This window comes from Camelus bactrianus, chromosome 33 (genome assembly GCF_048773025.1).
Source record: "Camelus bactrianus isolate YW-2024 breed Bactrian camel chromosome 33, ASM4877302v1, whole genome shotgun sequence".
Classification (NCBI taxonomy): domain Eukaryota; kingdom Metazoa; phylum Chordata; class Mammalia; order Artiodactyla; family Camelidae; genus Camelus; species Camelus bactrianus.
In genome coordinates, this window is record NC_133571.1 from 9,075,148 (window position 1) to 9,219,326 (window position 144,179).

At 45.3% G+C, this 144,179-nt stretch overlaps 1 non-coding gene across 1 annotated transcript; it reads left to right on the forward strand.

Moving 5' to 3' along the window:
- The first annotated feature begins 25,381 nt into the window (after window positions 1–25,381).
- On the forward strand, window positions 25,382–25,545 carry LOC123612868 (U1 spliceosomal RNA). Its single transcript, XR_006720134.2, has one exon. It is a non-coding gene; the product is annotated as a U1 spliceosomal RNA (small nuclear RNA).
- The last annotated feature ends 118,634 nt before the right edge of the window (window positions 25,546–144,179 follow it).

Below are 144,179 nucleotides of genomic sequence, written 5' to 3' on the forward strand. Positions count from 1 at the left end.
TCTCCCCCATTCCTCCCTTCCACCCCAACTCCTGCCATCATCGTGAGGAACTTTAAATCCTGTGAGAGGGCAAATGAATGAATGAATGGATGAATGAATGTTCAATTTGGTTCCAGTTCTGGTTCTCACCCTCGCCAGGCAAGTCTGAGACTGCTTCCTCAGCTGGCGAGCTGGGACCACAACACTCATCCATGGGTAGCGACAAGGAGTGGGTGGAAAACTAGGTGAAGCGTCAGGACCTGAAGCTGGGGACCAGGGCGGGTGGCGAGTGTTGGTTCCCTTTTTCCCTTTTCCCATCCTTACATTTGGATGAGGGCGAGTCACAGGAATCTGAGAATATTTTCTTGGCTTCAATTCCCAACCATTGGTCACGATCTCCTCTCTCACAGTGGGTCATCGAAAAGAAAAGAGGCAGTGATGACGGACATCAGTCTGGTGGCCCTCTGAGCCCAGCCTCCTCAGAAATTGTCACAAGTTTGTACTGTCTTTCCTCCACCTGAAAGGTTTCTGGGGTGAAGAAGGGGACCTGGACATTTCTGGGAGGCAGCCTCCTGGGAAGAGGGGATCCCAGGTCACCCGGGGCCAAAGCCGGAAGCATCCACAGCCAGTGGGAAGTGTTTCCCAGCAGATGTCAGGAGACCAGGAAGGATGAGAAATGAAATGTCCCTAGCACCCCCTGTCTTGGGAGCAGCATCCTTTGTCAGCAAGAATTTACAAATTAAAATGTAATTCTCTCCTCCAACTAGGTGAGGTCACCGCCCTCAAAGGAACTTGAGGAGACAAGGGTTGCCCTCCTGCTGCCCTCCGTGCTCTGTGGTCCCGTCCAGGTTCTCTGACTGTGTAAGTATTTAATCGCTCTCTTCTGGGAAGGAGAGCCAGCCCTGAGAGTGTGACTGTGTGTTAAAGCTGGTGCTCGTGCTGGTGCCAGTGGCTGTGGCTGTTCTTGGGAATGACTTTGAATCAAATAGTCAATCAACAAACAGTGCTGTGGGCACAGCTTTTTGTAGGTTCTTGTCAGGGGCAGAGAAGAAAAAGGAGTGTGGGCCGTCGCCACTTCCTTCAGCAGCTTCTGGTCTTGTTGACGAGGCCGACTTAATAGGTCAAAGAATCCGTTGTATGTTTAAAGGCCAAATCACAGTCATGCTCACTCCATGTGTGTGCAGTCACGTCTGGAGAACAGAAGGCTCATGGTGGGGTTACAGAGAAAAGCTTCTGGCGGGGAGGGGTGAGACTGAGAGGAGGGGGAGGGCGGGGCGGGGCTGAGAGCAGGGCGGGAAGGAGCCACCCTGTTCATGGAGAGTTGACCATGAGCCAGGCACTGTGGGGGTGATTTACACACAATTCCAATGACCCACACAACAGCCCGTGAGACAGATGTTTTATTATTCTGACCCTCATTTTCCTAATTTTTCAGAAGGGGGGTTAATTAAGTTTATTCATTTATTTTAATGAACGTACTGGGGATCGAACCCAGGACCTCGTGCATGCTAAGCACAAGCTCTACCACTGACCTATACCCTCCCCCCTCTTCCCACCCTCATTTTCAAATGAGGAAGTGTAGGCACAGAACAACTTATCTCAACTCACAGGGGCAGGAAGTGGCAGGATGCACCTGGGTCCAGAATCTACACTCATAACCTGGACGGTCTGCTTCTAGATCCGAGTTCTCAATCTTGGCTGCACATTACATCACTGGAGATGCTTTTTCCAAAACCCAAGGCAGGGCCCCCATTCTAGAGACTGGTTAAATTGCTCTAGGATGAAGGGGAGTCACGGACAGTTTAACAGAGCACTCTGAGGGTGACGCCAGGTTGAGAATTGCTGTTCCTGATACTGTGAGCATCTGTCGTGATGGAGAGGAGTGGGAGAGAGGTCCAGAGGGCTCGGTCAGGGCAGGTGCTACAAACATGCACACGTCAGCATAAAGAAGAGGAGGAGGAAAGAGAACTTACCCACATGAGGCCCGTTTGTTCAATGGCTGCTATAGGCCAGGCACTACACCTGGGTTATTTCATTTCATCAACCCAAAGTAAGTGTCATTCTTCCAGTTAGACAAATGAGGAGACTCAGAAGGTTATGTAGGTTTTCCTTAACTAATTGTAAGTAGCAAAACTAGGATTTACATGCAGGTCTGTTTGAGATCTTTTTTTTTTTTTTTTTTTGTAATAACCAAAACTTTAACCCCAAGGATTCTCACAAAACAAATGACAGCATGAAAAAAAAAATCTTGCACAGTAACTCAAAGTTCAGCACTACAATGTACCCTTAAACGGGAAGGACTTTGGCATCTTGAATCATCTTAAATTTCCAAATAAAGAATGTTACAAAGAGCCATGCATTCATACACAGCAATCACCTAAGGAACTTATGACCTGTGTACTACCTCACACACAATGATGGGTAATGAGAGACATTGTAGGTTCTTGTGTGAGTGGCATGTATCGGTCAGGATAGGCTATGTTATGCTGCAGTAAGAAACAATCCCTAGTTATCAGGGCCTCAAACAACTTTTTTTTGCCTCATGTCCATTGTGGGCATGGGGTTTCTGCTCATCCTGGTCACTCAGGAACCCAGGGTTATCTCAAATGTTGATGGTCAGTGTGCCAGAGAGAAAGAGCTCGGGAGGGTCTCATCTTAGCCGTGAAATGCTCAAGGCCAGAAGTAACATCCATCACTTCTGCTCCCAATTCACTGAGCAGAACTAGTCCCCTGCCTATTGTATGCCTCTAGAGGGAGAATCAGGGGTATTGAGAAGCAGCCCTAGTGACTGCCATGGGGGAGCTTCTAGAAAGCTGGCCTGGGAGTGGTATGCCTGGCTCACAGCTGAGGCGGGAGGCAGCAGACTGGTTTGGCTGTCATTGACAACATCAGAGGACAGGTGGCCAGGTCTCCCTCTATGGGGCCAATCGTGAGAGTGGAGAGGAGAGAGAAGTCACATAGGACATGGTGGGGGCCGATGTTGACTTGGGGGGGGCGGAGTGTCAGATGTAAATCCTGGGCAGGACGGACAGGCCGGATGGCCAGGAGGCCACGGTCCAGGCTTCCCTCCCTATCTCCCCTCTGCCTCTTCTCCTCCTGTCTCCTCCTCCTCCTCACCTGTATGCTTTCCTCTCGCGCACAATTCAGGAAAGAATCTATGCTCTGTAATGTCATGGTGGAGGCTCCTGTCCTCAAAATTTATTAGCTGAGAACTACTATTAAGACTTAAAGTGCTATTCTAGGGATGTTTGCATTTTAATAACTTTGAAGTATTTGAAAAATAAGTTAATAAATCTCCAATAGTACTAGGACTTGAGGCCACAAGAGGAAAAATGGCTATTTAATGAGAACTACCTATGTGCCCATCACAGTGTCATGACCTGGGGCTGTGGCAATAAGCAACGAAGTCCTGGCCTCATGGAGCCAAAATTCTCTAGTGGGAAAGAGAGATAATATACAAACACATGACTCTAAGTATTAAGTGTTACGGAAAAGCAAGACGAGGGGGTTAGGGGGCGCTGGTGCACTTAAATGTGTGTGTGTGGCGGGGGTGTTGTGGGTGTGTATAGGTGTGGATGTGTGTAGGTGTGTTTAGGTGTGTTGTGGATGTAGGGGGGTGTGTGTGGTGTGTAAGTGTGGGTGAGTAGGTATGGGTGTGTAGTGTGTGTGGGCATGGGTGTGTATAGGTGTGTGTGTAGATGTGTGTGGGGTGTGTTTTGGGTGTGTGGTGTTTGTAAGTGTGTGTAGGTGTGGATGTATGGTGTATGTGGGTGTGTGTGTGTAGGTATGGGTCCTCTTCCAACAAGACTGCCATAGCCAGACATGTAAAATTTCTTTTAAGGATTTCCTTTCAAAGCCTGATCTTTCATGGATGAAAGCTTAGAGATTTTCCTATATTTTCTCTCTGGTGTTTCTGGAAGCAAATCCTATAAATCGCCTGATGGATCAAAACAGAGAATCCGAGCCAGGCTGGGGAGCATCTTCACAGTGACTCCAGGGCCCCTGGCCATGGGACACCCTTAGGTAGCAGTGTGGCATCCCGCTTGGGCACTACATCCTTCCCCCATCTTCTCCCTGCCCTGACCCCTGTCCAGGAGGACACAGCATGCCTCAGTCTGATGGGACACGGTCAAAGCAGGGGCCTCGTGCTGATTCTCAGCAGCCTTGTCAGGCCATCAGAGTGATTCACTCAGAGGAATAAAAAATGACAACAGAACTGCCAGCATCCCAAATGGCCCAACGTTTGCAGAAGTCCTGGCCTTGGGACCTGCCCACTGGTTGCTGCTTCAACCTACAAGGAATGCCAAATAAATAAGCCAAAGTATGCGTTTATTGGTCTCTCAGAGAGGGCTGTTTCCCCATAGAGCTCACGGTCTTAGCACAGGTCTGTGAATCCCTATATTTTATTTTTAAAAAAACAGCATCCCCAGCCCAAAATAGGTCATGCATCTTCCCTTAGAGCTGAATAAAGGCGGAGGGGCGCTTTCCTTCCCTGTGTGCTCTCATCATTCTCCCTGGCGGGTGGCAAGGTCCACTGCTCAAACAGTTAATATTCTTCTGACACAGCAGTGACTGTGTTTGGAATTCCAAATGGAAAGGATGTCAGGGTCTACATTTCAGAGGAAAACTTGGAAGATCAGCCAGGTCATTCATCTGCCAGATTCTGTGCTTGCTGTCACGGAGGAGGGAGGAAGGGAGAAGGCGGAGGAAAAGAGAGACTTTCCGAGATAAAATCCACCAAAGGTGAAAGCTAAATGCATTATGATCCATTGGCAAGAACCATAAATGAGACTTGGGAGAGCTCGGTTCCACCCGCCCTGCTGTGAGCGATCTGGGTGACTCTAGGCCAGTCTCATCTGTTGTTGCTGCTGCTCTGTTTATGTATTTGGACGTGATCTTCTGTGTAGGTTAGCTGTGAGGTTCAAATGTTATAATAGATGGCAAAGTTCTTCCAGGAGATTGGGGGGAGTGGGAAGTATCAAACATCATTTTGACTGCTTTTGTGGAATCTTACCATTTGAGCAAAATGGACCTCGGTCTCCAAGGTTTAATTTCGAGGAAAGTCTGAGGATTAGGTGAGTAAATTCTTTGCAGACAGAGATTATGGCTTACATAGAACCACAGAATAATTGGAGCCAAGAGACCTTAGAGGTCATCGCATCCCACCTCCCACCCAAATGCAAAATCCCTCCTACAAAATCCTCTGTGTTCCCACAGAAGCTTATCAGATAATGCACATCATCACTGGCTTTTTGTGAATGCCTTATATCTAGGGGATTTTCCCTTTTTAATCCCAAATTCCCTAGACTAAGATGAGAACACATAGTAGGCAATCTGCTGAATAAATAAGTCATGCTATGAACAGCCCTGGCAGACATCCCTCCAGACTCTGCTTTAAATGTCCCAGCGACGAGAGCTCCTCTGTATTCTGGGCAGCTGTAATTGCCAGAACCGTCTTGCCTATCCGAGCTGGGATCAAACTCCTCCAACTCCTCCCCTTTATGATACAGGAAAAATGAATGCGGACCATGAAGAGGGCCATGTCCCAGATCTTGGCTGAGTCCCTGGGATGTGCCCTGCCAAGTGTGGGTCCTTGGCTTCACGCAGGAAAGAATTCAAGAGCGAGCCACAGTTGAGTAAAGACAGATTTATTTAGAGAGATACGTACTCCATGGAGTGTAGGCTGTTTCAGAAGGTGAGAGAAAGGCCAAGAGGTGTGGGGGTTGGGTGCTCAGGTTAATGTAGAAGTAGATACACACTCCATAGATGGAGTGCGGGCCGTCTCCAAAGACGAGGGAGTGAGAGAAGCCATGAGATGCAGTGTTGCCAGTTTTTATGGGCTCGGTAGCTTCCTATGCTAACAAGTGGGAGGACCATTCCAACTACCCTGCGGAAGGGGCTGAGACCCCAGGAATTGGATCACTGCCTGCTCTTTGACCTTTTATGGTTCAGCTTCTAAGCTGTCATGGCACCTGTGGGAGTGTCATTTACCATGTTAATATTACAATGAGTGTACAATGAAGCTCAAGGTCTACTAGAAGTCAAATCTCCTGCTATCTTGAGCTTCAAGGTCTACTGGGAGTTGAATCTTCCCCCATTTTGGTGTTAATTGCTGCGTCATTCCTTGAATGGCTGTGGCCTGCCCCTTTCCCTCCTGTCTCACTTTGGGTGTTGCCTTCTGGGGCTCTTTCCTTCACCCAGGAAAACTCTTAAATTATCTTCACCTCCTTCACCCCTCACCCTTTTCTGCTTCTTAAACCTCCCTTCATTTTGGTCTCTTCTCAGAACAGACACTGATTTGTAAATGCCCTTCTTAAAATGTGATGCTCAGAATAATCCAAATATGATCTTGCTGGCACATGAGTCATAGTGAGACAGGAGGGAAGGGGACAGGGCATAACCACTGAAGGAATAACACAGCAACTGCGGACAGGATAAAGCAGTTAGAATTAAGATGGCAGAAGATTCGACTTCCAGTAGACCTTGAACCTCATGGCACACCCAGAGGTGCCATGACAGTTCCTAGGCCAATCATAAAAGGTCAAAAAGTGGGTGGTGGCACAATTCCTGGGAATCTCCACCCCTTCCCCAGAGTAGTTGGAATAACCCTCCTACTCATTAGCATGTGAAGTTACTGAGCCCATGGAAACCATCAACTCCCGCCCCTCTCTTGCCTTCTGAGATGGCCTGCACTCTGTCTATGGAACGTGTATCTCCCTGAATAAACTTACTTTCATTTACTATGCCTTGCTCTTGAATTCTTTCCTGTGCAAGACAAGAAGCTATTCTCTGGTAACAAGAGGGACAATGCATACTAAATCTGTTCTTACAAGGACCCAGGTACCTTCCGACATTACGGGTACTTTACATCTGATAGCCTGTTCCGTTCCATTAAATCTGCAAAACAACCCTGGAGAGGAGGATCATCATTCCTGTTTTACTTACGAAGAAACTAAGGTTCAGTGAGTTGCTTCAAGTCGCCCACAGTCTCACTGCTGGGAAGTGGCAGAATCGGGACCTGCTCTCACGTTTGCCAGGAAGTCTTCCTTCCCGTTCATCTGGTCGTCAATTACTTAATAAATATCTACTCTATGCCAGACTCTGTGGTTGGCCCTGGGGATGAAATGCCCCCATGTTGATTCCCACTAGAACAACAAGCTGCCCCTCTGGCCCGAGAATATGCTTCTTGCCTGGGGGAGATCAGTGTTAACACAGCACTTTGCAAACATCCTCATTTTAGCCCTTTTCACATTGTAATGTGTGTGTGTTTATCCATTTTCCCCCATTACTGTGGGCTCCTGGTGGTGACCCAGGTTCTCACCCCATGTGCAGCATTAGAAAAGGTGTTCGGTGTAGTGCTCACATCCGATAGGTGCTAAATAAATATTTATTGAATGGATGAGATGCTTATTTGCTAAATCACAAGTTATGCCCTCTGTGCCTAAAGGTAGAGCTTCAGGAAGGGAAATTAGACAAAAATGAGAGAGGAGGGGGATGTCTTTCTAGCTGTTCAAAAAAACCAAATTATCCCTGGTCATTTCTGGGGCAACAGAAATGCCTGAGTCAGCTTCACATCCAGCGGGACTATGACTTTTTCTGATCTGGAACGTAATTGCTATGAATGTGGCCTCGAAAATTTTATCATCTCCCTGGGCAGCCGTATCACCTTCCTGGTTCATACTGGGCTCGAAGCCCCTCTGAGATCCCCAGATGTTTCTACCTAACCTGCTGTCAAGGCAGATGATTTCACAACATGTACTGCTTCAGGGCCTCACTTTGAGGTTTTGTGATTATCTTTGTTAAATGTCCTCTGCTACTTCTAGCCTGTTTCTGTGAGTGTGGGTTTGTATGCGTTTTAGTGACCCTCCCAGCACTGTGTCACCCACCAACCTGATGAGCGTGCTTTCTGACTTTTTATTTTCCATTCGGGTAATTGATAAAAGTGTCAGATGGGAGAGCCAAGGACAGAGTCCTGAGGCACCTCGCCAGAGGCAGACCTCCAGGGTGACCTTAATCAATATTTTCTCAACAGCACTCTAAATAACCAAGATTTGACTTTACTGTATTACTATATTGCTCATACTTCTGGCTTGACGACAAGAGTATTAGAGGAATCAATGCCAGATTTTTTTTCCCTGAAATCTACAGACTTCCCAAAAGGAAATAAGTAAATTTGGCTTGGATGTTTTGAATGGAATCATGGAGGATGGAATCACCATTTATTTAACAAGGGCTCAGAAACCATCTCCCTGGTGATCGTGTCTGGACTTTCACTGGGATTCAACACTGAGATTTTGTTTCTGAAGTTTCCCCTTTTTGTGGAAGGCCAGACTAACCTTCCCCTGTTCCAATTACTGGCCTATTTGACAACCTGATGGCCCCTACACACAGCCTTCTGCTTTCGCTTTCAGGAACCCCAAGCCAAAAGCCCTTGACTACATTCTTCAAAGAGAATGATCTCTATGTTGGAAAGGATAAAACAAATACTTTCAATGACAAACTGAAGCTTCAAATAGCATCTCATTGGTTGCACACTTAAAGCTGTAACCTAAGTATTGCTGTTGAGATGCTTCTAAGGATGCAGAGAGCGGATCAAAGTATCAGTTCCAAACATTAGTCCTCCTTCGTCCTTGATCTGCCCGCCCCAAAGGTAACTAAACATAAGCAGGCCAGGAACCACGTTGATAACAAAAATCACAATCACATTGTGCAATCACGTCTTCTTTTTGGTAAAGCCTGAACTCACCGCTGGGGTTCAGATGACGCTCCCTTTGACACTGAATCTCAATCAGGACATGAGGTAAATGGGATTATTGTGCAGAAGTATTCACTCTCCATCATCCCCTCGTTGGTGATGGTGTATTTCCCTACTCCACAGACTTTAGGTTTGGGTAGGTACTGGCTTTGGCCTCCTAGTAGGTGAAGAAGAGCTTCTTGCCCCTTAACTGGGGTTTGGGCACTTGACTGCTTCGGTCAATGGACTGTTTGTAGATACAATGAAACAGGGGCTTGTGTGGTTGGGCTGGGGCTCTTCCCCTCTCCCAAGGCCATGAGCAGAACATTCCTGGAGTAGCTTATTGGTCCACAGAGGATGAGAAACACATAAACCAGTCTCCAGCTGACCCACAGACCTGCAGCCAAGCTCGGCTTAGACCATCTGGCTCCAGATGTCCCCAGGTGTGCAGGAAAGAAACGCGATGCATGGGAAAGCAATCTCAGGCGTTGTGTAAATTTTTGTCGTCTTCATACAGCGTCATTTTAGCATCCCAGAGCTGTTCACCAGACTGTCTGCCACAGTGCCAGACACTTTGTTGATGCTGAATAAGAAATCCATTGATCTGAACCGAGTTGAAAATGTGCCTGTTGTCCCTATGGCAGCTTCAGCGCAAGGCTCTCGCTGAAGGGCCCCAACTTGTAACATAATCCTTCAAGCGCATGATCACAGCTCCGAGTCTCAGTTCTTCTGAGGTGGTTAAACATTGACATACACACATGCCCACACACATCAATTAACTGTCCATCAGGACCTAGCCTACAGCTGCCAGTGCCCGGAAGGGCTGAGCTATTTTGAAAGCAAACCAATTAAGAGCAGCAGCGAGGCCCTCAGGCTGAGGGAAAACCCAACCACCACAGATCCTTAAAATGTACAATCGTGGGACTAAATCGACACGGGTGGGCAAGACCCAGGCTCAGGATTTGGATAAAGCAGTTCCTGGGTCTCACGTGTAAGTGCACACCTGGCTTGATTTTCTATGAGATGGGATTTGAGTATTGTTACTGGTGATTGTGGGTGAAGGCCAAGGATGGCCCTAACATCACCCCATGCATGATGGTAGCGGCCAGCTACATCGGAGAGAGTACAGTCTTGTTCAGTAACCATTCCAATAATATTTAATAACACTAATATCTAGTAATACACTAACAGTAAACCTGACATCTATCAAACACTTATCCGCCCAGCCCCCTATGTGCACCATCTCACTCAATCCTCATAATTGAATGAGAAGTTATCGAGCCCTCTGATACAGCATAATAATTGCCTCTATTTTATGGGTGAGGAAACTGAGGCTCAGAAAAGTTAAGTGATTTGCCCAAAGTCACGCAGCCAGTGAGGGAAGGAACTGGAGTTTGAATCTAGTCAAATCACATTTTGGTTGATAGATCAACTCACAAATTATAAAAGAAGGGTATTTTTAAAACTTAGCATTGTTAGTCTGAGAGTAGGGCAGGAGGGGGAAACAGCAACATGGGGGAACATGGATCCTGGCAGCCGAAGCTTGTTTGCTGAGCTGTGATGGAGGAGAGTTTGCAGTTGGAGGCAGGAGGTGGGGTGGGCGAGGTCTGAAGATAGGTGTAGCGGAGAGGTGGAATGCAGGAGGAAGAAGATACAGGACTGAGGTGGGGAGTGGGGCTGCAAAGGGCTGGGCCAGGAGGAGGAGGCCTGGTGGTGCTCTCAGTGGGAGTGGACCATCTGTGGGGAGAACTGTATGCTGTGAGACTATGTGCTTCAACACGGACGGTGCCCAACTCCCCGTCTTCTTCTCCATGAGATTTTCAGAAAAGTCTACAAAAAAGCCTCAAAAATGCCATGTGACTGATTATTGATGAAGAACAGTGAAGGAGCTGAGGTCATGCCCAAGGGTTATGCTGGTAAAATCACACCCACAGAACCAGAGCACAGATGCTGTGAGCTTATCGGCTTTTCTGGGCTCTGCAGGGAAGGATGCTCCCCTGGGCTGACTCAGCCAGGGCGGGACTTCAATCGGTCGGCTAATAGCTAATGGCCCTTATAGAAAGAAAAAGACCCCCTTCACATAGGCAGGTTTAACCCCAGGCCAGGGAGCACCCCTTGTCATGAGAAGTGAGAGCTGGACTTCAGCCCTGACTCACCGCACAACCCCCCCTCCCCGCCCCCACGCTGTCCCTGGGCAAGTACAAGCTGCATTAAGTTCTGCAGGGGCCCAGACACTTGTCTGGCATAGAAGTGGGAAAGCAGATATCTGGGTTACACAGTTGTGATGCTGCGTGCTGTGTGGACTGTGTAGAGGTGCAACCAGGGTGCCTCTGAGCCCAGACGACGGAAGTGCGATCTGCCTGGTCAGAAAGACATGTGGCTTGGAAAGATCTTACATTTAAGCTGAAACCCAGGGGCTGAGCAGAATCTGATCAGACAGATGACAGAGCCAAGGACCTCTCTGCCCCTGGGAAAGGCACAAGAGTATGAATTTTGGACACTCTCAGTGGCTGAGAATGCCGTGGAATGCAAACATAAGCTCTCCAAAACCATTCTCCAAGAGACGCCCTCCTCAACTGCCCTAAACAAACAAGTACCAGGAACATCGCAGCTTCAGAGCAAGTCTTCTAGTCCCCCTTTCCAGAGAGCCTGAAGCTTCTACCCAGAAGATACCACTGGACCAATAGGAGACTAAGTTATCAGACATCTGTGAGGGGTGTGTGAGGGGGCTAGGCAGGAGGGGATGCTGCCTGGAGACGAGGCTGGGAAGGAGGTCTGATCCATGTAATCATGAAGAGGAGTATTCAAGTTTCCTGTTACAGGATTACTGGGGAGAGTTAATGATCTCAACATTAGGTATCAAATGAAGCAGGACGTCTGATGAGTTACCCCAACTCCCAGCAAGGCATGGACGGAGCAGGACACAGGGCAAGTGAGAAAGAGAGTCAGGAGAGAGGTTTAGAGAGACAGCCCCTCTTCCAGAGGATAAGCTGGGTGGGATGGCAGAGGAGAGTCCAGAATTACCAAGGGGGAACCTAGTAGCCAGGGAGCTGGGTAGCAAAAGGACATAGAAAGGAAAGACAAACTCCATTCGCCCATTCTCCTTTTTAAATACTACATGGCGAAAAGCTACCATGTGCCAGGGTTACACAAACAAACAAGAGCTTTCCCCCTCTGCTGACTTCATTGTCTTTTCTGGGTCTGGCTCTGGGTATACACACCCATCACCTTGCCCATCTTAACTGCACCAGAGTTTGTGATTCAGAATTCAGAGCTGACGTTTTAGCATCTCTCTTATCTCTGAAACACTGAGATCTGGAATAGAAGAGTTTCCCAAGGAAGTGTGCACCGTCAGTGGGGCTGGGCCAGGAGAAACAGGCCAGGCTGAAGGGAGCTATGTCTAGTCAACTGGACAACAATGGAATTTGGTGAATGATAGCTGTGTATTAGCTCCAGATTCTTGGGGAAAATGGAGCCTACAGCAGAGCTATAATAACATATGTCATCTCTCCCCCAGGAAGGAGAAACAGTTGCACCTTCCTACCTATTAATCACATCTTCCATTAATCAGGATAACTCACCATAATTGTGATTACAGTTGGGAATCAATTAATGCTCACCTTAAAATAAAGTGTAGAGAGGAAAGCAATTAATGTAATAGAGTTAGAGCATCAAAATGACACAAATGTTATTGACAATTATGAATCACATCTTGCAGTTTTCTGGTTCTCTGCTCTTTTGCGGAGAGGTTTACATTGGAGGGGGAAAATGGCATCAGATCTTCCAGGTAACCTATAATGAAAAAGAATACGAAAACAAATATATGTATGTATATGTATGACTGAAATACTATGTTGTATACCAGAAATTAACACACTGTAATTGACTGTCCTTCAATTAAAAAAGAAAAGTGAGTTCCAGCTCTCCTCATTACCACCTACTAAAACAGCAGGCCTGAGGGCTCCAGGCCAGCTTCTAACCCACCTCCAAGCTCCAGTTCCAGGCAATGAGGCTTCAAGGCCCTGGAGGGAGCCGTCCCAAAGAATGGCCAGTGCCTCCCTGTTGGTTAGGACTGATTTATTTTAGGCTTGGCCTAGCTTTGTTTTTCTCAAAGGCAAAGTCTGTGATCTTTCGGATGTGTACTGCTTAGCTGTTTGTTTGTTGGCAATCATCTGGAAGAGATTTATAATATTAAATAGATTTAACCCAACTGAAACAGAAAAATGGCATTTAAAAATCCATACTGAGCGTTTTAGCTTCTTGCATCTGTTTAGGCCTTTCCCCCAACAATCCTCAGAGGGAACCAGGATATAGGAGGTGATTATTTTCAATTTTTAGATGTGGAAAGCAACATTTAAGGGAATGAATGACTTGTCAAGGTCACACAATGAGTTCAAGGCAGGCCGGAACCCAGGGAGGCTGTCTTACCACTAGCCCAGCTCTACAGAAATCATTCTAGCGCACCTCTCCTGATGGTCTCTCAAATTCATATTCCAGCCCCCAAAGCCTCCTGTTCCGGGTGAACACTCCTCAGGAGATCTTCCAGGTAGCAGTAAAAGGTCTTGAATTCAGTCTGCTCCAGGCCCTGAGCACACTTTGGCAGAAACCCAATTGAACCTTACAAAGGAAACTTTAGATTTGAAGACTTCAAATTCAGCTGGAAGAGATTTGAGGGGTAATCAAAGCCACATCTTCATTTTCCAGATGAGAGCACTGAAGCCTGGGTTGGGAAGGGTGTAGTGATTTGGGTCCATTTCCAGCTTTGGACAGAAATCTCACAGCCTCACTTGACAGGGGAAAGGGTTTGGCTGTAACCTGGTTAAAAATAAAGCTATAATAACTGAAGAGAAATCTTTGCAGACCTCACCCGAATGCTTTATGTAGATTCGGTTTATGTCCTTATGTGGTCGTTGATTCAAATGTTTTGGGCCATACCAAGTTTCTTGTTCATCTAAATGACTCACTTGTGCCCATCTGCGGATTCCTTACGTAGTTAATCTCATTCCTTTCCTAAGCTCCCTGAAAATTCCAGATCAACAGTTCTTTGATCTGCGCTGTCCTCAGAACCACCACTCTAGGTAATCAGAAGCTTCGACAAAGGGAAGTTACAGGATCCAGGCCTGGCCCCTTTTTTCTTCCTCACAGAAGGGCTTACCCACCACCTGCGGGTTGAGCCCCGAGGGCTGCCCAGACAGGATGGCACCACCCTCTGTGAGAATGGCTGCAGGGACCTGGATTTCTGTTTCCTAGCTGAAGTCTTCCTTGCATCACCCTAGCCACATCCATCATCCAATCGGGCCACTGCAGCCTGCAGAGAGAGCTCAGAATAAAACCGCAAGGCTGCTACCCACAAGCCTTAGTATTAACTAAGTCTTTGTGAGACTCCGAATGTAGTTTTGATTCAATTGCCTAATAAACTCCAGAACATTGAAGACCCACAGGCACTGAATTTGTAAACTTTTCTTTTTTCTCTTTTAATCGATGTCAAAGAGGAGAAATTACGCACATGGACATCCCAGGGTGATTGATCCGTAATCCTGCCTACAGGACACCCTAAGATGTGCTACCCTAATTAAGCATAGCTTCTCTCAAATCAATGCCCAATGTTCTGTCCATTTAGGAGCTGGATCCTCGGAGACCTCCACAGCCACTAGATGGCAGTAGTCAGTTAATCATGCAGCGTGGGCGCGCCTGGAAAAGCGAGATCCCCACAGAGCAGCCAAGCTCTAGGATTTATAATCAAGTCCAGAATATCTAAATATAAGGACGCCCGCTCCCCTCCTCCATCCCCTGAAGATGACTCTCACTCTCTTTAATTATTATTTAAAATAACAGCTACTCTGGACTAGGCTATTTATGAAACATGCAGGACTGTGGCAGAAAAGAGAGGCCCACGTAGAGCTGGGGGAGCAGTTTCTGAACCGCCCCTTGCTGAGTCAAGATGAAGTGGAGGCAGCTGTTAGCTCCTACTGCAAGGAGAAGATTGCTCCTTTGCATCTTTCCAGCTCCAGCTCCCCAGGCCCTTCCAGTCAGGGACCTCAGCCAGACCATGAGCCCCAGACCGCAGCTTACCACACGGCTGTGCTGAGCTCCCAACCAAGCCCTCATATTAATTTATGGAACCACAAAGCGATTACAAAGTTGTGTTGTATTTTTCTCCTGAAAACCCGCTATGGGAGAACGAGTTTGAACTGCAACCAAGCCTACATATTTCCTAGAACTATCGGACCGGGTCTTGAGAATGTTCTCTGAACCCGGGCTGGACTGTACCTATATGTCACAGACCTGGTCTCCCGGTTGAAACAAAGTTCTTTAAAAGAAACTTTCTTTCAGCTGAAGCTGCCCCCAACCCTGTTCTGGCCCCTCACTGTGGAAAGTCTCCCATCAGGGTTTCCTGGTCAGGGCCCCCAAGGAAGACTTCCATGTGGAGATGCCCCCAGGTTCTGCAGCCAATTCCTTATTAGGCTATATTCTAGCTGGTCATTTCTGTAGCAGCCAGAGAGTCTGGTGGTTGGATTGGAGATTTATGGAGGACACTTGGCTAAAATATAAACAGTGGTTTAGAGAAAGGGAATCTGCTTTGTGTCAACAGTAATACGAGGCTGGGGGCCTCCAGCAAGCTGCACTGGATGTTTACCCACTGAATCAAGTCACTACATCATCTGGCCCCGTCTGACCGGAGGGGCTCTGGCTGGAGAGCAGCAGGCTTCCCGCCAGCTCTTCGGTCTGTTTCTCAACCCGGGGGAGGTCTCTTGGCTGCCTTTCTCCTCCTATCCCACCTCACCTGGGCCGAGGGGGGCTGAGCAGGGACCTCAGAATCAGATTTAATAAGCATTTATTTCCAGCTTTCTGTGCCAATCACTCTTTCATGGCCATTTCATTTTATCCACATAACAACCTTCTGAGGTCTTTAGGGGTGGGTCCAGGTTTGGCGAGATCAGAAGCTGGTACAATTTAGGGGCAGGGGGCTTTAAGAAAAAACAAACCAATGTAAAATTAGATATAAATGTGAATATTCATTTTAGTATAATGTAAAATTCATCACACACATACAAAAATGACCGTGGCTTTGGAAATTCAGGTTTCTTTCTTCTGAGCTCTCTTCAGGTAATTTACCAGGAATGCTCACATATGATTGCTTGCCACTGGCAACCTGGCTTCCTCCTCACCCCAGAACATTCTGCTCTCATTGGGGCCATGAAGAGCAGGGGCACAGAGGCTTGGCGCTTCCAGCTTGGAGGTAAATTTGCTCTGCAGGTATGTGACGTTCTCTGACAGAAACAGTATGTGACTCACACCAGGGCACAGCCCTAACAAGGTGAGAAGCTGAAATGTGCAATCAGAACCGCCCGTGCCAGCCCAATGTGTTTTCACTGTGCCCTACCGCCTCCCGCATGGCTGCAGATTGGTCTGGGGCTCCGGTGGGGGTCCAGCTTGAAACCCACTCGCAGGCCACTTTTGGTCTGAGCCATAAATCCCACAATCCTCCTCCCTCGCCCTGAGGCCGAGGAGAGGCCCTGAGGAGAGGAGGAGGTGGTCTTTTCGACGGGAGGCGGACCATTTCAGTTTTCTGCTACTCCTTTCCGTAGGATGCTTGCTTGTTTCTTGCCTGTTGACTCCTGCAACCTTGAGGGCTGCACATCTTCGGCTTCTGGGAGGGGTTGTCCGTGGGAGTGTCTGTTTGAAGGAGGAGCTGTCTGTGGGAGGGGTGTCTGAAGGAGTTCCTATCTGTGGGAGGGGCTGTCTGTGGGAGGGGCATCTGTGGGAGGGGCTGTTTGTGGGAGGAGCTCTATGGGAGGGGCATCTGTGGGAGGGGCTGTCTGTGGGAGGGGCATCTGTGGGAGGGGCATCTGTGGGAGGAGCTCTATGGGAGGGGCATCTGTGGGGGGGCTGTCTGTGGGAAAGTCTGTCTGTGGGAAAGTCTGTCTGTGGGAAGAGCCGTCTGAGGGAGGAGCTTTGAGGGAAGAGCTATCTGAGGGAGGAGAGTCTGAAAGAGCTCCTGTCTGAGGGAGGGGCTCTCTGAGGGAGGGCCTGTCTGTGGGGCGGAGGGGCTGTGAGTGAGAGAGACTGTCTGAGGAAGGGGTGTCTGAGGGAGGGGCTGCCTGAGGGAGGGGTATCTGAGGCAGGGCTTCTGAGGGAGGGGCTCCCTTGTCCATTAAGTGTGCCTTTGTTCTGGCCCGTGTCCAGGCCCTCCCCTTGAAGCCTTTCTCTGTCCCTCACCTCTGAGTGCCCTGCCCTTGAGCCCTGTCTTCTTGTCCCTCCTCCCTCTCCCTATAAAATCTTTCTTTCTGTGCAAGGATCTATTGTTAGTCATTTGCCTCTTAGGGTGGAATTTAAGTCACTTGGCTTCTTTCTCCAGGATGAATTGTAATTCTCCGTAAAGGAACAAAAGCTCTAACCCTTCCAAGGCATGGGGGGCAGGGGGAGCAGCCAGGGATGTAACCTGAGTGGGTGGTGGGGGTGGAGAGATTCCCCACATTTTTGAAGCATTGTTTATACTGTTTTATTATTGTTCTTTTTAGTTTATAAGAAAAAGAAAACAGAAATTTAAAAAGGATTGACCATGTATGGTGTGTCAAGCTGTGTGCTAGGTGCTTTCAAAAATGATTCTATTTAATCCTTGAACAAGCCTGTGCGGTAGATATTATGATACCCTAGTAATGGATGACAAAGCTGAGGCTGGCCACTGTACACAGTCACACAAAGACAGAAGGAACTGTTTTCGGTGAGTACCTACTTTGTGCCCGGCTCTTAGGCTCTGCCTTCTCACAAGTGTCTCATTTATTCCTACAGTGTTTCCCAGTTGGTAGCGTTAGCTCCATTTAAAAAAAAAAAATGAGAAAACTGAGGCTCGGAGCAATAAAATGACTTTCCCAAGATCCCTCCCACATGGGAAATTACCTGATGCAATGGTAGCCTTTAAGTGTTCTACCAGGTAAGTTATTTCAGAGGTCTCCGAACAGAAAGGCTCGCGGGCCAAATTATGTGTTCAAGGCACACAATTTCCTTAAATCTATTTAAAACGCAAATCGAGAAACAAGGGGAGAAGGCTGGGGTGGGTTAACTCACTTAGGATGGGGGCAAGCAGGTGGAAGGACCATACTCCCGAAATCCCGGGTTACAAAACGCTTGCCCTCCCTCTGCCGCATCTGTTTTCCCTGCTGATGGTGTGGTTATGAGGCTCAGAATTAAGATTTGAACAAGGCCCAATACACAGAAGGTCCCTTGGGCCAAAGCATGCATTTGCTCTCTGATAGGAGGATGACGAGGGCAAGAACAAGTACGCTTGGCCACCACTCTAGCTTGCCAATTAACCTTCTCAACAGCCAAGAATGTTATTTACATTTCTTGCACGGAGCACATGGGGCCAAAATGAGACCATATGGACGTCAACCAATGGCTTGCTGATTTCGGTGTGACCAAGCTGTCAGCCCAGAGGTGACGTGATCATGACTTGTTTTTTCCACCACTTTCTATCCTTAAGAAACACTTACTTGTTTTGAGATACATTCCATTTATTCTATATATCTTTCACATGTCTTACAGGTTACTAACTTATCTATAATTAGAATATCTTATGAATTCTGCATATGTCTCATGAGCTACTTCCTTACGCATCATCTGTACTTCACACATCTTAGGTGTTTTGCCTGCATCTCATAAGCTACTTGCTTTCTATCTATGCTAGTTTTAGTAATCTGTTGCTGTGCGGTGGATTACCCTAAAACTTATCAGCTTAAAACAATAATATACTGAAAAAAAAAACTCTCTCATGGTTTTTGTGGGTCAGAAATTTGGGAGCAGCCTGGCTGGGTGGTTCTGACTCAAGGTGTCTCTTGAGGTTGCAGTCAAATTGTCAGCTGGGGCTACAGTCATCTGGAAGCTTAACTGGGATGGAGGATCTGCTTTCAAGATGCCATTGACATGGCTGGTACGTTGTGCTGGCTGATGGCAGGGGCCCACATGAATTTCTCCACTGAGCTGCTGGAGTATTCTTAAGATGTGGTGGCTGTCCTCCCCCAGAGCGAGCAATCCAAGAGAGAATAATGTCTTTTATGACCTAGGTTTGGAAGTCATACACTGTCATTTCTGCAAATCCTATTGGTTATACAGGGTAGCCCTGCCCAGCATGAGAGGAGACCATAGGAAGAGCCCTGGGGCCACGATCATCGGGGCCATCTCGGGGGCTGGCTTCCCCAATGAACTACTTATGAATTTCCTCTATCCAGTCATCAGCAGCATCACTGACGCTTGCTACTCAATAAGATCACCAAGAATAATGCTCTCATAAGAGCCACCCTGCAGGGACCTGGGAGGAGCTCTGGACCAGCATAGAACGGGAGCCAACATGCTCTTGGCTCTATCACGACCTCCTCTCAGGGGCTGCTTCTTGTAGAAGCTGCTTTCGTCTCCCAGGCATGGAAAATATGACTGAACAGGACTTAGAGGTTTTTTAAACTCAAGACTTGAGACACTGTAGTGCCTCTTGCATCCAGGCGAGCAACAGCCTCATAAATCCTGACCACCCATGGCGATGCTTTCCCACCACTTTTGCTGATGACATGGTCCTGTGTGTTTGTCTCTGTTTTGCTTCCATTTTTGGTGTTAAATTTGCTTCTAATGAGGGACATCTCTTTTTTGTGGGACATGAGGAAAGGTCATTATTGATTCATGCCTGGTTCAGCCCACAGCTGCGGGGGGTAGCCTTTGTCAAGGAAAACAGCCATTTTACCCCATCCTGGTGCAGGGGTTCTATGACTAGACACCTAGAAAGGTGGTAGTCAAGTTGTATCTGGCTTCACTAAGGCCTTTCAAGATGTCTTATGACTGGGTAAGGAAATATAACTGTCTTACACGTTATATTACAACCATCCTATGGTTGTTCCAGATGAACTCATGTTAGCACATGGTACTTCTTCATGTCTTGGCTACCAGGGCTCTTCCTTTGAGTTCAGACGTCCTTCTCATCACTAGGTTGGGATATGCATAAAATCAGATTTTCATTTATTCATTACTTTTTTTGAATCTTACTTCCCCCGCAAAACTTAATGGGATGAGCCTCTTCAGATGACGTTCATTTGGAAGTCTTACCATGATCACCCTTCAATGCCTGGCATGGTTAATTAAAAAGCACAGTGGCTTTTGGAATCTCACTGTTTCCTGGAGATGGTTAATTGATGTTGTTTTGCCTACCTGTCTTTGTTCCCTGATAACGTCACCATGACTGGGCAAATCATAGTTGTCCGCTCCAGTGACATGTGGCTACTGATCTAACCAAAACTGTCTACTCTGTTCCTTTCTACTCCAACCACTAGCAACAGTGTATCTTTACTTGGGAATCTCAACAGTACATGCTCAGTGTCCATCCCTCTGTCACCATGTAGTGCAATGAGACCTTTCTCCTCCTGGTCTAACTCCCCCCATCCCAGGAGTTGTCCTGAGATAGCACATGGATGCGTCCTCCTTCAGGAATCATTTGCTGATCATTGTGAGCTCATCTCCCATGTGACAGAGAGATGGCTTCTCAGGGAATGGCTTCACAGTCAACCTAAAGTCCAGGGTCTCAGCACAGCACCACTGTCTGGGATCTGAATTGTCAGGACTCTAGGCTAAAGTTTCATTGTAGGTGCCCTTTTCCAAATAGGAGGTCCAGCACCTACTCATGTTGTTGCATCTTCACTCCTGATCTCAGCCTTTCGCACAAACGCATCAATTAGGGATCGTGCATGCCTTTCATCTTTGAGTAGACACCCAACAACAAGAAGCTGGTGTAGAGACTGGGACAGTGAGCCCTGTTTTGATAGCGTATTACCCTGACTGCACATTATTCGGCATCACTTTCCACTGCACCCAGGTTGCATACAGATGCCTTCTTGTGCTTCTGGTAGGTTCCTCCCTGTAGAAATAGTTTCTGAACTTCTATGTAAGCAAATTCTTGCTGTTCGTCTTTATCAACTTTCATCTGCTTATAGTGATCGCTTTAAAATTGAGACTCTATGTGATGGCCTTTAGGCCCATTTACTTTAGAAAAAAAGCATCAAAACCACATGTACCCCACATGCACCCGGCAGTTTAGTATTTTTACTTGGGTGATAGCCTGTCTGGCCTAAAACAGTCTTGGCCATGTCACAGATGACTGTCTTTGGGTTGAAGTGGTATATCTGGGTCATGGCACCCTTCCACGGATGCCTTTCACTTCCTTGCGGTGGTGGCGAGCTATCCGTTGGCCATGACTGTGGTACCCTCATGGGTTGTTGGTTCTTGACTGCCTCTTGCTTTATGGCTGGATATGACTTTTGAGGGAGGAAGCCTATCTACCCTGGTTCTGGATGATTCTGTGTGATATTCTTAACTGATTAGAGAATGACGATGACTGCGCATTATCCATCCCTGAGAGGTTTCTACATGAGTGTGTAATGCTCTGGTGCCTCAATCTACTGGGGGGAGTGGAAGCTCTGCATCCAGTCATTACCAGGGTTGCCTACTTGTCCACTCCCTCTGTCTCCTGCTAAGTGACTCCTGGACTATGGATAATGGCCTCTTTCACTGGTCCTCTCAGTGGGGAGATATTTCTCATTAAGACCAAACCACTTTGGCAGAAGCACCTGTGGAAAGATAATAAGCCTTTTGAATAGAGTCAGTTTCCAAAGCTATTACGATGATAATCATCAGAAAAACGCCTCTTGCTGCCAATGCCTTTAACATGAATGCCATGACTCAAGTCATCTTCTCCTCAGTCCTGACCCTTGTCTCCCTGGCACATGTAGGTAGTGCTAACTACTAGAGAATTTCACCGCCTTATTACGCAAATACACTTTCTTTCTGTACCAGCTGCCAGCAGCATGGGCCCTTTGAGGGTCCATTTTACAGGACTCCGTCAGCTAGGTGGTGTTGGCCTGTTGACCATATGGGACTCTGCTTTACTTTTTCCCAGGGTAAAAAATTTATACTGACCACGGAGGACTGTTACTCTGGGTTTAACACCGCTTTCTGGTTTACTTGTTTGTTTACTGTTAAGGCAGCCCACTCTGCCGTTAGAGATACGGAATTTCACATCATGGCACCCCGTGGAGATCTTCTCCATCTTCAGTGACCAGAGCATTCATCCAGCTGATGCTTCTGCCCATTCTTGGGTATGAAGGAGGGCCATTAGGTGGGCTTTCTACCTAGCTACCACCTCCGGGCAGTCAGCATCACTGAAAAGTAAAATGGCCTTTCAAAAGCCAACCATGCCACCTTCCTGGCTCCGTGTTTTTCTCCCTCTGTATGTCCTACCTTGCTCATGCGGTAAAAGTCCTGAATGACCCCTCCTTTATGGCTTATTTTCTTCAGCCATTCATGTGAGCAGGATTGGGGTCAAAGAGTAGAAACCGTACTCATTTGGGGGATCTGATCATTGACCCACATTAGTATCGACAGCTACAATATACCAATAGCCCACCGGTAGGAATTCTGAGCTTTTAAGAGCTAGAAATGCCCCCTTAATTTTCCTGCCATGGTACATGGATTAAGCTAAAGAGCTATGTTTCTTCCGTTTAGGAACATCTTTCTGTTTTCCATTCTACTCCGAGTTCTGTTTCTTGTTTGCTTTTTTTTTTTAAACTGAATGTGTATGCATTTATTTTTTCTACTATTTTTACATTTTCTACTATTTCTATGAGTTCAGTAAAGGGGGAGATCTTATCCTGTGCTCAATCTGCCATCAAGCCCTGGCAGGAAGCCTGATTCCCCCTTTCAAACTCAGTTCTCCTCTCTTTATTGTGTCGATCAACCTACCTCCCCATCCCCTGCTCAGCTCTGAGCCCTGTTCACATATGCGGAGACTCACTGATGTGCTCTGCTAAACAGTAGGTTATGTATTCCAAGTCTCCTCTTTGGCAGCCTGGAATAATGGGCGGGAGCTTTGAAATGTCCATCTTGTCCTTCATCCTTCCTCATTAATCTCAGCCGAGAAAGGAAGCTCGTTAGAGGTTTATATCCTCCCTAATATGAATTTTGTTTTCTTCTTTAAAAGGCAGGTGTGATTGTTTTTTTCTCTGTTACAATTATAAGTAACATTTATGGAGTACTTAGGTACCAAGAAGTACCCTAGGTAGACTATCGATGCTTAATACTTAGAATGTCCTGAATGAAAGTGTTTCCTCTACATATACAGATGAGAAAACTGTGACTGAGAGGTTGAATGGTTGTCTGTGTTTTCATGGCTATCGAAGGTCAGAAATGGGATTCAGACTCCTTCCTGTATGACTGTAGAGTAAACCTCTTTTGCACAGACACTGATAGTAAATATTTTAGGCTTTGCAAGCCATATATGGTCTCTTTTACAGATTCTTTTTTTAACTACCTCTTTAAACATATAAAAACTAGTTTTAGCTGGAGTGCTATAAATAACAGGGCATGGGCCACATCTGAACTGTGGGCCCTCGTTTGCCAAACCCTACTTTAGAGCATCTGTTTTCAACCACCATAGCCAGGAGTGGGTGGCCAGATGGGGCTCCGTTCCATCTTGCCTGCGCCCGCGCGTGCGCCGTGAACACCAGGCACGCTGCAGTAAGTCATGATTCAGAGGCAGGCAAAACCCGTGCTCTTCAAATAGCTTGAATGTTCCAGCTGGGTTTTTGCCCCTGCTTTCTGAAAAGGGAATGAGGACAACAGGCCTTAGGACTGAATTGTCTGTTTTTTAATCTCCTTGTCCCATTGGTCACGCTGAGTATTCAGGGCCCCAGGTAAATAGGCAGTGAATTCGGTGGTATTTTTCTCGTCTAAGACTTTAGGCAACCACCGCTTTGCTGTTCCTTCTTTCCGAGAGACATTTATCATAAGCCTGTTTGGGGAGAAGAAGCAGGGGGTGGAAGGGTAATAATTAGAGTCAGGGTCTTCATTTCCTCATTGCCCTCCATCAATAGATAATTATTTAATGATTATTATGAAACATCAGGGAGACCATTTGGTAGGCAGTTAATAGGTTAGAGCTTAGAGATGATAAAGGCCTAATGTAAGAGAGACTGACAGTAGGGTGAATTCAACAGACTGTAAGAGTTTGGTGTAGGGTATGAAGAATGAACAGGAGCTGCAGGCTGATTCTAAGAGGGCCAGCCTGGGTGACTGAGAGGACGGAGATGCCACCAAATAATGGGAAACAAAGCAGAGAGTCAGGTTTGGAGGGGGAGGGGTCAAACTGCACTGGGTGAGTTAAGTCTGAGAGTATTGCAGTTTTCACATAGAGATGTCAGGCCAGCAATCTGAAACACGGGTTCAGAACTAATGAAAATGCCAGACTAAAGAGTTTTGAATTTAGCCCCAGGACAACTTGGACCTACTGGGGAAAAAAAAAATTGTGCAGAGGTGTTTCTTCACAAAAGCGCTGTTTAGAAAAGTTATTTTGGAGGAGGAAAAGGTCTTGCAAGGTGTTTCCAACGGTCCTGGCTATGATATGATGAGGGTGGAAGCTAGAAAGGGGGCAGTAAGACAAGAAAATAAGAGGGATGCAAAACATATTGTTCAAAAACTTGGCAAAAAAATATAGATTTTACTCCTTTAAAAATAGCATTTTCCCCAATATTTAATTTTGAAAAATTCTAAACCAATCATTGAAAAAAACAGTGCGATGAATACCCATATTCTTTGCCAGTTTTACACATCTTTTGCCCTATTTGCTTTCTTTCTCTTTCTCTTCTTGGAAAATGGACATGTTATAGTGATCACACCCAGGGAATTTAAAAAAGATGGCATAGCTTTATCTAACATATAACCTATGTTCAAATTTCCACCACTGTCCTAACAATGACTTTTATAGCTTTTTTTTTTTTTCCAGTAGTCAATCAACGGTGCAGCATTGCATTTACTTTATCATGTCTTTTAAATCTTATTTAATTGAGAACAGTAGCCCTTCCTCTTTTGGTCTTTTATGACATTGACCTTTTGAAGAATATAGACCACTGGCTTTGAAGAACGCCTGATGATTTGGATTTGTCTGAATGTTTCCTCGTGATTAGATTCAAAGTTAGTGGGTTTTGGCAGGAATAATATATAGGAGGAGCTGATTCCCAATCAGAGCACATTTGAAGGCACATAAAATCAATTTGTCCCATTACTGCTGATGTTACGTTTGATCTTTTGGTTGAGCTGGTGTCTGCCAGGTTTCTTTACTGCAAAGGCACCTTTCTCCTTACCTTTTAGGGGATGCTTTGAGAGTATTTGACTATCCTGATCTCCAAAACCAAATGTTTAATGTTTTGGTTTACATTAATTATCCTTGCCTGAAGTGATTATTGCATTGGTGGTTGAAAAATGGAGATTTTTTTCTAATCCTATAATTCTTTTTACATTCACTATCTGACATTCTATTAAAAAAGAGCTTTCCTTCCTTCAACTTTTGTTTTTAGTATCATTATGGATTCATGGATCAAAAAAATTAAGTTCTATACGTTATAATCTATCACTATCATTACTCATTTTTAAAATTAAAATATAACTTACATACAGTGCATTGTCCAGGTCTTAAACACGCGGTTAGATGCATCTGACAAGCATACATACTCATGTTACTCACACCCGAGACAGAACATTTCCAGCCCCACAGAAAGTTTCCTGATATCCCTTCCCCCTTAATTCTTGTAATCGCTCCAGGCAATCACTTTTCCTTATTCGTTTTAATACTCCAACTATTCCATTACCTGGCAGGGGAGATACCATGATCACGAAGGTGGTTTTCCCAGGGCGAGGCTTATCCATTGCGCTCCGGATGTGCTGACCCCTGCGACTTCCCCAAATGTGGGAAACTCGACTGCATAACTTGTGGTAGGGGGGGACTGTGTTCGCACTTTCCGCTGAAAAAAAACACAAACTATTCCAGATTTGGCTAGTGAGAGCCTCTTTAGGCTGGTTCCTGGGTCTTTTTGTTGTGCTTCCATCAGTTTCTGAGCCCATCCTTGCTTTCTGGGACAATGAGATGCCCCCGACATCTAGAACCAGGTATTTATTTCTTCAAGGAGCCCCTATTCTTTTTGTGTCAAATGGTATTTAGAAACCAAGATTTAGTTGCTAGATGTACTAGTTTCCTAGGGCTGCTGCAGCAAAATGCCACCCACTGGGTGGCTTAAAAACATGGAAGCTCATTGTCTCCCAGTTCTAGAGGGTTGAAGTCTGAGATCAAAGTCTCAGCAGAGTCATGATCTCTCTGGAGGTTCTAAGGGAGAATCCTTCCCTGCCTCTTCCTAGCTTCTGGTGGCTGCCAGCCGTCCATGGCATTCCTTGACCTGTAGCTGCCTCGCTTCAATATCTGTCTCTGTCTTCACATAACTGCCTTCTCTCTGCGTGTCTGGGGGTCTTCGCATGGCTGTCTTCTTATAAAGCCACCAGTCGTGGGGTTTAGGGGCTCACACTAATCTAGTATGCACTCAGCTCAATGACATCTGCAAAGACCCTACTACCGAGTTCGGTCACATTCACATGTACCAGGGGTTAGGACTTCAGTACATCTTTGTGGGGGACACAGTTCATCTCACAATACCAAGTACACTCATTGAAATTAAGATGTCATTTTTCTGGGCCATTTCAGTAAACAGACTTAGGTTAAAAAAAAAAATATATATATATATATATATATATTTATATATTATACACACACACACACACGTACACACACACACACATATACATACATATTATATATAAATCATACATAATCATGAATTTATACTGATATACTCAATTCCAACCCAATGCCAAGGGTTCCCCCATCCCCTCCTCCCCATTCTATGTTTGTATCTCTAACCCTGGCAAGTAGGGTTTGCTGACTCCTCCAATACAAACCAAATAGTGTCAGAATTCATTATCCACACCACTACCAGTAACAAATTTAAAGTTCAAGATTTCATTACAGTTTTGCTTCTCCTTATCCTTATTGCTTATCGAGGATGTTCAGCCAATGTATTATGTTCAAAAATTACTTGAGTTACCGCTTTTTTTCCTTATGTGGTTATTTTATTATTTTGAGGTACAATTAGGGCTATTTGTTCTGTTTGTATTCAACTTTAGATTTTTAAAAATTGATTTAGCTTATGTTTTGAATATGCAAATCAACTTCTTTCTCCCTTGGTGATTTATTTAACTTATTTTTTTTAAATACATAAAACATTAGCTTGCTAAAACTATGGAAAAATTATACTCTGAATTTTCCCTCCCTTCCCTAATCATTTTAACCCCATTCTTACTCACTCCTCTTTAGGTAAACACTTTTATTATTTCCTAGTTTAACTTCCTGTGTTTTGTTTTGTAAAAATAAACAAATACATAAATATACACATGTATATGTGTATTTTTTTCTCATCTCCTCTTATTTCTTACACAAAAGTATTTTGTAAAAAGCTTTGATCATCTTGCTGTATTTTTTTTTTAGTTTACATGACATCTGTCAATCAATATAAGTTCATAGACACCTTCCTCATTCCTTCTTACAGATGTGGAGTCCTCCATTGTGTGGTGGTATTGCCGTTTATTTAATCCGATTCCTGTGGATGAGGATTTAGATCACTTTCAATAATTTTTATTGCATATAGTGCAACAATGGAAAAACCTTGTGGTTGTTTTCATTTCGTAATTGTTGAAGGAGTATTTTCAAGGTCAACTTTTGAAAATGGGATTCCTGAGCCCACGGGCAAATGTGTTTGCAGCTGAATCGGATATTGCCCAAGTCCCGTTTGTAGGAGTTTTTTCATTCTCGCCAACGGTGTATGAGAGGGGACTTCTCCTCTACTGCTTCACCAGCAGACTGGCTGTCAAGATTCTGAAATTTTTGCTAATTTTTTAGGTGAGAAAATAGCCTAGTTTTAATTTGCCTTTCTTCATTATGGATGAAATAGAACATCTGTTAGTATCTTTGAAGAGACATCATATGTATTTTTGGTTGAACTGTTTGTTTATAACTTTGAATAATTTTATAAGGTTTTAAAATATTTATTCTAAGTATTACTATATTGGGATATTAGCCCTTTATCTGTTCTACATGTTGTAATTTTTTCCCTCCCAAGCATTGCTTATCTTTAGACTGGTGGTGTTTTTTGTCATAGGGAAGATTTTTTAAATGTAGTTAAGTAATGAGATTTTTTAAAAATTGTAGCTGGATCTCCAATCATAGTCAGAAAGGCTTTCCCTGTATCTAATACTTGTGTGGCTCTCTCTCTTTTACATTTAGATCTTTTGTGGATTTGGAGTTTATTCTGCTAATGAGGTGAAGAAAGAAGCCAACTTTATTATTTTCTCAGAGATGCTTCAGTTGCTCTAATGCCATTTGTTAAAAAGTCCATCATTTCCTCAGTGTTTTGAGACATCAGCTTTATAATAGGCTCAACTTCCATGTGTGCTTGGACCATTTCTGCACTTTCTATTCAGATCACTGGTCTGAATTTTACTTCGTCTGATGTTAGAATCGAAACCTTTCTTTCCTATTGTTTCCATTTCCCTGATAGAAAGTGCTCATCAATTTATTTTTAGCATTTTTGACTCACTTCATTTTACGTGTCTTTTGTATTCATCATATGGTTGATTGAGTTTTGTTCTTTGAGCCAACTTGAAAATTTCTTTATTTTAATAGATAAGTACATTTACATTTACTAATATGACTAATATGTTTGGCTCCAACTTTGACATCTTTTAAAAATATTTACTATAAACATTATGTTGTATTTACTGTGTTCCTTTCTATTATCTATTCTTTGGTTATTTTTCCTTTTTGTATTTCTTTTAGTTTAAGAATATGTATGGCTGTTCTAATACTTTTTAGTTTTTTTCGTACTTAGGCATTTACTATTTGGTTGTCAGGTTTAAATGTAACCTTTGACTCCTCTCTACTATGTATGTGACAGTCAGTGAGTTGGTTTTTCTTTCTTCTTTGCCTCTCACTTCTTCAGTCTTCTTAAACTTTGAATTCTGTATCCTTTATAGAACATTCAGCCTTTGCATTGTGGTCTTCTACCCTTGCCCACATTGGTTTTAGTCTTAGAGCAACAATTAAACGTATTCAGGACTTTCTCTAACTCCTTTCTTGAAGTTTCCCAGACTTGGTTAGCGGACACTTGACTTCTAGTAGATTCCTCAGAAAATGTTGCTGAGTACAGATTTTCCTCCATTTTTGCATGTTTAAAACTCTTCTTCTAGCCTTGATATTTGAAGGACTACTTGGTTGGATAAAAAATCCTTGGCTCATACTCTTTTCTTGAGTTTCTTGAAAATACTGTTCCGTTGTTGGCAGAAATTGAGAAGGTTGACTTTAAATCTTTCCTTCAAACATGGAAGTTTAAAGTTGGATCAAGACAGGATTGACTTAAGCATTCCAGTCAATTTTCCCAGGTACCTGGTGGGCAATTTCAATATGTGTATCCTGGTCTTCTTTTATTTCTTAAAAGTTTTCTTGAATGGTAGGTTTAAATATAATTTCTATTCTATTTTTTTCTTCTTCAGAGAGTCCAATTATATATATTGGGTTATCTTTGCTGCCTTCTTTCTACAGGAATCCCTTTTTCTCTACTTTTTTAAAACACCTTCTTTACATCATTTTTGTTTTCTTGAATGTTTTGTGTCTTAATGTCTCATTAAATATATTCTCATTTGGGTCCTTCATAATTTAGTTTCCATTTCTAAGACAATTTTGTCTTTTTCTTCAATTTGCTTCCTAAGTTTAGTGAACTCTTGTTTAATATTGTTCTGTTTTTGGTCTATTTCTGTTTTCAGTTTTTTCATTGAATTGGTTTTTTGTATGTGCAAATGCCTATTTAAGGATATTTAATCCAAGATGAGGTGTTGTGGTATAATTTTCTTTGGCTTCATGGGTTGGATTTAGGGGAGAATTTTCACCAGCTGAAATATTTAAAAATCTCACTTTGATTTTTCTCTTTATAGTGACTTTGTATGGATAGTCCCTGCAATTTTCTGTTTATTTTGAAATATTTATTTTCCCAGACTAGCAGTAACAATTTATGAAGACAGAGAAGAAGAAGATTAGCCAAAAATTATCCAGGGGAAGAATTACCAGAATTTTGTCAGTTCAAGAGTAACCTCCTATTAAGATGGAAAATGTAACTTTCCCTCGTGGTGCTTGAGACAAAAGAGGAGTTGAGTGCCTTCTGAGTTGGTGATTCTCTTTTGTTTCTGTAGGACTGTTGATTTCCACCTCCTGTTCTTTCTTTCCCTTTGCTATTAAGACTCCAAATGATGCTTCTTGGAAATCTTCTCTCTCTCCTTCAGAAGTAGCACCTACTCAAGATTGCTGCCTTTGGGCCCTTGCACCTTCAAGTCTTTTCCAGCTGATGCCCCAGTAGCCAGGGCTTAGAATAAGTCTCTAGCATCTTCTCATCATCTCCCCACTCTGGATGGTACTTTCTCTTTCTGGTCCTTGCACCCCGCCTCCACCTCTCCCACCCTTGTTCCTCTCTCCTCTCTGGCATGCATTCCGCAGATGACTCTGCTGGTTTGGTTTATTTCCTGACTAGTGCGTGATTTTAATTTCATAATATTCTTGGCTTTCTACTTATGCTATAGCTGAGTTTTGAGTGGTTTTATTTACTCTTCTGTTGATCTTTTTTTTTAAAGGATGTATGAATTGATTTGGATTTAAGTACCTACTATTATCCTCCTGGAACTTGGCGCCCTCATAAGCTTTTTAATTTGAAATAAATGTTAGAGATTATTTATTCCCAACCCCTCTATTTACAAATAAGAAACTTAGTCCCAGTGACGCAAACATTTTTCTCAGGGTTATACAAGAACAGAGTCAAGCTTACAACTATACCTCCTTTAACAACAAAATGCTCTTTCGAAACAGTTTAAATTGCGTTATGAGGAGAAATCCCCAAAGTCAGAAGTCTCAGGGGTTCCCACAGACTTATTTGTATCCCAGTAAGCTACACAGTACAGCAGTAGCCTTCCTGTGTTGCTTGAAATTCCAACAGAAGTCCAAGGAAACATCTCTGGTCCTAGAGAAATTTGTCTTCATCTTCTCATCTCTGGCTGTGCAAGCAGGAAGAGTAGAGATTCTTAGGGGTCTGATTGAAGCTTGAGGTTTATCTGTATTTAGGAAGTAGGGAGAAGAGGAGAAATGAGAACACAGAATGTTTTCCTCTCCTTTCCCCCGGAATCCTTAGGGATTGTTTTATCACCAGTCTTTCATTTGCTTCTCTGGCAAAGAAACCATGAAGGGGGAACTGTGGCGTCAAGGCCCAAAGCCCCGGCTAAGGCTCACTCGTTCAGTCCAACAGCACAAACGGTGAACCTACAATGTGCTAGGCACTCTGCTGAGCAGGGGGAGAAATGATGAGGAACAAAGTGAAATTGTTTTCCACGAAGAGCTCACCGTGTGATGGAACACATTTGTCTGCATTATACAGCCAGTGTGGTAAATGCTGTAAGGTGTCAGAACAACTAACTGCGGAGCACAGAGGCGGAAACGGGGATCCTGCCTCGCCAACGGAGCGGCAGTTGAGTTGAGTTTTGAAGAATGAATAGGAGTTTACTAGAGATAAAATGCAGAAAAGCGTATTTCATATTCAGTGAACTGGAAGTAAATGGGGGATGGCGGGAAGATTAGGCTTGGCTGCATTCCAAAGGCTAGATCTTAGAAGTCCTAGTATATCTCAAACTTTAACTTGAAGGCAATAGGAGGTGGTAAGGTGTCTTAAGTAGGTCAGTGACAGGATGAATTTCGTGTTTTAGAATGCAGGGCGGATTGGACGGGGCATGCCTGGAAGCAGGGAGTTGAATTAGGAGGCTGCTGTCATAAGAACTGAAAGATAATGAAGTCCTATACCTTGATGACTTCCCAGGCTCTGTCTCTGTACTTTTATGTACAACCACTGCCGGCTGGAAGTCCATCAGACACCTTGACTTAACTTGTCCAAACCTAAGGTCATCATTTACTCCTTCCTTCCTTGACATGCATTCCCTATTTCAGTTGTCAAGACTGGTCACTCAAACCGGACACCAAGAGTCTGCTTCTCCTTCACTCCCTACATCCAACAGTCACCTACCCTCCCCCTTCCCCTCCCTCCCTCCCTCTTTCCCTCTCTACCCTCCTTCTGTCCCCTCTTCCCTCTCCCCTCCCCATCTTCTCTCTCTCCTCCATGTGAGGATACAGTGAGAAGCTGGCCATCCACAAGCCAGGGAGAGGGCTCTCATTGTGAGTGCAATCTGCCAGCACCGAGGTCTTAGACTTCCCAGCCTCCAGGACTGGGAGAAATGAGTGCTGGTTGTTTAAGCCACCCAGTCCATGCTGCTCTGTTACAGCAGCCCAAACAGACTGAGGCAGAAGTCCAGGTTCCTCCTGCTCTACAGCATCAGACAGTGACGCTGCTGTCTCTCCCTCTCTCCTCCACGTTAGTCTTTCAACTTGTCTATTTCTGTGTTCCCAGATTACGATCAGCTTTTCGTTGACAGGCTGCACTGAGCATTAGCTCATTCATGGGGTAGATGGTTGTTGCCTGTTCTCCAGCCATGACAAATTGCTGACTGCTGGCATCACTGATGAAATAAGTAAGGCCCCTGCCACCCCGGCTTCTATTACTTTTTAATATGAGTTACTTTAATAGAAAGACTTAAATGCTTCTTTCTATTGCTTTGCCTCAGCACTTCTGGGGTCATAAATTCTTCTCCCTCTTGTCTGCTATTACTGGCATATCAATCCTTTCTAGTTCTGTGAGCACTAAAATTGAAAGAAAACAAGGTTGTGGCTTTATGCATTTATAATTTAACGAAATCCCAGCTTTGAAGTTGAGGGAAACAATGCTTGTGGGCGAACAGTGTGGCTCCCGGGAAAGCCTTCCGAGAGGTCGGATCAATGGAAGCTTTGTAGGCAATTGGCTCCACCCTTAATCTTCAGGGGATGCTCAGCAGACTTTGAGTTCTTCTTATGAATTCCAATCAAGTTGTAAATCTTCCCCACTCACCCCTATTGTTTTGTCTCCCCCTTGAGAACATACAGAAACTGACTGGGATAGGAGATGTGCACACTCAGCCTTGGAGAAGAATCCATGCATCATCTGGTTTGTCCCCAGGGCTCTAAGATGAAACGTTTAGCTGGTTGCATGACAATGAAGTGTCTCCATTCTTAAAAAAAAAAAAAAAAAAAAAAAAAGGAAAAAAAAACTCTCTTTAAGGCAATTCCCTTCGGGGGCTTAGTTTCAGGTTCTCAAAAGGCTATTAATCTGGAAGTCCTTCCTCATGTCTCACTCATTCTGCAGCCTCGGGGAGAGACCCTATTCCTGAGAGATGGAAAAAATGCAACTTGGCCAAAGGCCCAAGAAAGAATGAAATAAAATATCCCTTTAGGTATGGCCCAGAGGCATGATTAACACCACTGCTCATCAGCATAAAATATATTCAAGTATGAGGGATTCAGAGTCTTGGGAAAGCAAAATGCTGAAGCAGATGAAATATGAGCATATTAGTGGAAAACAGAGCCACGGGACGGCAAGGCTGAGGCTGCCTCCAGTGCGGAGACACCTGTCAGGTGGTGCGAGGAGAGTGCGGCCATGCGTTCTACTGGGGAGGGCTGCTGCCTGGGTCCTGGGTTCCTGAGAGGTTCTGTGCTGTTGGGAGAGGAAGGAGCTGAAGAGGTGTACTCTGCCTAACCTGGCCACATTAACCCTGAAAAAGAACGTGCTCGGCAAGATTCTTTGTTTCCTTCCTAGCCGTGTTTACTGAAACACATCATGCAAAGGGGCTCCAGTGTGAGCTGACCATTGCGATGACCCACAAGGGGGGGTCGCTTGACTAATTGTCCCAGATGCTCATCTATGAACTTACACGATGTAGGAAGAGAGGAGAGTGGCTGAAGCGTGCTGTGCCTGTGTGGTGGGGGTGGGGCAGGGTATTGGGTGGGTGGGTGACGGCCCACCAGACAAAAGGCAGAGAATCAGAGAACCCCAAGAACGACCCTCCAGGATACAAAACTGGTCCAGAGCTAGGACTAGAAGGCCCATCTTCCTGGGGTGGAAGACTAGCAACCAATCAGTGAGCTGAACATGTATCTGCTCAGCACTGCTGTTTATCCATCATGCATTTCATCATGCCCAGAAAAGCCTGGCTCGGGGGATGGGAATGGGGAGAGCACTAGTACTAGAGAGGCAGTGATGAAGACTCTTAGCCTTCCCATGAGGCTAGTTCGCTGATGCTACCAGAGCTAAATTCCCAGGAATAGAACAAGTTACTCCAAGATCAGAGCAGGTTGTTGGGGAACAGTACTGTGGTTAAGAGAATAACCATCAGAGTTAGGAGGACCTGGGTTTGAGCTCTGATTCTGACACTGACTAGCTGTGTGACTTGAACGAGTTATTATTCCAGCACAGTAGTGGAAATCATAATTGTGCCTATCTCATAAAGTTGTGGTGAGTGTGATGGTCAGTAATGTGTGAAGCTCCTACACAGTGTCTGGGACACAGTAAACACTCAATGCATTTTTTAAGTGTCCTGATTTTCAGAGATGGAGCTGAGAAATGTGTGCAGAGAATAAAAGAAATGGCGAGTCAGCACAAGTTACAATAGCCAAGATATGGAAGCAACCCAAGTGCCGATCAATAGACGAATGGATAAAGAAGATGTGAAACAACAAGGTCCTACTGTAGAGCACAGGGAACTATATTCAATACCTTGTGATAGCCTATAATGAAAAAGAATATGAAAAAGAATATGTGTGTATATATATGTATAAATGAATCACTATGTTGTACACCAGAAGTTAACACAACATTGTAAATCAAATATATTTCAATAAAAATTTTTTAAAAAAATTTAAAAGGAAGACATGGTACACACACACACACACACACACACACACACACACACACAGAGGAATATTACTCAGCCATAAAAAAGAATGAAATTCTGCCATTTGCAGCAATGTAGATGGACTTAGGGAATATTGTGCTTTAGTGAAATAAGTCAGAGAAAGACAAATACTATAAGACATCACTTATATGTGGAATCTAAAAAATAATACAAATGAGTGTATATGCAAAACAAAAACAGACTTACAGATAAAGGAAACAAACTAGTGATTACCAATGGGAAGAGGGAAGGGGGAGGAGCAAGTTAGGGGTAGGGAATTAGGAGATAAAACTACTATGTGTAAAATAGATAAGCAACAAGGATGTATTGTATAGCACAGGGAATTGTAGCCATTATCTTATAATAACTTTTAATAGAGTATAATCTATAAAAATACTGAATCACTAAACTATACACCTGCAATTAATATATAAGATTGTAAACCACCTATAGTTCAATTTGAAAGAAAAAAGAAATGGAAAGTCAATAAGGTGACAGAAGCAAATGGCAGGGGGTTTGACAATATCACAGGCACATCTGTCTGGCCTGGGGCTATTTGCATTAGACCAGGGATGTCATGTTTCCCATGCTTTAGGGGTCTTCAAGAGGTTGCGTGGTCCCTGACAGCCAAGACAGGGGAGCCAAACAAGAACGGAAACGTAGGAATTCAGAAACCCAGTCTGAGTCCACCACATGTGTTGGGATGGGTTGAGTTGGATTTCCCGTCAATGAGTAGGGTATGTGATCAGGTCCAGAGACAGTGGCTTAAGTAACGCTGGCAGGGCTATATGTTACTTGTCCCCATGGTGGTGTGGGAGAAGTTAGCCCATTGGCATCTACTTGCCTTTCTGTTTCCTAGACAGAAGCATTCTATTCAGGCTGGTTTATAGAGAAATGGCTTAAAGCAGTTTTGCAAATTAGGCTCAAATGTATCTGCCAACCTTACTTAGAAAGGCCTCAGAATGCAAAATGAGAGTCACCCTCTTTCATTTCAGGGAATGGAAAGGTAGCATTTTTTTGCAAATCTGGCTTCTTGACTTCTTTTAAACAAAAATGTTGTGGTGGTACCACTTGTACCCCTTTGTCATCCACTCATTCCTTCACTCCTTTAAAAATATGTACTCAACTCCTCTTACCTGAAAAGCACTGTGCTAGACCTTGGAAATGAGCAAAGCAGACCTCAGGGAACTCAGAAGGGAACAAGTTAGGTTAACAAATGTCTGTAATCAAAGAGGAGAGCAATAATGAAAGCAGGTGAAGAGCTGGCCCCCTTTTGTGTCCGGGATGTGTGACCAAAGTACAGAGCAGGGATGGTGAAAAGGGGTTGTAAAACGGAGCCAGGGCCCTTCACTCTCTGTGAGGTTAGGCACGGCGTGGCACAGGATGACTAATAAATGTAACTCTCCAGGGAAGCGGAATAAACGGCATGGGGGAGAGGTGATTGGAATAATATACACACAGTATCTCTCTTGGTCCCCGAGTGTGCAGATCATCTCATGCCTCCAGCTCTGGTACCAAAATTCAGAACAGTTATTTTCCAAGTGTGTCACTGGCCAGAGGTAGTGCTGGAACCAGGGAGAATGGGAAACATGACCTCAAATCTGAGCCACATCCATTCGGGTTCTAAGTGCCTCAGCCTGGCTTACTGGTTGGCCCAATAAAATTAAAGGCAAACCTGCGAGTGAAGAGGTCTGTCACAGGGGCTGAGGAATGGCAGCAGGAGCGGAATTTTTTTCAAATCCAGCAGAAGAGTAAATTACTCATAACTTTTAAGGCTATGCCACCCAGTGTTAGGATGACTACAGAGCAAACATAGGGAACAATAAAGCCTAAGCCAGCAAGTTGTGATAGACACTCTGCCCCTCATAGGGGTCTGTAAATATGAGTTGAATGGATGCATGAATTGCATATGCATGCACCATGTTCTTCCAGCCCAAGATTTGATTTGGTTTCCATGGCTAGAAGCCAGATGCCTACTGGGAAGTCTTCCAAATCACCAGTCTTGGTCTTTTCTTAACTGCTCCCAGGGGACCCAGGGAGTGACTCTTGTATCTGGCACAAGCCGTGTGGCACTGTGCCCTGAGTGGGCCAATGCACTATTCATACTGGCCTTGGGTCCAGGCACCCGCTATGCGGGGCCTACCACCCAGATGGTATTGACTCAGATTCCAGTCCACTTGGAAAAGCCAGGTCCTGCCAACTCCATCTCCAAGGGGCAGTCTGTACAGAACCCACATGTCAAACTATCTGGGACTTTGCCAACCAAAAGACAGTCAGTGGTCCTGTCCTGGAAGCCCCCCGACTAAAACAGGAGCAGATGGGAAACTGGGGCAGGGGGTGGAGAACAGCTGGATGACATTTGCTGCATAATAGCTCTCGAGGGATTTGAAAATCATTGTTTAATTTCCCTTCCCACCTTCTCCTGTAAACAAACATCCTATATCAAGGATGTAGAAATCAGAACTTTTAGTGGTGAAGCTCGTCTTCATAGCTCTCTGGGCTTCTTCTTCCTGACCACCAACACACACACATACACACTCAAGGGCACACGTGCAAAGACACACACATTAACCTCCAGCCACAGGGCAATGCTGCTGTTGACCTTGCCAGGAGCCCAAGGTTCCTCTCTCAGGTCTCTTTGAAAAATGAAATCTGGCTCTTTGGGGCTGCAGCAGGAAAAAGGAATTTGAGATACAGTAATTCTAGATATTTATATCCTCCTGTTATTTGCTCAGTTGGTCTTCTGCAGCTGTGGTCGGCTAGGGATTATCCCACCAGAAGGACAGCAGAAATACACATATTTAACAAGACCTTTTTTTCCTTCCATTTCTTTCCCTGGCTCTAAATAGCCACTTGGAGGGAGGGGAACTGTACCATAGAAGAGGGTCCGAGGGGCCAGGAACAGTTGCCCAGGAGCTGGGAGCCTCAGGCCTGCCCGGAGGGAGGAGGGAGATGGGAGCTTGGAAAAGCTGGATCTGGATCCTGGCCCCCAAGTTCAGGAGAGGAGAAGGGGGAGAGGGGTTCTGCTAATGCCCCTTTATAGAGGAATATAAAGCCCATTTCTGCTTTCTTTAGCTCCTAGTCTGAAGGCCAGATGCTCTGTGGTCTGGACAATCCCTTATCTACTTTCTTCGTTGCTTCTGGATCATTCCCTTTGGCCCCAGAAAGAAGCTTGGGACCTGGGAGGATGCCCAATGCTCCCACACTGAAGTCACGGAGCCTCCTCCTTACAGGCAGGAGGGCAGGCGGTTGTTACCTGGGTAGGGCCGACACACCTGCAGGTCCCAGTGGCCCATAAGCAGCACCTGGCCTCAATCCTAAGTCACCTCTAGGTGCACAGACACTCAGGGCTGCGTTTCCATTCGCCTTCTGACTCCAATGAACTGTGTCCCGGGGATTTTTGGTCGGGGGTGCTTGCATGAGTGTTTCTTGAGTCTTTTCTGCAACAAGCCCTCAGTCAGGTGGAGGTTTATTCTTCTCTACCAGAGGAGAGAGAGGTGGGGGGAATGGACAAGACTTTTTTTTTTTCTCTTTAAAAGCTATGCCCTTTGCATGGAGAGCCACTCACTCCGGCTCAGCAATGTGGCGAAATCTCCCCCGGCGAACCCCGCGCGTTCCGAGAGCTCAGCATAAAACTCCCGCTGCCTTAGAGGCCACCTGACCCTGGTGCATCAAGCCCTGGAGTGAGGCCAAACCACCACTTAAAATGACAATCCTGTACAAAGCGGCACCGTGGCACGTTAAAAATATACAGATGGATAGAGACGTAATATGAAAATATATATTTTTCCTGCCTCACTGTCAGAAGCAGGCATGTTAAAGGTATTAACAATTAGTGATCCTCTCCCGAGGACTCCTCTACTTATGTGCTTTGGAACCCAGACAGGAAGCAAGACTCAGGCAGCAAAGCAAAATCAGTGCAGACAGAATGCAATGCTGCAGCCAAGGTATCTGGGATGGAGGGGCCCAGGGGCCGGGAGGTAGCTACCTGTCTCCTGCCCTTGTGCCCCCCAGCCCTCTGTGGGAGAGGAGAGGCTTTATCTGAGGGGATGGTTGCTGCAGGAACCAGGGGCTCCCAGAATCAGAGAGAGCTGGATGTCCCTTCACTTCTGAGGAGCAGAATGACGCCCGGGGAAGAAGTCTCCGGGCAGTGTGCCTTCAGACTGCTGCCCCTGACTTTCTAGGGCACCTGGAAATCAGTGGAAAGCTTGGCATGCATACATAGAAGGCACAGATGCAATTCCCGCCCTCCACCCCCCTCGGGGCTGGTTGCAGACACGCGGAGCTGGAGGTGACTCAGACGATCTGAGGTCACACGTATCTGTCCCCAGCAGGGGACGGAAATTTCCCAGACTAGGTTCCTTCCTGGGAGTGGAAAAGACAAAAAGAGTTTTGCCTTCATTTCCAGATTTTAATTTCCTAGAATTCGCCCCAAAGGTAATGTCTGTCTTTTTTTTTCCCCCCTCTCAAAATAACCCCCCAGTTCAGACAGCAGAGAAAAACCTTTTTGCTTCTTCCTGTTTAAGGACAGAAGATGACTTTTCTACTCTTAAAATATAGCACCTTCCCACTGCGAACCACTTGCTCTGGCTCTTTGTAGTGTGATGTGAAATTCCTGGTACTGACAGACTCACAGATCAAATTTCCGGAGTGGAAGAGTAATTTGGTAACGTGTTCTAGAGTTTTCCAGCCCACCGTGGACTTGCTGGCAGTCAGACTGCAACTTTCTCTCTCAGCTTCAGCATTTACTGCTTTCTCTCTATACTTTTTATTTTTGCTTTTGGAGTTCTAGTGCCTACCTTTTTTTTTTTAACTTTTAAATCAAGGTATAATCTACACTGAATAAAGTGTGCACCGATCTTCACCCGCACAGCTCACTAAATGCTGATCTGTGAATACACCGTGTAATCACCCACCCAGCGCCCTCCCCCATCCGGTCCACAACACCCTCTCCCTGCCTGGACCTAACCCTGTGATCACTGTAGGTGAGATTTGTTCTTTCTTGCCTTGCATATGAATGGAATCATCAGTATGTACTCTTTTGTGCCTGGCTTTTTTCATTCAACATTATGTTTTTAAGATTCACCCATGTTGTTGTATATATCATGTAGGTTTCTTATTCTTAATGCTCTGTGGCTCATTATAGGAATATACGGAGTTTATCTATTCCCTTGATGATGAATATTTGCGTTTTTAGTTTGGGCTAACACAAATAAAGCTGCTCCGAGCATTCTTTTACATGTTGGGGTTTTGTTGTTATTGGTGGTAGTGGTGGACATATGCTATGTCTTTTGAATACACCTAAGAGTGGAATTGCTGAGTCACAGGATATGTGTGTATATATATATATATATATATATATATATATATATATATATATATATATATTTATCTTTAGTAGATACTTCAAACCTCATGTTTCAAAGTGTGGTAACAATTGGCACTCCTACCAGCAATGCCTAAGAGTTCCAGTAGCTCCATTTGCTCCCCAACACACAGTTTTGTCTCTGTGTTTAATAGCTGTTTGCAAGTGAAGTTGCTGCATGCCTGCTAACCAGGGTCCCTTCCCCCTTAACTACATCTTTAATTCCTCAAAACACACTATGCAGGAATTACAGGATAAAACTCCCTTGGGCTGTACTGATGTTAAAACCGGAAGTTCTAAGTCCCAGGAGCCCTCTTAGTCCCAGGCAAACTGGACTGGCTGGACACTCTAAATGTGGTATAATGGAAAGGAGGGAGGCTTTGGCAAGGAACTGACCTGGTTTGAATCCTGGCTCACCCAACAGTTCTGTGAAATCAGTCAAGGGAAAGAGTGATGGACAGATGCATAGATATGTGACAGAAGAAATGTAGTAAAATGTTAATGATGCAGCCTAGGTGATGGGTGTTTCTGTGTCAGCTGTAAAATTCTTTTAACTTTGGTGTATGTTTAGAAATAATAAAATGTTAGGGAAAAGACAAAATAAGGATAACAATGCTTGGCTCTAGGGGTACCAGATCTCAGAACTCAGAGGAAGCTATTTTTTCCATGTCATGGAGCAGCTATACAAATGCCCTCATCATTCTGGTCTTTGCATTTCAGTTGCCCCACCCAGTTCTCCTGTTTCCTAAAAACCGTTCAGAAGAAGAGAGACAAAGGAGAATACAGCGAATCAGAGCAAATCAGGAGATCTCATCTTTAAATTCCAGCAGTCACATTGCTTTGCCCAGAGTCTTCTTGCAAACAGAGTGGGAAGCTTTGTGTCACATTCCCCCCAACCACGACCCCACACTGTGCTCCAATAGACTAAGCCGGACCATTGCCCATGACCTGATGCTTTCTTGAGCCATACTCTTCAGCGTCTCTGCTTCTAACTTTGCTGTCATCACTGGCAAAGCCGACTTACTTTTATCCTCTTTCAAAACCATCTCCTGTTCCCATGGCAACTTACTGGGGGTCTTCTATCACCATGGGAACATGGCTGCTGGGTTTAAATACACCTTATCACCACAGCATTAAAAAATATGGGGAGAGAGGGAGTCTGGTTGTCAAGGAAACAGAATTCAGGTCTTCCCCATAAGAGATAGGCTGGGGAAAGAAAGCGCTTCTGGGAATTTAGAACCAATGCCACACCCAATCCTGGTCCTGCTGGGATGTTCACACACTTACTGTGCAGAATCTATGGAGTGTGTTTGGGTGTGTGTGCGTGCGTGTGAAATTGTCTTTCCATCTTGGACATCTAAAGAGCCTCATAGGAAGACACTTTGTGGATTTCAAGGGTCTCAGAGGAAACTCTCATATTTCAGCCTGAGGGTATAGGAATAACACGGTCTCCCTCTCTTTTCTCTCTCTCTCTTTTATACACACACACACACACACACAGCACAACAATGAGCAGGTCACTGTAGGGCGCCTTCCTTGTCATCAAGAGGACAGTAATTCCATGGTGAGCAGCCCAGGAAAACCAAACCAAAAGAGAGAACTGAGCATGAAACAGAAGGGCATAAAAAGGGTTTAAACAATGGGAAATAGGAAACCCATCCATGACATAGATAAACAGAGTGAACCTGTTTCTTCTGGGCCACCTATTCGTCCTTGAGGCAAATGGGACACTTGATCAGTCAACCACCTTGTCAGAGGGATAGTTTATGATTATTGGGGGTACCTACCTTCCTAACCACAGCAGGGAGCTGCTTGATGCCTCCCCAGGTGGAAGAAAGACAACACAAGGAAGACCTAAGCCAGCTCCTAGGACCCAGGCTTCCAAGGACCAGAAGCACCCAGTTCTGTGCATGGTGAAGCTCAGTGTCACTGCATACACATCCAATGAAACAATGAAACAAATATCACTTGATTAATCTCTATGTCTTTGCTACCCAAGTGCCCAGGCCCTTATGCACACCTGGATACCAGGCTTGGCCCCAGGAAGAAATGCAGACAAACATATCCCACGCTCAGCTGGCATCTCTTCTCCCTTTTCAGTGGCTTCCAGGGCCCTCAGACTGTCACAAGGTCACTCACAGCCACCCACAGTGTAACATCATGCCCCACCGACACCCATTCTCAGGCCCATATCGCACACAGCCCCTGCCCTCGCATCATGTCAGTGTTTATTTCTCCCTCGGGTACAGAGTAGAGAAAGGAGAAAAGGCTCTGTTGTCAGAAAATACTGGGTTTGAATTGCAGCTCGCCACTTTCTAGATTTGTGACCTTAGAGGAATCTCTTATTTAAGTTTCTATTACTAAAATAAATTCACAAGATGTTTCTAAGGATTAAATGAGATCATGAACATAAAAGTGCTCTGCAAACGAGGGACGCGATGCCCTGACTAGGACTGATTGTTCAACTCCTGGGGTAGCACGCTTCTGGTCTAATGGGGCGTCTTGGACCACAGGGGTGATTCCGAGGGATGCCAGTGCGGGTCAGAGCCCAGGATGTGCATGCTTCCGGCGGTGAGCAGATGGAGGGCTGGGGCCATCCCCCAGGGCCCAGCACTGTGCTGGGTTCATGGTAAATTCAGCAACAGCTGCTGATTCTCAGATCGGTGCTGTTGACTGGGACTTTAGGTGCCCTCACGTGTGGCAGTGTGTCCACCATACCTTGGAGCAAGACCTCTTCCGCAGCAAAGATCAAAGTGCCCAGGTCCAGACTGAGCTGAGGCAGCCGGGCAGAGCAGCCCCCATAGGAGGACTATGAACGGTGATTCTCCTCCAGGACTGATGTGATTCATAGCCTGGCGGCCAGGAGGGGACCTCCCTGTGGCTTTCGACTCCATTATCTTGAGCTCACTCCCTCCCCTGGCCACTGCCCCATTTTCTCCTTTTAACACTTGTCCACTTGCCAGGCCAGCCTAGTAACAGCTCCAAGAAAGACAGATTATCAATCCCTCTCCAGAAAGAACCAATTATTTATGGCCTCACCTAGAGTTCTATGAAAGAAAAAAAAAAAAAAAAACAGCAAGAGGAGTGCTACCTCCCGCTGCTACATAGGAAGCTTTGCCTGAGAGCAGAATCCAGGCCTGTGGTGAGCTAGAGCAAGGGGTAGCAGGTGGAATGGGAAGGCGTCAGACGGCAGATGCAGGATGCAGGCAACAGGATGCAGGTGTGGGATCAGAAGATCGCCTGGCACCAGTCTCCCAAACCATCGGCTTCGGTGTACCACCAGGAGCATGCATCAGTGTGCCTGGGGCCAAACTACAAGGTACACACAAATTATACTCTCTGGTGAGTCAGCTGAAACATCATTTTTTTTAAGCCTGTAGAAAAAAAAATCCTTTATTGAGTTAGCAGGGTTAACAGAGAGCAATGGACATTCTCAAGACAGGATAAAATGATGATTGAAAGTTGCTTGCCTGGTTTCATCATTTGGCATGTCCTGATGTTTTAATAATTGCTAACTGCTTTGGCAATGGTATAGCGTTTAATAGCACCGCGACCTGTGAAACATCATTTTTGTAGTAAAATGAACAAGGATATATTTTGATGTAAAGTACAATTTTTGCATGAATGGTTGAGAAAACAATGGAGACTTCCAATGTTTTTCTTGCATTCAGTCCTCAGGTCATACCCCTAGATCCCTGGAGGTATGAAGTTGCTGTCTTCTGACATTAGGGTCTTTCATTCAAACATCCCCTCCATCCATTCATTCATTCATTCAACAAATATGTATTGCGTGACAACTGTGAGTTAGGCACAAGAGATGCAGCTGGGAGCAGAACACACGTGAACCTTGAGTTCCTGGAATTTATGCTCTAGGGGAAAGCTTTGATGAGCCCAGATTCTCTCACTCACGTTTGAAGATCAGGCCATGGGAAATGGCGAGCTTCCTTTCCTGTCACCAAATGCCCAAGCAGAGATAAGAGAAGTCGACATTGCCTGTTGAATGAGTAAGTGAATGATGTACAGTTTTCGACTTTGGATGAGGAGGCTGGCTGGCTGACTCCGAAAGTGCGTCCCAGTTTCTGACTCTGTGCCCTGTGGACCTGCGAGGGAGGTGCCCTTGGTCCCGGACGGGTTTCTCGAGTGTTTTTTCCATCCATCTCTTTTCGTCTCATGCCTTGATCCCTTGAAGTCAAACTCAGCTTCCTCCTGGAGCCTGGACAGTCCAGAGTCTCCAAGCCTTTCTCTCAGACTGTCTCCCTTGACCAGTCAGGCAGTGGAATCCTAATGGGCCAAGAATCTGAAAAAAATAAAATGCAACCAGCTGTCAGTTGTGAGCTGATTTATGATATAAAAGGAAAATTAAACAGTTCTCTCCTGGGCCTGCTTAGGCCACTGAATGCATTTGCTTCAAACATGGCAGAAGGCCCAGCAAAGGCAGGTGGTTCTTAATCAGAGATGTCTAGAATTCCGGCTCTGAAAGGCCGCATCCAAAGTGGTCCCGCCCAGAAACAAGGAGAGGGGTTTATGGTACGGACACACTCTTCCCTCCAGGTTGGGTTGGGCGTAGGAGTAAAAGGCTCAGGATGAGCCAGGCCCCCGTGATGTGACCATTCCCTTTGGCTCCCTTGGAGGGTGTGTGTGTGTGTGTGCGTGTGTGTGCGTGTGTGTGTGTCTGTGATTCACATTTGGGCACATTCACAGACATCACACATTTACCCCTCACAGCAACTCAGAAGAGGTGGCGCTGTTATCATCTGAGAGCCAGTAAAACTGAGTTTCCAAGAGAGAAGCAAGTCCAGGGCACCATGATGCTTCTCCCCTTCAGCCCCCGCATAGCGTGGGCTTCAAAGACTGAGTAATTCAAATTCCCAACTCCTCCCAGGTGGGAGAGGACCTTGCTCTAAGAAGACCCGTCTGCCAGCGCAACTCATTCACTGGAAGCAGCCACAGGCCCTTGAGTCCTCAAGGAACTGCTGGTTCCAGGCAAGGAGACAAAGGCAGTTTTAAAAGAGCTGTTGCACTGGGAGCAGCGCCCCCTGGGCTACCAAGTTATTCCACATGCAGGCCTGGTGGCTGAGGGGTGGGTACCAGCTTCCCAGGCTGCTATGTGAGCATCTCTGATGCTAAGTGATGGGGTGGCTTCAGAGACCGCTCCCCCAACAATGACTTAGCAGAGAAGTACCCTCCTCAGCTCCCAGCATCCTTGCCAGGAAGTCCCACTCCGCATCAGGGAGGTAGCATTCCTCACTTTCCGCCTTTCCGGGTAATTGATCACCTGGAAGCAGCGTTATGAGAGATGTTTAACACAGAAATGACTCTTGTGGGGAGCTGGAAGAATAAACCTGTCCCTAAGGCACCATGTCTCATTCTGGCTGCAAGGGAGGGACAAGGAGGGAAGTGAGGAGATGGTGGGGGGAGGTGAGGCAGGAAGGGGCGCCGAGTGGAGACGGAGAGGCCCCGCGGAGGGAGAAATTGGCGGTGTGTGGTTACTAGCTTAGGAGCCGGAGCCCAGAGAAGTGTCGAGCTTCCCTCTCGCCTGGGAACCCAACAATCCTTAAATATTTCTGAGGAAATCCCTGCCACTCAGTAATACAGGCGTCTCAGAAACCCTGGCCCCACCCTGGGTGTCAGCACCTGGGAGACAGGGCGCCAAGACCTGAGCCCGGGAGCCTGGGTTCCCAGGTGGCTCTCTGGAGTTGAGGCTGAGCCGAAATGGGGTGACCTTTGCACTGGGCCCTGGACTAACTTTGAGGCCAGAAGGGAGGAGGAGAATGGGTTATCTAGAGATTTAGACAAAAAACAACCTTTTTTAATCCTTCCTCATCCCCCTCCCCCTCCTTCCCCATCCTCTTCCTCTTCTTCTTCTTCTTCTTTTTTTTTTTTTTTTTGCTGTGAGAATGGGAATTGAAAAGGGTGACATGCCCTCCTTGGTTGGCTAGGACCCAACTCTTGCCTCAGTTTCTCTCAAGTCCTTTGCCACCCAACTTTGTTGGGGAGAAGTCTCTTCCATCTGCTGCCTTTCACAGTGAGAAGAATCACTCAGTCTCTGCTGATTAAGTACCTGCCTCCTTTCTTCCTTCATTTCTGATGAGACAGATGTGGGACCCGCTCGAGGGCAAGGTGAATGAGGCACTTGCTTCTGGCATGAAGTATACGGGGGCAGCAAAAAAAACCTCAGTAATCAAGGTAAATGCTATTTTGATATAATATTTTAAAAATCAAAAGTAATGCAAAAAATCCTTCATGAATAAAATAGCCAATATTGACATGAAGTTAAGATCGGTACTGAATTCTCCTTCTGCCGCAGGCTTCAGTATGGGTCATGCAGCTCAGAATGCAGACACCACTCAGTGTGCTGGGCCCTGGGAGGTCGGGGTGGGGGGAGCAGGACAAACGTGCTCCCCGCTCCCCGCTAGTGGAGCTTCCAATCCCAGGGAGACGGAGAAGCAGACGAGTAAACCATCAAAGGTTGACAGCTAAGCTCCGTGAGACAGGCGGGCTTCGGTGGTGGAGATGCTTCAGACAGGATGGTTAAAGGAGCTTGTCTGGGATGTGAAGCTTCTGCTACAACTTGAAGGACAGGAAAGAGCCTGTTGTTAGGGGCTGAACTGCCTCCCTTCAAAGTGAGCATCTTGCCTAATGTCCCTAACCTCCAGCATCTCAGAATGTGACCATATTTGGAAATGAGGTGATTGCAGATGTAACTGGTAAAGATGAGGTCATACACATGAGTGGAGTGGGCCCTTTTTCACGATATGACTGGTGTCTTTATAAAAGGGGGGCGGTTGAACACAGACAGGGACACAGGTAGAATGCCACGTGCGGGTGAAGGCAGAGACCGGGGAGAGGCTTCGACCAGCTAAGAAACACCATCGCTTGCCAGCAAACCACCGAAAGCTCGCAGAGAGGCCTGGAATGGCTGCCTCAGAAGGACACGGCCCTCAGAGGGAACCAGCACTGCTGACACTTTGATCTCAGACTTCCAGGCTCTAGATCTGTGAGACATTACGTTTCTGTTGTTTGTCACCTGGTCCGTGGGACTTTGTTGTGGCAGTCCCAGTAAGCCAACCCACTAGCCGTGCAAATAGCAGTGGTAACAAATGTCCAGGGAAAGTGGACAGGGTGAGAAGGGTGAGGGCTCAGCATGGTAGGGGAGCTGGAGGGAGGTCCACGTGTCCACAACACAGAGTGAGGTCGCGGGGAGCAGGAGCCAAGGTGTGCAGGACTTTCGGGAGTGAGTCTGCCTCTCTCATGACCTCTTGACTCCACAGCGGTGCCACTGAATCCAAATCTTTCCCAAGACCACTGAGCTAAAATTCTGCCCTGTTTGAGAGCGAGGATAGGGGTCAGATGGGGGCAGAAAAGGCAGAGAGGAATGTGAGGATTTACCAGGCCCCACCGAAGCCCCCAGTGGATGGTTCTGGATGTCCTGAGGGTTTGCTTGACAAGACTAGCCTTTGCCAGTTTAGCAAGTAACTTAGTAACTAATCTTAATGATCAAGACATTCAGCTACCAATACCATCCGAGTGAAGATTTCAGATGACCATCTGGAAGCAGGGGACCAGGGAGCAGAGAGAAAGACTGACATTGTGAAAGTCTCTGATGGGAAGTGGGGAAGAGGGCAAAAGAAGTCTTGAAAATCTGATGCACTGAACCTTCTTTCTCCTTGCCCTCTCTTTCAGAGAAAGCCAAGCTGAAACAGAAAGGGGAGTGGGCAGGAGAGTTTGTCAGGCTGGCGTCACCACCAGGGATCCCTCCATCCTCCAGGACACCTGCACTCCGGCTGCCTCCCACTGGGATCCCATCCTCGGTGGTAATGCTTCTGGAGGCCCTGGATGGAAGGCACTCCGAGCCTGCAGAGAGGGCAGGCATATTCTTTAGGCAAAAGGACAGCATAATTTTCAAGCTTGGTGGTCAATGGTGTCTTCCTCTGGGCAAACCACTCCCAAGGGCCATATAACCTTAATGCTAGAGCCACAACCACCAAATTACCCAGCAGTCTTTATCACTGGCATGGTGGTGATGCTGATCCAGACAGAATTTCTACATCTAATTTAAGCTCTTTTACATGTCTTCCCTTAATACTTGCATCACCTCTTGGACAAGTTCTTTCTCATCATTAATAAAACCGTAGGAGCCTGGAGATGACATTCAAGAGTGGTTATTCATGCCTGAGCTGATCTCTTACCACAGGGATCCTGCTGGGAGACAGTGAGTAGTCAGAAGTTAGAGGTCAGAGCTCAACATCCACAGTCCCTTGGGCTGGAGGGCCACGAGAAGGATCCTCCCCCTCAGTCCCCAGAGTGGGACATGTGCGGCAGCGTCACAAACAGCAGGGTTTGGACCTGAACTGACTCCCCAGGGCTCAGGGAGGAGCTTTGACACAACGCTGTACATCTTCAGAGCAGGTGGGCTCTTCTGTCTCTACAATCAGACAGAAATTTTTTGCAGCTGTTCTGGAACGGACTGCTGCCCGGGGAGCCTAGAACCATTGTGTATTTCATCTCCCTTTTCTCAGTGTGGACGGCAGATCCCCAGCCTGGAAGCCCTGCCCTGCCGCTCTCTGAACACGGGTGAGGGTCCAGGGAGGCTTCACCCTTGGGGGGCCCCAGGAACTGCTGGAGATGTGTGTGCACGGCGGGGCGTGGAGAGCAGCGGCTTCTTCTGATCTCTACCCAGGGCACCTGAAAAAGTCGCTTTAAAACCTCCAGTGAAATTACCTCGTCTACTGACTAAACAGGTGGGAGAGGAAAGGAACTGTAGGTTTCCCTTAAGGAACAACAATTTCCTCCCCTTTTCCTTTTCTCCCCAGTAAACAGTGCCCCCGATCAGAAGCGTCGTGTGTAATTTATTGTCCCACTTTAAATGTTTCTTGCAAAGGGGCCAAGTATACTCACAACAGAGTTATTGGTGGTGATGGTGAGGTGGTAAATGGATCCCGGGCATCCTTTCCCAGAGAATGGGAAGGTGAAAATGCGGTGGATACACACCGTGGGAGCCCCGCAGCAGTCAGAAATCACCGATAAGGTGTAAACATTAACAGCACACATGAATCTTAAAAACGGAGCTCATGAAAAAAAGGTAAGAAATCGAATGAGATCTATAACACAACATTTACACAATTTAAAAATGCATGCATACAAAACAACTCCCATTTGCATTAATACATGCAAATAAACAGATACACATTGAGCCATTAGAATGAGTGACTGTGGGGATGAGAGTGGGGAGGTGGATATGTGAATAAAAGAGAATACATAATACATAAAACAAGAGGGAGGCCTCTAATGGAAAAACAGAAGAATGATCTCTTCAATCCTCTGCACCTGAGGTCCAAAATAAATAGATTGATAAAAATACGAAACTTCCTAAGTTTCTGGGTTAGTCTGGGCTCCTGAGTCTGTAATTCCTCACGGACTCAGTGGGACCTATACTAAAAGGAGAGGGTGTTTTATTGAATTAAATAAAACAAGAAATAACTTGCCCTGCATTGATGTCTCAGTCGGGTCTGACATAAGTCCTTGCTGGTCCTCATGCCTGCTCAGCAATTCTTACATTTTTCTCTTCGGTACTCCAGCTCATGTCCCACTTGGCATCTCTTCTTAAACTTCACTTTCTCTAAGCTTCTAACCTCAGCTCTGTTTTCACCCTTCCTCTTATCACATAAGCTTGTCAACAACTTCCTGGAAATCAACATCGTCTGTCCCACTTAGGGCTCTTGATTGAAGACAACAGACACCAGCATTGTCTTTAGCAAAACTGGGCTTTATAAGGATGTGGAGAACAACAGAATCCACAGGAGGCTAAAGGAGCAAGCTTGGAAAATACCCAGGACTCAGAGAGGGTCTGGAGGCTGGGGATGACCGAATGCCCCCATGGCTGCCATCTTTGACATTACTGCCACCACTACAGGACACTGGTGCTGGACAGATGACCGACCATGAGTGACGGTGGTAGCCAGCCTCCAAAATGGCCCCTGACAATCTTCACCCCCTGGTTGTTCTGCCTGCCCTGGAGGGGGCTTTCCTGGGATATTGTGGAAATGACAGTGTGTGACTTTTGCAGGTAGGTTATAAAAGACACTGGTTTTTGCCTTTCTCTCTCTTGGATTATTTGCTCTGGGGAAAACCAGCTTCCATGCCGTAAGGTCATTCAAGAAGCTCTATAGAGTGGTCCTTGTGGAGAGGAATGGAGGCCTCCTACCAGCAGCCAGTGATGAACTGTGGCCTCCTGCTAATGGTCATGTGAGTTAACCAGCTTGGAAGTGGGTCCCCAGCCCTGGTCAAACCTTCAGGTGACTGCAGGCCCAGCCAAAATCTTGACTGAGATCTCGTGCAAAATCCTGAGTCAGGACCACCTCACTAAGCCACTTCTGAATTCTTGACCAACAGAAACTGAGAAAATACACATTTGTTGTTTTAAGCCGCAAGGTTTGGGAGCAATTTGTTATGCAGCAGTAGGTAACAAATACACCTCCTCTTCACTTTTGGGCCACACTGACCACACTAGAAGACCTAGAAGGGGCTTCTGATCGAATGCATATCATGGGTCACACCCTGGCTTCTGGGGGCTAATGGAACAGAGTGACATGAAGGGAGGTTCTTTCCCCTTTTTCTCCTCTGGGGGGAGAGGCACTGTCTGAGCCACCTCCACACACAGAGGAAAACCCCCCAACTAGAGAGGCGGTTGGGGTTTGGGTGGTCACGAGGACGCGACATCTATTACACCTTTGTGCCTGAGTTCTTGCAACACCTCTTTTTTTTTCATCACAGTCTGTCCTGATCATCCTTCTCCTCCTCTCTTGTTTCTTTTCTCGGGGGAGAGGGGTCCTTCCTTCTCTCCAAAGCTTCCCTTGAATCCTACTTGGGCCCAATCCCCCCACAGACCTCAGATCTTCCACTCAGTGGGGACCTTCGTTCTCTCTCACATTGTAAAATGTTGTACAAACACAGTAGTTTTCATGTTCACTTTGTGTGATCTGGATCCTGTTCTGGACCCCTCATTTCTCCTCCATCAGCAGGAATTGTCTCAGTTTGGCTCAGAGGTTTTTTACACACCTTTTCATGGTGTTTCCTAAAGACCCCCTGGCAGTGCAGCCTGGGGAGGAGGGCATGGGTGCGGATGGGTCACGTCCAAACGACCCCAAAGCCAATGTGCATGGGCTCCAGGGAGGCGGGAACAGTGCACATGGTCCACTGACTGCACACCTCTCACCCCCGTCATTCAAAACAACTCTGTAGAGACAGGTTTTTGAAGCATGAATGAGGCTACTGTAGTTCCCCTAGTCTCACAGGCTAGGAAATCACGCGATTGCAGACTTCTCGAGGGAGGAAACGTGTCCTGATGCCATTCTGTGCCGGTGCCTAACAGAGTGCTTCGAACAGAGACCAAACTCAACAAATACACATTGAAGGAATAATTGCATAAACAGATACAGGTATGAAATCGATGGGAGGCGGAGTCACTCGGACCCCCACACGTGCATGACTGAGATGGCTCTCCCCACGCAGGCCCTGGGGAGGGGGTGAGCAGCAAGCCCAGCGCTGGGGAAGAGAAATGCTCTGGCATCAGAAGATGCCTGGAAGAAGAGTAAGGAGGGGCAGATCTGGCACTGGAAGTGCCGCTGAGATTGGGGGCTTCTGATCTGGCCTCTTACAGCAGCCCAAGGACTGACACAGAACCATTTCCTGGAGCCTGGCTGCAAGGCTGAGACAAGGAGGACCAAGAAAGGACAAACAGAATAAGGACAGTGAAACGACCCGCCCTGCAGATACAGCGAGAGCATCTTTAGCTTCTGGTCCACTGCAGGGTGCCTCTCTGCTCCGTGCAGCAGGGACCACCTCTGACCTGTGCCTGCCAGGAGCAGAGGTTCCGGCTCAGTCTGCCTGACTCGGAAGACTAGAGCTTGGGGGTCTGAGGCTGAGACTGAGAATGAAGATTCTTTGGAGCTCCACCCCTGAGCGCTGGTTCCCATCTGAACCCCACCTCTTCCCTGTGGTTGACCCCAGGATCTCCCTGTTCCGGAGGGACGATTCCACCCACAGGGGAGTGGTCTTTCGGGTACCAGCACATGAGAAGGCAATGCAGTAATTGTGACTTTCCCAAGAGTGCGCAGCATTTTGGAGCTGAAGGTCTTTTGGGGATGCTGGAGAGTGGCAGGGCCAGAAAGGGCTGGAGCCTAGAGATGGGAGGGGAAACTGGAACCTGGTCTGAACTTTCTTCCTTCTCTTCCTTTTTTCTTTTTTTTAATTTATTAAAATTTAAACAATTTTATTATTTTTAACTCATTAAAATTTTTTCTTCTTCTATTCTTATTTTTCCCCCTCTTGTCTTTTTTATTGGGGGTGGGGGCACATGTCACAGGGATTAAAACTATTAAGGTGGGACTCTGCAAGTATATCAGACTGAGGTCGGTGGGGGGTGAAGTGTTGGCAGAGAGCGCTGGTTTGTGATAAAACAATAAAATCTACAATGACACAGACACTTTCTCCCTTCACTCCATCCTTCACCTCTGCTTCTTTCCTACCCGCTCCTTAGCCTCCCTAGTTTGGGCTTCTGTGCCCACCGCTGTGTCAGGAATGTCACTAAGAATCTGCCACCCATGCTGAGCGCCTCTCCTGAGTTCTCAGCTCCTCTCTCTGTAGCATGGATGTTGGGGACCTTGCAGTGTTCCCTCCCCCAGCATTTCGGATCCTCTTTCAGGGCTCCCTTCAACTGCTCCTTTTGTCTTTCTGCCCCTTAAATGCAGATGCAGACATTCCCGGAAGCTTGGTTTTTAGCCATCTCATTCTCTCTGCTCCTTCTCGCTAAAGTCCATCCACACCAACTGTTTTGTTTATCACTCTATGTATTTTTTTTAAAGTTAAAAATATTTCCTTTATTACACAGAGCCAGTACTGTGACTTCTAAATTCAACTATTTTTGCATCTCTGTATTGCCCAAAGTGTCATGCCTGTGATGTTAAAGATAACCGCTTCCAAATGTCACCAGGCAGTGGCTTCCTGTGGGTGTCTGTCACACCTGCTCCCCATCCCACATATGGGGGCAGTCTGCCCCAGGAAATCAAGAAGTCCTCCCAGAACCCAGAGTAAACATATACTTAATGCTTTTCCACACCTTTTGGTACCAGAAGCAACCAAATTCTGAAGGTTCCTGAATCTCTCTAGCCTTCCAAGTGGTAGACCCACATTTCTGATTATCCAGTGGGCATCACCACATGGATATGCTGGTGAAGTATCAAGTCGTTGAGTGTGGCTGGAACGTGGAGCAGGAGGAGGAGGAGGAAGGGCAAAAGAATAAGAAGTAGACAGCAAGAGGCCATGAAGGGCCACGCATGCCAGGTGTATGAGTCAGAGCTCAGGTACCAATCATAGAACCACTCTAGTGCAAGCAGGAAGGGTTTTAATACAGGGAGTTATGTGCTGCAAGATTACTGGAAGCTCAGGTCTTAGAAGCACTCAGCTGCTGACATGATCAGGAAAGCTGCCTCCCCCACGCAGAAAGCTGTCAAATCAGGAAGCATCTTTCAAAACCGGAAGCTACTGAGTGTAGAACAGCCTTACCTCTGCCTGATCAGCACCCAAAGCTGGATGCTCTGCATCCTGCCTCTCTTCTCGTTTGACGCGCTTCTGAAACAAAGGCTCACTTGGGCTCTTCTGATTTGTGGAATCTAAGTCATAATCAGAGCTCCATCAACAAGAGACTCTGGGAAATGTATGATTTTATTACCTCCGCCTTCTATACCACGTTGGGATAAATGTTAAGCAAGCCAGTCCAGTCTCCAGCATGCTGTGTGCATTAGGTAGGACGCTTTCAATTGCAAGTGGTGGGAATCCAACTTTATCTGACTTTGATTAAGAAAGAAATATCATTGACCTGTAATGAATTCCAGGGAAGGGCAGGGGCCAGTCTGCCTTCAGGGACAAAAGGCAGTTCAAACTTCCTTGCTCTCTATCTGCCACCCCTGCTTTTCTCAGTTGGTTCCGTCCTCCCCTCTGTAGATGGAATTTGTTCATGAGCCTGGAGATGTGGTCAGAACGCTCCCAGGCACCCAGCTTTTATCTCTTCACCACTGCAGGGAAAGAGGCTGCTTTTTCTTGGTAAAATACCCAGAAAAGATTCTGATTTGTCCAGCTTGAGTCACATGCCCACATTGCACGCACTGGATGCAGGATTCTGTGACTGGCAGCCCATTTTAAAAACTCATTTTGGAGACTGGTGAGAAACAAGGACCCAAAGGAGGGGCTGATAGCATGGTGGTAGACCCCTGGGGAATGACCGAGGGTCAGGGGGGCTGCAGCAATTGTGTCCATTTCACGATGATACACTTTTTTTTAAAAAAAGTCCTGAATGTAACAGAGAACTAATGCAGAATCTTAAACAGTAAGATGGCATAATGAAATAATATTTTTCTTTATTCAATTACTACAGAGACTAAATGAGATAATGAATGTAAATTGTCCACTGTAGTACGTAGTACAGAGTGGGTCTTGGTTTGTATTTGAATTTGGAAGCTGAATTTGAAACAAAGATTCCAGTCTTAAGTCATTTATTTGGGAAGTGCGGGGGTTACGAGTAGTGGAGAGGAGAAGGGAATGCAGACGATAAAGGCTGAGTTATTAAGCCATGACTACAGGGTTTGGCTGGAGCCTAAGCCCGTGAGGAATCTATTGGAAGCAGTTCAAAACACATGCCTTAGAATTATCCCACCTGAGGGGCAAAGGAATTGAGATATAAATACATCTCAGAGAGACGCTGGTTAAGGGCTGCTCCTGGGAGTGGGGGTGGGGCTATTCCTTGGCGATGCTCGCCTGGTGCACACGTGGGCAGAGTGGAACCAGTGTGGTTCCAGCCTCAGGTCAAGAGGTCCAAGGTGCAGAGGCAGAATCTCCAGCATTTAAAATGTGTCAGCTCCTCCCTTGCCCACCCCACCCCCGCCTCCTGATCATGAACTTAAAAGTCCCTAAACTGTAGGAACCACATCTCATTTATTCTTGAATCTCCCATATAAGCCGGCACAATATTTAACACATCATAATGGCCAATAAATATTTATTCTTTGCTTAATTAATAACATTTCAGGCTATTTTTTTTTCTTGAGGATCTATCGGTATGGACTCCGTATATCTTAGCTTTTCTGGGATGGTATGAATTTCACGTCATTAAGTTTTTATCCTTTAAATATATAATTGAACATGATCTGATTTTTATACTTTTGTAATACTTCTCATGCAATTGCATTTAGAAATCAACAAGTCTCTGTTAGACCACAGGTCCTGTTTACATACATCTCAACTTGATCTCTAAAAGAAGCGATCTACAAATTGGGGGAATTTGGAGACTCCTGGTGTGTAGATTCTTATTAGCTTCCTTGCCTGAATCAGCCCAGCCATCTGCCAGCAGTAATAACCTGCCCCCTGCGTGCTCAGCCTTATCCAATCCTTCAACCGGTGAGAACCAGGCTTCGTGTTGTATTGAGAGCTGCTTTCCCCTGGGGTGAGGGGAGGCATTCCATTTTCTAGGTTAGACCACCTGGCTTCAAAAAGGAATTATCAGAGCTTCAAGCACTAGATAAACAACCGGCTCTAGCCCCTCATTTCCAAATCACTGTGCATGGGCCCAGTTTCCTCCCAGGCCCTTATCTCAGAGCTGGGCTCTGATCCCAGGTCGGTAATCCTGGACCCTAATTCCAGTCACCTAATTTTGGGGGACTCCTCTTCCCCGATTGCTGTGTTCTCCTTTTGAGAAGCCCAACATCTACCCTGACTCAGACGGAATCCGTGTCATCTGAACTACCTCTCCCAAGAATTGTCCCTTCCTGGAAGCCACTGGCACTGTGCCTATCTGCCCCATCAGGTTGGACCCTGAGAAACAGATGATGGAGTTTATTGTATCCCTTTACAACTGGGAGGTCATTGCTGGTCCTGGCCAGTCCACTCAACCCTCAGTTCCTACCAGCTTTTTCTAGATTCTCAATCACCATCCCTTCCATTCTCCTTGTATTAGTCTTCCAGCAGGTTCACCAGCTAAGACATTTATTTTAGGACATCGTCAGAGTGGGCTGTTTTGTTGACATTTCCGAGGTTTGGAATTTCATCTTGCTTTGCATACTCCTAGACCACTGGTTACTGATGCCATCTTTCCGCATCGGTGCACACGGCAAAATCCAAGAGACAGGATTTGAAAAATGGGCGTCTGACAGTGAATTGTTAAGAGTGACTGGCGTGAATGCCTTGTTCGCACCGGGGTGTCCAGACCAGTATCCAGCTCCAGATGTCTCTACTGTGCTTCTTATGGTTTCCCTGGCATGAATTCCTGAAGAATGCCGTCTCCATTCTGGGTTCATGGCAAATAGGGTTGGAACTGTTTTTCTGTGTCCTGAGACTCGATGTGGCACCAGAACAACTTTGTTCCGTCTTGGACCGTCCTGTTGCTCAGAGTTTCTGGTGTGGCCTCTTTGCGCCTCTTCCCTTGAATCTTCCCTTGAAACTTGCTTTGTCCCTTGCTCCTTCTCTTCCTTTCTTCCTTTCGCTCTTTTACAATTATGAGAGATCAACCCTCGTTCCACTGCTTACTTTCTCGTGATCTTGGAGCTGGTTGCATGTCCTCTTTGCAGTCCCTTACTGTAGCTCGGAGCCACAATACGACCCTTACCACTTCCAGAAGGGTTAGATTACCTTCGTACTTCCTTTTGTTTCCCCAAGCATGCCTGTATTTCTTGAAAAGCTTCCCGAGAATCAAGTGACATCTACAGAAGCCCAGAAAATGACGCCTCAAGTAGATTCTTTGCAAAGTCACCATCACAATTTCTAGAGCTTTGATCAGTCCAAGCCCAGGAGACCTAAATAATCATCTCTGGGACTGTACCCTTGAAATGGTCCCAGCCAGTTCAGGCTTCTCTTACTTGAAGCCTGGGAATGAAGAAAGAAGAAAGAGGCCTACAATTTCCATTTAAATTGAGAATCTTTTCCCTGGAAACACGGAGGCCTCCCTGCTGTTTGCTTCCTTTTCTGCATCCTATTTGGAGGATGGCATGATTATTCCCTAAGCACATTCCTGCTGCCCTTCCAGCAAATTCTCTCTTCTAGGAACGTCACGAATGAATTACCATGCGGTGTTGGCATGGGGCCTCAGCCAGCAGGAGCCAATTATTTAAAAAATTTCCAAGCAAATCGGATCGGCGTTTCACAAGTTACTGGCCAAGAATCTTCAGAAAGTCGTGTGGCATTCCTTTGCTACAATGTGTTGCTGACCTAAATGTATGCAAATCTCGCCATCCCCAGGTCCACACTCCTAGCTCTGGGGGTTCTGTTAGGAGACCCAGCTCACACTCTTTGCAGTCATCTAATTGGGTAATTTCACTTATCAAAACTGTAAATGGATGTTTGATCAGATCAGATCATTGAATTTCCTAATTAGGCAGCACAGACTCCCCTTTGCCAGATGGATTGCGCTGCACCTATTTGTGACACAACTTAATCACTTTGCTTCGCTGTCAAGCCCGCGTTTCAGGGAGGAAATATGTTCTCTTGGCTAGATTAAACAGACGCCGTCCAAACCTGGCATCTCCAGCTAAGAGAAGGAGACGTTGCTGAATTGGAACATGTAAGAATATAAGTCATGGTTAAGATGCATTAGCAATCGGCAAATGGGGAGACTCTGCTATGTCTGATTTAAATTCTTTACAAAATGATCTGTTTATGGAAAGAATGGACTCTACCTTCATTTGTTAGCTCATCAAATGGATATTTGAAAATATTTAGCCTTAGGAATAAAAGAGTCAGCACAAGAATAATGTATCACTGTGTCAGTTTTTGCTGTTTATATTTCTTTGAACTATCAGGATGTCTCGAGATGGTTCTGTCCCTGTCGGACAGGTACTCCCGAGCATCAGGGAGTTTAAAATGTCACTTGGACATCAACTCCAGGACTCTGTGCCTCCTGCTGTCTAATCTAAATCCTCTCTGCTAAAGTTCCATTCAGCTTCGTCTTATTCTCTTATCAAGAGAGACAGATCTGTCTCAGTCACCAACATCCATGCACAGAAGATCTTTTACTCACTGGGAAGTGCTGGGTCATTTAAGTGCTGAGGACCCAAGAGGAAAACATTTCTTAAAAAACACACAGTGAAAATGCTTGTGAAAATGCCTTTGTCTTAACAGTGCTGTTTACCTTGATTCTGTGGATGTTGCATTATAACACGATCTGGGGTACATTTTGCAGAATTATCACTGTGGGAGATCGGTCTGAATCTGTTCTGATCTCCAGGCATACATCTCTGAATAGGGACCACCATACTGAGAGGGCTTTGTTGTTGTTATTTATTCCTTTCTTCTGTAGGAGGAAAATATACTGCTATTAACTGAGATACTAATTTAGGTTAATTTCAGTTATTTCCTAGCCTATGAATAGAAATGCATCATATTAATACTAAAACTTAAATTTGATAGTCACCATATATTTGTATCTCAAATGCATGGGTAGATTTGTAGTTTCCTGCCTCTCCGTGTCTTCGGGAATTCTCCAGACGTTGCCTTAAATGCATCAAGATTTAGTCTCGGTCCTCACTTGCTGAACCACTGGTGAGAGCAATGTCGTGTTCTGATCATCCACACCGTGGCTTCTCACTCCAGATCTCTGGGCCTTGGTGCAGCAGAGCTGTGAGTCTGTCACAGCCATCGCAGGGCGGGTCACCTTTGGGTTACCCCGAGCCATAATGCTTTTTTTGGAAGAAAGAGGGGAAATATTCGTTCTCTCTACATTTTTCCCAAGTGAGGGCTTCTGTGGCTGGAGGCAGGCTCAGGGCTGTCGCTTGGGCCCCACTGTGAGAGCCCACTGGCCCAGCTCTCTTCTCTGACATGAGCCCTTTCACTGCTCTGCAGCTCAGGACACCGCTGTCCATCTCATCGGGCTGGACTGAGTTTTCTTTACTCAACCGCAGGGTGGCCCCTGAAGGAGATCTACAGAAGGCAGAGGATGCCCTCAGTGTTCTCCAGGACATGGCAGCTCCTCTAAGGAGGTGCTACACTCAGTAGGGAGGATGCTGTGACTCAGCCCGACAGCACGTCCCAGCTGGGTGGCTCAGATCCCAAAATGCTACTGACTTCTGTGAATCAGTCCTTTCAGCGCACACACACTGCCCCTTTTCTCCCTGAGGGCACGCATCGCACCCTGGCTGCTGGCTGGGCTGGGTTCCCACAACAGCTGCAAGACGCATCTGGAGTCACCAGTTCCCCTCCTTCCTTTAGTCCTGGCTCCCAGAGACAGCCTCCTCTCATGGACCTCATCTTCTTTCCCACTTCTCTTGAGAAACCCCCGGTACATGGGGTGTCCGATGATCTCTTATCTACATAGATGGGGTCCTACAGTTGCTCTTCCTGGGAGATTCTGTAGCCCCCATTTAAGCTGAGTGACAGGAGCAGAAGAGGGTGGGAGGGAAGTGCATTAATTACCTCCACATGCCCGACACACTGAGCACCATCTCTGCTCCCAGCAGTTTCTTCACAGACCAAGGTTTTCTGTTATCTCCCTTCATCTTTTAGAAAGGACCTTGTGTTTCAACAGCCTGCCTTTTCTGGTTTAAGTCTTTCATTTTTAGGTCCACAGAGGGGTGCAAATTATATGTTTCTGACAGTTTTTTTACATTTGAAGTTGTAAAGCAGTTTTCTTGAGGTATATATATATATATTATATATAATTATTTACATATATTTAAAGTGTACAATTGATAACTTCTGACATATGTAACTGTAGCCACAAATCAAGATAACGAACCTGTCTACCACATCCCAAAGTTACTTCTGTTCCCTATGTATTCTTTTTTATCACCCAGCTTCTTCCACTCAGCACAATTATTTTGAAATTCATCTATGTCATTGGATGTATTAAGAGTTAATTCTTTTTTGTTGCTGAGTGATATTCTAATGTATGGGTATATGGATTTGATTATTCAGTCACATGCTCATGGATATTTGGGTTGTTTCCAGTTCCAGGTTGTTATAAATAAAACTGTTATGAATATTCATGTACAAATGCTTTTGCTTAAATTGGACAAATACCTAGGAGTGGAATGGCTGGGTCATATGGTAGGTATATATTTAATTTTTTAAAGAAACTGCCGAACTGTTTTCCAAAGTGATTACACCATTTTACATTCCCACCAGCAGAGTTAGTTTCAGTCCCCCCACGTCTTCACCCACACTTGGTACGATCAGCCTTTTCAGTATTAGTCATCCTAGTAGGTGGATAGTGCTTGTCATTTGGTTTTAATTTGCATTTTCCTAAAGGCTAATGATGTCAAGCATCTTTTTGTGTGCATATTTGTCATCTGTGTGTGTTCTTTGATGAAGTGCCCATTCAACTCTTTTGCCATTTATCTATTTATTTACTTACTTACTTAATTTCTTAGTTTTGAGACATCTTTACATATTCTGGATACAAATACTTGCAAAAAAGCATACCTTTTTTCAAATATTTCCTCCCACCCTGTGATCTGTCCTTTCCTTCTCTTAACAGTGCCTTTGCAAAAGCAGAAGTTTAAAATTTTCGGTGAAGTTCAATTTATCACCTTTTTCTATTTGGGATCATGATTTTGATGTTACATCTAAGAAATCTTTGTCTAACTCAAGGTCACAAAAATTTTCACCTATGTTTCCTTCTATAATTTTAGGTTATATATTGAGTCTACAATCCATTTAGAGTTAATTTTTTAAAATATAAAGTATGAATCAAAACTTTTTTTTGGCACATAGAGATACAACTAGTCTGGTACCTTTTGGTGAAAAGATTATCTTTTTCTCTGTCGAATTGTCTTTTAATAATTTAAATTTTTCTTTTCTGACTCAGTGTATTATTTAGTTTTCAAATATTTGGGGATTTTCCTAGAAAGCTTTCTGTAATTGACTTGAAATTTAATTATATTATGGTCCAAGAACATACTTTGTATGATTTGAATACTTTTTAGATTTTAAATTTATTGAGACTTGTTTAATGACACAGATTATGGTCTATTTTGGTAAATGTTCTGTATTCATTTGAAGAGACTGTGTATTTTGCTCTTGTTGAACGCAATGTTCTATAAATGTCAATTAGGTCAAATTGGTTGAGTAAAGTTATTTTTAAATGAATGAAAAAAACACACAACATATTAAAATTTGTGGGACATAGTTAAAGCAGTACTACTTGAGTAAAACATATAAGTGATGTCATATGGTATTTTTCTTTCTATTTCTGGCTTACTTCACTTAGTATGACAATCTTCAGGTCGATCCATGTTGCCGCAATGGCATTATTTTATTCTTTTTTATGGCTGTAGTATATATACATAGTGTAGTATATATGTATGTATGTGTGTGTGTGTGTGTGTGTGTGTGTGTGTGTGTGTGTATAAAACTTCTTTATCCAGTCATCTGTTGAAGGATATTTAGGTTGCTCTATGTCTTGGCTATTGTAAATAGTGCTACTATCAACATTGGGGTGCATGTATGTTTTCAAATTACAGCTTCCTTAGGATATATGCCCGGGGTGGGATTGCTGGATCATATGGTAAGTCTGTTTTTAGTTTTTTAAGGAATCTCCATACTGTTTTCCATAATGGCTGCACCTAACTACATTCCCACCAACAGTGCAGGAGGGTTTCATTTTGCCCACACCCTCTCCAGCATTTCTTGTTAGTGGACGTTTTAATGATGACCATTCTGATCGGTATGAGGTGATACCTCATTGTAGTTTTGATTTGCATTTCTGTGATAATGTTCATACCTTCACTTTTAACTTTTTTTTTGTGTTGTATACTTAAACTGTGTTTCCTATAAACAACACAGAGTCAGGTCTAATTTTTGTATCTAATCTGATACTCTGCCTTTTAATTTGTGTGTTTAGAACAGGGGTCAACCAACTTTTTTGTAAAGGGTCAGATGATAAATATTTAAAGTTTTATGGGCCAAGCTTATATGATTTTTGCGTCTTCTTTTGCCTCCTCCTCCTTCTTCTTTTAAATGACTCTTTAACAATATAAAGGTCATTCTTAGCTCAAAGGCCATATGAAATAAGGCTGCAGGCCAGATTTAGCCCATGGATCTTAGTTTGCTGACCTCGGGGTTAGATCACTTATATTCAGTGTGATTATTGATATTTTTAGGATAGAAATCTGTCATCTCGCTATTTTTTTCTCCTTATACCATCTGTTTTTGTTTTTGCTGTTGTTCCCTTTATCCACTTTTTATGCCCTCTTTTGGATTGAGTATTTTTTTGTAATCACATTATATCTTATTTTTGGCTCATTAGCTCTCAGTCATCATTGTTTTGTTATTTTATTTCTTGCCTTATGGTTCATAATATGTACCTTTGGCTAATTATGGACTACCTTGAAGTGATATTATAAGACATCACTTACAGTATAAGAACTTTAAAGTACTACACAGTTGGCCCCTGAACAACGTGGGGGTTAGGGCACCAATCCTCCACACAACCAAAAATCCATGTATAACTTATATATGGGCCTCTGTATATGTGATTCCTTCATATCTGCAGTTCTTCCATATCCAAGTTTCTGTATCTGTGGATTCAACCAACCTTGGGTCACGTAGTAGTGCAACAGTATTTACTATTGAAAAAAATCCACATATAAGTAGTTCAAATGCAGGTTGCTCCAGGGTCAACTGTACTTCCATTTCTCCTCTTCCATTCTTTGGGCTGTTGTCCTCATACATTTCACTTGTATATCTATTATAAATTTTATAAGAGTGTTACGAATTTCATTTAAAAAGTCAATTATCTTCCAAGGAGACTTAAATAATTAGAAAGTAATTTTGCATATTTACCTATGAAGTTACTGTTTCCAGGGCTCTTCTTTTTTATAGATGAAGATTTCCATCTGGCAGTATTTTCATTTTGCCTGAAGGACTCTCTTTAACATTTTTTTTGTAGTCTGAGTCTGCTGCTGATGCGTTCTTCTAGTTTTGTATTTCTAAGAAATGTCTTTATTTTTATCTTTGGTTTTGAAAGATAGTTTCACTGGGTATAGAATTCCAGGTGGCAGTTTTTTTCTTTCATGATTTTAAAGACGTTGCTTCACTCTCTTCTCACTTTTGTTGATTCTGATGAGAAATATTCTGTCATCCTTGTCTTTGGGTCTTTGTATGTAATATGACTCCCCAACCCCCACCTGCAGGTTGCTTTTAAGACTTTCTCTTCAAAATTGACTTCAAGCAATTTAATTACAAGGTGCCTCAATGTACATTTCATCATGTTTGTTTTGCTTGGGGTTTATTGAGTTTCTTGTAATAGTTTTCATTAAATTTGGAAAAAAATTGGCTACTGTTTTCCCAGATATATTTGTCTCCCATCTCTCTTCTTCAGGGACTCTGGTTAAATGCGTACTAGACTACCTGAAACTGTCTCACAGCTCATTTTATAAAATTTTTTTCTCTATGTGTTTCATTTTGGATAGAATCTATTTCTATGTCTTTATGTTTACTAATCTTTTCTTCTGCAATTTCTAATACATTGTTAATTCCATCCAGTATAGTTTTTATTTCAGGCATCTTAGTTTTCATCTGTAGAAGTTTTATTTGAGTCTTTTCAATATCTCCCATGTCTCTACTTAGCCTACTGAACATATGGAAGTAAGTTACAAGAACTGTTTTAATGTTCTTTTCTGCTAGTCTAACATCTGTGTCTGTTCTGGGTTGGTTTCAATTGATTGATTTTTCTCATTCTGGGTCACATTTTCCTACTTCTTCTAATGTCTATTAGTTTTTGGTTGGATGCCAGACATTGTGAATTGTACCTTGGTGAGTGCTGGTGGATATTTATTGATATATTCCTACAAATATCCTTTACCTTTTTTGTGGGAGAAAGTTCAGTTACTTGGAAACACTTTGATCCTTTTTAGTCTTGTTTTTAAGATTTATTTGGCTGCACCAGAGCTGCAGAATTAATTAGTCTAGAATTAATTTTGCTAATTCTGATGTTTTTGTACTCCATCTTTGCCAGAAGTGGAAGTCTTTTTGACAGTTTTATTTTTTTTAAAGTTAGGAAAAACTATTGAAGGCCTAAAGGAAAATTATACCACCTAAGTTGCCAGCATTCAGGAGTCAATTCTGTGTAGGTTAATATTTCACTCAACTTAGTTCTCTGGATAACTTACTATCTTCTAATTTTCTTTATCTAATAAATAGACATATCCAGAAATAATAATACACATTCTCATTCTTTTACAGAATTTTGCCTTCTCCTTTATTTTAGTTTGTGTATAGGATTTATATAATTTTTCATTGTTTCTGTTCTACTGATGTTGGGCAAGGGGTGGACTTAAGCAATATCACAAGTGATAAAATTTTAAGAGAGCCTATGTCCATGTATTCCAATTTCTACTGCTGCATAACGTATTACTTGAAAACTAAATGGTTTAAAACTTTTTATTATATTTATGGATTATGTGAGTCAGGAATTCGTACAGAGCACAGTGGAGTTGGCTTATCTCTCTTTCATGATGTCCGGCACCTGGGCTTGGAAGTCTCAGGGGCTGGCTGTGGCTCAAAGGCTGGGCACTGGAATCATCCCGAGACCTCATCACTCACATATTTATCAGTTGATACCAGCTTTCAACTGCAACCTCATTGAGGCTGTCAACTAGAACATCTACACACAGTCTTTCCCTGTGCTTTAGGCTTTCTCACAGTGACCTCAGGTGGTTGGACTTCTTACATGGTGTCCCAGAGAACAAGGTCAAAACTGGACCACCTTTAATGACATAGCCTTGGAAGACACACATCATTATTTCCATTTTACTCTGCTGGTTAAAATAGTCACAAGGCCACTTAGATCCAAAGGAAAGAGATTAGGATCCATCTCTTAACAGTGCACTAGCAAGGTTACATCATAGCAGTGCGTGTGAGGTGTGGGATATTGTTGTCTGGGTCACCTTTGGAAAATAAAATCTGCCACAGTCTGCCTCTGGCCACAAAAATTCACATCTACCTTCACATAAATTCAGTCACTGCTTCCCCCAAGACTTTCAAAGCTTCGCTCCACTGTGGCATCGGTTCAAAACCTATTTTGTCAACTAAATTAGGACCACGTGACAGTGGGGCTTCTCTACTCCAATTCTTTGAGTATAGTTCTTTTTGTTCTAAAAATCTATGAACAAAAAATACAAGTTATCTGTCTTCTCCGCTCCCCACCCCCAGGTGAGACAAACAGAATAATCACTATAGTCTTCCTATTTGAAAAGAGGAAAAAATCAAAGGCACACATCAGTCACTTTCAGAAATCCAGCCAATTACACAGGATCAGTTTCTCAGTTAGGACGCAGTCCTTCTCCCTGGAGTCATCCTCCAGGACTCTGGGCTTTGCCTTCTGGGCTCTTATTTCCATCCTCTGAGTCATTCTTTATTCCTATACAAAGTCTTCCATGTTTTCAACTAAGTAGCCATTCAGATTACTTGGTGCCAGTAAAAGTTTACAGATTTAAAGGTTTCTGTTCATTTTGTACTTTCTCTGTCTCTTTCAGTCTAGGCTGCTACAATTCTTTTTAAAAATGTGTGGGCATTTTCCAGTCAGAATGCCCATTATTCAAAAGTCCACAAATGACAAATGCTGGAGAGGCTGTGGAGAAAAGGGAACCCTCTTACACTGCTGGTGGGAATGCAGTTTGGTGCAGCCACTATGGAAGGCAGTGTGGAGATTCCTCAAGGGACTGGGAATAGACTTACCATATGACCCAGGAATCCTGCTCCTGGGCATATATCCAGAAGGAGCCCTACTTTTAAAACACACCTGCTCCCCAGTGTTCATAGTAGCACCACTTGCAATAGCCAAGACATGGAAACAGCCTAGATGTCCATCGACAGATGACTGGATAAAGAAGATGTGGTATATTTATACAATGGAATACTATTCAGCCATAAAAATGACAACATAACACCATTTGCAGCAACATGGATGCTCCTGGAGAATGTCATTCTAGGTGAAGTAAGCCAGAAGGAGAAGGAAAAATACCATATGAGATTGCGCATATGTGGAATCTAAAAAAAAAAAAAGAATATAAATACAAAACAGAAACAGACTCATAGACATAGGATACAAACTTGTGGTTGCCAAGGGGGCGAGGGGGTGGGAAGGGATGGACTGGGAGTTCAAAATTTGTAGATAGTGACAGGCATGTGTAGAATAGATAAACAAGATTATATTGCATAGCACAGGGAAATATATACAAGATCTTGTAGCTCACAGTGAAAAAAAAATGCAACAATAAATATACGTATGTTCATATATAACTGAAAAATTGTGCTCTACACTGGAATTTGACACAACATTGTAAAATGACTATAACTCAGTAAAAACTGTTTAAAAAATGTATGGGCATTTTGTATATTAACATAACATATCTCGTCAGTTAAACTCCACACCCACAAATCTCTTTAAGATGAGCCCTTTTTTACCTTGAGGTGTCTCTGAGACTGCAGTCAGACAGCATCCTTAAGTGACTTAGATTTGTTTAACAGAAGATCTTCAAGGAATGCCCTTAAGATACTGAGGAGTTCTTTTGTCTATTTGAAAGATCAGTTTTGATCTATCGAAGGTCCTGAGAAAGAGTTTTATAGCCACAGCACTGGCTCCATATTTACCCTGAGATGTTTTCTTATCTCAGTTTCGTATTTTGGCATCCTGGATTTGATCTTCAGCCTGAGGTCATTTGTTTTTGAGAATGCTCTGCTGTGAGAGAATGGAGATGAGAAATAGTTTTATTTTCAAATCCAACGTGTCCTGGATGCTTTATATTTCCTTTAAATTGTCTTTAAACACTGAATGGTTCCTTTTACACAACATTCTGCTTGGAAATCTCTTTGACCAAATCCACCAGTGCGTTGGGTTTATTTTTTATTTTCCATGTCATTGCAAAAACAATTGCATTGCAAAAAACAAACAAACAAAATGTTGCTAAACTGACTACCACTACATAGCAAGGGTCATCTTTTTTTCCCAGTCCTGTCCTTTTCCTCAATAGCTCCTCAAGGCTGTTTCATCTCTATCAAGCAAAGAAATCACAGGCCTGCCCAAGTTTGAGGGGAAGAGAGCAGGGAGGTCTTGATGGGGATTAGGCAAGGTCATACTATAGAAGAGCAAAGGAGGTGGGAGGTACTGAGGCAGCCACCTTTGGAATAACCACTCCACCACATCTATAACAATTTCAGTGCTTGTGGGCACGTGAGGTTTACCAGCAGATACAAAAAGCCCATGAGAAGACACTCTCGTAGGATAAAACTAGTGACATTGACTCCATATTGGGAGCAAAAATTGTATGATTGGGCTTGTCCCTCCTGCATCTTCTAAGAATGATAATATCTTATAATATTAAGATACTGTAAGATAGTGTTGTTTTGGTGAAGGCAGAGGAGGACTACTGTAAGGAAATGGTAAAAAGTAGAAGGTAACATTGTTGCAGAAAAACTTGTTACAGCTCGGTGTTACAGCTCAGTTGTGACAGCAGCCTGGATCCAGGTGAGAGACCAAGGAGCACTGGGAGAGTTGGAGAACTCAGGTTTATTACCCAGCGGGCCCAAAGAAGTTAACACTCCAAGGTCTGGACCCCGGCTGTAGGTTTACACAGGCTTTTATAGGCTGCCAGTTTACTCTTTGTAACATCATATGCAAATAAGGTATAACAAAAGTTGACCAATTAGGAACAAACTTTGTAGAAATGGACCAATCAGGAGTGAAGGAAATAACCAATCAGGAGTGAGCTCAGGGAACCAACAGAATTTTAGGGGTAAGTTCCACTTTCCTAGAAGTAAGCTGTTTCAGAGGCAAAAAGTGAGAGAGAGTTGCTCAGCCAGGGAACCGGATGGTGCTGGCAGGAGAGTAGTGGCCCTGCCTGAGGTTCCTGCTGGTCTTTTTTACGGGGCTTCCCACCTCAACATGAGCTCCTGAATTTGCTAAAATAACGTAAGCTAGAACAGACTTCGCTTTTCTCTTCATTGCTTTGTATCTCAAGGAGTCCACAGCCATTAAATAAAGGATCCTACATTAGGAGAAGAGCTCAGTGGACACCTTTTATCATCCCATGTTTGTCACCTACTACACTCTCATATTTCAATGTTTACTTTATTAATATCTAATAAACATCAGTATTGTGCCATTTACTGTACTTGGTACTAGGGCTATGAAAAATATGGTTCTTGACCTAAATTAGCTCAGAGTGATGGCCAGAGATAAATCTGTGAACAAAGATTTTTAATATACCTGGATAATTTCTAGGTAAGATTTTTTTTTTTTAAAGCAGCTAAGGAAAGGTAGAAAGGTCAAGAAAGATTTAACTCTAGGGTAGGTGGCTGGCATATTGTTGATAACTGAGTTAATTCATGAAAAATAAAAATTAATTTCCAGGTAGAAAGGTAGACTATATAAACAGCATTCTTGGTGGGAGAAATAACAAATGCAAAAGCATAGAGTCATGAAAGGGCTTAGCTTGTTTTAAAAAGGATGAGAATTCAATTTGACTGGAACATAAGAGTCCTAATGGAAAGTGAGAGATGAGGCTGGAGAAGGCTGGAGCTAGATGGCAGTAGACCTTGTGCACAACTTTATGAAATTCAGTGTTTGTTTTATAGGCATTGAGAGGCCATCAAAAGTCCTTAAGCAGAAAATGATCAGGAAGATGACCCTGCTGGCAGTGAGAGAAAAGGAAAAGACGACGTGGCAGAAAGAATGCTTGGGAAGTTGATGCAATTATTTCAGGGGAGAGAAAAGCAAGCCTTATTCCAATTCAGTGACAGTGGAGTTTTAGGGAAGCGGGCAGGTTCAGAGGTTTATTCTGAAGCATTTGGAGACTGATTGGCTGTGAGAAGCAAAATCATCACGGCTTCTATCTTGGGAATCTCAGGGGACAGTGATATCACCGATTGAAAATTAGAGTATAGTGAAAGAAATGAATCTGTAGAAGGACAGGGTGGAAAGGTAGAGTTCAGTTCTGCCTGTTAGGTGTGTGGTGTCTGTTAGGTGCATGGTGCCTTTGGAATATTCAAAAAGGGACGTCCATGACATCACTGGAAATATGGGTCTGGTTGAAACTGAAGGGGAAGTTGAGATCGTGGGGGTTCTCATATTTTAAATTATGCAAGTCTGGGGACTTGGGATTTTTTACTGTGCTAAAATTGAGCATGACAGCTATTGACAAGCCTTTGCTCAGTTTTAAACGCAGGACTCTTTCAACATTTCCAAAGACTCAACATGTCTTCTTAGAGAACATTTGGAGAGGGCTTGGGGACCAGCTGGTAACAGGGATCAACAGATGATTGGTGGATTGAATTGGAGTTAAAGCCAGTCCCCCAGTGATATGTCTCTGACTGAGCCACTGATGTATTATTTATTAAAAGTACCCCATTCACTTCCTAAAGGAAGAGATGGCTCATATGGAAGATACATGCACATTAAGGATGAGTAACAGAGTCCAGTAATGAAAGGAGAAAATAATTTATCAGAAACCCCCAGCTAATAAGAATAACTACCCCTGAGCGCAAAACATAGCTGTGAGTTTACTGGTAGCCAAGGAAAGGAAGCAAACATGATGGGTTTATTATTATTCCTTGAATTCTTCCTTGAATTAAATGCTAGGGAAGCAGATTGCCCCTCTTACCAGGAGGGAGAATCTGTTTCCCTACATTTAATTCAAGGAGAAACTCAAAGAACAATAATGTGAAGAACACCTTCAAGACCCACCTTGTAAAAGACCAAATATCCTTCTCTGTGTTGTTCTCTGGTTGAAGCTAAGCTCATAAAACCCAAAGCTCAAAGCTAAGTTTGTGGTACAGTAAATGGCACAATGCTGATGTCCATTAGATATTAACAAAGTAAAGTTTGAAATACGAACATACTTCATATTTCTAATTAAAACTAAGTGTACAACCTCCTCACTTAGATATTCATTTTTATTTCTCATGAACTAATTCATAATTTTTTGTAAAGACATTTCTATGAAAATCCGGTGTGATATCATTTACCCCTTGCTAATCCGCTCTTTTTGCCTCTTCTGCAGAAAAGCCATTCAACTGACAGAAATGGGGAAGTTTAGCTCCAGGGACAGCACACCTTGGAGAACAGTCCAGATTAGTGGGTAAGATTCCAGATAAAGTAGAGAAAAAGCGTTTTCAAATTGTGTTTAAGGAAAAGCTGAAAAAAACAGAAAACAACAAATTATGAGACAGCAGCCCCTCCCTGGCTCAGGAAGCAAGGTTGATAACTTCGAGGCTTAGCTGTTGCTTAGGGCTTCTTACAGCTCTGTAAAATAAAATAAAATAAAATAAAATAAAATAAAATAAAATAAAATAAATTAAAATAAAAATAAATTAAAAAATGGAAAAGCTGTGAGAGGATGGATTGCTTGAGATAGAATCAAGGAAAGGGAGTTTCCAGGAGTTTGTCAGTCAGAAGTCCCTGTAGGTCAGGTGTTCTGGGCAAGACGCGAGCACCATGGGAAGTCACAGCTCCACAACACAGTGAGCCCCAGCCCCTCCTGATTTGCCTCTAGTTTCCAGACTCGCACCCAAGGTGGAGGAGGCCTGGCCATGGAGTACAAGTGTCAGATATGTAGGTCACCTCCCCTGTACCAAATTCAGTCGGTTGGTAATGGCTCCCTCAACACTGTGTTCAGAACATTTCTGAGGCCCCATCCAGGCCCAATAGGAAAAGGTATCACTATTAAATAGAAAAGTCTGTCATAGCTGTGGGTTCAGAATAATTAATAGAATCTATTCCTATACTTAATATTAATGTGACAATCCACATTCATGTATTAGTGGTCATAAATACAATTAATCAGTATAATGAATATTAACATATTTGCCAGCCTTGATGTTAACGTAACAGCAACAATTGCACACAGGTACTTTTCATGGACTTAAGTGTGTTCCCTTGTCCCAAACTCATGTGTCAAAGCCCCAGCCTCCACTGTGACTGCATCTGGAGACAGGGACTTTAAGGAGGTAATTAAGCTTAAATAAGATGACAAGGAAAATCCTAATCTGATGGGACTCAGAACATGAGGAAGAGATACGGGATCTCGCTCTCTGTCTCCACCCGGAGAAAAGGCCACTTGAGGACACAGCGAGAAGGCGGTGGTCTCCAAGCCAGGAAGGGAAGCTTCATTAGAAACCAACCCTGGCAACTTGATCTTGCTTGGGCTTGTGGCTTCCAGAACCGTGAGAAATAGATTTCGATTGTTTAAGCCAGCCAGTCTGCTGTATTCTGTTCTGGCAGCCGGAGGCGATGAACGCAGTACTGAATCAAGTACCCAGGGACAGTCTACATTGTCAGAAAAGAGCTGCAGAATGATAAGAGTTGCAGCTAATCCTAGAACACCTCTCCAACTCCACCCAAATCTTTTGATCCAGAGGAAACAAACCGGGTGGCCTGAGGTTAATAACCGTCATGTGTACCCTGAAGGAAACACCCATTACTCCAATATACACGTTTCTGGGTGAAAAGACATAATATGGGTTAAAATGTGTAGATTCTGGCAGGATTTTACAAACTCCAACTTTTTCGGGGTCCAGGGAGATAAGGTAAATGAGGGAAATCAAACATGTATGTAGCAACCCTTGGAGGCGGGAATTATGGTGACCTGGAAAGTGAAGTATATGTTTGTGTGTGTGTGTGTGTGTGTGTGTGTGTGTGTGTGTGTGTGTGTGAGATGGGTATGGGGAAGACCCTGCACACTGATCTGTGGCTAAATTCAGCCAATTGGCAATTGACTTGCGATGTCTGGAAGCAGTGGTTAATATGGCCCTCGGACAACCCCTACCCATGTGTTGCCTACATATTTTGCGGAAGGATTGAGGTGAGTGCTGCAGCTGAAAATGCTTGCAGGGGTCAGTAAAGAAGAGCCCCGCACCCCTGAACTACCAAATGAAGAGGAGGCAAAGGTGATGTTCAGCTGTGAGCATTAAGGGGGTCAAACCACACCATCTTCTCTGGGGAGTTCATCCCGGCTCTGCAACGTGGTGGAGGTTCCCAGATTGTTGACAGGTGGAGCCAAGATTGGCCCCCAAAACTGCTTTGGATTTGTTCATAAGCTTGACCAAATTTTCAATGGAAAGTTCAGGAGTTCTAACCATCTAATGGGAGGATGAGATGGTGTTGACATGGAAATTTTGAATTCCTGTTTTTACTTCACTATTCCTGCTGAACACACTTAATTTTGGCCAGGACCTGGTCTTCCCCAGCCCACCAGGATGAGCTGGCTAGAGAAGGGCTCTGAAAGTAATGAAATGGATTGCCCTTTTGAATAGAGGTAGGCACTCACATCCATCTGGATGCTCAATAGCTTCTGCCGTATATGACGATTTGAATTTAGCACAGTTGCTATTGAGCTGTTCTATCTGAGACTAATTGGCCACCTGGTTCATGGCCATGCCTCTAATGTCAAGAAGACTGTATCATCAGTGTGTTAAAAGCTATTTGGCTCCTTGTCTGGCAGCCAGCATCCTGAGTACCTAAGAGTGAACTTAGTAGGTGATGGTTACAAAACAGGGAAACAGGACCCAGCCCCACTCTCGGTTACCTAAGGGTAAAATGTGCTCAGTTAGAGTTCCCTTCCTACCCAGTGCCACTTAACTTAGCACTGTGGCCTTTGAGGAGGTGACACCCGTCTCATTTCCCAATGCAAATCAGGAGGGGAAAGTGTCAGCTGTGAGGGAAAAATACCCATTAAATGTGTACAAGCCGCCAGACTGAATCATGAAGCCAAATGTGTTTCTGAACTTGGCATTATTTTAAAGGCTGAAGTTCGGAATTGCATCAGATGAAAGTTTGTTTAATTCTCAATTAGGGATTGTTTTTATGCCGTGTCAGTGGCAACGGGAACTTTTATGAGCTGCGCTATTGATTGAAACGATGCCTTCACTGGGTGTTGATTGAGTGATCTTTTGATTCCCTCCTTATTAACATGCTAATGGTTCGGGGTACAGCCCCTCTCAAAGCCGTCTCTTCTTCCTAGGATGGATGTCTCTGACCTCGCACTGTTCTCCCCAGAGGCTGGGAGAGGAGGGGTGTCTGGGGCTCTTCAATGGCCTCATTAGCATAGCGCAGCTCAACTCCCAAGGGTGATAAATTTAAAGAACACGGAACACAATTAGGAAGATTTTTAAAAGGTTACAAACGGTAGGCGGGTTCTGAGAATGTCTGGATCTCCATGTCAAGGGCATCTAAGTCAGTCCTGGGAACAGCTGGAGCCCAAAGGCCAGGCCTCTCTGCTGGCTGGATTTACATAAGCTTTGAAGATATTTTTAGCTTCCTGCTCTCACTTCTCTTAATATTCTCTGCTTCTCTGTCTCACAAAGGGGGAAGGCTGCAAGCTTAGGATGCTGAGTTTTGGTCTTCAGAAGTTCTTATGTCGTTTCCTTTTTCAGATCTTCTGGGGATAAGCAAAAGCAGAAATTGATGCAAAAGTGTCAGGCACCCGTTCTTAAAGCCGATACGTGAGGGCACTGGGGGAGGGTGGGGTCTCTCCTTTGTGGGGCGATGTCTGCTTCCTTAAGATTTTTCATTTTAAAATGAGATGATATACAGTCAAGTGCCTGGCATAGTACCGAGAAATATTTTGTTTTCTTTTCTTGGCTCTCTCCGCTCCCATCTGAAAACAGTCTAATTGGGACTCTGAATCAAGGTGAAGATCACAGGAATCTTGGGATGGAAAACATCTATTAATATTCATCATTCATTAAAGCAAGCATTTATTGTGCAACACCAACATGCTAGGCATCGAGCTAGGCAGAATTCAAAATGATAAAAGAGTAAGACTGAGACGCTTCTGGTCGTCTAGGAGCCCATGTGCGCGCATGCGTGCATGCGTTCACGTGTGCATGCATAAGGGGGGATGGGGGTCTTGTGCAAGCTGTGGCCTCATGGAGGTAACAAGTAAGTTCATCCTATTCCTTTACATCTCCTGTCCACAAAGATCAAAAGAACCAGAGACTCATGGGGCTAAGAGAGCCTGTTCTGCCCTGGCAGCCTGGGGGCGTGTGATCTTGGGCAAGTCACCGTCGCCCTGGGAGCTTCAGCTGGTGCTGGAACGCAGTAGGCTGGCCGCAGGAGACAAGCTGGAGAGGGCATGCCCTGTATAAACGTATCCTGTGTTCGTTTTGTGGACTGATTCGAACAAGGTGATGGACAGAACTCTCGCCGGGCTGTGAGCTGTGGGTGCTGGATGAGATGCTGTCAAGTTTCCTCCAGCACTCCAGAATTCAAAGACACTAAACCTTCTGTCACTCTGCCCTAAGCTGTTCCCGGTGGCATTAGTCTGCCATAGCCAGTAACTACATGTATAAAATAACATGACAACATAAACCTTTAAAATAGAGGGTTTTTATTTCTATGACGGTGACCCACCCGCTCTTTGAGAAAGTGTTTGATGAAGCATCCAGTTACAAAGTTTGGATGACCCATGGATAGAATCCGCCCTGGATCTAATGTCAGAAGGTCCAGAGCATCCAGTGACCTGGTTTTCCCACTTCTGCAAGGTTGGGTCATAGACCCTCATCCCTGCCGGCATCTATTCCAAAGCCCATTTGCTCATTGGATGTGCTATGTGCAAACACTGTGCTGAACACATGTCCCTTGATGAGGAAGACAATTGTGGGTACTGACCTCCAGGAGATGTTTCATTTCTTACCTGCATCAGCTCTCCCCAAGGCCATCCTGAGGTCCTCCTTTGCCCTGAATTTGGGGACTCAAGACTTCCAAGGGTCTTTGGGGAGGAGTCTGCCCCAGGAGTCTGGCCTCATGGCAGGTACTGTCATCCTAATTTCTGACAACAGTGTGACAGAAGGGTCAGGTCCTGGAGATCGAAAAGTTTTCCCCAGGGAGACATGGCCCAGTTCACACTCTTGTGGGTCAGAAAATATAACCCAGGTGAGACAACCTTGAGGGTGCCCCACAGAGGGGTCCAGTGGGGCTGAATCTGTCTAATTTGCTTGCCAGGTGGTGCATTCACGTGCGGTCTGCTAGCAGGGGTGCCTTTTTCTAGTTTGCACAGGAGAGCTTTATAGGATAGCCCTCTCTCCCCTCCTGTCTATAACTTAGGACTGAAATGGATTCTTACCCTCACCCCTGAATCCCATATTCCACACCTTTTCACGAATTGTCCCGTGTTGGACAAGGGATAGGAAGAAATTGGAGAGCCCACCAAAGCAGTGTGGGCGATCGGGTGGCAGAAGGTAAGGCTTAACTCCCGGCCTCCTGTAGGGCTGTCACAGTCCCTGATTCAAGAAAGAACAATGCCACACAGACACACCAACATATATGCAGGCTCGCACACACAAGATACCCACACACACACACTGATGGACACACATCAGCTCACTCAGGGCACACCCGGACACACTCTGTGCTAGACACTGGTTGCATCGCCCAGATTTCCCATTAGTAGCACAGGACTTATTTCCCAGCTGCTGGGAGTGCAGCCGTCAGCCCTTCGCACACGGCCTCGCCAAGGTCACACTTCCGTCCAGGGGCAGCTCAAATCCACTGACTGACGTAGGAGGGGAGTGGCTAATGGACACCTGGCCTCCTCGCCTCAGCTCCTGGGGAAAGCACGTGAAGGTGGGACGTGACTCTTGTTCCTTAAGCCTTCATTTGTTGGCCTTGTTTTCCAAATGTCTTCATCCTTTCGTTCTTCTCTAGCCACTCTTCGTCCTTCCCCACTAACTTTCTTCCACCACCGCATCCCCAAGGCCCAGCCCAGCGCCAGGCACGTGGCAAGTGCACAGTTCTGTGCTGAATCTTGGAATGAATGAAGAAGCTGGATGACAGAGCACCAGCAGGGGCCCCACAGGAGATGCCTCTACTGGATGGGAGGTTAGAACGAGTCACCCTGAGAGTCTTTCCCAACCCAGACTGTGAGGCAGTGATTCTGAGAACTGATGAGCACCGTTTCCCAGCAGAGGAGGATGAGATCCCCTCCATGAACTTTTTCTCACTTCCGTGTATTCCCTCCCCACTCCCTCGCCCCGCCCATGCTTCCCGTCTCCCTGACCCTCAATCCGCATATCCCATGAGTCCAGGTCCTGCTGACTGCTCCCCCACTTCTCCTGTGACTCCATCCCTCCATCTTTCTGTTCCCACCTCCCTGCTTGAGCTCCTCCTCTGGGTCTCTGGTCTGCCCCCTCCTGTCCGGTCCTGCACTGCAGCAGAACCTCGACTGCATCTCCTGCCCAGACCCTTCTCCCTCACGTCACACACACAGCCCTTTAAGACCTTCCCAGTTTCACCTCCCAGCACTCCGCTTGCACCCCATGTGTCCAGTTCTTCATAAACACTGTGATCTTCTGCATGCCACCCCCTTTCCTTTCTGTTCTCTGGGCCCAAAAGGCTCTCTCACAGCTTCCTTCCCCACCAGGTTACTCCTACTCACCTCAAGGTTCTGATGAGCATGGTGTCTCCCGAGCCCCAGGTCTGGCTGGTGCTCCTTCTCTGTGCTCCGCCAACACTCGCTGCCTCCTCTGTCCATCCACTCTACCCTGCTGTCTTGTGACTATTCGTCCTTGTGGCCATATCCCCTGCAGGGACAGTATTCAATTTCTCTGTGTGTCCTAAGCAGATGGTATGACATCTGGCATATAGTAGAATCTCAAGAAGCCTAGAACAAATGAATGAATGAATGAATGAATGGTCATATGAATGCTCCTCCCCCTTTACCCTCTTTTGAGAGTCTTCCGGTGGGACAGCTCCTCATCAGTTGATGGGGGCCAGCACCAGACTGTGGGAGGGCAGCAGGTGGGCATGGGAAAACCCTCTGATACGCTAGATTTCTTTTCATTCATAGGAAACCACGAATACTTAAGAGAATCTCAGGTCCCTTGATTTCTTTCTACCTCTGTCATCTGAACAGTGACCTCAAGATCCCCTTTCACACTGGTTTCTCTTCTTGGGCTTGAGTTGTGATGAGGGGGCATCCAGGCGATAACCCTTTGGAATTCTCACATTTTTCCTCTCCCTCTCCCTCCAACCCACTCCCCTCTCCTCTCTCTCTGGACCAGCTGCTAAGTACTCAGCCTCTGGCTTGCATGACAAGAATTCTGTCATCTGAGTCTCTCCGATTTCTGCCGGGTGACTGTAGATCACTTCAAACATCCTCTGAGCTCCATTTGCAGTGTCCAGCAGTGAGCACCTCACCGAATCTTTATGCAACAGATCCCTTCCCAGGGCTTTCTGTGGAAGGCCAATGAAGCATTCACTCCAGAAGCCACAGAACTTCCAAGATGCCCACACAGCAAGGACAGGTTCTACCGGGGACACACAGAGGTGCACTCCCAGAGGACCCCAGGTAATCTAGGACCCCCTGCCCGTCTCAGAGTGATTGACGGAACCTCACGAACTCACCTAGTCCATTGCCTGCTCCCAACCTCCCTCAGTTTCCCATTCAAGGCTTTCATTCCCTTCACGTGCTATTAATTGGATTTGTACTTGTAATTAACCTAGATTTTTCATCTTACAATTGCTTTTATCTTCATTTTTTCTTATAGGGCAGGACCTACACAGGACAAAATCGTGCACTAGAAGTTTAGATCCATGATTCCTCCATCTCCCTTCTTTCCGAGCTGTGCTATGTGACTTGATGTTACCCAGGGACCATTTATTTTTGGAGGAATTAATTCATTTCCAAGTATTACTGACTTAATACCCATCAATCACTCCCAGGACCCATCTTATCTGAAGAAGGGAGAAGAGAGTTCAAAACATGCCTAACTCAAAAGGTTTCCTCCCCAATGGTGGAGTGGTAGACACTGACCTGCCCAAGAGAACTTGGGGCAAGCGGACTTTATCAGCTCTACATGGAGCGTACATATGGCCTTAGAATCAAGGTCATAGAATGTTAGTGCTGGAAGAGAAGGTTGAGTTTATCTCGTCCGTCATCTTCTTTTTGCAAATGAAGAAACTGAGGCCCAAAGAGGCCTTCCCTTGGACACTGGCAGAGTCAACATTCAAACTCAGTCTTCTGTTTCCTCCTCCAGTGCTCCTTCCACTGCAATAGGTACTAACCTTCTTGAGCACATACTACACGCCAAGTATCATCCTAAGCTCTTTCCAAGTCGGAATTAACTTCTTTAGTCTTGACAGCCTGTAAGGAAGGTGCTATGACTATCCCCATTTTACAGAAGAGGCAACTGAGGCCCAGAGCGGTTAAGGAAATCAGTCAAGGACATGAGCGAGGAGGTGGCAGGGCTTCTTCTCTGTTGCCACAGCCTCCTCAAATGTATTTCAGTGACTCCTTTGAAGCCCTGTTGTGGCATCCATTTCCCATCACTTTGCATCCTTTCTCAGGCATCTGTGCCTTCTCACAGCTCCAAATGCATCCTGCATTCCCCAACCCTACCCCTGCATTAAAGGCCACCAGGACCTCAGAGAAAACCCTCATTCCAGGCAGAAGGTGCTGCTGCTCGCTGACAGACCCGCCTGCTGCACCCTTTTCATGTGGTTGGTTGTCACCAGGGCTGTTATTAAAGCCAGAAATAGGATCCGGAGCGCTTCAGTCCTCCTCCAGACTTCTCACCCAGGAAGTTTCCACACGTCTGTGATATCACAGCACTCCTGCTCCCCCTCCCATGACATCATCCACACACCCCAGCACCCTCCCCTCCCCCAAGTTCCCACCTGCCCAGACAGGAGACACAGACTGCTACACACCCCAAGACAATTTTTAATCATGAGATGCATGAAAAAAAACTTTCTCCAATCAGGATCAGGGACTATCCATTCCCATTTGCCTCTGCCCTCCCAAGGGGACAGTCCATTCTGGCTGCACGTGTCAGCTTAGCATCTCCCCAGGAGTGAGGTGGGGCCTTCACATGCTACTCTTTCTCAACCCATCCCCGCCTCCTCTTCATTATGGAACCAGCCGAGATCCTTCCACACTGAAAACTCCCACACCCACATGGCATCTTAACTCAGCTGTGTGCTTGTCTGGATGTGTGTCTTTGTGTGTGTGTGTGTGTGTGGCCAGGGTGCAGACCTGTAGGAGACATGGAATTGGTCCATCAGTGGAAACTGGTTTAAAATGAATTAAGTTCTCAGGCCCAGGACGGATGCTCGCACCAGGTCCAAATAAGCCTGTGGCCTTCCCCCAGTCTCCAGAGCAGTGAGGGTCTGCGTGTGGTCCGGGCATCAGGAATGAGGAATGAATGGCCAAGGGTCCAGGGTTGTATTCTATTTTTTTTAAATGTGTATTGACTTGATTACAGCTTTCAGAAATGGGATCCAGAGCCCCAGATAGGACTTGTTGTCCCTCAACTTTTTTTCCCACGCAGACTTGCTGTATCCATGCAGTGTCACTTCGGTGCTTGGCGCTGTGCTGGGTACTGCATGTACACACTGGGGAGAAGGGGTCACACACTTTAATTATATGACAACTCATGTGTGAGGCAAAATGAGCTCTGTTATCTGTAACGAGTCTGGTCTTCTTTTCCAGAAAGAGTGGGAAAGGGTGGGAAAAAGTAACCAAAGGTCCAGTCTGGTTTAGAGCTTGAGCTTCTCCAATAACGCCGTAGTCCTTTTAGGAAGTGCCGGTCTCCTGAACGAAAGATGCTCCGTCTCTCATACTGTTCCTTTTTCTCCCCATTCCTCCCCTAAGATTGAGGAGGGAAGGAGGGGGCTTTATGCAACCTTGTGGCGGAGGAGAAGTTTCAGATTTCTCCAGTTCCTTTAGTTCCCCAGAGCCACTCTCTTCCCCTCATGGCTGGTCTTTGTCCAGCCATGGACCAGGGTCAGAAGCCAAGTCTGCATCTGTGTAATTTATGAGCTTGTCTCTCTGGATTTGGTCAGAACCCATGTTTCCCTGCCTCCCCAGGTACACTGGCTGCACTCAAGTTCTGTTGGTGCTGTGGACTCTCCAAGGTCAAGTCGTGACTCCCATTTTTGAGAATCTACCCACAGCTGTCTCTCATGTCCATGGTGACCTGCTATAGGAAACTCCACAGAGGATGCTTGGCTCCTTCTAAGTCTTGTCTTTGCCACCCAGGAGCCAAGGGTGGTCAGGAAAGCCTGACTTTAGGGTCTCCCTCTGCCCACTCATGCTGTGGTCTCTTCCACCTGCAAGGCTGCTTGTCTGTCTGTCTTGTCCAATGTCATCACATGTTGAAGGGCAGGGATTGGCTTATTTTTCTTTTTATCAACAGACTCTGTTTCAGCACTGGCATATAGTTAAAGATCAGTCCGTTTTTATTGAATGAATGAATGAATGAATTGACCCTGTTTGGCTGGGACTGCATATTATGAGGGCCATTTAGCATCCTTTGAAGAAAATTAGCATCTCAGAGGGAGATGACAGATGTTTCCAGAGCAAATGAAAGATGAGTTGACTCTAAAAGTAGCTAACTTTTGTTGAAAAATTACTATGGGTCAGGTACCGTGTCAAAAGCATTACAAATACATTTCCTCAACTGAACTCCAAAGCAAATCTTTGAGGTAAGTGGGCAGGTTTCTATTGTTGTTATCATCATTTTACAGATGAGGAAACAGGCCCAGAGACGTTAAGTCACTTGACCCAAATCACACAGCTGGAAGTTGGCAGAGCTTGGACTTGAAACCATCATCTGAAGCCCTGAGCTCTCTCCTTGCAGCCTAGAGGTGGGCTTCCCAGGACTTCAGGACCTCTTAAAACTGTGAAAAACCCCAAGAGGAAAGAAATTCTGATTTAACAGAGCTCAAGAATCAGCAGAAGTCCGAGTCCCAGTTTAGAAAGTAAAGAAGAGACAAATATAAACCCAAGGAGGGACTTCTGTAAAAACTCAATGCCCTAAGGAAAATCAGATAACTTATATGTTCTAGCAGCTTCCATCCTATGAGATGGGCCAGACCTACATGCCACTGAGTCTCTTTATGTGCAGCCGACTGGGAACTCAGGATAATGGATCCTTGAACATGGCTAATGCAGGATGGAAAAGCATCTTCCTCCTCTGGGGCTGGCGATGTAATTTCATACTAAATTTACTGTGGCTTATGTAATTCTTTTCATTCACACCAGAAGGAGTTTCTTTGCTGCTTCCCTTTTCAGAAACTTGGAGACCATAGTTCTTTGCAAAGTGGATTTTTAAAAATAAAACAGAGAAGAAAAGATTAAACCAGAGAAGCTCCCAAGTTTCCGGCCTTCTGCCTGGACCAGCTTCCTGTGCGTCCTTTCCAGAACTGCTGTGGTAAATGTTACTGCAGGAGCTCTGGCTCTGAAAAGCCCGGGTCTTCCAAGAAAGCAGCCTTCATGGAGGAATTCTGCAGCTCTCTTTCCTCTGGGGAGTTTGGAGGGGCCAGAGGTTGAGGGAGAGACAGAGAGAGAATTGCCCCATTAGTGAATTTCAGGAGGATGTGGCCAGATGACAGAGTCCTGGATCTCATCTCCCTGAGTCTCTGCTTTTTTTTCACTGTTGGTCTCCTGAACCACCTCTGATTCCTTCAAAGACCCTTACTGAGAGTCTCCAGAGTGTCCAAGCTCCTCTGTCTCCTGGAGGACTCTGCCTCTTTCTGCTCCTCCATGAAGGCAGGCCAGAGCCAGGAGATGGGGCAGAGGAGGGGCCATCAAATGCACAAGAGGGCATGAGTCCTGGCAGCTGGGATCCTAGACGATCTGGACGCTGGTCCTTTTAAAATCCTCACTACTGCATTCCCCAAACTGGGAATATTGATCTTGAGCCGAATTTAGAATAAAATTCTCCTTTAAATCTCACAGAGCCCTCTGAAGCATACTCCTGCCCTTTTTCCAACCTCATCCCATGCCATCACCCGCCACACCTGAGCACAGTGATGTCTGCTTGTTTAAACACCCCAGGACCTTCCCTGCCTTCATGGAAACTGTTCCCTTGACTTGGAATGCTCTGCTCTGTACTCCCCATCAGCTGGCCCCTCAAGCTTTCCGTGGGTATCGAATTGTCTTATCAGAGAGGTCTCCTCGACCACCCTTTCTACAGCAGGTGCCCCCTTCTCATTCTCTTTTCCCTCACATTTTCAATTTCCTTCGTGGCCTTTTGTACAAGACATGATCTCCTTTATGTGTGACTTGCCTATTGTCTGGCATGTCCTGGAATGTTCCCCAAGGGTGGAGACCACGTCTTTCTTGTCTCTGCTGAATCTCCAGTGCCTGGCACGAAGCTCACACTCAACCAACATCTCTCAAAGGATAACTGAATTCCAGTTGTCTATGTGCACAGGGACTGCGGGCTCCTTGAAGGCAGGGGCTGTTTTCTTCTCTGCATGCCCAGCACACGGTGCGGTGCCCGGAGCAGAGAAGACTCGGGCACCATCTACAAATAAACAAAATTGCCCCCCTCATTCCATATCAGAGCCATCCTGCTCTTGATTCCTGCTGAGGAATCCATCGGATTGGCCGGAACCAGGAAAGCAGAGCTGGCCAGGCAGGCAGCAGGCCCTACATGTGTGTCCAATTGCCAGGTGACTTCATCTCCAGATAAGCTGGAAAGAAAGTGATTTTTGTCAACAGTCACAGCCCATTGAATATTCTCTGGCATTTATAATCATTGTCCTACAGCTGTGCAGTAGTTCCTTTCCCGTGCCTGCTCCAGAGAGCCCGGGCTGGCTGCTGGGTTTTTGTGAGGGTGTTTCCCCCTGCTCATGGCTGGGAGGGGCTCTGAAGAAGCTAGTTGGGAGTACCTCGCCCAACCTCCCGGGTGCTCAGCCCCTCCATTCCTCCAGGGGCAAGGAACACAGCATCTCAAGAGGCAGAGCCTCCTGTCCTGCACAGCTCTGGGGGGATCACAATGTCTTGCCCAGGAGGAATCCAAAAAGTCCTTCCTGTGACTTGATCTGTTGGTCTAGACTCTCCCACCTGGGACCACCTTCTGAAGATGGCCCTGTAGACACATGGGATGATACTGGGTCTTTCTGTCACCCCAGTGATTGTTCTACCCTGGTGACACTTTCCATTTCTTGGATGCTGCAGTTCATCCCTTCTTTCCCTTGTGTCCCAGGCTTCAGCCTGTTCCCTCCTCCCCAAGAGGACCTCTGCCCACTCTAGATGGCATGCTCTTGCCCCAAACCCAGTCAGTAGGAAGTGGGAACCCAATCTCTCAAACTCCCTTTGCTGTGTTTCAGGTACTTTCCCCACTGCTAGGGCTGCAGAAGGAAGGAGGAGTTACTTTGCTTCCTTGACCAGGGGTGACCAAGAAACCAAAAATGATGAATTTGTAGAATCCGATCATCTTTTTATACATCATGGTCCCCCGTCTGTAGCTGCCTCTCTTGCCAAGATGATAACTGAGATCTTCATTGAGGACTAGGTTTTACTATCTTGAGGGTGGGGTTTGTAACACTCCCCTTTCCTCTAACTCTTCCTTCTTTGGCTCCTCACTCTGGAATATGTTGTTATTAGGTGGTGTGCCGTAGTCTCAGGTGGGCAGTTGGCTTCTCCAAACTGCTTTAAATCGGGAAGCATCCAACCCTTGCCTTCATCTCTAAGGGATCACATCACTGCAGGGATTTCCTGGTAGCCCCACCCTCCTCTTAGGAGAGGTTAGCAGCCCAGATCCCCAGACCATTCTCACAAGCCATGGTCTCAAGTCCCTTCTCCAGCCCAGCAGTTTCCCTCTGCTCATTCTCTAGCCCATCAGTGTCAGGAATAATAATAATGGATTGATGCTCTGGGAGGGCATTATTATGGCAGATTAAGCCAGCACATAACAATACCCAAATCCTGCCTTCAAGCAGTCTCTTACCTCCACAGTTTGGTTTGTTTGCTTATTTTTCCTTTTTAATAAACTAAACTCTTTTTTTTTTTTTTGCAAAAATTGAGATATAATAGGTTTCTGTATTAGTCAGCTCAGTTTGTCATAATGAAAAATATCATAGATGGGGTGGCTCAAATACACTTATGTCTCACGAGTCTGGAGCCTGGGAAGTCTAAGATCAAGATGCCAGCCAGTTGGTTCCTGGTGAAGGCCCTCTTCCTAGCCTGCAGGTGGCTGTTTTTTGCTATGTCTTGGCATGGTGGTGGGTTGGAGGAGATGGAGAGAAAGAGAGAGAAGTGTCTTCTCATAAGGCACTAATCCCATCGTAAGGACCCCACCCTCATGACCTCATCTAAATCTAATTGCCCCAAAGGTCCCATCTCCAAATACCACCACATTGGCCTGGGGCGTGGTTAGCGCTTCAGCATATGAATTTGCAAAGGGCACAATTCCATCCACTGTGTTTTCCTGAAGAAAATACAAGTGTAGGTGTAGCAAAGAGGAGAGTTATTGTTAGTTAGTGGACTATCCCCAAGCCCCAGAGCAGAGCTCAACAGAGCTGGGGCAGCACAGTAGAGAATTCCTTTGGCCAGGCCTCAGCCAGAGTCAACCTAGAGCCAGAATTGGAGCAGCCCCCAGTCTGCCTGGCTCTGGGCCACAACTGAGCCTCAGGTCTTAGCCTTCAACAGGGGAAATGGCAGCTCCAACCCCACACACAGCACGAGGAGAAAAGGAGCAAAGAGACACGAGAGAGGTGGTTTCTCCTGATGTGAAGAGTTGAATGGTCCTGGCCTCGTGGCCCAGGTCTTCTCAGGCTGGGCCAGTGGTCCTAGGCCCGAAATCAGTCCCAAGACAAGAGGAGGAGGAGGAGGAGGAGAGTCAGAGGGAGAGATGGCTGCAGCAGGCCCTGGTCAAGAGAGTCGGAAGTCAAAAAGGGAGGGACGATACTCATGTGCCTGGACATGCTAATATTTTTTGAAAGTTTCATTCTGTTAAAACATGACTCAATTAGGTGCCCTTGAATCTGACAATCCAAGTTGGGGGTGGGGGACATTTGGAGCAAGGGCCCAGCAGTCTAGTCCTCTCCCAAACTCTACTTAAAACAGTGTCACCCGGAACGGTGCACAGGCTTCGTATTTGGTCATTTTTACTTTTTCTTAACCTAGAGTCAAGGCGCAATAAACATGTATTTATATAACTCAAGGTTGTTTTAGATCTCTTAGCAGATCTCTGTATCGCAGTGTTGGAGTATTCTGAGTTTATGTGTGTTCCACCAAACCCCCAATTAGGTCTCCCGTGGACTGCTTTCAAGTCATTGCTTCCCCACCCTAGAATTCTAAAAATGGTCATTTGCACCCACATTTGGGAGTTTGCATTTATTTCTGCTAAAGATTATCATGTTGCTTGTGGCCCATCATTGAAACCCATCAACCGGGCTCTGAGTTGTCATTTGCTGCCCTGTGTATGAACTATGTCTGCCTTCTCCACGAGACTGAGAGATTTTTCACCATAGAGTCTCAAGAGTTGCTGTTCAAACTAAAAACGTCCTAATTAGCATGCATCCAACTGCCTCCTTCACGTCTTCCAAAGCAGAGCTCAAAGCTAAACTCTCCCAGGAAGGCTTCCAAGATTAAAGGGGGGCAGAAATGAAGCTCCTTCCTTTTAGGACAAGGGGAAAGTCCACAGAGTGCCAGCTCTGAGTGGTCTGGGGCTACTCATGGATTTCAAAGGGGGAAGCTCCATTCTTAGAAATGATGAGGACAGATTGTCAAACTGCATAATGTTAAATGTGCTGCTTCTGGGGAGAGAGGCTTTGCGCCTTCAGATGCAAGGTCTCCCAGTAGCCCCCCAAAAATACACTCACTCCTGCCTCCACACCAGCCTTCCTGGACCAGTAACCTCTCCCAGAGGTAGAATGAGAAATAATCAAAAATCATCTCGGTGAGCTCCCAACGCCCAGCCGGCAATCAGAAGGAGCAGCTGAATCGAGGAACAGCTGGAATATTCTAGCACAAGGAAGGCATTATAGTTTGGAGATCAAGTCCTCCGGGCCCTGGGTTCAAGCCCTGGCTCTGCCACTCTTTTGTGCTTTAGCCCTGGGCACACGCTTCTACTTTGTAACCTCCAAAGTTTCCTCATCTGCAAGCTGAGACACCTTATGGTTCCCACCTCTAGAGGATGAAGTGACATAATGACCGCAAAGCCCCCCATTTAGGGTCTGTCCCCTGGGAGGTGCTCAGTACGTGATCACGTTCATCACTCTTTATGCCACTTTTCTTGGCTCATCTTTGATTAGACACATGTGGGAAGTCTCGTCTATTGGCACCAATCTCCCACTTGCAAGCATGCTGGCCGCAGTGTATATTTAAAACAGAAGTTTTATTAAAAGCGCCAAAGATCAATAAGCATTAGGTTATGAAACCAGCGAATCAGTGATGCTCACTGAGCTGCCTTTTACCGTCTCGAAGTGGCTGCTGTGAATCACCTTCTGTTTCAGTTTATTGGTTTATAAAAAGCTGGACAAACTTAGTGGCTTAAACAGCAAGGATTTACTGTATGTCTGTGATCCTGAGAGTTGCCAGGCTCAGCCAGGCCCTTCTACTCCACATGGTCAGAGTCACTCATGCAGCTGTTTTTTGCTGGGGGCTGGCATGGGCTGGAACAGCCCCGGGGGCTCCACTCACACCTGCTACTCCAGCTGGGGGCAGCTGGGACAGCAGGGCCTGGCCGAGCCATTCTTACTCCCCACGGGGCCTCTCTTCATTGAGTGGTTTAATGTGACTTTCATTACACGTTGTCTGGACCCCAGGAGGGTGAAAACAGAAGCTGCAAGACCGCTTAAGAGTCTTGGAAGTCATGCGGCATCTCTTCTGATGTATTCTGACGGTCAGAGCAAGTCACAGGATGAGCCTAGATTTAAGGGAAGAGGATTTGGACTCTGCTTCCAGAGGGGAAAGGGCAGCCCACAGCTACAGGGTGGGGGGGTTGATTGGTGGGCATTGCTGCAGCCAACCTACCTCACCCTCTTGCTCCAGTTTCTATCCCAGCCTCTTTAAATGGACCTGCAAGCAGGTGCTACCTGGAGGAACCCAGCTGCGAGCTCTGGCCCCGCTGCCTCCATTCTCCCATCTCACCGGCCCTTCCTCCTGCTCTTGTTCCTCTGTCCTCCCCGCACCATGTGCCCCTTCACTGTGGCTCTTCATGCTCACCTTGGGCTGAGAGCCACGGTGACCATGCCTCCCCAGGCATCCTTCAGCTCCCCTCCCTCCTGCCCCTCCAGAGATAACCACTGGTCAGATTGTGTGGTAATCACTTACTTGCATTTAACCCCCTTTCCCCCCCAATCATGCATCTCTTAATATTCTAGTTTTTAAAGTCAAAAATGAAGTCCTACTTTATATTTTTTGTGTCGGGCTTGTTTTGATCAGCCTTCTATTTATGAGATTCACACGTAGTGTGGCTGGAGTTCATTCATTTTCATCGCTGTATCAATTTCCTTTGTATGGAAATACCACACATGATGGTCCTTTGGGTTGCTTCTAGTTTGGGCTGTAACAAACTTTTCTAACCATTATTAAACACATCTCTTTGTGTCCCTGTGGAATCGCTGGGTCACGAGAGTCTACGCATGCTTAAAGTTTTAGCAGAAATACCAAATTGTTCTCCCAAGGGGTTATAACAATGTTCACTCCCACCGCTCTGTCTGAGTTTCCTTTGCTCTACTTCTTTGCCAGTATTTATTATGGTCATTTCATTTTAGCCATTCCGGGTAGTGCTCTGTGCTTCAATTTGCTTATGTTTCCATTTCACTGATTACTAATGAGTTTGACTCCCTCTTCGTATGTTTATTGGGTAATTGAATATCCTTTTTTGTGATCTTCTTATTGGTGATTCTTCCTCACTTTTTCATCAGGTTGTCCATCTTTTCCTTATTGATTTGTAAGACATCTTACATTGTGGATGTGAGGTCTTTGTCAGTTACGTGTGTTACGAAATCTTCCCCCACGTGTGCTTGCTTTTTCACTTTCTTATTGCTATCTTTTGCTGAACAGAAGTTCTTGATTTAATGTTGTCCAATCCATCAATCTTTTCCTTTATTCAGTGCCTTTTTGTGTGTGTCTTTTTCTAGCAAGGTATCTTTCCCCACCACAAGGTTACAAAAATATTCTATATTTTCTTCAAGAAGCCTTACAGTTTTTTCTTTCAGATCTAAGATTTTACGTCTTTTATCTTATTTTAATAATGATTTGGTTGTGTACAGTGTGAAGGAGGGGTCAAGTTTAAAATGTTTTCCCAAATCCAACTGATAGGGGAAATTATTTCTTGACAAAAACATCTTTTCCCCTCTGCAGTGGCGACTTTGTCAAAGGTGGAGTGCCTCTCTAGCTGTGGGTCTGTTTTGGGGCTAGAGGACTATTTTATTCCATTGGTCTATTTCTTTGTCTTTCTACCTCACTTGTATTCCTCACTGTTATTAACCAGTCGGATTTTGTATGTCTTGTTTTATGGCAGAGCAATTCTTTCCACATTGTTCTTTTTTCTACAAGCTTCTTGGTATTTCTTTTTTCCTATAAATTTTTAAATCAGCTTGTCAGATCCACAACAAACAAACAAACAAAAATTTTTGTAATTTTGATTGGGATTCCCCTGATTCTTCATATGAATTTGTAAAGAATGGACATCTTTAGAATGTTGAGTCTTCTACTTCATGACCCATTCCCATCTATTTATTTATTTGTCTTTTTTTCATTTCCTCCAATACTATTAGAAGAGATTTCTGCATAAAGGTCTTGCACAACTTTTGTTAGATTTATGCCTTGATATTTGGTTCTTTTAATGATACTGTAAATGGTATCACAGATCTTAACTTTAAAAAAAAATTTTCGAACTTCATCCTTTCACTAGATAGAAGTCAATTGATTTTTGTATATTGACCTTGTATCTGTAAATACAATTTGCAGATTCTTTATGGTTTTTTAGATACACAAGAACTCTTATTTCTTCCTTTCTCATTCCTATGCCTTTTTTCCCCTAGCCTCACTCTTCTGCCTAGAATCATCAGCTCATACTAGCTAGAGATGCAGTTGGCTGACTAATTGTGCTGTTCAAATCTTTCATTCTCTATTTCAAAAGGAAAGCTTTCAACATTTCATCATTAAGTCTGATGTTGGTTGGGGGCGGGTGGAGGGGGCAAAAAAAAAGTCTGGCGTTTGTTATAGGCTTGTTGTAGATTTACTTGATCAGGCTAATGAGGTCTCTTCTATTCCTACTTCACTAAGGGATTTTTGTTTATTTTCATGAAGAATGGATGTTGAATTTTATTGTTTTCTCTTTATCTATTAAGATGATCATACAAATATTCTCTTTTGTTCTGCTATTGTGAATTAGGTTGACTGAAGTTTTTATTTTATTTTATTTTATTAAACATTTTTTATTGAGTTATTTTAAAATTTATTTTATTTATTTATTTTTTAAACTTTTTTTTATTGAGTTATAGGTTGACTGAAGTTTTAATATTAAACTAACCTTGCTTTCCTGGAATAAATCCAGTTCAGTCTGATGCATTATTCTTTTATACATTGCTAATTCCATTTGCTCATCTTTAGTGCTTCTGTGTTCTGAGTGCATTTGGCCTGCAGTTTTCCTTCTCAGCATGTTCTTGTCAGGTTTGGTATTAAATTATGTAGAATAAGCTTCATAGAATAAGTTGAGAATGATTTTTCTCTGGAAGAATTTATGTAAGATTGGCATTTTTTTCTTTCTTAAACATTTCACAGAATTTGTTAGTGAAGCTGCTTGGGTCTGGGAACATTTTCTTTGGAGGAGATTTTCAATGAATTATTTACTTTCTTAAATAATTACGTAATTATATTTTCAATTATTTTATTTTGTCAATTTTGGTAAGTTGTGTTTCTCCTAGGACTTTCGCCCGTTAAATCATATTTTCAAATATATTGGCTACTCATCGTCTTACTCTCTCCTTAAAGTTTGTATGAAATGAAGGCTGTCGCCCTCAGTCCTGACATTGGTACCTGTTCTTCCTTTTTTTCTTGATCAGCTTTGTCGAGGATTTATCAAGTTTATAACTCTTTTGAAAGAACCAGCTTTTGTCTCTGATTTTCCTCTCCATTTTGGTTTGTTTCTATTTCATTAATTTCTGCCTTTATCTTTTTGCAGCTGTTACTTCCTCCCTCTTACTCCTCTTATTTTCTTAGGTTTGAATTTGCTGTGGTTTGTTTCTGACCTGTTGCACCTGTTGGAATGATTACTTATATCACTGATTTTTTAAAAATTCTTATTTCTATCAAATGCATTTAAAGTATAAATTTCCCTTTAAGCATTGCTTTAGCTGCATTCTATTTCAGTATGTTATATTCTTATCTTGCAATTAAAATATTTTCTAATTTTGGTATGATTAATTTTTGAACTATGGATTATTTGAATGTATATTTTAAAGATACATACAGCAAGTTTTGTTATCATTTAATAATTGATTTCTAGCTTAATTCCTCTGTTGTCCGAGTACGTATTCACAATTTTGATTTTTGAAATTTATTGAGACTTATAGCCCAATATATGATTAGTTTTGCAAATGTTTCACAAACACTGGAATACGTTTGTATTCTTCAACTTGGGGGTACAGTGTTTTATTTGTCCATTAGTTCAAATCTAAACTTTGTGTTGTTAAAATATCTCATACTCTTACTGATTTGGGGGTTTGCTTTTCAATCAACTACTGAAAGAAATGAGTTAATATCTTCAATTATGGTTGTGATTTATCTATTTCTCCTTTTAACTGATGCTTTAAATATTTTGAGGCCAGATGTGTATATATTTAGAATTTCTGTTTTCTACCAGGTGAACTGAAACCTTTATCATTATGATATGTTTTTTTTTTCTTTTTTCCCTTAGCAACTTCTTTAGCCTTAAAGTCCACACTGACTGATAATAATAATTCAGTTCCACTAGCTTCTCTTTGGTTAACATTTGCATAGATAATTTTTCCCATCTTTTAACTCTCAACTTTCCTGTAACTTATGTTTTAGATGTGTCTCTTATGAACAGCAAATCATTGGAATTTTTAAAATCCAGTTGACAAATCTCTGTCTCTTAATTGGAACATCTGGTATATTTACATGTAATAGAGTGGCTGCTGGATTTGGGTTTAAATTTAGTGTCTTACCATATGCTTTCTATTTCTCTGCCTGATCTACCTTTTGAGATTTTTTTTTTCTTTTTTTGCCCAAGTTAGGGTAGGGTTTTGAAGATACATTAAAAAGAAAACATTGAAATCTAAAGTTTACAATTCCATGGAATTTTTACAATAGTTTACACCCATGTAATCTCTACCTAATCAAGACAGAGAATACGTCCATCACCCAGAAATTTCCCTCATGTCTGTTACCAGCCAGTCTCCTCCCTCCACCCAGTACCACCTGCAACTTTCTTAAAAACAAAAAAACTATCAACATAATTTTTCTTGCTCTTGGACTTCATTTGAATGATACTCTTATGTCTGGCTTATTTCACTTGACATTGTGTTTTTGAGATTTATTCATGTTTGATGTGTATTGGTAGCTTGTTCTTATGGCTGAACAACATCCCATTGTATGACTACATTACAATTTGTTTATGCATTCTCATATTGATGGACACTTGGGTTGTTCCCAGTTTGGAGTTCTTATCGGTAAAGCTGCTATTAACTTTCTTCTACAAGTGTTTTTGTTAGAGTGTGTTTTTATTTCTACTGGATAAATGCTTAAAAGTGGAGTTTCTAGGTCATAGGATGGTCCATTTTATAATAAGCTGCCAAAAGTTTTTCTAATGTGGTTGAATCATTTTATACCCATTTTATATTCCCACCAGCAATACATGAAGATTCCCGTGGCTTCACATACTTATTTGAAATTATGAATCTTTTTCAATCAATCAATATCAATTGATATTATCAATCAATATTTGATATTATCAATCTTTTTCATTTTAGCCATCCTAGGAGGTGCGCAGTGGTATCTCATTAGGGCTTTAATTTGCATATCCCTGACTACTAATGACACTGAGCACCTTTTAAGCATATGGTTACTGGGGAAACAAGTCGGTTTTGGCATAGTCTGTAATTTAGAAATTGATAACTAGAACTGTAGAGAGTTAGAAAAAGGTATAGTTTTTGAGGATCAGAAAGAGCAGGACTCAGATTTTGCTTGTGATTTTGTTCAAACACTAATCAAGTTACAAGGCTGAGGGCTATGCAATTTATATACAATACTTCATTGTTCAGATTGTTTTAAAAGCACCTGCTAAAGAGAGGGAGTGTGCTCAGAAGATACAAATGTGAATTCAAAGCAGCTCCTCCTGTCAAAGGAGGAATTTACAGAGCAGTGGGGGGAAATAGACATGCTCAGTGCAAAGCTATCTGATGAAATCACTTTCTGTCAGTAGCAACTGCTGTATAGCAAATTCTAAGAAAAATAACTTTGCTAATCTGGATTCACACTACAGTGATACGTACAAAGCATCAGATAATGAGTATGTCATAGCCCATCTGGCTTCCCTTTTGTCCTGGCTACCAGGAAGGTCAGAACTGAAGGTGAGGCTCAATCCCAATTGTTTCTAATGTCGCCTCTCCCCTTTTGCAACATGATTTCCAATTTTCTACTTATAATTCACCAGTGTCTCATTGTAACATCTTAAATGCTCGAGAGGAGTAAATTGGGATGGAATGATGAATAGAAGGTATATCAGAAAGTTGTTTGATCAATTCAAGTTGAAAGCATTGCTCAGGATTCAGCTGGGTTGTTGCATGTCTTGTTTGCGTGGCTGGGCAGTGCCTGCTGAGAACATGCCTCTCCTACGACCGTGACCGCTGCAACTACAGCTGCTGATAATATTACTACTGATGACAGTCAGAGCTGGACTTGACAGAGGGCAGTGTACCAGGCACAGAGCTAAGGCTTCAATGAATCGTTCCATTTCATTTTTACAATAACCCTGTGGTGAGGGTGTTATTATCCTATCCCAGTTTTAGAGATGAGGAAACTTGGAGAGGTTGACTCACTTGCCCAGATGATGCTAACGTCACAGGCAGCTCCCTTCCAGAGCCCCTGGGCTCCTGCATGAGGCTTTTGGTGCACATGGGCTCATGGAAAAGATGGACGAATGGACTTTAATGATGACTCAGTCTGGCCTAACCCTCTTATTTATTCAGAGGCTTTCCCTGGCAAGGCCCAGAGATCCTCAGAGTCCCACAGGGATGAGCTGAGATCCTCCCAACCAAGGTCACTGTTCCCGGTGCATGGAATTTCATCTTCATAAATATTTGTATTCCTGGACCCTGAATCCTGAATCAATTCACAAAATAGATTGTGCTTGTGTTCATGGTAACCTGAGGACACTAAAGAATGGACCAAAGAGAGACATTAAACTCTGGTAGTTATTTCAAAATGTTCGATAAGTTTGCAGTGATGTTCAAAGCACAAATCCCTGGCATTATTAAAACCCTCTTGTTTAAAAACTTCAAGAGATATATCTAATAGAAAAAATAAGGGCAGTGTAGTGGGAAAGGGAGGGAGATACAAATAGTCTGATATATACGTCAAGCAGATGCAGGAAGGGGTGAGGAGGGTATAGCTCAAATGGTAGAGCGCATGCTTAGCATGCATGAGGTCCTGGGTTCAATCCCCAGTGTCTCCTCTAAAAATGAATAAAAGAAATAAACCTGGTTACCTCCCCCACCCAAAAATAAAGGAGCTTAAGAAAAAGAAACAGCAGCAGGAAGGGGGCTGACATGTATTAAGCAGCAGGCTTTTGGCTGCATTGCCTCCTGTAATCAATCCTCCCTCATCCACCCATGTGGAGTAGGTATTATGGGGAAGTGAATAAGACCGGAGATCCTGGAGTCTGATGGCTTCCACTGCTCGGTGAGGGACCTTGGCAGGTGTGCATCCTCTGTGGGTCTTGGCTTCCTCATTTACAAAATAACAGAAGAACTTGCCACATAGTGTTGCTGCGAGGACTGAACAAGATGTACATCACCGCGTAGGGATGCGGTAGCTGATGGCTCTCTCCAGTGCTGAGTCTCGGCCGGAAGAACCCAGTGCATCCTTGTACTCGGTGTGGCAGACAGAGGAGGGGAGTCAGGGCCGATGGGGAGGGGTTGCAGGAGGGGAAAGGTTTGGGGGCCCCAGGAAAAGGAGTGCAGCTGGCAGTGCTGGGGCCCTGGGTGGCTGGTGCCTCAAAAGTGATGAGTGGGCTGTCATATTCCAAATCAAAAGTGATTTTGGTAACATTTAATAGTGGTTTTCTCTTTTTAAAAAGTCTCCGCTTGTCAAATAAATTATATGTGTGTCAATCCTACGGCAGCTTCATCTAGAATTTGTGCTGACTTTGTCTCTGTGATTAGTTGAAATGTTATTAGTTTGATACTGTGTACCAATTCCAATTTTAGAATTTCTGCAAATTTGTTACGAAGCTCTTTTTTTTTTTTTTTTTCCTGGTCTGAACTGTCACCCAGCAGTAACTGAGCTAACTTGATATGTCATTATAGATCTGGCTACTCGGGTGTTTACTGGTAAAGAGGAACTGTTTTGGGGGTTCCAATTTGTCATCCCATTTCCAGGTCCTGGGGGCATTCCTGGTTCTCATTTCCTTGGCTGATGCCCCACTAGTGGGCAAGTGGGGATCTGGCCGCCCTCCCCAGGGCCAGCATGAAGGAGTGGAAAGTAAGGTCACCCAGGTGGGAGTGCAGACATGGGATCCATCCCGATTGACCCTTCCTGGCCGGATGATGTTGGGTACCTCCCTTCCCCTCTCTGAGCTTCAGTTGATTTCACTTTCTGTGAAACAAGAAGGTTAGAATCCTTGATTTCACATGTTTCCCGAACTCTACAACTTAGGGTTTGTGTGTTCATTTGCAGAAGAGCCTGGCCCAGCTGGGCAAGCTGTCTGCTCCATCAGGCGGATTTGGAAGGAGACAGTGTGCAGCTTGAATGGTGGCGGGTAAATGTCTTGGAGAATAAGCAGGGCTTGGCATTATAGTCAGATGGCACAGGCTGGGAGCGAGTGGGCAGGGGGTCTGGGAAGGGACTCAGTAGAAAGAGGGGAGGGTAGGCAGAAAGGAAAGAGGAGAGAGAAGTAAGAAGGTACCAAAATACTCAGGGTCCTGGGGAAGGCATCTTGGACTGAACCACAGCAAGAGAAATGGCTGGGATGCTGAGGGACATTGAGAGGGATGGGGTGATGTGGCCTTAAATCAAAGGGTGGAGCGAGGCTGGAGAGGGTGGAGGATGGTCACAGGCAGGCAAGTCTTCAGGGTGCTCAGCATGGCCTTGAGCAAATTATTTCTCCTCTTCAGTCTCCACTTCCATTTCTACACAATGAAGCAGATAATACTTGGAAACCCCAGTTCCAACCTGGGAGTGCCCGGGGCCGCTGTGAAGTATAAATGAGGTAATGTCGTGAGTGAAGGGTACACGAACTTTTTACTAATGGTCTCTATTTTCATTATTTGGCCAGAAAAAAAAATCTCATAATAATAGAGGAGAGAGAGAAATGGGACTAGACCTGGGGTCCTCAGGAGGGGCCTAGGAGACCCTAGGAGTGCAGGTTCTCGATCTAGGGAGAGGGAGAGGGTTTCTGAGGATTGGAAGCCCAGCCTACGATAAGTGCGTAGGACCCTGGGAACCCCGGGGAGCCCCCAGGAAACCCTGGGGGCCGGGCAGAGGACAGCAGTAATGACCAAGACTGAATTTCCTGCAAGCTGGTGTTCGGGGCCGGAGTCCGGTGAAGTCAGACTTAAAGAGAAGGAAACTGTGCAGCTAGCTTGCACACCTGAATCTGCAGAATGAGACTCACGCCCTCGTCTCACTTGTTCCAACATACGGTGTTACTGTGTGTGAAGGAGGAAAAGAAAAATCCAGGAATGATGAGCTTTGGAGAGGAGGAATAAAATTTCAATCTGCGTTTCATAAAGGAAGAGATGCGGAAAGCAAATCCCTTACGAAGAACCACGTGGCTCACTTAACTCTTTCCTCCGTGATCCCTGGGGCCCCAGGCTTGGGAAGGCAGCGCCTTGCGGGAGCAGACTTTTTTCTCACTTGAGCGAGAGGCTGAGCTCCTAAATGTGCCCCGCTCATCGATTGGGGCTGATGTGCCCTGTCTCCAGGATCACTTGGGGGCAATCTCCCTACCTCCCCACAACAACTGTGCTGGCCTCACCCGGCCAATGCCTATCTTAATTACACGAGGACATTGGGGGAAAAATGCATCCACCGCCCAGGCTCTCCAGTGGAGGGATGGGTTCAGATAACAAGGTGTCCAGGAGACTCCTAAAGCTGGCTGGGTGACAGAGGACAGCTGGGGGTGATGGAGAGGGCTTGAGTATAGAAGCAACTGAAAATGGTGAGACTTCTGTGGGGAAGGAGGGAACCACATGTGGAGGGAGAGAGGAACAGATAGGGAACAAGGAAATTTACTTCCCACTTGGGAAACCCAGGGAGAAGGACAAAGATGAGGATGTGTGTGCAGCCTGAGAAGCCAGGTAATCCACAGTTGGTCTTAGTAACAGGTCCCCTTCATCGTGCCTCCCCCAGGATCCAGGTCCTGGGGACCACGAAGACACAGACCCTTTGTCCTGGAGGTCACCGCTGTTTGATGGCTTTTGACTGTGCTCCGTAGAGCCCTGGAGCTCTCTGGAGGTGTCTCCGGGGACCTTGTGAAAGTTGGGGAGGAAGGGCAAGGGGTCAGCTTTGGGGGAGGAGGGGGTAGAATGAACTCTCGGCCCCTCCACCTGGATTCAGCAAAGCTGCTACAATCTTATCTTTTTTTGTTTGTTTGTTTGTTTGTACATCAAGGTTTTGTGGATATTTTATTTGGGGAAAAGTTCCTTTTTTTTTTTTTTTAGAGGAAGATTTTAAAGTCAGTCTGGCAATATGGTCATAGGATAAAATGCAGCCAAAGGGCTTTCTCTTCAAATATTTCAAGGCAGTTGGTAAGATGACACTATTCGGAAAATAACCGTCAGCTGAAGTCTGGCGCATCCCTGGCTGCTGCATTCAGCTGGAGACACCACTGAGGACTCTGGATGATGCTGTGGGATTGGGAGGGAGGGAGTCTGAGGGCTGCTGGCTCTTCTGCAAAGCACATCCAGGCCTCCTGCCCCACAGAAAGAAAGAAAGAACGCAGGAGGGCTGGACACGCCTTCTTCCCACGGCTGAGCCTTTGCTGCAACCCTGAGGAATTCCCAAGGCTCCTACCTGCACCGTGAACTTCATTAAGTGCCTCGTGCTAATTTTCTCAGTTCCTCCTCCACGTCCTTCCTTGCACTTGACCCTCCAGAAGCCCCAAACTGATGGTGGTTTCCCACCCCCACTGTGCCGTTTTAAAGCCAATTAATGAATTAACTTCCTTATTTGATCTCAATACCTGGAAGTCCCCTTTCTCCGCTCTGTTCTGGGGTTGTGTTCCAGCTCAGCCTTTGCCTCTTCCAAGAAGCTTTCCATTTTCATTTACATAAAGTTAACGTGTTGCTCTTTGGGTTCCACTCCTTTGCCTTGAACTAAATTCGATTTCGAATTTACTACCCAGCTATCAACTGGAATCTCTTTACCCCTTAAAATCAGAGTGAAGTTAATTTTTCCTCATATTCCATGACCTGTAGGAAGCTAAAGCCATTCCCAGGGTATTGACCAGCTCTCAGAGGAGTGGGGAGAAGTGAGTCAGGATATTGCAATTACTATAACTTACAACTTTAGGTTTCAAAATTTTCTTAATTTATGCTACTTATTCGTATTCTAATCTTGCACATGAAATTTCCAGTTTGCAGAGCTAAAACGAAATTATCTACTATATATTGAGCACTGCACCAATTCTTCTAGATACAAAGGTTGAGTAGAACATAGTTCATGCCTTTCAGAGACTCACAGAACAGTGTGAGAGACAGACAGCCAAGCAGATTATCATAGCAGTATGAGCCATGCTATACCAGAGACGTGGGGACCACTGGAAGTTCTATGGAGGTGATGCTTAGATCTACCTGGGAAGTCAGAGGAGGCTCCCTAGAAGAGTTAATTTTTTTAAAAAATCAGCTTTATTGAGGTATAATTTGCATGCAACAAAATGCATCCATTTTAAGTATATGTACTGATGAGTTTTGATAAATTTGTGTATCTGTGTAACCATAACCAGAATCAAGAGACACATCATTCCCATCTTCCCTCCCTCTTCCCCGTCTTCCTTCTTTCCTTCTTCTTTTCCTTCTCTCCTTCCTTGCTCCTCTTTTCTGGGTCATTTTGGTGAGTCCCAGAACCATGGCCACCGCTGATCATGAGGCTAAATTACTTCTCTACTCTCAACACTTCTAATACCAAATTGTGGGATTTCCACACCAAGTAATCCTCCAGTTCTCTGCGGACATCACCCAGGCAGTCAGTTCAATTCGATTCTGGCAATAAGCACCTGAAGTCAACACAGCCCCAAGGTTAGGGGCTCAGTCCCAAAAGACTGGCTCCCCATTTCAGACACTAATCACAAGTAGTGGGTCCCCAGGTTACCCACGACTCTGTCTGACTTGGTTACAGATTAGTGGTTCTCACCACCCCCTCCTCAGTTTCAATAATTTGCTGTAATGGCCCACAGAACTCAGGGAAACAGTTTACTTATGTTTACTGATTTGTTATAAAGGGTGCAAATGAACAGCCAGATGAAGAGTTATGTAGGTCAAGGTCCAGAAGGGTCCCAAATGCAGGAGTGTCTACCTCTGTGGAGTTTGGGGTGCTTTCCCCACATGCACGTAGATCCATCCACCAATCTGGAAGCTCCCTGAACCCCATTGTTTAGGGGTTTTGTGGAGGTTCCAATATGTAAGCATGGATGACTAAATCACTGGCTATTGGTGATTGAACTCGATTTCTACACTGTCTCCCCTCCCTGGGGGATGGAGATGGGGATGGGGTGAAAAGTTCCAATCCTCTAATTACACGGTGGGTTCCTTTGGCAAGCAGCCCCCATCTGGAAACCATCTAGAGACTCCAGCCACCGGTCTTCTCATTAATATACAAAATGACACTCATTACTCTGGGGATTTCAAGGGTTTGGGAACCTCTTGTTTAAGGAACCAGGGACTAACACTAAATATTAAAACGAAAGATACTCCTATTCAGGAAATTAAAAGGATTTAAGAGCTCTGTGTCAGGAACCAGAGACAGGGACCAAATACATCTTTCTTATTATATCACAGCTGGGCACAGGTCTGCCCAATCATAGGGTCTATTTCCCGTAGTGCTTGGGTCAAGGGGTGGGGGTATGAGACCCAGGGAGCACCAACTGATATCCTTACTTGGAGTTTATATACAGAGAGGAGCTCTCTTTGCTCCAGGGTTCCCAAGCCAGCATGATGAAAGCCAAAACTGTCTGTACACAGACCACAGGGGACGGTCTACCATAGATGGGGAAGCCTGCCTACAGCAGAGAGAAGGACGTCAACATGTAGAGCAAAGCTGAGCCTCAAGAAGCCAAGAATGACGATGCACAATTTGGGTTTCTGGGTCCAACCATGCCTGAAGCCAACTCCACTCTTACTTCCCAATTATGTGAATCAGCCAAGTGCCCTCCCCTCATCTAGCTTAAGCTGGCAAATCTCATTAATTTATGGGCATGCAGGTGACACTTAGTAGCCCTGTCCTTAGATTCTGGAAATGGTTCTCATTTGGTGCCCATAGTCCTGTAGAGGTGAACACATGTCTAATTTTTTGAGAATTCAATATACATTTGCAGGCTAAGGCCATATTTTGAACTTTTCTTTCAACATCAGATATGGATTTTGGTTATGATAAGCAATGAAACTAACACGTAGTTGCTCATGTTTGCTTTCCTTTCGAGCCCAAGTTGTTTGACCGACAGCATCGGAATAAACCAATAAACTCAGATTTCACTACTGAACTCCCTGTGGGATGTGATGGTTGCCCTCATATTTCCACCAACCTGGGGGAATCTGCCACCTACAGTTAGCCAGGTGTGGAAATGAGGTGAGGAGAATCTATGCATGTCAATCCAGTTAGCTTTCCAGTAGAGGGTTCACGAATCCATTCAATTCAATCATCCATTATTCATCAGTCGTCTTTTAGTACAGACTCAGAGACAGAACTGAGTGTTGGGGATACAAGTCAGACACGTATCTGTCCTCACTAAGCTTATAGCCCAGTGAAGGAGGCAGAGCGTGGCTTGCACTGGCCTGGAGGAAGCACTGGGTGCTAAGGAGAACAAAAAAGAAGCACCTAACTCAGCTTTCCATAGGAAGTGGGTCAGAAGAGCTAAAACGTGAATGATGAGTGGAAGTTGGCAAGACATAGATGCTGGAGTGGGGGAGATGGAGGCAGCAGAGGAGCAGACAGACAATAGTTATCAGATAAGAGTTCTTGGAAGAATGAACAACAAGTGTAAAGACTTGGGGCTAAGACAGGTTTTTTGATGCAGCCATGATGGAAAATAGTATGGAGATTCCTTAAAAAAAAAAAAAAGAATTACCATATGATCCAGCAATCCCACTCCTGGGCATTATCTGGAAGGAACTCTAATTTGAAAAGATACATGTACCCCAATGTCCATAGCCAAGACAAGGAAGCAACCTAAATATCCATTGACAGATGACTGGATGAAGAAGTTGTGGTACTCATACATGCAATGGAATACTACTCAGCCATAAAAAGAATAAAATAATGCTATTTACAGCAACGTAGGTGGACCTGGAAATTGTCATACTAAATAAAGTAAGCCAGAAAGAGAAAGAAAAATGCCATATGATATCACTTATGTGTGATATCTGAAAAAAATGAGACAAATGAACTTATTTACAAAACAGAAACAGACTCACAGACATAGAAAACAAACGTGTGGTTACTAGGGGGAAAACGTAGGGGATAAATTAGGAGTTCAGGATTTGCAGATACTAACTACTATATATACAACAGATAAACAACAAAGTCCTACTGTAGAGCACAGGGAACTACATTCAATACCTTGTAATAGCCTATAATGAAAAAAAAAAAAAGAATACACACACAGACACACACACATATATGTATAACTGAATCACTATGCTGTACATCAGAAATTAACACAGCATTGTAAACTGACTATACTTTAATTTTAAAAAGATAAATTAATAATTAAAAAAAAAGAAAGAGAGTCTTGGGGTGGCCAAAGTTTTCAGCATAAGGAGACAGAGATGAGGATGTAGTGGCTCTTTCTTCCCTGCTTAAATGAGCAGCCACGTGGCCCTTCATGGCACCAAGCTTGGGGAGTCCCCACTTTCTCCGGTCCCAGTGTCCACTGTGGGGATGTAGGGAGCCCCTCCTTGCTAGTAGAGCATCACATTCTGAATAAAACAACAAGAGTATTGAGTTCAACTCTATCCAGTCTGCAGCCTCACTTCTCTTTCCCTGCTGAAAAGTTTGCTGGTTCACTTGTTAGAAATGGATGCTGAAGACAGGAGCGTAGAAGGATGTTGCCAGGGAAGCTGGAGCAGATTAGGCAAAGTCTAGGGTCAGTTTCTGGTAGAAAAGTAGCTCCCCGACTCTGGCAGTAAAGATGAAAACAGGATGAGAGGGTGAAAATGGTGAGCTCATGCACCAAAAGGTCAAGGGTCAAGGTCTAGTGCTCATTTCAGAATTAGACATTCTTGGGCTCAGATCCAGGCTCTTCCTCAGATTGGCTGTATGGATTTCTTACTCTCTTTGAGTTTTCAGTTCATGGTGAAACGGGAATATACGAAGATGAGAGCATCGTATGTGGTACCCAATACACAGTATGTGTCCGGTAAACAACAGATCCCAGCTTTGTATAATGTAGGTATCATCAGGTTGTCGTAAGAACTAAATGATTTCATGCTCTGTCCATAAGAAGCACAAACGTTAACTGTTACAACTATTATTGTTGTTGTTATCTGAGATAGCTGTATGTGGAGAATTCCTGAAGCCTCCCATCTTACTCTAAAAAGACAGAGATGGGAAACAGACTTTGGCATGTAAGGCAAGCAGGGTTGACAAATAGGTTCATCCCATGTGCCAGCTGACCAGGTAGATAGTGGCTGCCTGGAATGTGTAGCAGGTATGCATCTGAGGCCAAGTCTGGCTCAGTGGGAAAGAGCACCGTGATCAATTAGTGATGTCTGTTCTGGGCGGCCGAGGGGGGTCACACCAGCACGCATGCTATGCATTCATCTTCTGTGAAGTGAAGTATCATTCTGGACAGTTGATCTGGGGGCCTGCAACAAAGGGCCAGGTCTGACCTTGTCGGAGCGTGCCAATCCCCACTTTTTCCGTGTTTTATTCCCAGCACATAATTGAGACATGGCCAAAGCCCAGCTCCAGCTGCCTTTTCCTCAGGAAACTTTGGCTGGCATAAATTGCGACCTGTAAATCCACCATGTGGATGACACAGGCTGTGTGCCCAGCCCAGGCTCTGTGAGCGGCAGAAGAGGAGGGAGTTGCTTAGTGACATGATACAAAGGGTGTCTTTGATTCATCGCCCAGCTCCAGCCCCAAGCCCATGGCCGGTAGTGAGTAACGGCTGCAAATGGGCAATATAACCCCTCTAAAAATGTCACTTTGCTGTAAAATGTAAATGTTTAACATCTAAACACGCATACCGACTCTTAAAATGTCTAGCGCTGGGTGGCTTTTTTTTTTTTTTTTCCATTCTTTTAGAAAATCTTTGCCTTCCATGGTGAGAGATTTCAATGCATGATTTACACCCTTGGCTTGTTAAATTGGTGCCAGCTCTTGCCCCAGCTAGGGCAGCAAAGGAGGAGATTTCCTTTCTAGCTTGCCTGTTAATGCAGAGAATTAAATATACAGTGCAGTTCTGTCCCCAGCCGCTGTTCAGAGGTGATATGAACTCTGAATATAGGAGGATTTCATTTTATTTCCAATTATCCTGGACTTCAAAATATAAGATTGTGTCATGGAAGGTCAAGAAAGACCAAAAACAGCAATAAAGAATATTCATCGGGAACTCTCTCCTTTAGACCTGTTCATCCCTTAATTCTGTCTCATGGGTTTGGGACTAAGACTCCAGGCAAATCAAGGGTATGGGTGATTCAGTTCTTGGGACTGATTCCTCTTCTCTCAAAACAGTCCTAGTGAGGGTCAAGGCAGTAGCCAGTCTGGGCCTCCTGCCGATTAGTCCTTGGACAAAGTGGACCTTGAATAACAAGTAGGTCAAACCTGAGAGGTGATCTGGGCAAGTTCAGTGCTTGGTGTGGAAGACAGTTGTGTCGTGGGGACCCCTGGGCATGGGGACACATGGATTCCAGTGGCGGTTTCACCCTAATTTTATCCAGTTTCTATTTCCGCTACAGCCTGCGGTTTGTTGGATTTTTCTTTGGTGTCTTGATCACAATAAGCACTTACTACATGTTTGTTTAATTAATATTATAAGTAATAAGTAAGCAACACAGGAAAACCCAGCATTGGCCCAAGAGATTAGGTCTGGTGTTCCAGCAAATGGGTTTTCCGACCTCAGATCAGTCTCTTAACTTTTCTGTACACAATTTCATGTTATTCTTGTCATATATTCTTTGGAAGTAATGAAGGTAAAGGTGGTTATCCTTAATTTACCAATTAGGCATGGAGGTAAACCAGAGAGTTTACAAGGTTTGATTTTGTTTTGTTCTGTTTTTTGATATCACATTGAGCCAGTGATAAAGCCAAGATGAAAATTCTGCTTTGTTGGTTTCCAGTCTCATTTTTTCACACCTCATCACACTGAAAGTGTGCACCCTGTGATGCAGAGCATGCAATCATCAGGGCCAGCACTAGGGGGACCCAGGGGGAGCCTAGGGCATTTGCAAGACCCTGAGAGTGGGAACCTCTCTCAATGTAGTGCCCTGGGAGCCTGGCTTGCTTCAATCTCATTGCAGCCCTGGTGATCACACACGTGGAAGCATGAAAGAAAAAGTGTGTGAAAGAGAAGGATTCTGCAGAAAAGCTCAAAAGAATTAATTTTTTCCCTGCCTGGTACCTGAATGTCTGGATTCTTGGAACAGAAGGTTGGGAAGGATTTGCTATTTCAGGCTGATTCAGGCCAATTCAGGCTGAGTCCAGGAGGTTCTCTCTCCACTTTTCCTAACAGAGTAACTGATGACACTTGCCAGAAGCCCTTGATCAAATCTGCCCGCTCAGAAGATGGATGGGACAGAGGACAGGAGTTTCCTGCCTGGCTGATCAGGGAGGTTTGCCACCACCCAGGGTCCTTGTATTAGGACACTTTGATCACGGTGTTTGAAACCATCTTTGACATACATGGAAATTTATTCGATGCATACTGAAATGTCTTACACAAAGACATTTAATAGAAATTTAAAATTTAAAAGACATTAAAAAGAAAAGGGCCTCAGGAATCATTGAAATTGGGGACTTAAATGACTAGGAGTTCTTCCATCTCTAGCCTCCACTTCTTTCCTCTTTTCTGTGATAAAGGGATTTTAAAAAATAGCCATTGGGAATGCTTAAGCCTCACATCCTGTGTCTCATCATTAGCAAAGAGTGAACTTTGTCCTTTACATCCAGCTTTAAAAAATCCCAGGGAAGGATTCTGATTGGCTTAGATTGGTCAGGTGCTCAGATCAATTAATGACCTCAGACTCAAAGTCCTATAAAAACCAATAAAACATCTGGGGCCACCCCCTGCATAAGAAAGCCCTGCATAAGAAAGCTCTGACGTAGAGTGGAGATCCTTGTGAATTGGACAACCAAACCCACAGTGTTTTCTTTAGCCACACACCATGATCAGCGATGGTGCAAGGCTAGATTCTCTACTTCATGGCACCTAGCGCAGCAAGGCTTCCAAAGCCAAAGCAGGTGGAGGGAGTTACCTACAAGAAGTACATACTCTGTAGTCTCTTCTGAGAGCCTCTGCATCCTTCCCCAGGAGCCCCATAAATCACATGAACACTTCAGTAGGAACTGGTTTGCTGAGTCAAGCACACTGATCAAATGGCCATGAGAACCCTTCTCGTGAACTTCAATATCCTTTACTGGAGAAATAGTATAAAGCTCTGACTTATTTCCAGGGATGAGGTTGTGAAATTCAGCAATCCTGGTAGGAATTGCTTGGCTCCAAAGCCTAGCATCTGCTGAGGCGATCCTGTAGAATTTCCCATCTCCCCGGCAAAGCGAGAGCACCTGCCTTTGCTTCAGTAAAACCCTTCATTCCCTAATCTGATGTTCATCTTGCTATTTTCAAGGAAAATGACAAGCTGGACCAAGCTAGCAGCTCCACAGAGCACTTCCAGTCAGATTCATGCTGCTGCTTGTCTTAATTTTCCTTTAAAACCAGAGGGTCAAGGACAGTAGGATATGTTCCCCCAAGCTTGGGTTCTTGGGGTTCAGTGGGTGGGAATGGTATAAACTCCTCTTCAGAGGAACGTGCTCAATGAAGGAATATTAGAGGTAGCATAATTTGCTGGAAGTAGCACAGATTTATTTTTTAAAGTTTTTTACATCTCAAAAGCAGAAATATTTGTTGGCAAACTTGGGGAAAAGAGAAATTCACCCACAGTTCTTGCACAAGCACTGTTTTGCATTGGTTCTTCTAGTCTTCCACATAAATAGCTATACGTGGTCTGTGCATGACGCATAAGACAGTGGGCATGAAGTGACTGGACCAGTGTGCCAGTGAGCTCCTGGAGCTGTTTACGGCACTGGGAAGTAGATGTTTACAGCACTGGGAAGAATGCATGATGGAAAGTCATCTTCAGGTTGAAACTTAATAAGGAAGTTACACTTCTTGTCAAAGGAAGCTTAGCTATTTCCTTCTTCTGGGAACACGTCTGAAGACCAAGGAGAATACAGATACATAAACAGTGCCCGGGGTAAAGAGGAAAACCCGTTCCTAGGATTAACAAATAAAACAGGCACCTAGCGTGTTACAGATCATTTTGTAGAGAAATCAAATCTTCTGGGTAAATCAACTGGTTCTTTTTTTTTAATTAACATTTTTTATTGATTTAGAATCAGTTTACAACGTTGTGTCAAATTCCAGTGTAGAGCACAATTTTTCAGTTATACATGAACATATATATATTTATTGTCACATTTTTTTTTCTGTGAGCTACAATAAGATCTTGTATATATTTCCCTGTGCTATACAGTATAATCTTGTTTATCTATTCAACAATTTTGAAATCACGTCTATCCCTTCCCACCCTCCACCCCCTTGGCAACCACAAGTTTGTATTCTATGTCTATGAGTCTATTTCTGTTTTGTATTTATGCTTTGTTTTTTTGTTTTTGTTTTTGTTTTTTAGATTCCGCATATGAGCAATCTTATATGGTATTTTTCTTTCTCTTTCTGGCTTACTTCACTTAGAATGACATTCTCCAGGAGCATCCATGTTGCTGCAAATGGCATTATGTTGTTGGTTTTTATGGCTGAATAGTATTGCATTGTATAAATATACCACATCTTCTTTATCCAGTCATCCGTTGATGGACATTTAGGCTGTTTCCATGTCTTGGCTATTGTAATAGTGCTGCTGTGAACATTGGGGTGCAGGTGTCATCCTGAAGTAGGGTTCCTTCTGGATATAAGCCCAGGAGCAGTTCTTATAGACTCTACTTTGAAAATGGCTTAAGCAAAGACTAGAACTTTCTCTAATAAGAAATGAGAGTCCCTGCAGAGTCAGACATTGCTGCGCAGACAGGATGGGACATATGGAAGAGGATCTACAGTGCGTGGAATGAGAGGGGTTGAGATGGTACCGGGCAGACTCTGCTCCGTTACTCTCACTAATCTCACACTAATGTTTTGAAGAGGAATTGGAGACTTGTAGCTTTGTAGTGTGCGAGTATCTATCATAAGCAATTTGGTTTAGAGATTTTAACAATTTCTTTCAGAGTCTTAAGGAAGTCCTTTGTTAAAGAACCCTGCAGACATGAGCATATACTTAATTCAGGTGAATTCTATTCAGGCATCCACACTAGGTAAAAAGCGCGCACTCCTCTCACCCCGATGAAACCGCCTGAACAAAATTTCATTCTAATGTGGGGGGCTACCTGTCAGGTTCTGCTGGACTAGGCAGAGAGGCTAGAGCTTATTTTTGGAAACATTTATCTGAAGCTCATAAACCTTGAAAACCTGTTGTGCTAAACCTCATAGACAGCTCTGCTGCCTGTGATTCTTGGCATCATTAATTTCCACTCTCCACTCACTGCTAAGATATGAGAGGAGGCCCAAGAAAAGACAAATTTCATAACTATACATACGTACATATAAATATACGTACAACTATATGAACACCACTAGCTGTAGAGAAGAGAGGAATTAAGAATCACAACCGTGGGGGAGGGTATAGCTCAAGTGGTAGAATGCATGTCTAGCACGCACAAGGTCTTGGGTTCAATGCCCAGTACCTCCTCCAAAAATAAATAAACCTAATGACCTCCCTCTTCCCGCCAAAAAGTAAATAAAAAAAGAATCACAACCATTTGGTGCCTGATCTGTCTCCAGCTGGAAATATGACACATCTGTTTGGGCTGGAATGTCCAAGATAGTGTCTACACGTACATGACTGGTAATGTACACATTTGTACATGTACAACATAGGTATATATTTATATATTCATATAATTAATGTAACTAATGTAATTAAATTTAACATAATTTATACAACTACTATCATCAGTTTAGATACTTGTGCTGGGGTTATTCTGTTATTGTGGTTGAAATAAAACTAATATATATATATTTTTAACATTTAGCTCTTTATCTATTTTGAATTATTTTTTAAGGACACTTATTTCCTGTATGAGAACTTTGGATTTCAAAGTCTTGGTTCTGCTTGCCACATAAACCACGTGATCTTGGTCAAGTTAGTTCACTATCTTTGGTCTCTAAGTTGAAGGGATTGAGATTTACAGTGCTTTCAAGATCTAAAATGCTTTGATCAGTGGGACTGCCATGCTGCACAATTTCAGGACACTAATAACATCATAGGTTCATCTTGGTGTTGTGCAGTGTGCATCCAAACAGACCTAGGCAGGGGCGCTGAGTGTGTTCCTTTCCTTCATAAAACCCCTCCCCTGAAATGTCTTGATCACGTGGCTGGTACACACTGGATTTTCTTCCAGGCTGATGACATCTCTGACAGAAACCCTCATTCAAGGTAAGTTACTGATCTGTTTCTTCCAGGCCCTGCCCGTCCTCACTATTTTTGTAGCTAACTAATTGTCTTCTTCCAGTGGGAAGATGTCTGGGGTCTCACCTTTCTCCCTCCCGACCACTTCTGCCCTCTTAAGATCTATGGAAGTTTCTAGGAAAAGCACAAGTACCACACGAATCTAAAGCAAAGCCTCTTAAACTTGAAGAAATCCCTGGAGATCCTGTAAAGACACAAATTTATGGGCCTCTAACCCTGAGAATTTGATTCAATAGGTCTGGGGTTTAGCTTCAGAAACTGCATTTCTCCCAGGCTCCCAGTTGGCAACGATGACGTCGATGACACTGCATTTTCAGTAGAAGTGGTCCAAAGCCATCTTAGTCAGTAAAGACTGACCTTCGAAATTGAATTTCTGCTTCTTTCCTTCCCTACTGGTCCCCTTTCCCAACTGGCCTCTAGGTTGGCTATGCATGTAAAACACCTCTCTATGGGGTGGGAGCAGAGCATTTCCTGCTTCTGAGGTCAATGTTGCTTAAAGATTTCAACAAGCCCCACTGCACAATGGTCTCCCACCCCCTTACAATGGGAGAGGTCTGTCCTGGTGGACTCGCTCCAGCTAACCAGCTGTCAGCGCTTTTGGCTAATGACTCCTTGGTGGGGCGGTTTCCTGGGGCTGCTGTTAATCCTGCTATTTGAAAAGAGCCAAAGCTCCCAGGACAGCAGTTTTCAAGCTAGATGCTTCTGGTTTCATGAAGATAGATTTGGCAAAAGAGGTGGAGGCCACAGCATGGAGGCGTGTGGAAGAAACGGTCCTGGAGGAGATGGGCCAACATCCCTGGGTAGCCCCATATTGATCTCTGTTTCTGCTGGAGAACCCACTCTTCTCTCCCACGGCTGTTTCTGGTCTATTCCAAATACTACCAGGCCCCTTTTCAGTCTGAACCCGAGTTGTGGAACTTCCTTATTCAGGAGAAATCTGGTGTAACATCTACTATTGACTGTCTGGCTTGTCTTCATTTCCCATCTCATCCAGTTTCTCCATCCCAAGGAGAACCTTGATTTTATTTATTTTTCCACTCTTTTCATTCAGCCACATGCTTCAGGGGAGGCCTGTTCCATCCTCAGACTCAGTTCTGGTTGCCCTAAGCCAGTCGTGGTGGTCTCATTTCCCATAATGTTTGTTGGTTTGCGCATGAGCATGGAAGGAAGTCTGTCGGAACGATTTTCTCTCCTAAGAGAGAGACATAGGAAGGGATCTCTTCTTCCTTTACATGCCAGCATGTCTGCTATGATACCTGAACTGGGTAACTATCTTGTAACCATGAGAGGAGCCAGTCGGAGGAGAAAGCTGACGTGCTGAAGGTGGAAGAATGTCAAAACGGTAGAACTTAGGCTCCTGAACCACTGAATCCTCCAACCTCGGACTTCTGCTTAAGAAAAATATTTTATTGCTCGTCACTTGTCCCTTGAATCAGGGACGTTTGCCACTTAGAGCCGAAGAAAGCTTGATAGTACTGCTGAAGTTTTCTACATCCTTACAGATTTCTTGTCTACGTATTCTATAAATTATTGAGAGGGGTATTAGAATTTCCCATTATAATTGTAGATTTGTCTACAATTCTATCAGTTTTTGATTCATGCATTTTTAATCTCTGTTATTAGGTGCATACCTGTTAAAATTATGTCCTCTGTATGAACTGACCCATTTATAATTATAAAATGAACTTTTCTTATATCTCTGTTAATATTCTTTGCAGTGAAGTTTACTTTGTCTGAAATTAAATAGCCATTTCCGCTCTCTTTTGATTAGTGGTCCCATGATATACCTTTTCTCTCATTTTTATTCTTAATCTATTTTATTTCATTAAAAAGTGAATTTCTAGTAGGCAGCATATTGTTGGGTCTCACTTTTTTTATTCAATCTATCTCTGCCCTTTCATTGGAGTATTAGACCTTATTTAATACGATTATTGATACAGTTAGGTTTACCATCTTGATATTTGTGCTGGAAGCACAAGACTCTCTTTTACTTTTAACAGGAAGAAGTTGCAGTCAATTTAAATGAACCAACAATATGCAACTGGCTAGATGAAATGGAACATGTTGCGATCATACTCCCTCAGCTAAATGTAATGGAAGGCATCTATTTGTATTAACTTCAAATTATAAGAATGAGAGGAAAAAATCAAGCTGTGGCATGATAGTCACATGATGATCCCATATGGGTAAATTTTAAAACTACACACAATGGTATTATTTATTATTATGTTTAGCTAATACGACAAGTGACATGAAAGGACATACGTCAAATGAATTGTGATGGTTGTCTGTGGGGAATGCAAGTAGACTGGTCGACAATGATGCACCATCTTTTCTTCAACAGTTACAACAATAACCACAATGAAAATACTTGAAGAAAATATGACATACTATCCCTGCCTCTCTTGGGAAGTTCACTATGTAGACCCAAGAGTCTAGCCGCCTAAATGAGTCAAGGGTTATGCCAGAGGAGAAGTTTCGTTATTGGGCAAAACTGATGATTTCCCCAAACGCTGGGAATCTGGTTAGAAATGAGTCAAGGGTCTTGTTTTGAAGATTCATTTGCATGAAACTCTGTTTTGTTTTATTTTACAGGCTATGCAGCAGATCAGGCAATGAAGTAACATTTAATAAAGATGCAATTTATATCTCAGTGATAAAATATCCATTGTCTTTGTCTAATAAGAGCATCTTTTTCAAATGTGAGGTGGGTTTGGAGAGGCTGATGGAGGTGAGGCTGCAATCCCCCCAAGTTATCCTTTGGCTTTGCCACTGATTACACATGAATCAAGTGTTTAGGAAGCACAGAAGAGATGGGCACCAGGATCATGACCATGATTGTGAGGTTTCAAAATGAAGTGGAAAGACATTCGAGATACTAAGAGCTATTTGAGCATCAAAAGGTGGCAACAGCAGAATAACTCTGTCTTTCAGTGGTTCGCTCCCTTTGCTTCATTTAACAGGGAGACAGACTTGGGGGACCACACTTAACACATAGTGGGCAAGAAATTCTCCCCTTCCCTCAAAGTGGGGCAGGAACCCGGAAGAAACAGGGTTAGGTTGACCTCATCACAGATAACTTGAGTTGTGGGAATCCCAAAAGGTAGGAGGAAGGAAAGCTTCTCTACCTGAAGCTAAATATTTAAAAAAAAATTGTTTTCTAGCCACAGTGCAAAGTTTGATGCTGAGGTTAATGGTGTCTAATTAGACAATGTGATTCAGAGGCTAAACTTAAAACTGATATCATCCCCAACAACAGGCATCATCTTCATGGTGCGTAGAAGCCACCAGCTACTGAAAAGAGTTTCATTTTTAAAAGCTACCCCACTATTTTAGGAACTGAGATCATTGAAACTGCAATGAATTAGCAAATTTTATCTGTAATGATTGAGTGCCTACTCCCACCACTCCTTCTCTGGGAAGCGTTATGACTTTATGGTAAACAAAATGTTTGAACATTTGGTAAGCTATGCACCATAAGCTGATTCTTCTCAATGTTTTGCCAAGAAGGTGTCACAGTGGATCAGGAAGCTGGTGAATGTTGGGCAAAGTTTTAGGGTGAAGGGAAAACATATCCTGTTTTTCCTTTAGAGCCTTTGCCTAGAGCTTCCATCAGCTTTCTTAGAAAAAAAAAATTATCTTTTTGTAAAGATAGAGTTGTGAACAGAAGAAGCTACAAGGTTTCATAAAGCCCACCCTCCTTCTGAAGTCAGATACCTAACTTGTCAAGACGCACCAGTGTAGGGGGTGAGAAATAGGAGCATCAGGATTTGTCCTCTTCTACACCTTCTCACTCTTTGCGAATTCCAGCCCTGTTCGTACACCTCTTACATGGTTCTGGGAGGCTACAGAGGATGTCTCAGAAGCCTAACAAGGTTTCTACAAGCTGAACTTCTTAATCCCCCTGTGGTAGGACAGCATTTTCTTCATAGCCTTCTTCTAAAGCTTCTCCTGGGGTCAAGTTGTGTTGACTCAAACTGAAGGCCACTACTGCAGCTGCCATTGGCTCATTGCAGGAACCCCCTCTGCCCCGCCCATCCCATGCTATAGAAACTTGCTACCAGCTGCCTATACCTCTCTAAGGCTAGTGCAGATACTAGTGAAGGTGCATTTCATGATCATGATCATTATCATCATTCTGACTTCTTCCTTTACAGCAGGATCCATCCCCCAGAGTTGGGGCATGGATTCCAAGGGCAGATGCAGGTCCAAACTCAGAATAGTTCTGCTCTTCTGATTCCAAAAGTCATCTCCTCTTGACTTTCTTTTCTTTAGAGTGAAGTCTTCTGGTTAGAAATCTCTTGGTTCCTCATAAGCAGACCTCTGGTGGTCCTGAGGATCCTTCAAGGTGCCTGGATATGCCCCTAACCTGAGCAGAACAAAATTTAACATTGTGTTCGATTGTTCAATGGTTCAAATCTTTTGACAAGAAAGGATACTCACTGGAGAGGTGGGGTAGGGTGGTTTTAGATTCGAGAAAAGAATTATGGTTGGACTTGGCAGGAAATCATTGAAGCTGGAGGACAGGGCTAGGCTGGGATGGAGAAAAGAGAACACTGGGTGAGGAGGCTGATTCCAGAGGGCAAATCCTAGGGTATGGAAAACAAGATTGCAGTAGACTTAAACAAGATGGAGTAGACTCCATTCCTCCCTCTTCCTTTCTCTCCATCTACCAAAGCACTTCTTCACTAGGCCCATCGAGTTGACCCTCTTCCCTTGCTACCACTTCATCCTTCAGATTACTTCTTTCAGTCCAAACTCCTACTTTGCCATCATGGAAGAAAACTAGTTGATTAATTCTCTCTGTAGCATTAATGACTAAAGAAGCCCTAAAATATACCTCCTCTGTTGGGGAGTGGATTTGGGTCCATCAGCAGGCCCAAAGGGAGTCAGTCTGGGCCAGTGGTACTTCTGGAAGTTCTCCTGAGTGGATGCCCGGGACTCAGATCTACCCACCAGGGGCCCCAAGCTCCAGCAAGACCTACCCTCGGGCTCTCTGAGACGCTGCTCCCCAGCGTGGGCTTCCATGCTGAGAACAGTTTCAGGGGATTATACAAAGCTGATCACACTCTCCAGGCAAAGCCTGCAAATGTTGTTATTTATTCACTTAAATAACACCTCTCATCATCTGAAGTGCTTTGGAAATATGCACTGCAGGTATTGGGGGCTGAAGTAATTCTTTATCATTAATTTTTTCCCCATTGACTGCTTATATTAATCTCTTGAAAAGCCAAAAAAAAAAAAAAATGCACTCAGCTTCCTTGCTGAATTAGCCACATCACCTGTTGGACCCAGTGGAATGTCATGTTCAATGCTGGGTCTGTCTGAGTTTACAGGGTTGACCAAAGGGTTGAGTAGAACTTAGGGATCTGGGGAAAATAATGAATGTTAAATTCACTTCTTAATGGCTGTGATCCTTTTGACCAAATACAGGAAATAGAGGCTCCTCCAGGGAGCCTCCTCCGAGCTCTGCCTTGGGTGATTGGAGTATGTAGAAAACCAAGTTCCAAATCCTTTTATACTTAACTTCCACTGGCTGTTCTCCTCCCAGGGAATCTGGGCCCTCAGGAGCTGGGTCTGAATGATTCTGAATTCAGACCTTTTGTAAAGTTCCAGTGCAAAAGAACTCACAGATCTGAGGTGGAGAGAAGGATGAAAAATGTGTATCTCAATGAGAGGGACTGGATAAGGAAGATGTGGTATATTTATACAATGGAATACTATTCAGCTATAAAAAATGACAACATAACGCCATTTGCAGTAACATGGATGTCCCTGGAGAATGTCATTCTAAGTGAAGCAAGCCAGAAAGAGAAAGAAAAATACCATATGAGAATGCTTATATGTGGAATCTAAAAACAAACAAAAAAATTAGCATAAATACAAAACAGAAACAGACTCATAGACATAGAACACAAACTTGTGGTTGTCGGGGTGGGGTGGGAAGGGACAGACTGAGAGTTTGAAATTTGTAGATACTGACAGGCATATGCAGAATAGATAAACAAGATTATACTGTATAACATAGGGAAATATATACAAGATCTTGTGGTAGCTCACAGCTAAAAAGAATGTGACAATGAATATATGTATATTCATGTATAACTGAAAAATTGTGCTCTACACTGGAAATTGACACAACATTGTAAAATGACTATAACTCAATAAAAACAAAAAATGTGTATCTCTCCACTATCACCCGGCAAATATTCAGGAGACATACGTAGATGTGCCACATGGACTGTTCTACCAATGATTGATGGTAGATTTTGCCAACAGTAAATACTGATGTTAAAAGGAAATACAATGAGTTCCAGGATGATGTGGGCAGGTCTGGTAGGTGTGAGTCCACGGAATGAGGCTAGGAATGAGAGCGGATTTTGGAGGAGAAGTAAGAGGAGAGGACAAGAAAGAGAAGGAGAAATGAGAGGAAGATGAAAAGAAAGGCTAACTGTCCTTTAGCTCCTTCTATAAACCAGGCTCCAGATGAAACCCTCCAGATGCCTGATCTCATTTACACTTCCTGAGTGAGGTGCTTAATACCACTGCACTGAAGACAAGAGAACTGAGCTTAACTAACTCACTCAAAGTCACCAGCTTGTAAGTGGGGGAGTAGTTAGAATTCAAATCCAAGTCTGTCTGACTCCAGAGCCCATGTTCCTATCCATTGTATATATTTAAGTCCAGGTGAGAAGGTAGCAGGAGCCCCCTTTAAGGTGAGACCTTAAAAGGTGGCTAGGATTTCAGAAGGTGAAGGGAGAAGGGGTGTTTCAGGTGGAGGCAAAGCCAGAAAGGCAGAGAGCTGAGAAAGTGCGAGGTGTGTTTGACAGCGGTGTAGACCTGTTTAGCCAGAGTGCAGGACGGCCTCTTGTCTATAATGCCTGTGGCCTTTGGCATTTCAGGTTTCTACAGAGTGAAAATAATACCAAACAAGCGTGAGAATTCAATGAGATGAAGCACTTAGCAGAGATCCTGGTGCTCAGTAAGTGGTCGTTCATTCATCCATCCAACAAATATTTATGGAAGGTCTATTATTCATCAGGCAAGGGGAAAGGTCTGTCTGAACAAGATTAACCCAGTTTTCACCCTTATGAAGCTTGTATTCTAGCAGGAAAGGGTAACATGGAATCTTTGATTGCACCGTGAAATCACAACTGTGGTAAGGGTTTCAAAAGAGAAGTATGAAGTACTCTAACCCTTTATGGCAAGGAGGTTGAGCTCAGAAGAGAGATTAGGAATTACCTAGGCAAAGTGAGTATGTGTATGTTAGTCTGTGTGTGTCCAGGTCATGTTAGGGTTTATTCTGTGCAATGGAAGGCCATAAAAGTTTCAGTAGAGAAGTGACATGACCATATCAGACATGACCAGTTCTTATGACTAATAAATGAGAGAAGTGTTCTAGGCTCATGGATAGGCAACCACTGAAAAATATTGAGTAACAGAATAATACCACCAACAGAGCAATTTTTAATAAACTTATTCCTAGAGCCATGTGCGCAAATAATTAGCAGAGGAAGAGATGCAGGCTACAGAGGTCAGTTGCAAGCTCTTGTCTAATATGAGTTGATAAAAGTCTGAACTACACCACTGGAAATGGAAACTGACAGGAAGAAAGAAACACAAGACACATTTTTAAGGGAGGAATGACAAGATTTGAGCTCTCATGGAAGTTGGAGGTGAAGGAAAGAGAAGAAGAAAAGACAATTGGGGAGTTTTGATCCTGGATGATTGTAAGGATGAGAATGTCATGGCTGGACATAGAAAAGTCAGAGGAAAGAGTGACTTGAGGGGGGAAGATGAGTAGCTTCCATTTTTAACATGTTGACTTGGGGATGACAGTTTGTCCTGAGAAGTGCAGAGGGACTTGCATGTGCATCCAAGGAAGATTTGCTTAATTGGCCGGCTTTGTAAGTGGGGACCAGGAGCTACTGAGAGAGGATGGCTGGGGAATGGCCTCTGGGAGTCACCTTCTGCCAGAGAAACAGGTGAGAGCCAAGCTGGGGACCCGGTCAGTTAGGGAAAGAGAGAGGCAGAGAGCACCACAGGCCCCTCCCATTAGGAGGGTAAAGGCAGAAAGTCAGCAGAGGGGCAAGCAGGGGCGGGAACTCAGGAAAGACTGGGGGAGCACAGGGGAGGCCAGATGCTGCCAGGGCCCACCAAGGTAGGCAGGGAGGGGTGGGGGACTTGAAGACTGAGGATGGAATGCTGAAGTGCCCCTTTCATGCAGTCCTGGAAGCCCCAGTCCTGGTGGGGCCTGGCCCTTCTCGGCCCAAAGCCCCTGGGCTGAGTTTCAGTGAGAAGTCCCGTACTGCCTGAGGGGTGAACACGGGGCTGGCTGCATCACATGTGGGGCACACTGCAAAATAAAAGTGTGGGGCCCTCTTGTTAAAAACCAGGAGAAAATGTACTGTTAAAGAGTCTAAAATATTGAGGGGAGGGTAGAGCGTGTGCTTAGCATGCACATGGTCCTGGATTCAACCCCCAGTACCTCTATTAAAGTAAATAAATAAAAACCTAATTACCTCCCCCCCAGAAATTAAAAAATAAAATAAATTTTGAAATTTTCTAAAATACAAAACTTTTCCCTGTTTAAAGGTTTAAACTATACAACTTTTCTCTCAACCTGTCGTGGTGTTTTTTATCTGCTTTTTAATGTTGCACTCTCTTGGGCATGAGGACACTCTTAGCAAGTGTGGACCCTCCCACGTGCCTGGGGCCCCACCTGGCAGTGACTAGGTGTGACGCACATGTGTGGCATCTAATCTTACATTGAAGCAGAAGGCTGAAGACTTTACTAAGAGCTTGGGAAAAGGAATGATAGGGGCATGAGAAGAAGCATTTAGACCTTCAGAAGGCTGTGGGATACTGGTTGAGGTGACGCTGAAGATTGTGCCATGTCCCTCTATGGAGACATTTTTCCTCCTACCCCAAAATGAAGCTCAGTCCTACTTAAGAGCCAGTGTTGAGCTAGGCAAGCCCCAAATAACTGAGCAGAGTTTGGGATTACAGGGTACAAATGCTTCAGAAGATGGTCCAAACCCAGAATCGGCAGATACGTAGCGAGCACCTGGACTGACCTGTGGTATGTGCTGGAGGAGGGTGCGGGAGAGTTGGGGATCAGAGAGGGATGTGGCTGCATGCTGCAGGACCCCTGAGCAGAGGTGAGGCCTGGGAAGAAGGGACTAGAGATATGGTGAGGGCCAGGGGTGGGTGGACATGTGCCACAGACTCTGGGGTACAATTTCCAGCTCCTCCACTTCCTGGCTGTGACTTTGGGCAAGTTATTCAACCTCTCTGTGCCTCCAGTTCCTCATCTGTAAAAGGATCATTACAATCACACCCAGATCAAATGTTTGTTGTGAGGATTAAATGACTCATTTGTTATAAGGCACTTAGAACCACATCTGTTACATCGTAGGCACCATATTTTAGCAAATGATTTGGTGGATACTGGAACTGGTCCTAGACTCAGTCACACTGGGAGGCGTATAGCCCAGGTGGCCAAAAATAATAAAAAGAATTCCCAGTCTATAACTTGTATTTTTGCAGAAATAATAATGAGATGATAACTTGTAATTTCCAACAATTTTTACATTCTCATTCCTTTTACTGCTCTGCGTTCTTTCAGCCCACAGCTCCCTCCACCAAGTCGCACCTCAGCTTCTGCCCTCTGATCTTTCTTTCTCTCCACCGTGGCAGAGAGAATAACCTCCCGGTACTGATTGTGCCTCAGTCACTGTCCAAGGTCCCTGGCTGCCGTGCATTGAGATCCCTGGCCACCTCTGCACCAAAGCCATGCTTCCCTGGGCTGCTCCCCACCACTGACTGCATGTGACTGGGATGCTAAGGCAGACTCATTCCTAAAAGACAAGGCACCCCTTTGTCAGCCAATTTTGGCCCAACGACTTTCAATGGCTTGTCTGAACCTTCCTTAGACTGCAAGGCAGGCCAGACTAGGGTGCTTCCCTCCACCTTCTTTCTTTCTCCTTCTCTGGAGCCAGACCTGCCCTGGGATGACAGCTTCCCTTGGCTTTTCCAGTTCCCTCCTTATTTCTTCACAGGCATTTCCTTAATGAAGTCCACACATTTAATCCCATCTTGGTGTCTGCTTCTCAGAGGACCTGGACTAACCTCCACTCCCCATCTTAATTTATCACATAGATAACTCAGCCTCTCTAGCTTTGTCCTTCCTCAGGGTCCTCACGGTGATTCAGTATCACTCAGGTGCAGGAGCTAGACTGGTGCAGAGCCTGCCTCAGAGTTAGAAGGGGTGAGAAACTGATCCAAGCTCGCACCGTCTTACTCAGTCCTGAGGGAAGAGTTTACTGGGAATATTTACTCACTGACACATGTTTATCCTGGAACTAACAACATCTGTGAGCATTTTTTGACCTCCTGTGTGATAGGCACTGGACCAAGAACTTTACTTGCATCATTTCACTTAATCCGTGACACAGTCCTGATATTATTACCCACACTTATGAGATGAAGAAAGCAAGGGAGATTAATTATTGACCAAGATGCCATAACTAACATATAAGTGGTGGAGCTGGCTTTGAACCCAGCCTGCTTGACCCCCGTGTCTGTAGTCTCGATGAGTGTGCTGGGACCCAGAGCAGAGGCAGAGGCAAACTCTGGGGCCATGGGACTGAGAGGAACATGGAAGAGAGGCAGCCAGACCACAGCTGGGGGCAGCCCCACCCCATCTCATGGAGTAGGCTTACTCCCAGTGATGGAGAAGGACCTAAGCTCAGGGCATGGGCCTTGCTGCCCACCTGGAAGGTGATAGCTTGCGAGAAGGGGGTATCAAGAAAGGGGAAGCTGGTGGAAAAGGGGCAGAGGGATCTGCTAGAGAGTATCCAATGGCATCCTGAATTAGATCATAAAAAACAATTGTGCTCAGCAGGGTATGTGCTGTCCAGGTTGCCTGGTGATTCAGAGGCTCTCTGCCTCACAAGCCCTGCTCAGGCAGTGGGGTGAGGAGTCTGCTGTGGTGGGCAGTGCCCCAGCCTCTCTGTTGTCTGTGAGAAGGTAAACTGGCCCAGCTTGTCCATCTTTGGCACCTCAGCAGCTGTGAGAGACTAGAACATCCCCTGGAGCCAGACAGAGCCAGGCTCCAATCCCAGCATGACCACCCATGTGCTGTGTGACCCAAGCCACAGTCCTTCCCTCTAACACAGAAATAGTGCCATTACCTTCATGTTAGGTGGTAGTGAGGATTAAATAAAATAACCTCCGTGCAGTGTTTGGCATGTGATAAGCACTCAAACATGTTTGCTCTGTTTCATTATTTATTGTCTTCATTATTACCCTGCCTAAGAGAGGAATAGAGGGGCATCCAGGGAAGGGAAGGAGAGCCAGGCTTCTGTCCAGAGAACAGCAGGATGGCTGTGCTCCCAACACTGAGTTTTCCTTTTGTCTTGGCCTCCCTTGCAGTTCAGGGCAGCTACGTGATGAATTCAGGCCAATGGGAAGTGGGCAGGAGTGATGCACACATCACCTCCAGGCCCGGCCCATCGAAACCTCCCGTGCATGACCCTTTGCCTCCTCTTCCCATCTTGTGCTGACTTGCTGGAGCAGGGAAGAGCCTGGGACCCTGCATGAGTGTGTGGAGCAGAGCCCTCCCACCGCCTTCCCTGAGCCCTGATGAATGAATCGCCAGGTGAGGGAGAAGCAGCCTGATTATGTTAAGCCCCCCAAGAGTGGGAGGTTATCTGCCATAGCAGTCAGCCCACCCTGTCTGTCACACTCAGCCAAGCCACCATGATTTTAGAACTGTCTGTGGCCTTCAACTCCCCCCTGCTGATCAGGGGCAACAGCTTTTAAAGGGGAGTTTCAGGGACTTTTAGGCAGAGGGAGGGGGCTACGTGCACAGCAGCACGGTTGGCTCTGATGGTCATCTTGAAATAGGTCATGCAGTGGTCTGATCAGCATCATCCTGATTGTTGTAAGTACCGTTCATCTTCAGTTCCAGGGTCGGTTTATTTCCATTTTCTTGAGACCAGTTCTTATAATTGTGGCAGTTTATGTGATGGCCACAGTCTGGCCACCATGCTGTTAACTTCTTCCACCCTGTGGGGATTTCAATGTCTACAAAACAGCTCAAAGAATATGGCTCAGAATATTATCTAGAGCCTTTGAGGAGGAACTAAAGTTCCTTGAGTTTGCTTTAAGACTAAACTATTATTATTTTGTCTTGTTTGACTGTTTTCCTTTGCTTTTACATTTGCTCATTTCTCTGATTAATTTTATTCTTTGACTAAAGATTTTCTACAGACAAGGGACAGGCAGAGGAAAAGGATGGGGAGGGGAGGTCGGTCCTGGGAAGGCTGCATCGGGTCCTGCTCGGTTTAGCATATAAACCCCTCATCACAATGCTGTGTGAAAAGGGCTATGATCCTGCTAGAACCCAAAGGAGGGGCATCTACATCAGCTATGGGAAATCAGAGAAGACTTCTTGGAGGCTGTGACCCTTGGTAGCCACATACGACTTTAGGGTAGCTTTGTTTGTTTGTTTTGCTTCTAGCCTCAATCTCTTCATCTAAAAAAAAAAAAATGGAATGGAGTTAATAACTGAAATTACCATACAGAGCTGTTGGGAGGATTATGTAAGCTAAGTCTTGCAAAGTGCTCATCACAGTGCCTACCCCTAGCTCGAACTAAATAACTGTAAACTGTTTTGCTCTTATTTTCTGGGGTAGAAAAGGACTGTGGAGATTGGCAGTCTCTGTGGGGCTGAGATACCACCAAATCTGGGACTGGATTTTAAGCTTCTTCCCTTTGGTTAGTTAATGAATACGATGTAGGCTGCCTGATACAGCTTCCCCCTCAAAAGCTGCTGGGGGTCGGGGGGTGTGTGTGCGTCTGTGTGTGTGTGTGTGTGTATGTATGTGTGTTGGGATGCAAGTGGGTGTAGCTGGCCATTTAGGAAGGGAGGGAACACACAACACAGCAGTGCCCATCTGACGGCAGAGACGGTGCCTGCCTGCCTGGCTCCCAGGCGAGCGGGAACCGCCCGAAGGTGGGTGGAGCCGGGGGCGGGAGGGGCGCGCACAGCGCATCCCATCTTGAGTCCCCGCTGCCCTCACTCCCGCATCTGCGGCCGGCACAGCTGACGTTTTCCAGTCTTGACTTCATTTTCAGTAAGACTCGGTGCTTTCCTAAATTTTTGTTCTCTCTTCCTCTCCCCCTCCTCTCTGCTGCCCCAGACAAATGTGCCTCTGTGTTTTCTACCACAGGCCCACGGGATTCCGCAGAGCTGCGGGGTCTAGCGGTACCTTTTTAATTCCCAGCGCTTTCTCAGTTCTAGCATCTCTCTCCCTTTCTCCATTGAAAGGAAAGTTGAAAAAAAAAAAATCAAGATTGCATATGATCTGAGCAAGAGGAAGGCTCAGGTAAACAAGGGGCAGAGTTCAGGAATCAGTGTGCATTCCCTGAGTTCTAAGGGTAGAAACAGGCAGGCTGGGCGCCCCTGAGCAGCTGGGGCAGGGGCTCAGAGCACACCCTCTATGCTGAGTCCCTAGAAATTTCTACTGAAGGGTCTGTCTGCAGGTATCAGTTCCAGGGGGAGCAACAAAGAAAACGTGGGCCAGCCCAGTTTGCTGCTCCCGGGGTCCAGACAGACATGGGTTTTGTTTTGTTTTGTTTTGGAGGGGGGAGGAGGTAATTAAGTTTATCTATTTACTTCTTTATTTTTAATGGAGGTAGTGGGGATTGAACCCAGGACCTTGTGCATGCTAAGCACACACTCTATCACTGAGCTGTACCCTCCCCCGCCCCCTAGACAGACCTGGTTTTTTTTTTTGTTTGTTTTTTTGGTCCTTAAAGCACTTCAGAGGCAGGGAGACGCCCCAGCCTCCTCACACCCTGCTCTCGCCTCTGACAGATAAGAAGACGGTTTCTCTTCTGTCTCCTCTCTTCTTTCTCCCTAATCAAAGTGCCTCTATTACCGTAATTGTCATCGTGCTGGCAGTAGCCACAGACGCATTAGTGCTGTCCTCCCAGTCCAAACACCCTCTCCCCAGCTCTCCCCTCCCTCCCTCCAACACCTGCCTGTCAGCTCTTTTCAGATCATCATCTTCAAAGATTCACAAAACCAAAGGAGAAGACGTTTGGGGGTGGGGTGAGGAGAGAGAGAATTTATTTCCGTCTGTCACAGCACTCTCCCAACCAAATAAAGAAATATAAATTGTGTTTCCTCTCACCATCTGTGACCACAGCAGCCAGCTCGGGGAGGAGGGAAAGCAAAGGAGAAGAAAGGCAGAAGGGGCGAGGCCGGCTGGGTGAGGGGTCCCCGCTGTGGGCAGCCCCTCTACACAGGATCGGAGCAATCTCCCAGATTCTCCAGCTAGGGGCTCACCTCTCCCTTGTACAATAACATTGCTAGAAATTTCTGTTTGGAGGGGCAGGAGCTGTGCATAAAGAGGTCAGCGGGAAAGCCACACCACCTGCTGTCATGGTGGGCAGTCTGACTGGGGAGGCAGTGCAGTGGCCGTTGATGGGAAGTTCTCAGCGTTAGGGCATCACGGGCTGGAGGGGCCTAAGCCAGGGGAGGTGTTTTCCCAAAGGGAGTGACAACCAAGCCGAAGCTTGAGGACGAAGCCAGGAGAAGACAGCCAGGCAGAAGTGCAGGTTTGAAAAGCCCCCCGAATGCATGGGGGGTGCTTGGCAGACTGGAGGTGGGAGAACAGTGAGGGGGTGTCGCGGCAACTAGGCAGAAGATGATGGGGCAGGCGAATGGCCATGGGGATCAAGAGAAGAGAGAGAGGTAAGAATCCCCTGGGAAGTTGAACCACGAGGACTCCGTGAGCGATGGGAGGTAAGGTAAGGTGCCTGGATGTTCGGCTTGGGCAACTGTGTAAACGGAAGTGTCATTCTTTGAGTCAAGGATTACAGTGTGGGGACAGGTTTGGGCGTGGGGACAGCTGTGCGTCACAGATGATGCTTTCAGTTTTGGCCACTTTCAGGCTGCGTTGTCTGTGGCCAGCCTAGTGGAGTTAGTCAGCGGGCCATCAGATGGCTAAAAACCAAGACCACTGGCTCATTTCAGGAGGTACACACGGGGTCAGTTCATCTGCACTTGGGAGTTTGAAATCCTGGTCTAGATCTCTTTACCCTGACATCCCTGACATCCCAAGTCAGGGTCGGGTGCCTCTCCCGGAGCTCCCACACCTCCCTCCCTCCCCTGCCTTGGGCTCCCCGCTCAGGTGGCTGGAAGGCTAGAGGTTTGGGTCTAATGGTCTGTTTCCCTTACTAGATTGTAAGCTCCACGCAGGCAAGGACCACGTCTGTCTTGTTGGTTGTATACCCAACACCTGTCATATAAAGTTCTCACTAAGGAGTGTCTGAATGAATGAATGTGTGAATGAATGAATGAATGAATCCTCTTGCCAATGGAGTGTCCGTCAGCGAGGGACAGAAATTATGCTGAATCTACCAGAGTCCTATCTCTCACCTGCACCTCTTCAAGAGTTCCCCAGCCAGACTGCGCATCTCCACTCTTACTCATCTTTAATCCGTTTCCCACTCAGCAGTCAAAGAGGTCTTTTTAAAAATATAAGCAGAATCACGTGACCACCTTACTCTACACTCTTCAAGGCTTTTCACTGCCTTGAGAATAAAGGCAAAAATACATGGGTCTGCACACTCTGGCCCCCACCCACCTCTCCAATCTCAGGCCTTGCTGCCCCGCCTTTGCTCACTCTGCTCCCATCACACAAGCATCCTTCCCGTCTCTGAGCATTTGCACTCTCTTCTCTCTGCCTGCAGAACATCTTCCCTTTCCCTTTGCTAGGCTCGTGTTCCAGGTCTTTGCTGGTCCCACATTCTAAATGAGACACTATCCCACTTTGGGTCTCTCCTAGTCCTCTGTCCTTTCCTTCACAAGCCAACACAAGGGTGAATATAGCGTGCCTCTGTTTAAAGTCTGTCCCTCTCTTGCACTGAGAGCTCCTTGTCTGCCTGGTGTCTGTTACAGGGTCTGGCACGTACTCTGGGTTCACAGAATCTTTGATGAATGGGTGATGAACGTGTCAGTTTGGGTGTAGACAGGGAAAGAGGCCAGGGCTGCAGTCTTGTCCTAGGGAGAAAGAGGCCTTACCAGGTCAGGTGCATGAAGGAGGTGGAGGCCTTTTTAGATATGCAGTCGTCTGTTAGTGCATTTATGGAGCACCTGTTGTGTGTCAGGGGCTGCGCTGGACCGTGGTGACTCAGTCGTGCATGAAGCCCACAAGATCCCTGACCCCTGGAAGCTGATGTTCGAATATACAGAGGAGGGGTGCTGACAGAGAAGCAGCCGACAAAGCAAATCATGAAGGGCTTGGGTTCACACACAGAAGGCACGAGATGCTGGCGGGAGAACGTTGATTCAGGAGTGTTGGGGGTGGAGCCTTGCTGACTGAGGCGTCTGGGGGCCTGGGCTGAAGATGCCCGGGAGGAGCTAAGCCTCCTGCTCTTGGTCTCCCTCAGCCTGACCCTGACGAGCCCTCCCACCCCACAGGGCAGATTACAGACAGAAGTGAAGCGGCCAGTGATGTCGGCCAATAACCATCCAGTCTGCGGGCTTCTCCCTTCCGTGGTTTGCCTGTGAGGGGAGAGGCTGGGGCTGGGGGTACATGGTGAGAAAACATGGCAAGCTTGCACCTCACCCTCTTTACTGCCTCCCTCTTTTCCAGCCCTTTGGCAACATATTAAGAATTGATATATTCAGGTGCCCATAAAGGCAAAAGAGTTCTTCAAATCTGTGAACTTTGACAAAAGAACAGTGGACGGGCAGATCTGCTGGGAGCACTGACGGGCACTGTGCTCTCGGTCCCCTCCTTCCGGGCACCAGCTCCGCCCAGCGCCTCACCATGCTCCCCAGGACAACTGCCCTGCAGCGGCCTCTGTGCCACCTCCCTCCGTGGAGATGGGGAGGGAGAGAAGCCCAGGGAGGCAGGAAGGGGCGTGAAGACAGTGCAGCGGCGGGCAGCCGCCCCCACGGCCATCCCCGTCAAGTCTCAAGGTACTCAGCCCCTCCGGGCCTCGGTTTCCTTCTTGGGTGTGGGTACAAATAGTGAATGTTCACTGAGTCCTTTCCCAGGCTGGTGCCGCTCTACGGACTCGGCATGAATGCTCACACTGGGTCCTCACGGCAGCCTCGGGAGATGGGGCTGATCCTCCCTATAAACTATGAGGGACCGGCTTTCGTAGAGTTTAAGGCATGTGTCCAGGGTCACCAGCCAGCAGGGGGATGAATCCAGGCAGTCCGGCTCCAGGACCGGCACGCTTGGCATGAATGCCTCCCTCGGTGGGGGCTTGGGAATTGAAATGAGACATTGCAGGTAAAAGGCCTGGTGGGCACATGTCACCTCCCTGCATTGACCCTGGTCGGAAGTATTTGCCCTCTGCCCTCTGCCTGCTCACAGTTTCTTCATCCAGGTCCGTTCCTTGGGTTTGGCCACTGCTGGCTCCAGAATGGACATCCTCAAACGTTTGACTCATGGGCTCCCTGAAAGAAATGAGAAAACCCAAGTACCGCCTTGCATATTTTCAAGCTGACATTGAATAGTTTTTACATCAGAGGTTCAAATCGTTTCATAAGATGCTGCACCCAGGCTCTTTTGCCATTTTATAATAAAATTGCTACAGCATTCTTTCAGATTTGTCGGAAGGAAACTAAATATCACAGCAAGTTCATCTTGAAAAACAGAACAGCAGCAACAACAGAAAGCTCTCCAACAGCGAGGAAATTCACTTTCTTCCTTTTTCGCCTTGAATTCCATTTCACTTCCCCACAGAACTTTGCTGTAATATCATACATTCTTATACTTGAAAAACTCTCATTGATCAACATGTCATATATACACTAAAAGTAATTTTTAAAAATTCCTGTGACCATAGAGCTCTGAGTGGTATTTTTCTTCACATTAAAAAGTTATTAAAATAATTAGTATTATATAATAATTAGTATTATATAATTATTATAGTATATATTAAATACTTAGTATACTATAATTACACATAGTATAAAATAATTAGTATTATAATTATTTAAATAATTAGTATATATAATAATACTATTAAAATAATTTGTTTATATAATTATTATAAAATAATTAGTATTATGTAATACTAATTTTTAAAATAATTAGTATTATATAATTAAAATATTATTAAAACAATCAGTATTATATATTATATAATTAGTATTATATGTATTATAAAATAATTAGTATAATATAATCAGTATTCTATAACTGTTATAAACATACACATACAATATTTTAGTGAAATATTAAATATGGGAAGCAAAATATTTTGGAAAACTCTCTCACAATCTCAAAATCTCAAAATCTCAAAATCTCAAAAATCCTTTGTACGATTAATTTGTGTCCATGGACGCATGTAGATTAGTGTTACAACACGAATGGCAGAGGCAGAGGATGTGCTGAATGACAAGTAAGTGGGGGCTTGCCATAGCATATTTATTAATGATCGTTGTTAATAGCATTCTCTACAATAGGACCCACAATATATTTTCATTAAATTCATCTAAATCTCATACGCTCATGGTAAGAATGAATAACTGAGTAGAGAAGTGGGTGGCGACAAGACGGAGATGGTGCCCAGGTGTGATGGCTACCCCTTGAGTAAATGTTGCCATGACTTGAAGGTGCACTACTGAGCAGTCAGACGGAAGGGTGGAACTCTCACCTTCTTGCAAACATGCAAAATGTGGGACTGAGAGTCAATCACCAAGTTCTCTCTTGAGAATGGTCAGCCCACAGAACAGATGCCTCATCAAGAGACCGATACTTCCCAGCTAGCTGTTCATAAACCTTCAACATTCTAATTCTAAGCTGTGTAGCGCCTTGCCGTGAATTTGTGCCCTGGATGGAACAAAGCTGCCTTCCTATCTCCTACTGATGGTCTCACCGCTCTTTGCTTGCGAGCTTGTCCCTCGGGAGTTGGGAATGGAAGAGGTAAGATTTTTAAATTCAAACTCATCATTCCCATCAGCCCATGAATTCCAAACATCCCAACATGCCGAACCTGATCCTTCACATAAATATGTTTAAGGCAAGGAAAGATGGGAGCCCCTGGAAAGTTTACAGTGCCTTGAATTTACGGTTTTGTGGACACCAGCTGGGGCAGGTGCTTGAAGTGGCTCTTCCATCTCTATTTCACACTCGTATTTGGAAAGGATGAAAAGCTAGCAGCTACGTTTTCGGTGCTCCCTTGTACATAGGATTGGGGGTACTGGGAATTTCTGCCATTTGATGCACTTGTGTGGAATTCTGGGGCTTCTGATGGTCTCCCCTGTTCAGGAAGGTTGAAGTTTTCCTGCAGCAGTTTCCAGTGTTTATTCTCCCACTTTCTGTGTGTCAAACAACAGCCACGGCATTGGCAACTTCTTGACCCACTCTCTAATTCCTGGGTCACAGCTTCGGGATCCCAAGTGGAGTTTCCTGGTGTGCAGTGGCTGCTCAGGCAGTGATGGCGGCTCCCGCCCCAGATGAGCTTTGAACCAATGGCAGCTCAGAGGCGCTCCCTGCGGACTGGTCCTTACTGTTCTAGAAATCATTCCAAGGGACCCAGCCAAGAATCTACACTTGCAGCCTTTCCAGTGATTTTGTAAGTATCTAGCTCCTTACTCCACGTTCCTTCTTGCTTAGAAAGGTTTCTCTTTTCTGAGCTAATGCCTGACTGATATATTGATGTTTTGAATTGTTGCTTTTCTTGATGCTCTGGAGGTGGTTTACCTTTGCACAAGTCATGCATTAGAGGAAGATTTAGAACAAGCCAGAGGGATGCTGTGAAAGGGGATGTGGGAAGACAGAAACAGCGTGACATCTCAACAGGAGGCTCGTTCCCTGGCGACCAGCTTTAGGAAAGAGTGTGTTGGGTGATGCAGAGGTGGAAACTGATTCTCTTCAATGTACCCTTTGGAAAATCGTCATGTATGTCTAGATGTACCCTAGTTTGGAGACTCAATGCTCTTTAAAAAAAATTCTCTAGGAAGTCTTACAGGAAAACTAAGACACTCAGCTGTCAGCATTAACCCTCCAGTGTGAATTGGTGAGTTAATGCTGTTTCTAAGGAACCAATGTCTATGATTTGGATTTGGGGCTTGGAGGAGGGCAGGGAACAGAGGTAGTATTTGATGACGCAAATAGAGCATCAAGAAACCAAAGGGAGATGAGTGAGAGGAAGGGAGGCTCAACTGTAGCTTTTATCAGAATTGTACTTGACTAGTTAACTGGTTAACTGCGATGTTGAGCATCTGCCCAGTGTCTAGGACAGAGGAAGCTGTGCTCAGTCAGAAGTTATCCAATGAATAGCCATTTAATGGCATGAGGCTGACACTACCCACTTCAAAACAACATTTAGAAGACATTCAATGAGGGACAGCCTAGTGTAGCAGAAATGCTGGCTTCGGAACCCCAAAATCTGGTTCCAGGCTGGCTGTGTAGCCCTGGGGAGTTGCTCCATCTCATAGAATTTTTTTTTTCTTTCAACAGAGAAAAAGGAGATTACGAATTTTCTTTTTTGAATCATGGGATTGCTGTGAAAAGTACATGAAATCATGTAGGTGGAAGAAACATTTAGTACCTGGGAGGCACAGTATAGCGATTACGGTCTTGTTCGAAAATGTGTATCTTTTTGTGTGTGTTTTGTTTTTAAAATATATATGCTACTCAAAGTTAGTAGAAATTGATATATAACTGTTTAAACAGAGTTTTATTTCTATAGACAGCAAAACTGAGCCCCAAAGCAATTCTTTGTCTCCACTGAGACCAAAAAAAATACAGTTTGGCTGAAGTTAGGGCAAGCACAAGGGAGGTATGGCAGAAAAAAAAAAAAAAATCTTGACATGAATGTTATAAAGCCTGGGGCAGGTGACAAGGAGGCCTGCCGGCTTTCCTCCCTAATGGCCAGGAGTCCTGCCGGGGTGCAGAGAATGAACCAGAAGACTCCTCAGTGGTCCTTTTCCCCGCAGGCTTCTTGCATGGAAGGTCTGAGTGTTTCCGCTGCCAGTGGCCAGAGCTAGTTCCTCGGTCCCAGTTTACCACATCGCACTCACTCGCTGTCCAACAATCAGGGTAATTAAACCACTTAATGTTCGATGCAGGACAGACATCAGAGCTCTTGGCTCTCCGTGGAGACATCCACAAATGTCTGATGGCTTTAAAAGCTTATAAAAGCCATTATTTGGTCGCTTCCTCTGTTTGAGCCAGGGAGTGGTCTGTTCCCTGTCTGGTCAGGCTCTAGGGAGCAGAGGCAGCCCCTAACATCCACGCAACGCCTGGCCCACCCAGTGAAAGACAGACAGACGGACAGGTAGGCAGACAGGCAGGCGGGCACGCAGGCACCTGCCATTTTAGCTTATTTGCATCTTCCAAAAACAGCTGAGAGTAATGTTAAAATTAGATCACACTAAAGGCAGTTGGAGTTGAGGAAATTAGTTGAATGCTTCCTCGATAATTGTCGGTGGGGATGTGAAGGGTGTGCTGTACCTAAGAGCAGCTGATAATAAACAACTCGGGAAGCCAGAAATAAACACCCCGCTCTCGTCTCTCTTCTGCCGCTCAGAGCCTCCTTCTCATGTCTGTCTTTTCCCTGCTCTTTTTCTTTTTAACTTTTTTCTTAAGGACAGAAGCAAAAGTGACCACTGATGTCCACTACCCTATGACATAAGACAGCTGTGACCAGAGCAAATCCCATGGTATTTACTGACTGTCCAGGCTCTGAACTCAGCCCCGCGGAGGAGCCAGATGTAGACCCCGCCCTTTCAGGGATGGAGCAGCGGGATGAGATATGCATAAAAATAACAATAGATCAAGATAAAAAGTAACCAAAGGGGCATAAACAAAGTGCTATGGGAGCACAGAGGAGAAAACCGTGGGAGAAACTTCCTACTGAAGGTGTCCTCTGTACCAGACCTGGAAAGGTGGGGGCGGTTTGGATACCACAGTCTTGAACAGAACACAGGGTGAGCCAATCGGTGGCTTGATTTGAATGGCTCTGAGGTTGTGTTAAGAGGAAATGAGGCTATAGGACCAAGCAAAGTCTCCCAGGCGGCAATCTCTCAATGTGGCTTCTAGTGCTGTCACAGAGTTGTTCGTTAATCTGCAGTAAAATGTCATTCTAGAAGCAATTTTCAGTAAAATTAAGTTGCTTTACGCAAACGTGCTTCTCTAAGGCAGAAGCTGATTTTTAAAAAAGAGGAAATAAGGCTAGAATGAAAGAGCAAAACTAAGACACGGGGGCCCTCAGTGCTGGGCTGAGGCATGAGAAGGAAGCTATTGACAGGTGCGGTGGGCGGGGGGGGGGGGCTGTTGAAGAATTCTAAGCGTGAGGACAAATTTGGAACTGGGCTTCAGGAAGGACTCTCTGGCAGCCAGGTACAGGATGGCTTGGAGTGGAAGAGAAAAGAAACAGGGAGAGAGGGAGGATGACAGCCTAGGGAGGGGCAGAGGGGCTGGAGACAAGATGTCCAAGGCAGTCTTGGCTGCTACCTGAATGTTAGGCTGCCTGATTCCCAACTGCCCGCAGAATAAAGTGTCCACCTCTTCGCCAAGCCTCCCACGATCATCTCCAGCCTCCTTTTCACTTCCTCATCTATGTTTTGGCTTCAGCAACCTCGTTCCCGCCACATTTCCATCCAGCACTTTGGGGCCAGCCCGCATTTTCTCACCTCCATGCTCTGCAGCTAACCGCATTTCCATCCTCTGTCCTGCCCTATCACCAATATCATGCCGTCCGTGATGATTCCATCTCTAAACACTCAGAGGGGTGAGGAACGACACCGAAAACCCCAGGGGACGAGGCCGTAAGCGCTGGTGCTGGAAGTCTCTGGAACAGACGCACGTGTGTGGCAGGGGATGTGCAGGGTGGAGAGCCCAGCTCACCCCAGCAGGGATGGACTCTGAGGAGCCCGGCTTGTGTCTGCTATGCCTCCTCCCGTCTCCTCCGTCCCATCCCAAGTAGATTGTTCTTAAAGTGCTGACAGGAACGGCTGCTCCTCTCTGCTGGGTTTCAGCAGATGATATAAGACAGGAAGATTGTACCACATCCTCCAAAAAGGCCCCCCTGGGGGAGAAGGAGGATTTTGAGCAAGGGTGATAGATTTGCTTAGACTATGATGTGTTATTTAGGGAGAAGACAGAGGGGCCTGGAGAATTTGGGGAAAGAGACAGTGAAGGGAGAAAGGGCAGGAAAGAGAGCAGACCCTCATTCCACCGCCGTGTGGGCTCTGTGCCCTAGACCAGGGCTCCCCCGCCCGCATCTGAACAGGAGGCAGTGACCAATTAACCAGCAGCCCCCAAGAGACCTTGGGGAACACGAGTCCATGGCTGCCTTCCATCATAGCAAGGATTGTTCCGGAGGTTCCAATGGAGCAGGCTCTGTGGAACCAGCTGCCCTGAAAGGACTAATGCATTGCATGGGGGTGAGGTGTCAGGGGACCTCCAGTGTAAAGGAGGAGGAATCAACTGCACTGAGAAGAGCCTGGCCTGGGTGGGGGCAAAGGTCTGGGGACACCTGCTCTCTACCGCTGGAAAAGCAAATGCCTTTCCAAGGCAGCATCTGCAGGACAGAGCGGCACGGTGGGGAGTAGGGAATCAAGTTCTCTGAGAAGCACTGGCTGAATGATACAGGGTATGATGGAGCCTCTGCTCCAGACATCAGAGTCCGTTGGAAACTCTCAGTCAGGATTTAGCCTGGGGGCGAGAAAGAGAGAGACAGACAGAGGTGTTGGTGAGGGGGGGGGAGGGAATGAATGAATATGCTAATGGAAGCAAGACCTAAGAAGATAAGGGACAGGTGGGCACCAGGACCCACTCTCCAAGGAGCCCAAGATTAGTGGATTTATTAGGGCCATTCCTTCCCCTCCCAACTCATACTTCAGGAAATACTGTCTGGAGAGGAGCTGGCTGATGTGGAAATCTTGTGCAGAGGAGAGTGGAGAAACCAGTGCCAGGTTCCCTCCCCACTCCGGGTCCGAATCAGAGGCTGTGGCTCAAGTTGCCAGGGGAGAAACTCAAGTTTATGAGAAAGAAAAGGAATCACTCCACAGAGATAACGTGAGATTCTAGGAGGGATGAGAGAGAGGCCCTGGGGGCACTTCCTTGGAGTCCTTTCAGATCCCCAGATGTGCCTGGCTGTAGGGACTGGCCGGGTGAGTGGCAGAGAGCAGACCAGTAGCCTCCAGCTGCAGGAGTAAGGTTTCTTCTTCTGTCTCCTCTGGCTTCTCAGATCTTCTTCTTGACAGCACCAGCCCCTGGGGCCTGAGGGGTAGCAATGTCACTCTGTAAAGGGGAGTCTTTGTTTCCACAGACCTGGTCCTGGGGAATGGTGACAGCGACAGAGGACAGCAAAGATCTGGAAGGGGCTGAGGTTAAACTCATGGTCCAGGGAGGGCATGGACCACACTCCACAGAAAAGATCCAGGGTGAGAGGATGCACCCAATGAGAGAAACGGAGGAGGTAAAGCACAGGCGGGGGACCTGGGGAAAGAGAGTTGGAAAAGAGGAATTAGAGAAGCTTCCATATAGAAAAATGGAAAAGTCATTCTTTCTTCAAAACACATTAGTGCCGTCTGGCAGAAAACTGTGATAATAAATACATATTTATGATGGCTACAAGTATGAGTGATACCCCTTTGAGTTGTGCAGTGCGCAACCTGAGTAACTGTATTCTGCAACTCTGTGGTTGGTTACGGTAGGACTGTGGAGAGACAGATGAGTAAACAGGGATTTTAGAATGCTTTCCTCTGTGTGATGTGATTTATTTCCCCTTTGCCATTTCTTCAAGGACCTTCAGAGGGGGAAAATGACACTGATTTTTCACAGCTTTTGGAGTTAAATTTGTTTTTCTTTTTAATGTGGCACTGTAGGAAACCAGGCCTTAAGGCTGAAGCCGTATGGCTCAGATATATTTGGATGACACTCATTTGCCCACACAGATAACAGGATGTGCGTTCCAGAAATGATGACAACTTGGCCTCAGTGTCACAGTAATCGGTCGAAGGTCCCTCTTCTGTCAGGAAGGCCACTGGACAAGGGGGCGCTTCTGCCTCTGGCCTGCAAGATCTCTTATGCACATGTCTGAACCAAACTCGGAGAATAGAAGTCACACTGACCTGAGGTTCCAAAGCCAGCTAGGAGAGCTGATTTAAAACCAGGCTGTCGAGACAAGAGTGGAGAATCCAAATTACGAAGCCAAAATGAGTGTAGGAGGGTCTTGAAACTAGAAAAGCTGCAAATCAGATGGGCAGGAGGTGCTGGAAGGATTCTGAAGCCATTTGCTGATGCCTGCGGGGATCTTCTGAACGTTCCCGGCATGGGCACGGGTGAGCTGGGTTCTACTGAAGAGGTTTTGCGGGGACAAACATGCAGAGGAGAACTGTGCGTGTCCCCCTCACTCCTGCTGAGGAGGTCTATCTTGCTACCACAGACCTCCTGGAGGTTTTCTCCGGGTGTGTGTGTAGGGGGAGCAGGCTGGCTAGAAACGCTTTGGGAGCAGATGTAAGGGGGAAAGGCAGTAGCACTCAAAATTGGTTGAGAGCATCAGTCTGCTGGAGGCTGGCCCGAGTCATAACCCCTGAGGCTCTGAGACCTTTCACCCTTAACCCCCGGTTCCCCTTTACAAGGTGAGGGAGAGGAGGATGCTAGAGAAGGGGTCAGAACTATGAATCTCACCAGCTGGCTAAGCAGGATTATCGTCGAGTAATAAATCTGGGGCTGGGCATGTTTACGAGGCTCTCGGAAGCTGCAGGAACAATATCATTTAGAAAACATTTACACTCACAAGGCGAAGGCGATCCCTCCCCCTTTATTTATGAGGCATGCTGGGTAATTAAGTGAGAGCTGGGAAGGAGGAGGTTGGGAGAAGATCACCCCTAAATAATCCTGCCTGCTGAAGCCACCATCTGGGCTGTTGTAAAGGAGAGATGGTCCCCATCTGGTCGGAGAGTTTTTGAGCAGTGCCTGGATCCTGGGGCCAAGGAAGAAATACCCATGAAACATACATGGATGCGCACAGACGGGATCTGAGCTCCTGGAGGGTAGGGACCATGTCTTATTCCTTAATAGATCCCTGGCACCCAGCACAGTGCCTGGCATACGAGAGCTGCTGAATGCATGGTGTTGAATAAATTCATTCATCCATCCATCCAAGAGCAATTGAACGAATGCTACCACATGCTAGATACCGTGTGCTACACACTGCTTGGTAACAGTCAACAACAGACAAAGCTGCTGCCTTCACGGAGCTTACAGTCCAGCAGGGGAATCAGGCATTGAAAAAACAACCACTCAGATGATCATTCCTCTCCTACTGTAATTAAGGAAAAAGGAAACAAAATGGAATGAATTAGCAGTCATTAGGCATTGTGCCTCTCGTGGCCAAGTTATTACAAGGAAGCTTGATAACTAACTCAAGGCCAGAGCAAAAGCAGGTGTTCTTCTAGCGTGAAAAGGTTCGAAAGTTATGTTGGCAGGAGGGCTGTGGCTCGGGGTTGTTTTTAAGTCACTGTAGTTTAGGGCAATGTGTTGTGCAGCAACAGACAACTGGAAAGAAACCCTCAACGCAGGAGGTCCTTTCTGCTGGAGTCCTGACTCATCCGAGCACCTAGCAAGCTCTGAGCAGGAGCCGGAAGCTCCTTTGTTGAGAACCATTTCACCGAAGCCATTCCCAATGCTGTAGGGATAGGGGCCAACTCCTCCAGCTCACCCGCTGGTGACCCAGGATATTAATGCCCCTTCTGGGCGCATCCCCAAACCTCCCTGGTCTCGGCGACCAGCATGCCAGAGCCCCCAGGCCCGGTTGTCCTGGCGCTTGGGTGCCTCCAGCCTTTGCTGCTAGAGTGTGCCCTGGGGGAGGGTGCGGGGTCCTGTGAGGACAGGAGGCTTGGCTCAGTGCCAGGTGGAAAGAGATGGCTGGGGAGGCAGAGAGCAGCCAGAGGATGCTGGCCATCTCAGCAGGCAGGGGCGGGGGAAGTTGGGGGCGGGGGGAGGTTAAAAATCACTCGGAACGTATGGCTTTAGAGAAAAGCATTTTATGCCATTAAGTAATACCAAGTTGGGCTTTATGAGTGAAGTGGAGTCTATCTTTAAGAATTAAAAAAGACATTTACCACCAATTTCTGCTTAGTGCTTTACTTATGCTATTAAGCTTCCATTTCACGCACAAATGAATTATGCAGGGAACGCTGTAGCTTAGTTTCAGTAGGCGAATGGTGCCCGAGCTAGTGCTTTCCTATTACTCTGGTGTCGGTGCACAAAAGGGATGCTGGATGCAGCTCTGGCAGATTAACAAACTAGCCCTGCTGCTTTTACCCAGAATGTTGCCAAACTGTCAGGGAGAGTCTAACATTCTGGGGTTGAGAGGTAGCAGGGAGGGAGCCAGCAGCTCTCGGAGCCGCCCCGGCTCCACTGCCTCCTGAGTAAGCTCCCGGGGAGGACTGTGTTCTTTTCAAGGTGCATGAGAAGCCGCTGTCTGAGAGTTGAGGGGGTCCCTCGCTCAGAAGCAGCCCCAACCAAGGGTCCTCGGTGTCACCATTTTGAGCAGCAGCTTATCAACTCCTAGGTAGGAGGGCAGGTCCCATCAGAACCTCTGATTCTTTTTTCATTTTTATTTATTTATTTATGTTAAATTGACCTCAAGTTGACATACAACATTATATTAGTTTCAGGTGAACAACATAAGGGTTCCACATTTGTATACATTACAGATCGATCGCCGTAAGTCTAGTAACAATTTGTCACCATACAAAGTTGTTGCGTTCCTTATGCTGTACATTACATCCCTGTGACTTGTCTGTTTTATAACTGGAAGTTTGTATCTCTTAACCCCTTTTACCTATTTTGCCTACCCCCCCCGCCCCTCGGCCCTCTGGTGCCCACCAGTTTCAGAACCTCCGACGTCTTAAGGAATGACTTCAAGCTCTTTCCCGCTCAGAACCCCAGGGTGCGTGTGTACGCACCCTTCTCTGTTCTTAGGGATACTTTTATTCTTTTTTAATTTATTTTTATTTTTATTTTGTTCTTAGGGATACTTTTAGAATCGCAGACCCAGACCTCCTTCTCCCCTCACAACTGACGAGCTTCTCACCCTCGGCTTTCAAGTAACATCATAGGATGGAAAACCTGTACGACCTTTCTCCCATCTTATTCAACAATCCCCCCGACATCTTAGTTTATCTTACTAAGTCTGACTTTAGAAAGAGTAAGCAGGAGATTTATGGTCCAATTTTAGTGGCTCCAAATATCTCCCCCTCTCGGCTTACACATCTTCTAAAACTCTGTCCTTTGAGAGTTAGCGCTCTGAGTGAGGATGTGGCATCTCCAGGCATCCTCTGTTAGATTTCAAAGAACCCCAGCCATGGTACCACATGAACCCCCACTACCCATTAATGTTTCAGTTCTTCTCAGCAGTTGGGCCTCCCATGCCCTCAGGCCCACAAGTGTGACCCCTCTGCTTCACAGCACCCGCACCGCTGTCTGCCTTAGCCAGGTCTGCCCCCTGCTCCCCGACCTGCACCGAACAGCTCCAGCTTCTGATCTCCCAGTGCCACTTCCCTGTTTGTGGCTTTGCCTCACATCTCTGATGGAGCCTTTGCATTCTCTCTCCACCACAGTTCAGGATTTTCCCCCAGCCTGGGTACCACCTGGCTGGTCACCTGGGATCATGTCTTCCTAAATGCTACCCATACGTGCCAGGCCCTTGACAGGGCAGGAGAGCCAGCACCTTAGGACTGATGAGCAGGTTCCGAAGGAGGACTGAAGGGCCCTGGGACAGGCCTGCTGGGCCAGAAACCCCAACAGATGGAGCTTTGGGGGCGGTCTCGGGGGTGGAAGAATAAGTGCTGGGTGGCTGGGCTGAGGGAGGAAGTGGAGGTGGAGACTCCACAGGCCATGCCGGGCCCTCCACGGTATTGCTCACAGGCAGCCTCTTTTCTTGTCATCCTGGCTCACACCTCTTGGCTCCTAGTTACCAGTGAATCCTAGGACAGTGACTGACTCCAGAGGGTGGCAGTTGGAAGGGTCCTTCCTCTTGCAAGGCCAGAGAGCAGAGAGGCCAAGGGCTTTGACCAGGATCACCAAGCCATCGAGTGGCTTATCTGGACTCTGCCGTCAGTGTCCCGGCTGCCGTCCCTCCTTCCTGTTTGCTCTTGGGCTGCTGGATCTTAGTTCAGCATCACTTCCAGGGAAAAATTCATGTGGACAGCAGCCCACAGCGGTGCTGAGGGACAATAATGACTGCGGAGAGGAGAGACTCCTGAGCTGCCTGTCGGGACCATGCCCAGATGGCTGGGGGAACTGGGCTCGGCCGGTGACGGTGAATCAGTGGATCTGACAGCAGGATGGGGACAGTTTGTAAAAAATCAATTCCTGTATTCTCTGTGTGGCTTCTGTCTTGCCCAGAAACAGTCCGTATAGCATTTCCAGTGAGGTGACCCCTGGGAATCTGAGTTGGATTGTGGGCATTTATTCATCTATGTCATCAACATTTTTGGGCACCAGCAGTGTGCTTGGCTCTGTACCAGGTACTGAGAATCCAACAGTAAACAAGGCAGACAAGGTCCCCGCACTCAAAGACCTCAATGTTTGATGATGCATGATGAAGGGTTTAGACAAATTGGATAGGATACAGATCAATGAGTGCGATGAGATAGAGAAGGTCAGAGTGTGATGATAAGGTGACCATACAATTGATTGACCAAACCCGGATACTTACAAGAGTAAAAGGGTGTGCTGTTAATGGTAAGTCAGGGCAACCAGTGCCAACCAGGGCTGAGAGGGGCAAACTGGGACATCTGGCCACCCTAGGTATGGCAATAAAGAGGAGGAGAAAATAAAACACAGTAAGGGGATGGAGATAAGGGAAGGCTTCATGAAAGAAGGGACTTATGAGCTGACTTGAAATAACTTTGGTACAGTGACGATTCCCAGAATACGTTTTGACAAGAAAATTAAGTTTGTTTCAGAGATTCAGAATCCAGCCTTATTCACCTTCCCCACTGGACACACGGCTGCTTTTAGTTTATCCAAATTCATCCTCTCCCTGCAGGCATCCCCCTGCCCACAGTCAAAGGGTCTTTCAATGAGCTTTTCCCACATCAGTCCTTCAGGGAGCAAAGCTGTTTCTGGAAAGTACCAGGCACAAATTGCAGTTACAGAGGCCCCCTGACCCTCCAGAGTGATTTGAATCTCCTTTTATGCAAGACCAGGAGTGGTCAGAACAAAACTTCTTTACCAAATACCTGACAATGTCAGTTTTTCTACCTGCTCAGCAAAGTGTTTACACTCGGTTGAATCAACTCTTTCCCGTAATTTTTTTTCTAAGGTGAAACTTCTCATCGCTTTTCCTCTCTCCTGTCTCATCTGGCTTTTATGTTTCTGGTTGGCAAGAAATGGCCCAGGTGTTTCCCCCACTGCTGTCCTGTCCCCTGTCACTCATGTTCTGACCCATGGCCATATTAGCGTTCTCCAAACCCACATCCTCCATCCATGGGACATCCTCATCCATGGTGAAAAGAGAAGAAAACTGAAATACAGTTACCAGTGGGGAGAGAGGGGCCACTTGCTGAAGTGACCCGCTAGCTTTCAAACAGAATTATCCATCAGTTAAGCTCCTGAAGAGGCGTAACTGGCCAGGGAGCTGTGACCATAGCTACAGGGAACGAGGAATGAGGAACAGCTCCAGGGAGTCCTCTCGGAAGCCGCAGGGGGTTAGAGTCTGGTGGAGAGAGCCAGGGGCCAGCAGATGTCACGGGAGGACAGTTACCGCAGCCCAGGGCTCTCATTGTCTTAGGGAAGCCTGGGCCATGTGCCTCCCACACCCAGACTGCTTTGATCTGGGGAGGTCTAGGGTGTTTCTGAGAGCAGCAAGGTCAGGGTCAGAAATAAGCAACTTTCACTCACGTAACTGTCTCACCAAACCCAAGGACACTTTCAGGTCGCTATTTATAATTACTCTTGTTTTGATGGTTAGCTTTATAAATAAGTGAGGCAGGGTCCCACCGCATTTCATGGCATGTTCCTTCACACAATTGAAATTAAGAACAAATACAAAATGGGTAAACAAGTTTATGCTGTAGAGCACAGGGAAATATATTCAAAATCTTGTAGTAGCGCACGGTAAATAAGAACATGAAAATGAATATATATTCATGAAAATATTCATGTATGACTGAAGTATTGTGCTGTACACCAGAAATTGACACATTGTAAACTGACTATACTTAAATTAAAACAAAAACAACAAATAAAGAGTAACGTGTTGGTGAAGTGGGATTTGCCGTTAGGGGCTTCAGCTGCGGCAGCCGGGGTGTGTGTGTTGGGTGGAGGGGAGATGAGGGTGATGGGACGGGATGGAGATGGAGGAATCAATTCCAAGAGAGACAAAGAAGACAACCATAGAGGAAGGGGCTTTTGAATAAAAGAGGAAGACTTTCATATACATCATTAAACTCAGAAAGTACGCACAGCCCTAACCACCACCTTGGGAGGGTGTGAAAGCCCTCCCCCCACTAAAGAAGATGTTCTAAGCAAAAAAGGTTTTTCCCGAGGTTTTTGCATCTGGGAGCTGTCCCTTCCGAGGAGCCTGTGGTGTGGAGGTCTGTGCACGAACAGTTAGAAATGAAGATGGAAGGTGGAAGAGGGAAGTGGCATGACTGATGGATCCTATTTGGCCAAAGCAGTTATCTTATACGTATTCGACATTGGGCAGCTGTAGACAGACACTGAGGAATCTCCATAATCTGGCATCACCTCTAATGCTCAAAAGAGGCCTTTCTAGTGGATGCCAGACTGAGGGACAGAGAAGATGATGGGGTGACAGGATTAGGTGAAGAGGAAGAGGCTCTAGGTCAGGTCAGGTCAGGGACAGTCCCTGCCTCCTCTTCTCTGGGCCACCGCCCCACCCCCACCCCCCTCACCCCAGCAGCGGCCATTACCACCAACCTTAGAAAGGGAGGTTGGTTGTTAACACCAACCCCACAGGGCCATTACATCTGAATGTTGTATTAAAGCTTTGTATCTGTGTACAGTTTATTCCCAAATGCGAGAGCTCAGTTTTTCTCAACTCATCCCTTTGAGTGCCCGAATAACATACCACTTATAAATTATAAAGAAAAAGACCAGTTGGAATAGCCATCATTAAAAAGCCCACAAAGAATAAATGCTTGAGAGGGTGTGGAGAAAAGGGAACCCTCCTACACTGTTGGTGGGAATGTAGTTTGGTGCATCCATTATGGAAAACAGTATGGAGAGTCCTCAAAAAACTAAAAATAGACTTACCATATGATCCAGCAATCCCACTCCTGGGCATATATCTGGAGGGAACTCTAATTCAAAAAGATACATGGACCCCAATGTTCATAACAGCACTATTTGCAATAGCCATGACATGGAAGCAACCTAAATGTCCACTGACAGATGACTGGATAAAGAAGATGTGGAATACTACTCAGTCATAAAAAAGAAATAAAAATGCCATTTACAGCAACATGGATGTACCTGGAGATTGTCATTCTAAGTGAACTAAGCCAGAAAGGGAAAAAAGAATACCATATGATATCACTTATAGGTGGAATCTAAAAAAAGAAAAAAGAAGACACTAATGAACTTATCTACAAAACAGAAACAAACTCACAGACATAGAAAACAAACTTATGGTTACCAGGCAAGGAAGGGAGGTGGGAAGGGATAAATTGGGAGACCAAGATTTGCAGATGCACACTACTATATACAAAATAGATAGATGAGTTTCTTCTGCATAGCGCAGGGTGCTCTGTATTCAATACCTTGTAGTAAACTATAATGTAAAAGAACATGAAAACAAATGTATGTATGTGTTTGTGTGACTGAAGCATCATGCTCTACACCAGACATTGACACATTGTAAACTGACTACACTTCAATTAAAAAGTAAAAATAAAAATCATTTTAAAAAGTACCCCGATGAAATAAACCAGGTTTTTGTGCCACTTGCAAAGGTGTGTCCAAACAGTAACTACTCACGCGAGAAGGAGCTGCCCTTTACAAACACGCCTCACGTATTGACAGCAAATGCAATTTACCTTTGGTTCCGTGTCAAAAGCTCTGACACTTGTTAAATTACCAGCATGAAGTAGGATCAGGATGAGGAACCCCTGGCAGGGGTGTTAACAGCAACAGGAGGAGGGTCCACGCCAGCACAAGCTCCCCCCGCCGGGTGTTCCCAGCTGGCACGGAGTCGCAGCCAGCATCAGCTGCTGGTCCTTAAGCCAGCATCTCTGTCAAACTTTAGGGTCAAATGGGGTGACTGTGGCCTGTAATATGAAGGATTTAAACAATTCAGACCATCATTTCTGGTTTATTCTCCAGACTTGTGTTTTCTGCGGAAGGGCTGATGGCTTGGGTTTACGAGAACCAATTAACACATGACAGATTCCTGGAGCTGTGAAAATGCATTTTCCTGTCTTCTCCCCTCCTGTCCATCCCTCCCTCCCTCCTTCTCTCTCTCTGGATCACTTTCCCCACCTCCTCTTATCCTGCCCTCTCTCTCTCTTTCTCTCTCTCATAACACACAACACAACACAAATATCCTTTCTCTTGCCATAACAATTAGACCATTGTGGACTAGAAAATGAGTGTGTTCAATATAAAAACAAGCAGAAGTGGGGGAACGGTTTCTAAAGGGTGTAAGTCCTCAGGCTACCTGAGTCACGTGCAGCAGGTCAGCGCTGAGAGACACCGTCTTGTCTTGGACACCGTCTAGTTGGCCAGTTTCTTTTTACCACTGAGGAAGCTGAGCCCCAAAGGTGAAAATTAGTGACACGGGGGTTCTGTGACTTCCTCAGTCTCCTTGTTAAGGAATATGGTCTCATTCACAGCCTTCTTAAACCCCTCCATCTCTAGCTTAAAGCCACACTCAGGATGGTGTTCTCTGCACCCGCACTCGGCACATGCCTCAAGAAGACCACCATGCCACCTGCTTTATTCATTGGAAGCCACGGTTTTCTTTAAAGGACAGGACAAAGGGCATGAACAGTCCTAGATCAGATGGTTAACTTTCCGAGATGCCTCCCTAAAGATCACGTGGCCTTCACGTGGCTGGGATCTAGAGTGGTGACATGACCTGAACGATTCTCATGGCCGGCGAGCAGAAGCCAGGCAGGACCAGGTCTTCTCATTCTTGAACCCTTGATCTTCTGCTCCGCGTGTCCCTGCTCCACTGTCTGTTGGAACCTCAGCTCCAGCGTAAGCTCTGTCACAGCCTCAGAGCAATGAAACCAGAGCTCCTGGCTTCCGGCCACAGTGGGTGATGAGGGGAAGGGAAGTGGAAATGGAGGAGTGCGTGAACAGGCGTCCCAAAGGGCCAAGCCCCGAGCCCCAACTCCAAATCTCTCTCCTCTGCTTAACACAACCCCCCGCCAGCAGAGGAAAGCCATGGTGAGGTCACTGCATTCCTGGTGGATAAAGAACGTCTTTGTCCACTCCTGCCAGGCCCCTGGCTCCGGGCTGACTCAGGCTGGCGGGCTCCATCTGAACATTCTCTCCCTGCCGAAAAATGTGCATTCTCAGAATCTCAGGACACACATGACCATGGAAAAGTAAGTACAGACAGACCCACAGAGGCATACACACACACACACACACACACAAAGTACATCAAACAGCGAGGCGTACACATAGCTGACAGCCCAGCTGTATCTCCAAAAGAAGATCCCAAAAATGCTTGACTTCACCAGTATCAGTGTTTAGGGGGCTTGATCATTTCCAATTTCCTCAATTTCCCTTCTCTGGAAACAGGGAATAAGACTACTTACCTTGAATGACTGTTGTGAGAATTAGGGAGAAATATAAAACCCCTAACCTAGTGTTTGCCTCCATAAAAATATCATTTTTGCTCCTGTAATTGCTGGTTGGGGCACCTTTCCAGTTCACAATCACCTCTCCTTTCTCTGAGAATTCCCTTCCTGTCCGGAGACGTGTGTTGGTCAGAGCATCGCTGACCAACTTGATGAGAACAGGATGCCATCAGGAGGCCTGTGACCTAATATGGGCCAGCTGGGGGCTCTTCTCTACAAATTTAGAAATGGGGCCAAGAGAGAAATCATGCTTTCCAGGGGGGGCCAGGACTGTATCCGGCAAATGCAAAGATTCTGCATAACCACATGGCACAGTGTCCTCTGGTGCACCGAGGAAGCAGCTCTGCAGGCCCCAGAGGAGACACAGGGAGACAAGCAGGGACGCAGAGGTGGAAGGAAGAGGGCGCTGGCAGCACCCAGTCCCCAGCTGGGGCCCAGATACATCCTTTCTCTGGCTGCCGCCTGCCAACCCTGTAGCCTAACATTCCTCTTCTTTTCCTTAAGCTAGCTTGAGTTGGTTTCTGTTACTTGCAACCAATTAGTGCTAACTAAAACGTGATGGTGATGATACCACTCCGATGATGATCATGTGCATATAAAGAAAGATTTTCTTTTTAATTTGGGGGTGTAATGAGGTTTGCTTGTTTGTTTATTTATTTATAAATTCTTTTAATGGAGGTACTGGGGATTGAACCCAGGACCTCACGCATGCTGAGCGTGCACTCTACCACTAGAGCTAGACCCTCCCCCAAAGATAGATTTTTATAGTCGACCTGAGTTTCCACCAAGCTATTTTTAAAAATGTGACTCTGTGCTCCTCCTAAAAAGATAGTGATGTCACAACCCCAGGCCCATGGAAAAACCCTTGCCTAGGCCCCTGTCATTAAGTATGAGGAAGAAGGTTGGTTGGGAGTGAGGACAAATCCATCTGTCTCATTCTCTTCTCTCTGCCTGAAGCCAGCTTCCTAAAAATGGATTGGTCCTTTGGAGCTCTGCCATTTATCTTGGGCAAATAACTTAACCTTTCTGAGGTTCAGCGACATTTAAATAATAATGGTTATTGCAAATAGTTGTATGTAAAGACTCAGACACAAAGTTGAGTAACTGACGAGTGATACCTATTATTATTAAGCTTCCCCTTTATAAGCAACATCCACACAACTTCCCAGCACCCATTTCCAGGTTCCTTTAATACTTACCGCTCTCGGATGTAAGAGAAAGGGCCCTTTCCTTGCCCTTGGCTGGCGTACCGCACTTCTGGCTTGAGAGGGCTGGTAAAGGCCCTACATGGCTCCATCTAGACCACCCTTGGCCAGGACTCCCCTCTCTTTAGCTTTGTTACCACTACTCATCATTTTACTAGGTACTCTAGGAAGATCCACAAAGAACCTAAAGTAGAGCATGTGGTCCTTCCTACCCTCCAGAAGCATGTAATAAGTGATTTTTTTTTTAATAAAACAACATAAGCACCAGCCAATGTGGCACAAATGAAGCGTCTGTACACTGCGAAGGTGCTGAGGAGAGGGGTGAG